The following is a 113368-nucleotide window of genomic DNA, read 5'->3' on the forward strand; positions in this document are numbered from 1 at the left end:
CCTCGGGTGGGCGACGCCGCCCAGTGCCGCCCACTCCGAGAAGCAACGCTCGCTGCCCAACCTGCTCCAGGAGCACTGCCCGGCTCTCTTTGCACCCTCCCCGCTGTTTCCCAGACGCGGTTATTTATTTCTAAACGGGATTCCTCTTATTTATCACGAAAGCACCATGGCCAGCACATCCTAGCTTTTCGGGTCAGCCTGAGAGAACAAAACGAAGGAGGATCTGCCCAGAAAGGACTAGGTTAGCCCCGAAGAAAAGGCCTCCGTGGTGATGGTTTCCAGATGAATCGCCGGGAAAGCCCTGGGACACAGAAGTCAAATCAAAGAGTCCAGGTCTCCCATGAGGCTGGGAACTTAAACAATGTGTAACCTGAGCCCCTGAGCTGCCCAGGCGGGTGATGGTGTGACCAGAAAGGCATGCGGTCTGCACAGAGCCCTGCGACCCTGGAAGACGCGTCCTCGTTCTGAGTCACCGTGCTCCCTAAGCAATCCCTTCGTTGTTGGGAGACAAGTGGTGACAGGCACCAGAAGTTTAGAAAACCTGGCTTTCAGTTCACATCCTTGCTACTCAAGGTGTGGTGGGGACTCTCAGGCCCTGCCCCAGCCATACTGAATCAATCTACATTTTTAAGGAGATTCCCACCTCCTCTCCATGCCCAGATGCCCACCCCCAGGTGATGCCTGTGCATATTGAAGTGTGGGAGGTGTGGATTTATGCCAAACTTTCCCACCAGCCTGGAAAGCATAAACCATCGACTCCCCTGTGCCACGGATAAACGGGGCTCCTGGACCTGCAAACCTGGTCCCTCCCAGATAATGCTAACCTGTGACGCAGCCCTTTCCCTCCACCGCAGCGGCCAGTTGCCTCCACTTTGACATCGTTTCCTTCCATCTGCAACAAACAGGCACTCCTTCAATCACCAGAGTGAGCCATCCGGCAAGACCTGTTTGTTGTAAGGTCAAGATAGGCCTGCCTTGGGATTCATCAAAGTAGGTAGAGTGAGGTTTCTAAAACCATTGTATTATTTGAACACGGAATAAAATGGCCATGTGGGCAAGTGCTGTTGACTCATCCGCTTTCATTATCTGATGCTGTAAAACATTCTTAACTCCTGCCCTCATTCCTGCGGGGCCACAGCCAGAGGTGTAGGAAGGACATTTCCGTCCCATCCCGCCCCCCGCTCCTGGGCATCGGCCTCTTCTCCTGCAGGGGCCCCTGCCTTCCCATGCGGGGGTGCTCCTCTTTCTATGAAGCCTTGTCAGCCACCGGTGGAGCACCAGCGCCTGCTGACCGCGCTGTCTGAAGCTCCAAAGGCTTTCAGGAAGTGCTGATGGAGAGGAAGGCAGCAGCACCAGCTGGGCGATGCCTTAGTGCACGGCGGTCGCAGCCAGTAAACAGCCTCTACTTTCCAGGGACTTAGCTTCGGGTTGAGGGAGAAATCATAAAAAGACTTTTATACGGATTTGAGAATTTAAATAAATAGTGACTTAGCTCCTAAAACAATGCTGGCGGTGTTAGAGAGCAGGGAAATGAGTCAGGCTCCCTCCCCGGGTTCCCTGATCTCTGCCTGCAACATGATTAAATAGAAAAGTTAAATAAAATTCCTATCTCCCCCAGGGTCCCCCGTGGCCATCTCCTTTTTCCTTCCCAGGATAGCAGCCAGCCTACCACACTGCCATGCACCCAGTCACCCCGTCCCACAGCAGATGTGTTCTGCTTCTGTGTCCCCCTGAACACACCTCTCCCCAAGGTCCCCACTGTCCTCCCACTTCCCAGATACACTGAGTTATACGGCGTTCACAGGCCTTATCTTACTTGATCTCAGCATTCGGCACTGCCGACCACTCCCTCCTTCCTGAAACCCTCCCTTCCCATGACTTCCTTGCCAGCAGCAGTTCAATTCCGTTCTGCTTGCAAATATTTATTGCCTCCCTATTCTGTGCCAGTCACCATTGTAGGCACTGGGACAATGAAAAGGATTAACAATTGACCCCACACTTCAAGGAGCTTCCTTCTGATCCCAAGTAGGAGGCCCACATGGAAACAGAGCCTTACAATGCAAAGAGCAAGTTCCATATCAGCTGTGTACCCAAGAGCATACATTAGGGGCTGCCAACCCAGCCCTAGAAGGAAGGGGCCAGGTTTTTGTTTGTGGTTTTTGTTTTTTCTCATTGGTTTTTGTTGTTAATCCTCACCCAAGGATATTTTTTCCATTGATATTTAGACAAGGTGGTGGTGGTGCGGGGGGGGGGGGGGGGGGGGGGGGGGGGGAGGGCGGAGGGAGAGAACAGTGAGAGAGAGAAACATTGATGAGAGAGAGACACATCGATTGGTTGCTTCCTGCACATGCCCTGATCAGGTCCAGGGATCGAACCTGCAACAGAGGTACGTGCCCTTGACCGGGACCCTTTAGTCTGAGGGCCGATGCTCTATCCACTGCGGCAAACCGGCCAGGGTGGAAGGAGCCAGGTTTGCTGGATACCTTCTGTCTTAGATTTCTTCCCACTTTCAAGGCCTTCCCCTGGCCTCACCTCCCTGTTCTCCTTTAAATGCTGGTATTCCCTGAGGTTCTCTCCTTAGCTCTCCTCTCTTCCCACTTTATGCTCTCCTGAAGCAATCTCATATACACCCAGGACTTCAACTTTCAGAGTTCGTTTCTATTTTGAAAACTCTGAAACCTTTAACTCTAGCCAAACTGATTTCCTAAGTTCTTGATCCATGTGTTCAAATTCTACACCAGCTAGCATTACTTCTGCTATGTAACACAAGAGATCTAAAATTACAGTGGCTTAAACAAGGCAGAAGTGTATTTCTTATCAAAGACCCAGGCTCATTTCAGCTGCCACCCTCGAGTCTGCCTTCTGGCTCATTATGGCTGCTGCAGCTCCATCCGTTATGTCCACATTCCGGGCAGCAGGGGGCATAAAGGGGCCTGAGACTTTGCTGACTTTGAAACACCAAACCAGTCCTGGTCTGCCTAGCCCTGGACTTCTTCTCTGAGAAAGAAAACTAAACTTTTATCTTAACAAGGTAATAAGAATCACCAGCTGTTCCAGTTATCTATTGCTGAGCAACAAACCCGCCCCCCCAAAGTATAAAGGCATAAAGAACCCCACCATTGGATTATGCCCACAGGCTCCGTGGGTCAGGAATTTGGAAAGGGCACAGCAAGGACAACTCTTATCTGCTCCATGTGTGGGGCTTCAGCTCAAATGACTTAAACTGCTCAGGGGAAGGGGGCTGGGATCTAGAACAGACAAGGCTGAAGGATCCACTGACGAGATGGCTTCTTCATTCACACATCTGGTGCCTGGGCTGGAAAGGCTGGGAGGGAGGATGAAGAGCAGGCTGAGCTCATGGACTGCCTGTCACAGCACCTTCCTGTGGTCTCCCCAGTGTGGTGGTCTTGGCATAGCAGGTCTTCTTAAAGGGCCGCTCAGGGCTCCAAGCGTGAGTTGCACAGCGGCAGGTGCAGGGAGTAGCATGACCTAGCCTCAGACGTCGCATAGCACCACTTCCTCGGTTGGCAGAAGCGTTCACAAGCCAGCCCAAGTTTAAGGGCAGGGCACAAAGATCCCATCTCTTGAGAGGAGGCATGTAGACAAAATGTGTGGCCAAGTTTTAAATCTCACACTGCAATAAACGAGTCCTTAAAGTTGACCTTGCTCCTCTTCCACTAAGTGAATGTCACATTTTAGGTTTTATCACCACAGACTCCATTTCCAGTGTTAGTTAGGAATTACTTTAATCTTGCATGGGGACCTGACATAAAGTGGCTTAAATGCGTTTATGTAAAAGAAACCTACAGGGAGGCAGCCCAGGGCTGGCATGGCACTTCATTAATTCTTCAGGGATCCTGTTCCTTCCAGCTCCCTGATTTACCATCCCTTGTATAGTTATATCCCAGGCTACAAGAAGGAAGAAGGGAGAAGAAAGATTGAACTTTTAAAAAAATATGTGTGGTGTGTGTTTTTTTAATTGATTTCAGAGAGGAGGGGAGAGAGAGGAACATCAATGATGAGAATCATTGATAAGTGCCTCCTGCATGTCCCCTTCTGGGGATCTAGCCCCCAATGCAGGCATGTGCCCTGACCAGGAATCTAACTGTGATCTCCTGGTTCATAGGTCAATGCTCAACCACTGAGCAAGACCGGCCGGGCTGAACTTTTTTCTCTTTAAAGGAGACTTCCTGCAACTCCCACATAGACTTCAGGTAACAAAGCAACCAGAACTTGGTCTCATGATCACACAATAGGAGGGAGACTAGAAAATTTTTTACCTGTTTTGCAACATGCCCAGCTAAAAATCAGTTCTATTACTGACGAAGGACGATTTATAGACAATTGGCAATCTTGCTGCAAGTACCTACTAGACATCTCCACCTGCATTTCCTAAAGGCTACATCTCCAAGGAGCAGCAGTAACCTGGGTAAGTGGCCACAGAAAAAGAAGAGATGTGTCTGAGAGTGAAGGGGGCTCTTCCCAGGCCAAAATACTTTCTCTAATCTCCTCATCACAAGTCTCCCAGGCCTTTAACCATTCTGGAACTTAAAGTGATCAGAGTACGACGCTAGACATAATCTAGAGCAAACCTTGTGACCAGCAAATTACCAAGGTGAAGGGGGGGCGACGACTTCCACAGGATTACAATTATAATATTCATATAGCAAAGAAAGTTGTGTCTTATTACCAAGTTACTTATTTTAAGAATTATTCAATACAGCCTGGCCAGCATGGCTCAGTGGTTGAGCATCGACCTATGAACCAGGATGTCACTGTTCCATTCCCAGTCAGAGCATATGCCCGGGTTTCGGGCTCCGTGAAGGATGTGTAGAAGGCAGCCAATCGATGATTTCTCCCATCATCAATGTTTTATCTCTCTCTCCCTCTCCCTTCCTCTCTGAAATCAATAAAAAAATATTTTTAAAAAAGAATTATTCAATACAACACATTTCCAGGCACCAATAGCACTCCCTACAGAAGGGTCTGTAATAGGATTTAACCTGAAAAACAATTGAATTCAAATTTAAAAAGTGACAGAGATTGGGATTGTTTAGTCTGAAGAAAGAAAACCGGAAGACTATCACAACTTGCAAATGGTACAAGATAACGACCCTGGGGGGAATCAGCCACTCTCCCACTCCACGAGGGCAGAACAAGAACGAGGAAGCTGACACCGTGGCTGTAAGAAGACAGAGAAGGAAGACAAGACACGATGGTGTATCCTGTGGGCCAGACTCCTTCAAGTCTTTCTTTTTTCCTTGTTCCTGCCCTTTTTTTAGGATTAAGGGCAATAAAAAATTTTCCTGATTGTAAAACAAGAATATGATTATTGTGTAAAATTCGAAAAATGCAGAAGCACATAAAGAAGGAAACTAAAATCACGTATTCCAAAACTCAGAGGTCATTACTATTTGGGGGGTTATCCTCATCTTCTCATTGGATACTTTAAATTTTTTTACAAAAGTACAAAAATCCTATACATTCACTTTTTTAAAAAATTGTGATAAAAAATACCTAACAAAATTTACCATCTTAACCATTTTTAAGAGTATAGCACAGTAGTGTTAACTACTAGTATATTCACATTGTTGTGCAACAGATCTCCAGAATTTTTAATTTTGCAAAACTGAAACTCTATACCCATTAAACACAAGTTCCCATTTCACACTCCTCCCAGCCCCTGGTAACTACCATTTTGCTCTCTGTTTCTATGAATTTGATTACTTTAGGTATCTCATGTAAGTGGAATCACACACTATATGTCTTTTTGTGACTGGCTTATTATACTTAGCATAATGTTCTCAAGGTCTAGATTGTAGCATGTGACAGGATTTCCTTACTTTTTGAGGCTGAATAATATTTCATTGTATGATGCCACATTTTGTTTATCCATTCATACATCAAGGGACACGTGGCTGCTTTCACCTCTTGACTATTGTGAATAGTGCTGCTAAGAACATGGGTGTACAATATCTCCTAGAGACCCTCCTTTCAAGTCTTTTGGATATACACCCAAAGGTGGGATTGCTAGATCATATGGTGGTTCTATTTTTAATTTTTTGAGGAACCACCATATTTTTATTTCCATAGCAATTGCCTGTATTCACTTTTAAACTCATTTGGGTAAGTACCAAGAAACACAATTTCTGCATCATATGGTTAGAGTATTTTTATATGGGTTTGTTTTTATGTATGTTTTAAAATACATGGAAGCTTTTACTTTTTTGTTGTTGTTAATCCTCACCCAAGGATATTTTTTTCCATTAAATTTTAATTTTCTATTAATTTTTAGTGAGAGTGGAAGGGAGGGGGAGAGACAGACAGAGACACATCGATTGGTTGCCTCCCACTCACGCCACAATGGGGGCCAGGGATCTAGCCTGCAACTGTGGTACATTCCCTTGACCAGAATCAAACCTGCTACCCTTCAGTCCGAGGGCTGGCGCTCTAACCACTGAGCAACCGGTTAGAGCTGAAGCTTTTACTTTTTTGTTGACAAATCTATCAACCTTTTCTTTCATAATTTCTGTCTTTGGTTTTGTTTAGAATTTTCCCTTCTAAAATTTTATAAATCTTCACCTGTACCTTCCTCTAGTAGTTCTATGGTTTTCATTTTATTTTTCCATTTCAATCTTCATTTTATTTTGACATGAGACCAATATCTAATTTCATTTTTTCTTAGCTTTCTTTTTCCTTCCATGCTTACCTATAACTTCCTCTAAAATATCTAATTCACACAACAGTTCCAAAAGAGTTCCCATTTTACAAACAAGGAAACTGAGGCAGAATGATAACTCATTGCATTTAAGGTCACATAGCCATACGTCATTTATATAATCAGGATTCAAGCCCAGGCCTTTTGGTGCCAAGTCCTGTTCTCTCTCCACCACGGCCATGGTGCTCAGAGTATGGTCCACGGACAAGCAACTTTGGCAAACACCTGGGAGCTTGTTAGAAATGGGACGTCTTGGGTCCCACCCCATACCCACTGAATCAGAATCTGCACTTCCATCAAGTTTGAGGAGTACCGTTGTGCATCATATTTTCCCAAATTGAGGGCACATCAGAATCACCTGGGGCACTTGTTGAGCTCCATCCCTACTCAGTATTTTAACTCAGCCGGTCTGCGGTGAGGACCACCCACACATCTGTATCTTAACTAGCACCCCAGGTTGTTCTTATGCAGGTGGGTCCATGGATCGTGCTTGAGAAATACTCTAAAACAACTGAGGAATATTCAAAAACTGTAACCTAGGACCCCCAAAAGTGATGGCTAATTATTTCTTCCAGTTTCAATTTAGGTAAATGTTGTTGTTTTTTAACTTGAAAAGGAGACGGCTGGGAGGTAACATGCCAATATGTGGGAGTTGGTAATTAATGAGGACGATGACTAAATCTTCAGTTTTACAGAAAATCAAATGAAGAAAACTAAGGGCCTTCAATTGATCCAGAATTCAGTGGAGGCAGCTGGTGAAAGTAAGAGAAGCATGTCCAAGCAGACCGAAGGCTACTTCCCCTACTTAACATTTTGTCAATGATGTCCGTGAGTCCAGGTCTCCAGCAATAAAAATAAAGGTCATCCTAACCTTTCAGCGGGTAGAAAGAACCTGCCTGTCAACTTTCTGAACTTTGGTCTCCAGTGTCGGCGTCTACAGGGCGGGGAGGAGTGAACATTGCAGGAGACCAAGTAGCCTCCGGAGGCTCGCGGGGTTGTTTGTTTGTTTGTTTTGTGTGCGTTTTGTTTGTGTGTGTTTTCTGGGGGACTCGGCCAGCCCAGATTTGCCCGGAAGCCGGCGCCACCTGGCCAGACGTGGAGACCCGGCGACTCCGAAGGCCCCTCGGAGGTCGGGTCTGCGTCACTCGGCTGGAGGGGCATCCTCTACCCGCCCCCGTCCTCCACACGGACTCCGTCATCAGTAATTCATTCAGGACCTCCTCTCCATTGGCTGACGCCTCCACCCGGCCCTGACAGCGGCCCAATGAGGAAGGACTTGGGGGAGCCCTTCTGAATAGTGAACGAGCGCTCGTGACGTGGCGACCGGCGATTGGCTGCCGGGGCGCCAGGCGGGGCCAGCTCGAGCAGCGGAGAGCGCAGCCGGGGCAGTTCAGTGCGAGCCCAGAGGGTCAGACCCCGAGTGGCGTGGCAGCGCGGCGCCGGGCTGAGCGGGCGGGCGGGCGCGGGGCGCGGACGGTGGGCTCGCGGACGGGCGGCAGGATGTTCAGCTGGATGGGGCGGCAGGCGGGCGGGCGCGAGCGCTCGGGCGGCGCGGACGCCGTGCAGACGGTGACGGGCGGCCTGCGTTCGCTGTACCTGCGCAAGGTGCTGCCGCTGGAGGAGGCGTACCGCTTCCACGAGTTCCACTCGCCCGCGCTGGAGGACGCCGACTTCGACAACAAGCCCATGATCCTTCTGGTGGGCCAGTACAGCACGGGCAAGACCACCTTCATCAGGTACCCGCCCCGCCCCTCCGCAGCCCTGCCCGCACCCCGGCCCCGCACCACCTGGCTGGAGGCGGTCTTCCCCTGGCGCACGCGGGCAGCCGCCAGCCTCCCGCCGCCCCCTCGGGCTTCCTGCAGCGCCCGCTTCCCCTTTCGCGGACCCCCTCGCCGCTGCTTCCCCCTCCAGCATCGACGCGACCTCGGGTTCCGCGTCAGAGCGTGGTGACCGCGGGCCCGCCCCAGAGCGCGGCCGCCGGAGTAGGGCCCGCTGCCCTCGCGCGGGCAGGAGGGTCCGGGAACCTGTTCTCACCGGCTTCAAACCTCCTTCCTTGTTCTTGGGAAGGAAAGGCGCTGCTCTGGCTGGCTTCATCCTGCCATCTGGCTATAATCAGCATCTTGATGAGCCAGTGAGGCCTAGTGCTGGAAATGAGGGCACTGGTGTGGGGCATCAGAAGGGCTTTTGAGTCATAGTTGGGAGAGTTCAGTCTCTAACACAGTACCCAACGCATAACTATTTATTGAATGAATGAATGAATGGCAACAGCAGAGCGTATTGCCTATGACCCCTTCCCTTGAGGTCGCATGCCACCCCCCGCCACAGTGTTGGGGGTAGGGGTAGAGAGGCCACCTTCATTCAGTTCTTGCACAGCCTTGCCTTTATCCTACCGCAGGAAGTAAGCTGCGTGTAGCAAACCGCACCCAGTGGAACTAAGAGGGAGTGTCATATTACTATACTTAGTTTCCATTTCTTAGGTGGGTCATTTCTTCCTGGTCACCCTTGACAACTAAAAATATTTGTCATGCCCTCTGTGACTCCAAAAGCAAACAATTACTGTACATGCCCTAAGGTTCAAATAGTATAGCTTCCTCGGTAGTGACTTCTGATGGGAAATAATTGACATTGAAACAGATTTTTGAAGAGGCTATTTTACTTCTAAAGCAGCTGGCATGTTAAGACTTTCCATTCTTTGGTTAGGAAACTTGTTTTCCTGGGTTAAATCCTGTATCAATTGAAACAAAGTGCCTGATAATTTAAGGTTTTGGTCCAGGGTTTTGGAAATTATAACAGTTTCTTCTTCATTGATGTTCAACAGGTGTTCGGAAAACTGTATCTATATTTGGATGCATGCCATTGCTATTAAGTAGTGGCCTCTTTTTCTCCATTCCAGAATCCTAAATAGTTCCTACAAATAGAGTAGCTGTCACTACAGGAAATATGTTCAGTCCAGGCCTACAGATATTCTCTGAATGAATTCAGCCAAGCAAATATACTGTATTGAAATATAGTTCTAGACCAGTGATTTTCAAGTGGTGTGGCACAAGAGTTTTTAAAACATGCAATACCTGACTAGTCAGGGGCACTGACCTCTATTCCCTTAGATTGTCAAATAAAAAAATGACAACAGCTGACACAATAGCCATCTGGTGTGAATGAATGAAAATTATACCTATTTTTATTTTTTGTCAGATTGGAAAAAATACAATATATTGTTTGGTGTGCACAGAATTTTAGTAATTGGTTTTGTGCCTTTAGATGAAAAAGGTTGAAAATTGCTGTTCTAGACAGTAACTTGAATGTGAAGCAAGACTGAAGAAAATAATTTTAAAATTGCTTTTTTGGTGCTTATAATATGTTGAAAGTAATATTAAATATGTCACCCCAGACGCTCAAAATGAACCATAGAAATATCACAGTAACTGGTACCTTGAAAGATGACAAGACAATACATTTAAGGTCTTAGTAATACTAACAAATTTTTAGGTATATGGGATAATGAAGTATTACTCAAGGGTGGGAGATAAGGGATGAGGAGGTGGCATTGTTACAATTATAGTAATCTCAGACGTTAGTGGTGGCATGTTCACAGCACCCCGGGCAGCTCCCCGTCTGCCACGAGGGCTTTATTATACCCTTTGTGATTAGGGAGCCCTTGATGCTGTACCCACCTGGATGTGATGTGGCTCTATGCTCCCATAGACAGCATAAGAAGCAAGCCTGAAGTAGGGGAGCACAATTCAGAGGAATGTGAATTGATCTTTTTTTTTTTTTTTTTTTTTTTAGTTTACTAATTCATTTTAGTGTTCCTCACTCTTTTCTCTGCTTCACCATTTTGCAGGAGCTTTGTGGTATTGCTAAACATAGTTTTAAGAAGACTTTTGAGATCTGACACTTGGAGATTCTATCCAAGTGGAGCACTTCTCAGTAGGCACTGAGCCATGTGCAACCTCAGGGTGAGGGAGGAGTTACCTTATCAGAAAGTCACTTGCTCTTGAGACCTCTCCTGGCCTAAGTGACTTTGGCATTGGGTAGCAGGCATAGAGTGGACCTGTGAAGTTAGAAGGAAATCAGGGTGGTCGGAAGCTTGCTGAGGCACCAGAGACCTGAGTTTGGTTTCAGAGTGAAGCTAAGAGGAAGAGATTTAGTTCCTGAGAGGAAAGACCCAAACAAAACGGATCTCTACCCTCTAGAGATCTGCACTGTAACTGGGAGCAGAGGGGTTGGCCTAGGGTGCTGACCATCCTGGATTCTGCCTACATCCATGGCTACCTTTTCTCTGAGGCTGGGCAGTGCCTGTGTTGTTTGCTTCTAGCCATTGGGCACTAGAAGCTCATACTTGGCTGTGGGGTGCTCCTATCTACATAGTTATATATTCTATCCACCTGGCTTTCTGCACATCCCAAGAGGTCACTGATAATGGAGCCTGCACTGACATGGAGAGATACTTAACTTGTTGCAAAGCCACTTAGCAAGGCCTTTGGTGTGCATTCCACACCTTTTTTAAAATATATTTTTTTTATTGATTTTAGAGAGGAAGGGAGAGGGATAGAGAGATAGAAACATCAATGATGAGAGAGAATCATTGATTGGCTGCCTCCTGCACGCCCCCTACTTGGGATCTAGCCTACAACGCCGGGCATGTGCCCTTGACCTGAATTGAACCCAGGACCCTTCAGTCTGTAGGCCGATGCTCTGTCCACTGACCAAACTGGCTAGGGCCATTCCACAGCCTTGCAATGGAACCTTACTCTTCCCTCCTTTTTCCCCATAACTGGGAAGAACTAGGAGCCCCGCTAAAACATGGTGAGCCATGGCCTTCATCAGGAATAAGGAAATTAGGTGTGTGGCTTGTTATAATGAAAAGGTCTCCTGGGTGGGGTGGATAAAGAGCCCGAGTGTCAAGGAAAATACCCTCACTTCTGCATAGAGATCACCACGAGGGGCCCACGTGCAGAGAAGAGGACGAATCAAAGGGAAGACTTGGTGGACCGTCTTCACATGGATCACAAAACTGTGCTGAAAGGAGACTTCAGATGTGATGAAGATACTTGCCCAAGTCTCTTTGGGGTGGACGCTGAGCAGTTGAAAAACCTATTGTCTCACTGACAGTTTTTATCTCCCATAAGACAGAAGGTGCAATGAGAGGAACTGTTGGTGCTCTACCTCTGACCAGCAAAGAAGAATTGGCCAGAGGAGAAAAAGAGATGGGCACAAAGAAAATGGCCATGTCATCTTAGGCTCCATAACAGCCAAGGAAGGGTGGATGCTGGGCTCAGCCAGGCTTGTGTCCAAACCCAAGGAAAACAGATTTCAGAGATTTCCCCCAGAAAATCCCTGGGCCAGGTGTTGTGAAGGAAGACATTTCCACTGAGAGGATATGAGGCTCACCAAAAATCAATTCAGACCACACAGTTGCAACTTTTGATTTTTAAAAGCCTGGCTTGCTTTCTTCCTCCTACACCCTGTCCCCTTTTGGCAGAAAAAAAAAATTCTAATGAGGAGAAAAGAGGGAAGTCATTCAAGAATGTGTATAGGCTTTAAAAGGTCAGAGACCAAGACAGTTAGGTAAGAAAAAGAAATAGAAGGTATGTAGATTGGAGAGAAGTAAAATTATCTCTATTCATAGAAGACATGATCTTAAAAAGTCCTGAAGATTTAGGAAAAGCCTTAAAAAATCTCTTCAAACTCACAAATGAGTTCAGCAAAGTGTCAGAACACAAGATCAATATACAAAATTAATTGTATTTCTATACACTAGCAATGAATAATCTGAAAATGAAATTAATAAACAATCCCATTTATAATAGCATATGAAAGAATAAAATACTTAGGAATAAATTTAACAAAAGTAGTGTAAAACCTACACATTTAAAACTATACAACTTAACTTGAAATATCAGGAGGATCACTCTGTAAAATATATGATTGTCTAACCAGAAAAAAATAAAATAACTATACAACTTTGTTGAAAGGAATTCAAGAAAACCTTAAAAAATGGAAAGACATTCTATGTTTGTGGTTTGGAAGACTTAACATTTTTAGAATAGCAATAATACTCAAAGTGACCTATAGATTCAGTGCAATTCCAACCAAAATTCCAACTGCTTTCTTTACAGAAATTGACAGGCCTATCCTAAAATTCATTTGGAAATGTGAGGCATCCAGAATAGCCAAAACAATCTTTAAAAAGAACAAAGCTGGAGTTCTCATACATCCTGATTTTAAAACTTACTATGAAGCTGTAGTAAGCAAGGGTGTGGTACTGGCTTAAGTTTAGACATATATATCAATTGAGTAGAATTGAGAGTCCAGAAATAAACTCATACATCTATGGTACATTTTTTTTATAAGGGTTTCAAGACAATCCAACGAGGGAAGAAATATTTTTCAACAAATGATGGTGGGACAATTGTGTATCTATACTGCAAAAGGAATAGAGAGTGACTGCTAATGGATATAGGTTTATTATGGGGGTGATGAAAACGTTCTGAAATGAGATAGTGGTATTAGTTGCATAACTTTGTGAATATGCTAAAATCCACAGAATTATATCCTTTAAAAGGGTGAATTTTATGATATGTGAAATATCCTATATAATAAAAGGATAATATGCAAATTGTCCCCTCGACCAGGAGTTCAACCAGGGTTTGGGGCCAGCCGGCCAACTGCCTGCAGCCCTGATTGGCCGGACCCCACCCATGCACGAATTCATGCACTGGGCCTCTAGTATCTCAATAAAAATATAAAACAATTGCGTCTTCCAAAACTGAGCATCCTATGATTTATTTAACTTCCACAATTCTGCAATTTATGCCAGTCAAGAAATTCCTGCATCTGTGTGCAATAATTTAAAATAAAAATGGATGCCGGAAAGAAAACAAGGCAAAAACAAAAATGAAGAAGTGGAAATAGCTAAAAGAACCAATACAAGGATAAAAGGAACTAAGGAGTAGACATGAAAAAAGGATTCGCCAGCACACAATCCCTATATGGTTTTTCCCCTACATATTCTTATCAATGTATAAATATGTTCATTCTTCATAACACTCAAGTTACTAAAATCCAGGTATGATATTTTACTATAAAATGCTTGATAAAGTAATTGTATATATTTAAATATAATGTTAATAGGGAAAAGGGGGGTTCATGTGCAAGGGGGCGGACAAGGTTTATGGGTAGTATGAACAAGCTCTAAGAAGCTGGAGTGAATGGGCTGAGAGGGCAGAAATGCCTCCAACAGTTAAAAAGCCTTTGTAGGCATATTTAGAACAAGGAAAAGAATCAGGAAGCCATAGGCCCACTGCTTTCCCCGCCTAACTGAGGAGCCCCACTAAAACATGGTGAGCTTGGGACTCTTGCTGTGACATGAACAGAAAGCAGAACTACTCAGCTATTATTTTGCTTCCTCCTTTTCCTCTGAAAATGATCCAGAGATGGTAGAGGGGGCCCAGCCATAATTGAGAGGGCGTTCAAACCCTGGGAATGAGGTGCTCTCAAGGGCCTGCGCAGGCAAGGCCCAGTAAGTACCTGAGTGGATAGATGGATGGGAGGATGGTATAGGAAAAACGTGTACTTGTGCTCAAAGGTCTATGGTTGGTGTTTTTTAAGAAATTGTGAAGAATATGAAAAGTATCAGAAAATTGGAAGCAGCCAGATGTCCCAGTTTTCAAAAAAGGAGAGAAATAGATTGTGTTCAAGAACAAAGCTCTACTTCATTCCTTTGATAAGCTCTAGACTCCATCATTAAAGAGAAGAGAGGTGGAGGCACTCACAGGAGGCAGCTTGATTCACCCTTTTAAAAAGATCCCATTAGAGCCCTGGCTGAGTACTCAGTTGATTAGAACATGGTCCCCTATAACAAGGTTGCTGATTCAGTCCCCTGTCAGGGTACATACAAGAACCAACCAATGAATGCATAGATATGTGGAAACAAATCACTGTTTCTCTTTCCCTTCCTCTCTCTCTAAAATAAATAAAATTTTAAAAATTAAAAAAAAAAATCCCATTTGAAAAACACATGGGCTAATTTGGTGGTTCTCACCCTCATCCAGGCACTGGAGCCCCTGAAAATCATAGTCTCCTATGCCAGATACCATGCTACCATGCCCTCTCCAGATCTCTCTGAGATACAGGAATTTTAATTTTTACAGAAGAATAGACTATACTTACAACATATAAGATCACACCTATACAACCTACTGTTCATTTATTCAAATAATATTGATTTCAGGAATGGGCCCGGCTAATCACAGAGCTTAGAGTTTCACGGGGAATATGGGAAAGAATCCACAAGCCGTTAGGGCTCTGGATGTGCCCCTAAAAGCACAGGGTGAGATGGAGATCCTTCATTCAGGCTTGGAGGTTAGAAAATCCTCCCCTTTTAGAAAAACCTAAAAGCCAAGCACTGAGAATTGGCTGCCCAAAGGAGCCCAGGAGGCGAGGGCGAGAAGGTGTCAAAGATGAGGCCCAGGCTTCTTGGATAACAGGAGCTGTCCACCCAGATGGGGACCTAAGAAGAGGAAGAGTGGGCAGAATTATGAGCTTAGATTTAAGCCCATGTTTAAGTGGCACAGGTATAGAGTCCACGAGGGATCAGACATATGGATCTGGAGTGAGAGGAAAAGGAGCTTGTGGAGACACTTGGAAAAAGTCATGTCAGGGGAAGATGTGGCTCGGAGCCATCTTAGGGCTCTAATGGTTGCAAGTGACAGACATTCAATTATAAAAGGCTTAAGTAAAAAAAAAAAAAAATACAGATTTTTCTCATGAAACTGATAAGACCAGGTGTACTGGCTTCAGACCTGGCCTAGGACCCCAAGTGGCACAATCAGCTGAGGACTCAGCTTTGCTGCCTCCCTCATGTTGACTTCCTTCTCAGTCAGTTGCCCCTCAGGAGTGGGCAGGTGGCTGTCTCCAACTCCAGACTCATATTCTGTCAGCTCAGCACCCCAGTGGGAAAGAAGAGAATCTCTTCCCCAACAGTTTAGCAGAAATCTCACCTTTGAGTCTCAGTAGCTCAACTTTGGCCAAACGCCCATCCCTGAGCCACTCCCTAGAGCCCAGGGCAATGAAATAACCCCTGCCTGGAGCGGGGTAGTCAACCCCAAACTAGGTGGACTCGGAGTGGGGTGAGGTGCCTCCTCAGGGTGTTGTTATCAAAAAGGGGAAATGGATACTGGACAGGTGAAACAGCAGACACTCCCCACAAAAGCAGGGGAAGAGAGGAGAGGGGTGGTCAGCAAAGTCAGCTGCGTCCGGGAAAGGATGAAAATAGAAGCGGTGGATTAGCCGTCATGAATCAGGGTGACCTTCGCAAGAGCCATGTCAGTAAGTGGTGGTGATAGAACCCAGGTGGTGATGGGTCGAGGAATGAGTGGGAGGTGAGACATCAAATATAGAAAACTCTCAGCAGTTGGGGACTGAAGGGGAGGAACCGTGCCCTGGTCACAGGCATTCCAGAGGTTAGGTTCAAGATGAGCATGAGTTAAATGTTGATGGAAGGGGGCCGTAGAGGGGCAGCAGCTGGTGTTTCAGATGCCCAAGGAGAGGCATCTGCTCTCCCTGTCTCTCTCCCTCTCCTCCACTCTCTCTAAAAAAAATTAATGGAAAAAAATATCCTTGGGTGAGGATTAACAGAACAAAACAAAAATGCCTTTTCACTTTTTACTTCTTACTTCAGCCTATGTTCTGTGGAATGCAATTCTGGGAGGTTGTAAATAGATGTTCAAAGGAAAAAACGGTTCTCTAGTCAAGTAACTCTGGGACATGCTGTGTTCTGTAGCCTCCTCATGAAGCTTACAGGGCTTCAAGGTCAATTTAAAGTCTATTGTAAGATTCATAAGTTACAAGTCATAACAGAAAACACAATAGATCTTCATTGCATGCGCAATTGAATGAATGACTGGGAAAATAAACAAGGCTGTAAGAAATTGGAAAGCATGTTGCCTTTGATTCCAGTAAACTCCTCTCCCTTCTTCTTCTTTTCCCATTCTTCCACCCTCCTTCCAGAACAGCATGGAAGGTGGAGTGGAGCAGCTACACGGAACAGCTTGTGTTAGACAGCAGTGTGCTTTAAGAACAGCTCAGTAGTTTAACTTCCATTCATAGCAGGATAAATAGAGATGTGAAAAGGCTTTACCCAGCAAATTCCAGTTTCTTGGTACAACAGGATAACATTCCCTTAGTAGGTCGGCAGTTTCAAATATGATGTATTCTGAATTAGCATCCCTGGTGATAATATGTCAATGATTTAGCTAAGGGAAAAACAAAAATGAAAATAAAAGGTTTCACACTTAAAGAAGACATACAGTTTTAAAATGCAAGTGAAGCTCATTTTGACTTAGTTTTTTAATATCTCAGAGAAGATTAAAATTTTAAAGTAGGTGAAATATTTGTTCAGGGATATTTATCTCAGCATTATTTATACTAGTAAGAAATGGGAAGCTATTTAAATACCCAACAGTTAGGAAATGGTAAACTAAGTTGATACATATTCACCTTAGAACAGTATACAGCCATTAAAAATTGTTTACAAAGAATTTTTAATGGTATAAGGAAGAACTAATGGTGAGAACCTAAGTACAAACTTGTTTAAATGCTTTGATCCCAATTTTATTTTTTAAAATATATGTGCAAAAAAAATGGATAGAAATATTTCAAAATGTTAAAAGTGGTCATTATCTTGTACTACTAATGTGGTCTTGTGCAGTCTACTTAACTTATCATAGCACAGTTTTCTATAAGCTAGGAATAAGAATACCTGCTCCAACAACAGTGAGGGTCAAGTGGTAAAACATGTGAAAAGCCTTAAACTGTCCAGCATCATTTCATAATTATTTGTTATTTGGTGGTGTCCAGCAGTCGAGTTGGTGGTAGTACTAACTTACATATCTGGGACCATTTTTTAGGACAGTTGTAATAGTAAAGGTTTGATTCTCCTCCCACTTCCATTTCTTGGGATTAAACATGAGGATAAACAAAGGAAACTGTTTTAAAAACATCATTTCCAGATTCCAGACAAGTCGGAGTTGAAGGACTGACCCTTCCTTTTCACTCTCTCTCCTGGTGAACCAGTGGGTCAGGCGTTACCAACAAACACCTCATGTCAGACTCTAACACTTACTATAAATCGAAATTATTTAAACTCATAGCCACGTATTTAAAAATAAGGAAATAAAATGTTTCACAGAACTCAAAAGTTGTACTTTATATATTTCTTTCACATCTGTGTGGTTTAAACCCTTAGTAATACCCAAAGGAATAAAGTGATTGTTGGGGTTAGTTTAATGCTCTTTTAAAAAAGTCCTAGGCCATGTCAACGACTTGCACTCTCTAGTGTACACACAGAGGCCCGTGTGGGCACAAACATCTTTTAAAATCCCATTTATCATTACCCAAGCTATTTCTCTAGACTTTTTGAGAATTTTAAATTAATGCTCATAATACACCCCAAATAGAGGTGTCATAATACTTTTTAGAGTGCTTGCTTAATTATTGAATACTGCTAACAAGTCTTAGGTTTGTATGTGTGTGATGATTCATAGACTGTGTTCCTATAAACGCTCCTATGGGAGCCTGACTCGGCGTCTCAGGCTCCGACTTAGGGCAGGTAATGTTCCCACAGGGCTAGTAGGAATCCTAGGCTCTTATAAACCACTTAACCTATGTGAGCCCTAGTTTTCTCATCTGTACAATGGGGATAAAAATAGTATTTACCCAAAGGTACTTAGAATGGAATAAGTTGAAGAATGCATGGATGAATACTCAGGAGAGACAAAATTTGCAGCTGGAATTTTGGAATCATGTGCCTCTTATAGTTTGTTCATTTGCATTTTAGTCATTCTTACGCCCATCTTTGAGAGGATGGTGGTTGCTTGGGTATGTTGAGGGATTTTCCATTTTCTGAAGATGTTTTCTTCTTGTCACATGACGTTTTTTTGCTATGAGGTTTAAGAAAGAAAGCCTAGCCTAAGCAGAGGAAGAAGGAAGACACTGTCCACACGTCCCCTGGCCTGAAAGCAGCTCTGTGAGCCTAGGCTGAACGTGGCCGTCAGTGTGCCCAGGAGCCACCTGGGCGAGGCTGAACCGTGGCCCTCCGCACACGGGGACAAGGAGGTGTCGGCACTCCCCTCCTCCCACCACCCCTTCTGCCCGGCTTCTTGGAATCCAAATGTCTGTCCCTTTTTACGTTGGTGGCTTGGCTCAAGACTCAGGGAGCAGTCACCACTGGAATTGGCAGCTTCTCTGAGAACTCAGGAAGAGGAGAGCGAGGTGGAGCCAGGGACAGAAACCCAGCCTAACGCACAGGATGCCTGTGAGGGGGCAGCCGCTCCGAGCCGAGGTGGACTCTTTTCTGTAGGCTTCCTGTGGCCTCCTGTTCTTTTGAATTCTTGTTATCGCAGATAACCCCACCAAGTCCCTGGAACTCGTGGCTTTGGGAAAGCCTCCGAGCTGCCAAAAAAGAAAAAGTTTAACACCGTTGATGAGCCTCGTGCGCGGGGCTGTGTGGGGAAGCTGTCTTTGTACATCACACCTCAGAGTTCTCCCTCTTCCTCTCCAGGTTGCTGGTTTTGAACCTCATCTCACTTCATTCTCACTTGGCTCATGTCAAATCCTCTGTGTCCTGGGTGTTCTCTCTCTGCATGTGGCATGTGCCTGCCTGCCCAATAGTGTGACATAGTGTATCTGAGTTTCACCATCACCATTGTAAACCTCTGCTGGGCAGTCAGCTTAGCATGGCATATCTTAACTCATGTATCGGACAGGTTTTTCTTAGGGGACCAGAAGCTAGGGGTCCCCCAAGGCTGTGGGGCTGAGCCTACAGCAAATGCCTCCACCCAGGAGGGAGGAGCCCCAGGCTCCAGTCCTGCAGGGCCGCGGGCGAGTTTCACCAGCAACAAGTCACGTTCCTCCCTTCACCTCCAGTCTCTTCACATGTACAGATTATGGGGTTGAACCAAGTGGTTCCTAAGAGACTTTGGGGCTCCAGAGTTCTGTGTGTGTGGAATGTGCCCTGCAGGAAAAGGCAGCCTATCAGAAGAGAGGAAATAGGCCCACCAATAACACCAATACTACGTGTTCCATGAAGAGTTCACAAGAGAAGGTGAGGCAGGGAGGGACCAAAACAAGGTCCTGGAATGATCAGGGAGAACTGCCGCAAAGGAGCAGTGAAGTGGCGTAAAGAGTGGGTAGGATAGATGCTAGAGATCATGAGACAGGATTCCCCACCAGAGAGGAAATGAAGTGAGGGGAGATGGGGGCAGGAATTTCGGGGCTAGAAGAGACTGATCAAGAGGGGAACAAAAGGCCCCCTGTAGGTGGGGAGCAAGAGCCCAGACTGCAAAGGGTGGCTTGTGGGGGTTCCTGAATAGACGTTATCTGGGAAGGACTGGGCTGTTAGAGTGGTGCTTTAGAAAAAGAATCTGATCTTCCAGGGCAAATGGGGGAGAGGAAGTATGGGAAGTAGGGAGTGACCAGAGTCCAAATGAGGTGTGATGAGGAGGCAGAGAAGTGAGGGAGGGAGGCCAGAGCCTGAGGACCGCCTGGATGAGGGCTCAGAGAAGGTCAGAGCCCACAGATACTGGCTCTGCTCCTACCGTGTGCCAGACACTGTTCGCTGCTGGGAGACCGTGGTGAGCCAGACAGCCAAGGGTCCTCTCTTTCAGTGTGCTCCTAACATCTGGGACAGTGACATGCCAACAGTAGCATAATTTCAGATACTGATTTGTGCTATGAGCAGGGAAATGAGAGCGAGAGGGGGGTGGGGGCATCAGACAGACTGGAGAGGCGACTTTGTCAATGGGTATTTATTGACTATCTCAACCATGTGCCAGAGATGGCTCCAACACGTGGGAAGCATTAGTGAACAGGAGAGACAAAAAGCCTGCTTTCCTGCGGCTTATACTCTGTCAGGGGGAGATAGGGAATAAACCATAAAATAATAAATAAGTACATTGTATATTATGATAGAGGGAATAAGAGCTATGGGAAAGAGAACACAATTTTTTTTTCTAATTTTTTGCTGTTATAGATAATGCTGCAATGGACATCTTCATGCAGAAATCTTTTTCATGTGTCTAAGGATTTTTCCTAAGGACTTACCCCCATTTTGAAGGTTTTTAACACAAAGTATCAAATTGCTTTTCAGTGAAGTTATACCAACTTATTCTTCCTCCACCATATATAAGGGTGTTTATTTTACTATAGCCTCACCAGCATTGAGTATTATGAGTTTTTTTAAAGTGCCAATATGCTATTTATTTAATTGGTATTACATTGATAATGAAATTGAAAGTTGACTTTTGGCTTTTTATTTGTGGGGGAAAGTATCACTAAACAAAATAATGTAAACAAACTATAAAATATGTAATTTTTTGTAGTTTGGGTTCTTCCTCTGTACCTGGGATTGGATGATTTACCAAGGTCGAAGACCCTTTGTAGGCCGTCTTGGCAAGCCAACCATTGCAGTAACAATTGATTCTATGGAAAGTGCCTGTCAAATTTCAAGACAACACTTGGACCTAACCCTTTTGTGAGTTGGGAACTGTGTGTGCTGCAGGAAGCCTGGTGACATTGGCTGCTGTTCTTCCAAGCCCCGGCCCCTCTCCCCAATTTTCTCCCCTTCCTCCATCTGTCCCCTGGATCTCCTGGCTTAGCCTCCTCCAGGCCACAAGGCATGGAAATCAAACTGGACATGAATGGGTGTGATCTGGACTTGAATTCTAGCTTTGCTGCTGCTGACTTCAGACTGAGATCCCTAAAACCTAAATTCCACATTCCTATGTGAAATCCACACACTCCTTCTACACTCTACACATGCTGGAGTTTTGCAAAATGTGAGACACTCTCACTTTTAACAGTATTTGTGTGGAATTTTATAAGAATTTATAAACATGAATATTTCTGCTCCTGTGAGTATTTACTATTATTTATTAGTCTTCTAGGTGCCTGAAAAGGTTTTGAAAATTTTTTAAATTAAATGTGAACATGTTTTGAAAATAGCACCTCTTCTCCCCAGCTTTTCTCCAGGGAGAAGAGAGACAGCTGGCCCTGTCAGGGCCGCCCCAAGACCATGCAGGACAGTGTGGAGGGCTCTTTTCCTTCACTTGTAAGGAAATGTGGTGCCTCATGCCCAGTGGGACACTGTGCTGTGGCCCTGAACTTCTTGTGCTCCTCATCCCTGAGCAAACCACCAGCTCGAACCCAGGTTTAAACATATCTGGAGACAGCGCAAGACCTGGGGTCCAATTGCCTGCATTTCGTTTCCACTGAAACATTTACTGTGTGACCTTGGTCGGGTTGCTTAGCCTCTCTGATGTCTCAGTGTTCCCACCAGACAATGAGAGTGTTGGTGGCCTCCTCGGAGTGCTGTAGGGATTGAATGAAACAATGTGTGCATAGAGGGCTTTGTACTACACCAGGTTAGTAGTGAATACTTGGTAAATGCTAGGAGCTATGATCCAATTTTTTTCATATTTACTCTAAATTCAGTGGATATATTTAAATGATGTATCTATTCTTATGCTCCACAGCTTCACAAAAATGAAGAAATTTTGGATGACATTAAAACTAGCAATGAGATCAATTAAATGTTTAGAAATAGCCTGCTGCAATTGCTAAACAATTTTCATTTTATTTATGTAGAAAACATAGATCTAAAGGGTGGTTTAATTTCTTATTCTTAGAAAGATGGCAAAATTGTTGGACACTTGATAGTTCAGTTCTTTTCTTCTATCCCTAGAAATAAAATCACAGGTACTATGCTTACATTTGGTCAGTCAGGGCATTGAAGAAATAAAGGAAATAGTTTAGGACCAAGTAGATTGTTAGCTGCAGGAATGGGGAGCTGGAGGAAGTTTGCAGGTTTCTGCCCTTGAGCCTTTCCCCAGGGTGAAGGCTCATCTCCCCAGCAGGGTTGGGACAGGGCTCTGCCCCACTCCCCTTGAGCAGGGACCCATCCACCACTCCCCACCCCCAGTGCCTGTTCACAGCCACTGTCAAGTGTTCTCTGAAGGTGTTGCATTTCAACCTGTTGCTTGGTAATGAGTGAAATGTATTCCAAAGTACAGTTGATCCTTGAACAACATGGGTTTGAACTGTGTGGGTCCACATATATGCTGATTTGTTTTAGCAAATACTGTAAATGTATTTTCTCTTTTTTATGATTTTCTTAATAACGTTTTATTTTCTCTAGCTGACGCTATTGTAAGAACACAGTTGTTGTTTTTTTACTCTTTTAATGAATTTATTGGAGTGACATTGGTTAATAACTTAATGTAGGTTTCAGATGTACAATTCTGTAATACATCATCTGTATATTGTATTGGGGGTTCACCACCCCAAGTCAAGTCTCCTTCCGTCACCATTTACTCCCCCATACCCTCTTGTACCTCTCCTCACCCCCTTCCCATTACAATTTATAATACATATAATGTACAAAATGGGTGTTAATTGTTTATGTTATCGTTAAGGCTTCAGGCCATAATAGTCTATTAGTAGTTAAGTTTTGGGGGAGTCAAAAGTTATACATGAATTTTCAGTTGCATCGTTCAGGGGTCAGCTGTCCTCCCTTCCTCACGTTCTTCTTGGTTGCAGAGGAAAGAAGGAGCAGTCTTTCCCCACCCCACCCCCATGTTTTCATGAACACACAGTGTCTTCCTGCATCTTGGAAAGGGAATCTGGTGGGGAGGGAGGGAAGGACTCTAAGTGGCTTCACCTGAATGAAGTGCTGGTGGGGTGGGGAGGGCTATGTTAGGGCTTATCCAGTTCCCACAGAAAGCAGACTTGCCCCAGCCCAACATGTCATTGAGCCAGTCCTAATGCCCTGTATTTCATCAACTGGTCTCCTCTGCCCACTGAATGAGAATCCTCAATGACATTCGCTAGGGCCACTGTATACAGTTGTGCAGGTTAAACTACATGAGGGCCACTAGGCAAAGAGGCATGTGGGGAGGGAGGGCATGTAAAATCCAGCCAGAGTCCTTGCTAAGCTGTGAATTCTGGTCTGGGGCCGTGTCTGCCTAGAGGAAAGGGCACCTTTTCCCAATTTGCACAAAGGGCCACCGACGGCCCTGGTGATATCTAATCTCAGTTCCCCTCTTTCACCCCATCCTCCATAGCAGCCTCTGTTGAATTATTTGGAAATGTTCTTCAATGGCTACAGCCTTCAGGAGCCCAAGGGAGCTGTAAAATGCACAAAGGAGGATGTGCCAGCCTCATAGACTGTCAGTGACAGGAAGGAGATGGTTCATTATTTCATTCACTGCATGGAGTGCCCCCTGTGGGCAGGCACAGTGATGGGCGCTGGGCTAAGCATCTGGCCACAGACATGGGCCTGTCTGCCAGGGACAACAAGCAAAGAAGCACAGTTCCCATGGCGAGCACCATGCTGGCCCCGGCACAGGGTGCCGGCCCACAGAGGAGGTGTCCCCACCATGCTGGAGGGACAGGGACGCTTCCCTAAAGGAGGTGGGCCTGAGCAGGGTCTTCCAGGACACAGAGAGCTGGCTGGGTGCGCTGCTCTGGGGTGGTGTCTGTTGCACCAAGAATTGCTGTGCTGAGCAGAGGTGTGTTCGCAGGCCCCATCGGTCAGCAAGATGTCCGACCTCGTTCACTGGCTTCTCACACTGGGGAGGTGGGGGGAGAGAGGTCCGTCTACTTTAAGCTTTGAAAAATCATTATTAGCAAAAGAATAAATCATGCTCCTTTTCGGGGGGTGGAGGGTATATAACTGGTAGACCCAGGAAGCTTTCTGACGGTTTGCTTTGTGACAACATGCTGTTTCTTCCCCCCCCCCCCCCCCCCAGATACTTACTGGAGCAAGATTTCCCTGGCATGAGGATTGGTCCGGAGCCCACCACCGACTCCTTCATCGCTGTGATGTACGGGGAGAACGAGGGCAGCACCCCAGGGAACGCTTTAGTTGTGGACCCCAAGAAGCCATTTCGAAAGCTCGGTCGCTTTGGAAATGCTTTCCTGAATCGGTAAGGACCAGCAGCCTGCCACCTTCGGGCGGGTTACTTAAAACGTTTCTTTGAATTCTTGCCAATTACGTGTAAAGGTTCAAAAACAGAACTGAACATGTCTGTTCTAGAAGAGAGACGTTATAGGGAATATGCTTTGGGTATTCAAATGTTTGAAACTTGCCCTGGCCCAGTAGCTCAGTGGGTTAGGGTGTCGTCCTGATGTGCCAAGATTGCGGGTTCAGTCCATGGTCAGGGCACATACAAGAACCAACCAATGAATGCATAAATAAGTGGAACAACAAAGCGATGTTACTCCCTTTCTCGCTCCCTCTCTCCCTTCTCCCTTCTCTCTAAAATCAATTTAAAAATATATTTGAAAGATTTTCAAAGAAAATGATCATTTCACCTATTCTGGGTGACTTCAGAGAGCAAAACTAAGGCCCAGGAGTGGACATTATAAGGCCACACAGTATAAGGAACAAATTTCTAATCGCTTGAGCCGCATAGAATTGATCAAGTTGCCTTGAGAGGTGTGAGCTCCCCGTCGCTGGCTGGATGGCCACCGCTCAGGCCGAGTGTGCCGGGGCCTCCTGCGCAGAGCTGAGCCCAGGGGACCCCAAGGTACACCTGACCCCAGATTTAGTCTGTTGATTATTGCAGGACAGGCCACCTCCTCTCCCTGGCTGCCCCTTATGCTTCTCACTCCCATGCCGTGAGCTGCTTCCTTCTTTATTAGAGCAGAGCAGGGGAAATAGAGCCAAAACAGCACAAAAAGTTAATTTTTATACATGGGCATTATTTTATAGGTGTGAAGTTGTAGGATAGCCGAAGTACTGTCTTCACTGGAGATGCAGTTGCACTACCCCGTCACCTTTCACCAGTTCCCCAGGAAACGGTGAGAGGGCAGAGAATAGCCAGCAGGCTCTCCCGGAGGCAGCTCTGCCCTCTCAGATGTGATCTGCCCCTACCTTCCCCGCCCCCTCAGTCCTCATGGCCACTCCTAGCGGGGGGGGGGGGGGGGTTTGTGTTTTTTTTTTTTAACATTTCTCTTTCTTTTTCCCTATCATTCCCCTCTCCCCTCACCCCTTCTCTTATGAGTTTACTGCTTTAGACTGGTTGGTTTGAGGGAGTGGGCTATGGGAGGTTCAAGGACAAGTTGGGAGTCATCCATACCCCTTTAGGGAGAGGTGGAACTAGAGCTGACAGACAAGAGACTTGAACTGCACTTCTTCTTTTTAGCTGGTTTTCAAAAATAGGAATGTATCTTCCCAGTGGACTTCTGTCCTCCCAGAGGCTGAGACATCTCGTTGCACAACTCCAGGGGGCGCCATTCATGAGGACTATGGAATGAATGATGTGCCTGGGAGCTGTGCAGTGGCTCTGCCCACAGTGGTCCAGGCAACCTGCACAGATGCCTTCTGTGGAAACCCGAACTCTCTAGGGACCCATCCTCTCCGTTAAGGGCTTTTCTATGCTGCTATGGAGATCAGCGAAAGCATCCAAGTGGCAGGGGAGAGCGCTGCAGCAGGATAAATAGAAAGGTGCCGATGGCATAGCTGGAGCACAGAGAGATGTCATCTCGCTGCTAGCAGTGAACTCAGCTTATTCCTGAACTCCAGAGCGTCTTCTGATGGGAGAAATAGGGGTTGAGCCCAGGTGGGGAAAAAGAGAGGGTCTCTCGGGAAGGGGTGGGAAGGAGCAAACCACACTTGAGGGGAAGTGGGACAAGAAGCTCCCCCATCTGGGCCTCCCGGGAAGCTGTGGTCATGGGGAAGGCAGTAGCCAGGCTTCCTGTCCCAAGACTGGCCCTGAAAGGAAGTGCAGGGCACAGCACCCTCCCTTCTCTGTGGAAGGCCTCCTGGGGTCCTGCGGTTTCATTACCACTGCACTCAGTCCTACTCTCTTTTGGCCTGACAACGGCTTAAAAAAGAAAGGAGCTGTGACTTTTTTCAAGTTCCCACTTTGTGAAGTCCATTTTCACAAGAGAAAAACCAGGAAGAGTGGTTTGGGGCTTGTTTAATTTTGGCAGGTGATTTACTTTCCCAACAGATTTCTTTTTTTTTAAAATCCCAAACATTTATCAGATAAGTATGAAAACAAAGCATTTAGGCCCTAACCGGTTTGGCTCAGTGGATAGAGTGTCGGCCTGCGGACTGAAGGGTCCCAGGTTCGATTCCGGTCAAGGGCCTGTACCTTGGTTGCGGGCACATCCCCAGTAGGGGGTGTGCAGGAGGCAGCTGATGGATGTTTCTCTCTCATCGATGTTTCTAACTCTCTATCCCTCTCCCTTCCTCGCTGTAAAAAATCGATAAAATATATTTTTTAAAAAAACAACAACAAAGCATTTAGGAAAGATTTTGAATAGCAAGGTTCATTATCTCAGAATTGAAAACTTGCTGGAAATAATCCATGCATTATATAAGCAAGTGTTAATTGAATTCAGACTACATAGAAAAATAATGGCAAATAATTATATGGTATTTACTGTGTCAGATACTGTTCTGACTTTATATTAGCTCTAAATGTCCTCACAAAAACCCTGTGACTAGGTGCTACTATCATCCCTAACGTAGCGAGGAAAACTGATGCGTAGAGAGATTGATTTAGTCTACAGGATCACTCAGCTAAGTGGCAGTGCTGGGATTGGAACCAAGGCCATCTGGCCCAGAGTCCTGCTAGTGACATGATACTGAGCTGCCCGATGATATAATGTTTACACTAAGAATCATTGCCTACTGCCCACCCCCACCTGACTTTTGAAGCTGTTCTTAACATAACCCACCGCAATGATGAAAATGCTGCTGTTTCACCCCAGCACTTATGTAAGAGAGTCAGTTAGTGTAGGGCGTTCAAATGTGTGTACGTAATTTTAGCATCCCTGTGGGAATATCAGCAGGTTCGGTCTAAAGGCAGGCAAACTTCTTTTTACTTAGTATACTTTCTGGGAATGAGGTCAGAGTACAATACCACATAGAAGAGACTCATCTGCCTGCTGTGGAGAACTCCCTTCCCCCACTGAGCAACCACCAGTCACCCATGGGACAAGTTCCATTGTCCTGGCCCCTCCTTATAGGGCATTGGCTTGTGCATCTGCCCCCAGCAGCATCTTTAAAAGGGATTAGTACTTCCCCTGGTCATACCAGATAACGCCTATGGCGTGACACCAGCCTCAAAGCATTAAGCAAACCAGTGGAGCCTAAGTCTCAATCTCCAAGGCCGGTTCCTAAGAAAGTAACAGGGAGTCTACAGTGCATTTTTGAGAAATGAAGACAAATTCCCAAAAGGGCAGCTTCAAATGATAGAAATTCCATAATTGAGCGATAAAAGCAGGAGTTGAGTCTAGAACAAAAAGAATTACATGGAAACGACTTTAGCGTGACATTCTGCAACTGCACTTCCGAGAGGAATTCCACAGGCGGGCCTATCTCGGAGTTGCTCCAAGGTTATTGAGGTTACAGAGTCTGTTATCAGGAGGCAGTTCCACCTCACAGAGGAGGAGACGGACATACCAACAGCACCCTGAGGCTATGAGCCTGGGAGACAGACACCAGTGTATTTTGGTCAGTTCAACAAGTGTCAGGAATTGGCTTCTGACATTTCCCCCTGCTGTCTGCTTTTGAATTGGATGTTATGTTTTCCCCTCAATCTACTTTTCTAAAAATATTAGTCTGTTTTTCAAATTCAGACAGCTACAGACATTGTTTTAAATTTAGCATATAGTATAATTTTAAATTGTAGTCTTCCGGAGAACACATTCTTAATCTCATTTACTTCTTCATTGCCTCAATTTCTTTAAAAAATAACTTTAATCATTAACCTTAGGAATTAAATTTTGAAACTTCCTTTTAAATTGAAGGAATCTGAATAGTACTTTTGGAGCACCTGTTATTTTAGCTCGGCCTTATGATGGTGATGATAAAAAAATATTGTCTTACATTTGTGTAATAATTTAGCAATAGTAGAATACAGATGGGTATTTTTGGACTTATACTCTTATTTGTTACCTCTATGTTTGTAATTAAAGAGGCTTTACTAAATAGACTCTTTTTAGATTATGAGTAATACATAGTCATTTAAGTATCATTGTGAATTGAAAAAAACTGCATACAAGTGTACAATGTCAGTCCAGACACATGCTGATTCTACCATCTAATTTAGCTGCAGAGATGAAGGGAAATAGACTCTTGCCGAAAATCACTGCTGATTCACCAGCAAAAAGAAAAAAAAATTTTTTAATTTGAGGCATTAGTTGGTTTTTGTGTATGTGCTATGATACATGTTAGGGTACAAAACAAGTCTTTATAAGTTCAAGAAGATGGAAACCATATCAAGCATCTTCTCGGATCACGATGGCACAAAACTAGAAATCAACTACAATAAAAAAAACTCAAAAACATTCAAACACATGGAGGCTAAATAGTATGTGATTAAACAATGAATGGGTTACCAATTAGATCAAGGAAGAAATCAAAAGCTTCCTGAAAATAAATGAAATTGAACACATAAGAACACAAAATCTATGGGACACAGAGAAAGAAGTCCTGAGGGATGTTCATAGCATTACAGGTCTACCTCAAGAAAAAGAAAAAGCTCAAATCCTATATAATAAAAGCCTAGTATGCTAAGTGTCCGGTCGTCTAGTCATCTGTTCAAACAATCAAAGTGTAATATGCTAATGATATGCTAAGGCCGCTCAACTGCTCGCTATGACGTGCACTGACCTCCAGGGGACAGATGCTCTGACCAGTAGGTTAGCTTGCTGCTGGGGTTCGGCCAATCGGGACTGAGCAAAACGGGCTGGACATGCCCTGGAGCTCTCCCACAACCCCTCCCCCCAGCTGACCCCGTCCTGATGGGCCCCCATCTGTGCAGGCAAGCTGGACCCCACCCATGCACGAGTTTGTGCACCGGGCCTCTAGTAAGTGATAAACCCTACAACTAAAGGAAATAGAGAACAACAAGAAAAGCCCAGAAGAAGTAGAAGGAAGGAATAATAAAGATCAGAGCAGAAGCTCTAGCTGATTTGGCTCAGTGGATAGAGCGTCAGCCTGCAGATTGAAGGGTCCTAGGTTCAATTCCAGTTGGTTTCAGGCTTGATCCCCAGTAGGGGGCATGCAAGAGGCAGCCAATCAATGATTCTCTTTTATCATTGATGTTTCTATCTCTCTCCCTCTCCCTTCCTCTCTTAAATCAATAAAAAAATAAAAATAAAAATATAAAGGAGCTGAAATAAATGACACAGACACTAAAAAGCAATATAAAAGATCAATGAAACCAAGAACTGGTTCTTTGAAAAGATAAACAAGATTGATGAACCTTTAGTCAGACTCATCAAGAAACAAAGAGAAAGGACCCAAATAAGTAAAATCAGAAATGAAAAAGGCACCACAGAAATACAAAGGCTTGTAAGAGAATACTTTGAACACCTACTAGTATATGCCAACCAACTGGACAACCTGGGACAAATGGACAAATTCCTGAAAACATACAATCTTTCAAAATTCGATCAGGGGAGATCAGAAAACCTGAATAGGCTGATAACAACTAATGAAATTGAAGCAGTAATAAAAAAAAACAAAAAAAAAACCTAGCAAACAAAAGTTCTGGACCTGATTTACAGACAAGTATTACCAAACATTCAAAGAAGAGCTAACACCTGTCCTCAAACTCTTCCAAAAATTCAAGAGGAGGGAAGACTTCCAAGCTCTTTTTACGAGTCCAGCATTACTCTAATCCCAAAACCAGATAAGAACACTACAAAGAAAGAGAATTACAGGCCAATATCCCTGATCAACACAGATGCTAAAATCCTCAACAAAATATTAGCAAATAGGATCCAGCAATACATTAAGAAGATCATATACCTTGACCAAGTGGGATTTATTCTGGGGAGACAAGGCTGGTTAATATTCGCAAATCAATAAATGTGATACATCACATAAAACGAAGGGTAAAAATCATATCAATAGACGCAGAAAAAGCATTCAACAAAATACAGCAGTCACTTTCTTTTAATATATTTTATTGATTTTTTTTTTTATAGAGAGGAAGGGAGAGGGATAGAGAGTTAGAAACATTGATGAGAGGGAAACATAGATTCAGCTGCCTCCTGCATACTCCCTACTGGGGATGTGCCCACAACCAAGGTGCATGCCCTTGACCGGAATCGAACCTGGAACCCTTTAGTCCACAGGCCAACGCTCTATCCACTGAGCCAAACCAGTCAGGGCAGCATTCACTTTTGATAACAACTCTCAGCAAAGTGGAAATAGAGGAAACATACCTCAACATAATAAAGGCCATATATGATAAACCTACAGCCAACAACATATCCAATGGGCAAAAACTAAAAGCATTTCCTTTAAGAACAGGAACAAGACAGGGTTGTCTGCTTTCACTGTTCTTATTCAACCTAGTACTAGAAGTCTAGCCACAGTGATCAGACAAGAAGAAGAAATACAAGGCATCCAAATTGGAAAGGAGGAAGTAAAACTCTCATTACTCACAGATAACATAATATTATACACAGAAAACCCTAAAGACTCCACCAAAAAACTACTAGATTTAATAAATGAAATTGGCAAAGTAGCAGAATACAAAATTAACATCCAGAAAGCAATGGCATTTTTATACACCAATAATGAACTCTCAAAAAGAGAAAATAAAACCAATCCCATTTACCATTGTAACAAAAATAATAAGATACCTGGGAATAAACTTAACCAAAGAGGTAAAAGACCTGTACTTGGAAAACTATAAGACATTGAAAAAAGAAATAGAGGAGATACAAACAAGTGGAAGCATATACTGTGTTCATGGATTGGGAGAATAACATCATTAAAATGTCTATATTAACCAAAGCAATCTATAGATTCAATGCAATCTCTGTTAAAATACCATCGGCATATTTCACAGATCTAGAACATATATTCCAAAAATTTATATGGAACCTAAAAAGACCCCGAATAGCCACAGCAATCTTGAGAAAGAAGAACAAAATTGTAGGGCTCAGAATACCAGATATCAAATTATACTACAAAGCCATTGTAATCAAAATAGCCTGGTATTGGCACAAGAACAGACATATAGATCAATGAAACAGAACAGAGACCCCAGAAATTGACCCATGCCATTATTGTCAATTAATATTTGACAAAGGAGGCAACAGCATACAGTGGAATAAAAACAGTCTCTTCAATAAATGGTGTTTGGAAAATTGGATAGGTAAATGAAAAAAGAAAAGAAAGAACTAGACCACCAACTTACACCATACACAAGAATAAACTCAAAATGGATAAAAGACTTAAATGTAAGTCATGAAACCATAAAAAATCCTAGAAGAAAACATAGGCAGTAAAATCTCAGACATCTCACATAGCAGAATTTTCTCTGATAACATCTCCTAGGGCAAGAGAAACAAAGGGAAAAAAATAAACAAATGGGGCTACATCAAACTAAAAAGCTTCTGCACAGCAAAAAAAAAAAAAAAAATCCTCAAAATGAAAAGGGAACCCACTGAATGGGAGGACATATTTGCCAATGACATCTCTGATAAGGGGTTAATTTCCAAAATATATGAAGAACTCATGCAATTCAACAAAAGGAAGACAAACAATCAAATCAAAAAATGGGCTAAGGACCTGAATAGACACTTCCCCAAAGAGGACATACAGATGGCCAATAGGCATATGAAAAAATGCTCAACATCACTAATCATCAGAGAGATGCAAGTTAAAACTATAATGCGTTATTCCTCACATCTGCCAGAATGGCTACCATCAATAAATCAACGAACAAGTGCAGGTGAGGATGTGGGGAAAAGGGAACCCTAGTACACGGCTGTTGGGAATGCAAAGTGGTGCATCCACTATGGAAAAGAGTATGGAGTTTCCTCAGAAAATAAAAAATGGAACTGCTGTTTGATCCAGTGATCCCACTTCTAGGAATATATCCTAAGAATCCTGAAATACCAATCAGAAAGAATATATGCACCCCTATATTCACAGCAACATTATTTATAATAGCTAAGATCTGGAAACAGCCCAGTGCCCACCAGTAGATGAGTGGATAGAAAAGCTGTGCTACACTTATATAATGGGGTACTATGTAGCTGTGAAAAGAAGGATCTCGTACCCTTTGAGACAGCATGGAGGGACCTGAATATTATTATGCTAAACAAAATAAGCCAGTCAGAGAAAGACAAGTATCACATGATCTCACTCATATGTGGAATCTAAGGAGCAAAATAAACTGACCCACAAAATAGGTCCAGAGACGTCGAAGCATGGAACAGACTGATAGATCTCAGAGGGGAGAGGGGAGGGGGGAGGAAGGGAAATGGGGTGAAAATAGGGGATATCTGTAATAATGTCAACAATAAAAATGAATTTAAAAAAATTAAACTAAAAAAATAATAAATAATAAAAACAGACTTAATATATAGAGTCAGTCCAGACACATGCTGGTTCCGCCAGCTAATTTAGTGACAGAGATTATGGGAAATAGGCTCTTGCCAAGAATCACTCTTGATTCACCATCAAAAGAAATTGTGTTTTAATCAGAGGCATTAGTTGGTCTTTGTGTGTGCCCTGTGCTTCCCCACAATAAACTCCCTGAAGCTCTTGCCATTACTCTTTAACCTCAGGATCGTGGTGGCTCCCAGGTCATGGACCCATTGTGCTTTATTGGCTGCCTGTACAGTCCTGGTCCTGACATTGCAGAAAACCAGCTTTACTGCCTGGGCTCAAGCAGACTTTCCCGGCACTGGCTGTGACTGGCGCCTTGCACCCAGCCTCACCCAATCCCCCATAACAGTGAGGCTTCATTTAGAAAAGGACATATTTAGGTTGAACCACTTGAAATGACCAATATTCAACCATCTTTTACTTGTAAAAGTGGTAATTCCGTAAGATCTAGGGGTAGGTAACCTTTGGCTTTTTATAGTGTGGATTTAAAATAAATTTCTAGCCGAAACCGGTTTGGCTCAGTGGATAGAGTGTCGGCCTGCGGACTCAAAGGTCCCAGGTTCGATTCCAGTCAGGGGCACGTACCTTGGTTGCGGGCACATCCCCAGTAGGGGGTGTGCAGGAGGCAGCTGGTCGATGTTTCTCTCTCATCGATGTTTCTAACTCTCTATCCCTCTCTCTTCCTCTCTGTAAAAAATCAATAAAATATATAAAATAAATTTCTACTGGCAGTAGAAGGTTAGATCAGACATGTGTGCTATAGGACCGTATAAAATTATTACGGGTTAGTTGTCAAAGTCTTTTTGTATATTGATTGCTATTTACTATGTACTAGTAAATGGGAATTTGTGTAATCTCTCTGGTCCTACTCTTATCAGTAAAGTGAGCTGGTAAAGGAGGTGCTTTTAAATAGCTCCATATCCTCTCCATGGAAGCTTCGGTTTATTTGAACCTAATGACAGCCTGGGAGTTCTCAGAATTGCTCAGAGACCTACAGGAGGTCACAGGGTGTGTGAGATAGAAGATGACCAGAGCCTGGATCATCTGCCTGCTGTGTACTGCTCCACCCTGCACCAGTGGGTGCAGATCAAGTCACATGCAGGAGCCTCTTCAATGGGGAGCTCAGGACTAGGGCATGTCACTTCTTTGCTTTAGGATGTTGCCTTCTGTGTGATAAAGGTACACAGCTGTGGTTCAAATGCATGAAATGGTAGGAGCAGACTAGTAGCTAACCTGGACTTTGGAGTTGGAACTGCCAGGTTAGCATCCCAGCTCATCACTTACCAGCCATGTGACTTGACAGGTTATGATCTGTGCCCCCTCTGTGCCCCAGTCTCCTCGGTAAAATGATACAAAGCCCCTTCCCCTGAGCTTGTGGTGGGGATTGAGTGAGTTAACTATAGATGTCACTGCACTGTTTGGAAACCAAAAGCAGCATTAAGTGACTGCCTGGTTCTTTTAAAATGTTGATCAGCGAGCCTTGGCTTGTGTGGGTCAGTGGATAGAGCATGGGCCCCACACACTGAAGGGTCTCAGGTTCAATTCCAAGTCAAGAGCATGTACCTGAGTTGCAAGTTCAATCCTATGAAATGTGAAAGGATACACTTCAAGGCAAGGAATGGATGTACTTCTTGTTAGTCACTCCAGCAAGGATCAGGACATCTGTGCTTGGAAACATGTCAGCAGACACACATGAGCAGGGAGGCCTGAGCCATGGCTGACCACGCCCTACCCAACAAATAACCTTGCTTTTCATCTTCTCTTAGAGCATAAAAGTAAGACAGGTTTGTTGTGCAGCATTGCATTAGGGGTTTTTTCTGATTACAGTTATTTAAGAAAACGTGTGTGTGGTTCTAACCCTATGAGTCGCCCCGCACAAGGGGTCTAAAAGCTGACTTGTGTTCTGTGCTCCATTCTCCCCACCCCCTCTAATCCACCCCATGTACTCTTTCTTCTGTGGAGTGGAGACCAGATTTGGACACAATCCCAACTACCCCTCTCTGGGTGCCCCTGGAGAGCTCCTTTTTCTTTCCCTCCCCCCTCTTCCTTCTCTCTCTTCCTCCTTGAATTGGAATGTCTCCATCTTTTCCTCTTCTCCAGGTCCCTGTCTTCCCTCCTCTCCCTCTCCCACTCCCTGCTTCCCTTCCCCTTCCTTTCTCCCTCCCTCTCCCCTCTTCCCCTCCTCCTCTTTTCTGCAGTTGCCCCTACTGGCCCGAATCCCTCTCCCTTGTTTATTATGTGGCAGCTTCACTATATCTGACTGCATCTTATTTCGTGGCTCATACATTTTGCCTCTGCGGATGTGTCAGGAGCCAAGGGAGTTGTTGAAATGTTGTCACTTTGCACATGAGGGAGTGGACAGTTTATAAATTTTTTAGTCCCTCTGCTAACTTTACAGTAGAATCCAGGGATTTTTGTGTTTTGGAAGTATTGATATTAAGTGGTTTTGGGGGAAAGGTCAGCCTCTCCCAGGAATGCTTTTCCACATATGGGCACTTTTTCCAGATTGCCAGATGCCTCCAGCCACCTCATAGAAAGGACGGGACTATGATAAGAGTCTGAATCACAGATGTGCTCAGAACTCCGTTCCTACCCCAATGCTAGAGCACTGAATGTGGCATTTCTTATTCTGTGAACCTACAAAGAATGCTCAGGGATCCCTGTGCACTTCATTCTCACAGATCTCTCCAAGTGGTGGCAGTGGGGTTTACGTAAAGGTGGAGGGGGCAGGAGGGGCAGGAAAAATCAGAAATGAGGGGCTTCTCTTAAATTAACTTGACCCTTTATTTTTCACATTATAAGGTTTTTAACATTATGGGTTGAGTTCTACTCAACTGACATCAGAACATTAGGCTGCACTCCAGCCAGCCATGCATTCGTGGCATGACCTCCAGATGCCACAACTGCTTTGGGCTTCAGCGTTTCTAGCTGCAGAATGCTCGTAATATCTTTCCTACATCATCCCAGGCTGACTTGAAAATCTAGGAAAGAATGTATGACAAACTTGTCCTGAGCACCTTCAAAGAAAGTTATTTTGAAAGGTCATAAGTTACAGCAAAAGCTCAGGGCTGCCCACCCCTGCTCGCCTGGCCACGCCCCAGCCTGCCCTCTGTGCTGTCCACCAGTGCTTGCGAAGGCTGGGCAGGCCTCCCTGTCCTGCATTCCCCGCATATTTACTCTCTGAGTAATCCCACCAGTTCCACTGAATGGAAGAATTGAGCTTTCACCAAGGGTTTCAAGCTTTCTTCCCACACAGATACAGAAGTTAGCACTGACAATATAGACAAAGGAGAGCCTTCCTGTCCCTGTACCGTTTCCAGCTGAAAACATACCCAGTGCCTAAAAGAGATCCCCCTTGGGCCCAGCTGAAGTGGCTCAGTGGTTGAGAGTCGACCTATGAACCAGGAAGTCATGGCTCAATTCCCAGTCAGGGCACATGCCTGGGTGGTAGGCTTGATACCCAGTGGGGGCATGCAGGAGACAGCCGATCAATGATTCTTTCATCATTGATGTTTCTATCTCTTTTTCCCTCTCCCTTCCTCGCTGAAATTAACATATATATATATATATATATATATATATATATATATATATATATATTTATACACACACACACTGAGTGGCCAGATTATTATGATCTCTGAACGCATAATAATCTGGCCACTCAGTGTATATCCTATATAATAAAAGGCTAATATGCAAATTGTCCCCTCAACCAGGAGTTTGACCAGCAGGCAGGCTGGCCAACCACCCATGTCCCCTCCCCCTGGCCACGCTGGCCGGACCCCACCCATGCACGAATTCATGCACCGGGCCTCTAATATATATATATATGTATATATACCCTGAGTGGCCAGATTATTATGCGTTCAGAGATCATAATAATCTGGCCACTCAGTGTGTGTGTGTGTGTGTGTGTGTGTGTGTGTGTGTGTGTATATATATTTTTTAAGAGATCCCCCTCAGGCTCTGTTGCCTGGGTGGAGGGAACACAGCCTTTTCCTCTAGTACTCTAGAGTTAGACAGTGTTAGAGCTAAAAAGACTCACCCTCCCTGGTCCAAGTGTCTCCAATTACCCATGAGGAAACTGAGTTCCAGAGGGGGGAAGTCCTTGTCCAGGGCCCCACAGCAATTTATTGGCAGCGACTGAGCTGAACCTGAACGCAGGTCTGCTGACCCCGGCCACAGTTTTCCTGCCACTCTACTCTACTTCCATGAGGCCTACGCCAGGACAGCAGACTAGAACCATAGGAGGGAAAGCAGAAGGAGAAGGAAGGGAAGTGATGGACAAGGAAGGAGGCTTGGAGAAGCTTGGCCAGGTCCCTCCCCGACCCTGCCCCTCCATGTGCTTATAGGGTACCCCTAGGACTCAAACACCTGGAGAATTTGGGGGGTTGCCCACAGGTGCTGCCCCACCCTGAGCCTGAAGCCATAGCAAGTGTCAGGCTGGGTGCTGAGTCCCTAGGCATCACACAGTGAAAACAGGCCCCAGTACTTCTAAGGTCACTTTAGGGATCGGGCAGGGCCTGGCAGGAGCTCGGCATGTTCCAGCCCGGTGGGGCCTGGGATTCCCCTGGGGGAGAAGACCCGGATGCTTGACCAAGGAGCAGCCTGGAGGAGGTGCAGGTGAGACTGGCAGGCTTTGGGTGAAGGCCCAGCTCTGAGTGACTCTGAGCAAGTTACTTAACCTCTCTGAGGTTAAGAGTAATTTTTTCCTCCTGAGGTTAATATGAGGAGCAAATGAGATGATATTGTAAAATATCTAAGTGTTCAATAAACGTTGGTGAAAATCACAGTGAACAGTAAGGAGTCTGGTAGCAGGTAGCCCCAATGGAGGTCCCATCAGTCCCCTGCAAGCCCCACTTCACAGCAGATGATGTCAGCAGCCCAGAAAGGCCAAGGAGCTCCGTCGTTGGCTCACTCTGCAGTGCCGTTCTGATCCCTCCCACCTTTGGTCTCTTTCTTCCAGATTCATGTGCTCCCAGCTGCCCAATCAGGTCCTGAAGAGCATCAGCATCATCGACAGCCCGGGCATCCTGTCCGGGGAGAAGCAGCGCATCAGCCGAGGTCAGTGCCCTTGCCCGCCCTGCCCCACCCAGTGCTGGCCGAGGCGCTCTGCTATTGGCAGAGGATTTCCGTCCCTGGTGTATTCTCCCCATGCTCCAGGACCCCCAGCGTCCCTGGGCAGCCCAGGGTCCCAAGCTGAAGGGGCCCCAAGAAATAACCAAGGAGTCTGGCTAACCAATCATAAGCAGGCAAGCTAATGAAAGCGGGGTGGGGTGGGGGGTTCCCAGCTGCTCTTTCTCCCTCCCCCATTGGCACATATTCCACCCAGTTGCTCCCTCAGCATCCTTGCCTTGAGTAAGCGTTTTCTGCTATGTACTTGGTGCCAGACACTGTCCTGTCACTGGGAGTGCGGAAAGCAGGTGCAGTTTCTGCCCTCAAAGAGCTTATGTTGAGTAAGACAGACATTAATTAAGTTTTTACGAAGTAAATGGAAAATGCGAGCTGGGATAAGCACTCTGAGATGGGGGCTGTATATCAGGTATAAGGGGACCTGGCCTGGCTGCGGGGTGCTGGGAAAGGCTCCCCAGAGGACGTGCATTTGAGCCAGAATCTGGAGGATGCCCAGGAATTACCTGAGGGCAGCTGGCGTGGGAAGGAGAGACTGACTGACTGGTATTCAGAGGAGACGGATGAAGAATAGAAAATGACTGTGAAGAACAGTGGGGTCTGGGCAGCTTCAGCCTTCAGGAAACAAGGCTGAGCAGTAGCTGTTTCCAGACCCGTGCATTGTGGTTAAACAGATGGGCCTGCTCTCTCTCCCACCCTCTTGGAGAAAGCGGGTATCCGGGGCAGACCAGAGGACACAATTTACTTAGAGAAAGGAAATTCCTGACTGGGAGGACACCATGATGGACTCCTGTGGCCACAGAGATAGGTCACGTTCCCTTCATCCTGGCCTGGCAACAAAACCTACTTCCTCCAGACTTTGCTGGGAAGGAGAAGATGGAGCTGATGAATTGCTGCTATCACTTTTCACTTCGCCACCCCTAGAACAGCAAGTCAGTGGAACTCTGTTGAGAGTTGCTGGCATGCTGAAGTTGAGCAGTGACCTGTCTGGGGTCAAGGTCATGGGTCACGGCCACACAGTGAACTCCCTCAGTGCTCCTGAACAGAATGTAGTTATGGAGGCCACAAAGAGCTAAAAAGCAAGAGCCCCAATACAGGTAAATAACGGGCTTCCTTGGTCTGCACCCCCTTCTTTCAGGGGTGCTGACTGCAGCCTCCCTGGGCTCACCGAGCACTCGCTCGGGCTGCCTGGCTGTGCCTTCACCGCACCGGTCAGGGACTCGTGGGCCATTGGGCTGCCCTGAGGCCTCCGAGAACATTACACTTACAACAAAAGTCAGGTTAATACTATTCTCTCGTAACTATCTTTGTTGGTTTTATTTTCTGTTATAAAAGTAATCTTTATTGTACAGGATTTGAACAATGAGTAGGATGTACAAAAATCTCCCTCTGTCACAAATAACAATGACTAATGATTTTCTCTGGCTCCTTGGAGACTTCTTTCTATGCATATACAACATATCACTTTGAACAGAAATGTGATTACTATGCATGTTTTCTACAGTATGATTTTTGCCATAACAGTCTGTCGCCAGTGTATTCAAATTATTTTATTCCACTTAATAGCTGCTTAGTCTCCATCAAATGGAGGTAACATGGTTTATTTAACCAACTTGTGGATATTGTGGTGGATAATAATTTCACTCTTACAAATAGTGCTATAGGTAGGCATCTTTTATGTATCTTTTTTTTTTTTAATTTTATTGTTGAAAGTATTATATATGTCCCCTTTCTTCCCCCACTGGCCCCTTCTAGCCTCCTCTTTTGTGTATTTTACACCTCAGCGCCAATAGACTCTTCTTAAAGAGCCAGTTTAGGACCATTAACTGGCCCCATGAAAGTTGCTCTGCAGATAAAATGTTTTGTTTTAAAAGGAAAATAAAGCAAACACATGTTCCAGAGCTTTTCCCAGCCGCCCACATTTTACTACTTCTACATGTCTGACCAAAGTTACTGGAGAAATAAAGGGTTGCTGGTAATAAATCCCTCTTCACCTCTAAGTTTTAAGACCCAGATTGTAGTTTTGACCTTATCCACCCCTTTTCATTGGTAGGTAGGCCTTTGGTCAATTCTGATCACCCATATTCTTCAGGATTTCTCCTTAGCTTAGTAATTGTGTCTTTCAAACTGTAGCTCCTTACAGGAGTGTAGCATGACAGGACGCCTTCAGAGTGCTTTGAAGATCAGTCCTTTTTACCACTTTATAACAATCTGACTCACATCCTGGTCTGGCTTACTGTGGCATGTGCTTACACACATCCTATGCACAGAAATAGCACATACGCTTCCAACCTGTCGGCTGGTCCCTGCCGCCCTGACAGGCAGAGCAGCTGGCGAGGACGGACCGAGAGCTGCAGACAGTGTCAGCACTACGCGTGGGGCTGGCGCTCCCCAGCTACAGTATCTTACCATGTTTGGGCACCGTTGGTGGTTGCAGTCACTCAGCTGACAGTTCCAACACATTAATCCCAAAGAATACATGCTGTTTTAAAGCTGCTTCTGCTTAAACTACTGCAAACAGTGCTACATTCCCACACACGCTCGTGTATCTACTTGCATCTCTCCAGCTTCCTAGATCACAGCACCACCTTCGCCAGTCATTTATGTCAACATGGGGAGAGGTAGGAGGTGCAGAACATTTGAAACATCTGCATCGACTTAATCAGTGGCGCTGTGCCTCCCCTGCGGCGTTTAGTCTGTGAAAGAGGAGAGGTGGCCGCTGCTGTGCCTTCTCTTTGTCCGTGCAGTCGATGTGTTAACCCTCAACAAGGGGTCTCATCACGGAGGCCCCTCTTACACACTGAAGGCCTCTCCTTGAGGTGTGTATCCATGATAGTGGTGTGAGAATGGCCACCGTGTACTGAGCTGTGTGTCTACACTGTGCTAATCATTTAGGATTTCTGTCTACATTGCACACAGTCATGCACACACAGAAGCTGAGCCCTGGCCCAGGAAACCCTCCTCGCCCTCACTTCCCCTGGAAAGCAGAGCCTCCCAACGATCTTTCCCCAGCTGCTGGGCAGATGGGTGGTGGAGCTCAATATCTGGGGAGTGGACAGAGTAAAAACTGTTGAGAAGGTGCCACTTTCGGAGAACAGGCTCCGAGGATGAGTGCTTCAGGCAGTGCTGACGGCCAAAGCTGCCGTGTGGGCCCAGCCCACCCTCTGGCCTGCAGGGGTGTGCAGCCCTGGCAGAGAGCGTGCTGGACAGACAGTGCAGCTGCAGGAGGAGGTGGCGAGTGTGTGGTAACTGCTGCACGACCCCCAGGAGGACCTATGGACTGCGCCACACCCAGAGGTCTCCCCATCAGCACGGGACAGCACAGACGGCAGGTGGAGCGGTGGTGCGTTGTGCTGCTTTGCTGGGGGTCAGATGGGGAACGAGGGGCCTGACGGGAGCTGGCATCACATCATCACCTGCAGCCCTCGGGTACCTCCCGGGCATTGCCCAGGTGCCCAGAGCTCTGCAGAGAAGATGGCCTAGTGAGGGTGTGTCTCCAGGAAGGAGTCCTGCTGCCTTAGTCGTGAGCGCAAGAATGGAGACTCTCAACCTAGGGTTCAGTCGCACATCTCACCTCACCTGTGGCCCATTCTTCCTTGTTCAGTCTTCTCTCTCGTGACATCGTAAGCCTAGTCCCCCCTTTTTTTGTGTGCTGAGTAGAGGGGGCAAGTGGGACTACAAGGAGGACATGGTGTTTTGCAGACATTGCTCTTCTCTAGGCCAGAGCTATAGGTGACAAGAAGAGACACTTGATATTTCTACACAATAGTTCAAATTTCACGGTGTTAGGTTTGAAGTGAAATGACTCTTATGTGAGAAGTGGCCTTCACGGATTAGAATGTGTTTAAGCACTGCCTTCTCATCAGCATAATCTTACACTGACCCTGAGCTTCAGGTCACTGCCCTCCTCGCCTCCCTGCTCTGCTCCAGGAAAATCAGAATGCAGAGTCAGCACTGGGGGGAGTAACTCTCCTGTTCGGGAGCTCTGTAGGTAAAACCCACGACGGTGATTGACTTCGGAGCAACTTTTAGTATTCTCCATATGAAAACCTGTCCCCTTCAAATGTTCCTTTGTTTCATTATAGTTGGCATAAAATCTTTAGGAACAAAAGATTGAGCTTAGTTTCTAAACTGTAGCTTTCTTGGCCGACAAAGAATTCCCATCAAGTAGGGACAAAAATGTTCTGATATATTGATAGTAATAATTTTATTCTAATCAAGTAATAGCTACCTAAAAATTCTACAGCCTTTTCTTGATTCTTTTCTTGTAGCCAATTAAAAAATACCTTGATTCTTAAGATTTTTTTTAGATTATTTTTTCAAAATGGGTGGGTGGAATCTGATTGGCTCACTCCTGAGAAACATTCTTTGCCCCCGATGACAACATCCAGATTTTTAACTTTTTTTTCCCTGACTCTTTTTCTGTGTGATGACACATCCTTATTTTCATTTCCATTCTCTTATTATTCTGGCTCCTGGACTGTTTGCATCCTAAAATACTATTTATTTCATACTGAACCTAAACATCATCTAGGATTTATTTCTGGACCCGGCATGAACCCAAGTGTGTTCCCAACCACTGGGTACAGACCTCCCGGTCTGGCTCCAATCACAGTGTCCCTGTGTGACAAGGAGAACACTGCGAGAACCACCGTGGCGCCTGGTGGGCCTGTCCACGTATTTAGCACAAAAGCGTTTGGAAGGCACTGTGGTTTCCTGAGAGTCCGAGGTTCTGTATAGTCTCCAACAGACTGGACTTTGGTCATAAAAACAGTAGTTTTTCCCTTTTAAGAACTCTAGAAGAAAAAACCTCTTGATCCGAGTTTTCTAGCAGATATGCCTGCTCTCCCCGTACCAACAGCTCGTCAAATGAAAGGGAGAAGTGTTTTCCTCTGGTGTTTAAGCTCTTCTCACTATAAGCCCTTTTCATTATAAGTCAACGAGTAGAACTAAGAAGACAGTGAAAATTAAAAGGGCAGAAAATGTCCGGCTAGTGAAAACAATAAATAATAGTAATGCATGAAACAGAAAGGATCTCACTGCACTGCAAGTAACAACAGGAAATAATTAGTGTCAAAAATCATTGATTAATGTTTTATCATTTACATACAGACATCCTTCACTGGTAATATTAAATGAGGTCCTCAAAAATAAAAAAGGCCTCTGAATATTGACAGGCACACATGAACAGGATGCCAACTCAGGTGAGGTGTCCAAACATAGTATTGCAAAAGAATTGACAGACTTGGAAAACAGGGCATGGAAATCCAACCTGTAATCAATAAAGGTGCAGAAAAACAGAGAAGGCCAAGACAGACCGTAATCAGGGAAGTGCAAACACACTTAAATGACATGTTTTTTGAACTTGAAAGACAAAAGACCGGATTTTGAAGGCTGCCCAAGGAAGGCGGGAGAACATTTAGAGACGTCCAGAAAAGAACAACTTCCTCACAGGCTTTGGAAACAAGAGGGCTAGAGAGGAAAACACCAATATGTCTTGTCCCCTAAAAGAAAAGGCTTGGCGCAAGACATTGGCCAGGCTCAACAGCAGCCAAGACCCTTCTGAGAAGCACTAGATTAAAGAGACTTCAGAGACCAACAGCTCCCCAGGTGGGGCAGGGGTGGCAGGTGGGGCCTGTCCTTGAGGTGGGCCTCACAGCCAAACCGTAGGTGTAAGAGCCGAACTTCATGAAGAGTTCCTGAGAGGGGCCCATCTGTGTGTGGCTCAGCAGGTGAGTGTTGACCCAGGAACCAGGGGGTCATCAGTTTGATTCCCGGTCAGGGCATATGTCTGGGTTGTAAGCTCAATCATTAGTTGGGGGTGTGTAGGAGGCAGCCAATTGTTGATTCTCTCTCCTCATTGATGTTTCTATCTCTCTCTCCCCTCTTCTCTGAAATCAATAAAAATATATTTAATAATTTAAAAAGTTCCTGAGAGCTTACCCTGAAACAAGGAAGTTCAGGCCTTACTTGGGTAGTATTCTAAATAAGAGAAGGAATTATATATATATATTTGCCTAAGCAACTGTTACAACCGAATGACCGGAATGACCAGACGACCAGTTACTATCACACGCACTGACCACTAGGGAGCAGACGCTCAACGCAGGAGCTGCCTCCTGGTGGTCAGTGCACTCCCACAGTGGGAGTGCCACTCAGCCAGAAGCTGGGCTCATGGCTGGCAGGCGCAGGTGCAGCAGCAGTGGAAGTCTCTCCCGCCTCCACGGCAGCGCTACCGAGCAGTGGCGGCATGAGCGGCAGCAGAGCTGCTCCTGGCCCCGGCTGGGAGTCCTCCCTGGCCACCTGCCGCGTCAGCACTGCTAAATCCCTCGGGCCGAAACCTGGCAGTCCGACATCCCCCAAGGGGTCCCAGATTGAAAGAGGGCACAGGCCAAGCTGAGAGACCCCACCCGTGCACGAATCCGTGCACGAATCCGTGCATCGGGTCTCTAGTAATTAAATAAAGGGGAGGTTGTTGTGAGACAATACTATCTTCTCCCTCATTCTGGTCACCATACAATTACAGATCCAGCTCAGGGCAGTCCCAGCTTTTCCACAGCACCACAGATCTTCTCTCTAACCTACACTAATCAGTCTGTAAACCCAGAATCCTACAAATTGATTTCCTTGATCAAATCAAGGGACTGAAGTCCCTGAAGACTGTCCTTTGTGGAGCAGGAAGTGCATAGACAATAGAATTGAACTTCCTTGGTTCCAGCCACTTACCAACCCTGTGGCCTTGAAAAAGTTGTTAACCTCTCTATAAAATGAGAGTAATAGTACCTAGTGCATAATGTTGTTGTAACTTAGTTAATACATGGGACACAGAAAATAATGCCCAGCCTAGCACATAGTAAGTGCTCAATAAATATTAGCTTCATCATTTCATTGTGTTGTTGTTGTTGAAAGCCAAAGAGTTTTCAAAGGCTGAATTTAGTTAACCTTTATATGGTTTACTAGAGGCCCGGAACACGAAATTCGTGCACGGGTGGGGTCCCTAGGCCTGGCTGGTGGTCAAGGCTGATCGGGGCCAGGCTGATCAGGGCCAGGCCAGAGAGGAGGCAACAGTCACTGGGCTGGGCATGGAAGAAACAGACACTGACACCGCCATCGTTGGCACTCTGCTACCACGCGGTTCCCCGCCTCCCCCCTCCTCCTTCCCTCACCACTGCGCTGCCACCACAGTGGGCCGATTGGAGCCTGCTGGCTGGGGGCAGGGACAGGGCACAGGAGGTTGGCCGCCGGCCCCAAGAAGGGAGCTGGTCCTTGGCCCACCCTGGGAAAAGGGCCGCATCCACCACCTCCCACCCCCGGTTCCCTGTCCCAGACCGGGGACCAGGAGGAGGGACCGCGGGAGGTTGGCCAGCTGGGGGAGGTTGGCTGTGGGAGTGCACTGACCACCAGGGGGCAGCTTCTGCATTGAGCATCTGCCCCCTGGTGGTCAGTGTGCATCATAGCAACCTGTCATTCTGGTCACTTAGGCTTTTATATATATACTAAGGCTTTTATATATATACTAGCTTTCCCGTTGCAGGAAAAATCCTGCAATAGGATTTCCTGCTGCACTCTACCCCGCCTCCGTTCCTCCCTTGTTCGCCCGCCTCACCTTCTCCTCCAGCCCACCCGTGTTTCCCTTCACCCCCGGCCCCGCCTCCGCCCCGCCCTTCTCCTCCCCCCGGCCCCGCCTCCGCCCCGCCCTTCTCCTCCCCCTGGCCCCGCCTCCGCCCCGCCCTTCCCCCAAGCTTTACTCCCTTCTGCAGCTGTTGGCTTCTTTCGACGCTGTCTTGATATGCAAATTAGCCGCCATCTTTGTTGGGGGTAATTTGCATACTCATCCTGATTGGTTGGTGGGCGTGGCTTGGTTGGTGGGCGTGGCTTGTGTGTAGCGAAGGTGCGGTCAATTTGCATATTTTTCTATTATTAGATTAGATATAGATATTGGTCTCTTGTCTCATAAAGTCTTCTGTCTCAGAGAGTAGGGGAAATTTTTGTCAAGTTATTTGAAATGTGAAATTTGTTATTCAGGGATTAAAAATGCTATTTTTGGGTAAGTGTTTCTACCTTTTCTCTACATTATCTTGGTCATTTTATTGATGATTTGTTTTCAGTTTTGAAATTGTATGTCTTGCAGGAAGTAGAAAAGAGATAACACTCTAATTGATTATTCAGCTTAAAATATTTGATGGAAAAGAATTTTAAAATAACTGCGCATGCATGTGTGATCTTTTTGGCATTTCTTTATTTTAAAAGTGATTATGTAAAAAGCAACAGGCAATTTTAGGGGCATGCTAGAGGCTATTCATTCAACACACATACATATTGATTATGTGCCAAGTGCCAAGCACTGTCCTGGATTCCAAAGTGAGTGAGGCATAGAACCTGGCCAGGTGCTCACAGCTGTTGGTATGGGTGGACCTACAAACAAGCTCTAATAGAAATGCAGTGAACAATGGGCCTCACCAGCCTCCAGCTGGGGGGTGGAGGTAGGCAGACTCAGCAAAACTACTACGAGAAAGCATTCTTTTCCCCAAAATTTTATTTGCATTTTCTTTCTCTCTCTCTCTCTCTCTCTCTCTCTCTCTCTCTCTCTCTCTCTCTCTCTCTTTCTAGATAATTAAGTGAATTTTTTTGTACATTTACAGAGCTGTGCAGCCATTGCCACAACCAATTTTGGGACATTTTCATCACCCCAAAAAGAAACTTTGTACTCATTAGAAATCACTACCCATTCTCCCCCTTCCTCCCCAGACCCTGGCAACCATTATTCTACTTTCTCTCTCTATGGATTTGCCTATTTTGGACATTTCACATAAATAGAATCATACAATATGGCCTTTGTGTCTGGCTTCTTTCAGTTGGCACAGTGCTTTCAAAGTTCATCCATGTACTAGCATGTATCAGTACTTCATTCCTTTTTATGGTTGAACTAGTGGCCTGGTGCACAAAATTTGTGCATGGAGGGGGGTTCCCTCAGCCCAGCCTGCACCCTCTCCAACCGGGGATCCCTTGGGTGATGTCCGACTGCTGGTTTAGGCCCACTCCCTGTGGCAGTCGGACATCCCTCTCACAATCTGGGACCGCTGGCTCCTAACCGCTCACCTGCCTGCCTGCCTGATCACCTCTAACCCCTCTGCCTGCCTGTCTGATCACCCCTAACGGCCCTCCCCTGCCGGGATGATCTCGCCCCCAACTGCCCTCCCTGCCGGCCTGATCTTGCCCCCAACTGCCCTCCCCTGCTGGCCTGATCTTGCCCCCAACTTCCCTCCCCTGCTGGCCTGATCTCTCCCCCAACTGCTCTCCCCTGCCAGGCTGATCTCGCCCCCAACTGCCCTCCCCTGCTGGCCTGGTTGCCCCCAACTGCCCTCCCCTGCTGGCCTGATCTCGTCCCTAACTGCCCTCCCCTTGCCAGCCTGGTTGCCCCCAACTGCCCTCCCCTGCCAGCCTGATCTTGCCCCCAACTACCCTTCCCTGCAGGCCTGATCTCGCCCCCAACTGCCCTCCTCTGCTGGCCAATTTGGTTCTGATTGGTCGGTTTCTATGCCAGTCAGCGTCAAAAGCTCCGCCTCATAGGCAGCCATTGGCTCCTCACAGTTGACCCAGATTTGGTTCTGATTGGTCAGTTTCTATGCCAGTCAGCGTCAAAAGCTCCACCTCTTAGGCAGTCATTGGCTCCTCACAGTTGACCCAGATTTGGTTCTGATTGGTCAGTATCTATGCCAGTCAGTGTCAAAAGCTCCGCCTCCTAGGCAGCCATTGGCTCTTCACAGTTGACCCAGATTTGGTTCTGATTGGTCAGTTTCTATGCCAGTCAGCGTCAAAAGCTCCATCTCCTAGGCAGCCATTGGTTCCTCACACTTCACTCTGATTGGTTGGTTTCTATGCCAGTCAGCGTCTCTGGACCTATCAACAGGGCCTGATCAGAAAGGCAGGGCTGATCAGCAGCCCCGGTGGAGGCCTGGAGAGAAATGGAGGCACAGCTGCTAGCCAGTCTGGGAGAGAGAGAGAGAGAGAAGTGCTGATCAAAAGCTGCCACAGAGGCAACGGATCAATCCCTGCTTCTCTCTTCAGGCCTCTCTCTGGCCCTGATTCTCAGCCTCCCAGCAGTTAGCGCTGACTGCAGGATTGGGCCTCGGTCATTACTGGTCATTACAACCCAGGGTTTTTATATATTACGATAGCATTCCATTGTATGGCTCTACCACATTTTAGTTTTTCATTAGTTCACTTTGGGGACAATTATGAATAATACTGCAATAATCATTCATGTACAAGTTTTTGTGAAGACATATGTTTTTAATTCTCTTGGGTATATATCTAGGAGCAGAATTGCTGGATCATATGTTAACTCAATATGTAATATTTTGAGGAACTGCTAGACTGTTTTCTAAAGTGACTCCATTGTTTTGCATTTCCACCAAAAATGTATGAGGATTTCAGTTTCTCCCCATCGTCATCAACACTGTTGTTTTGATTAGAGCCATTTTAGTAGGTATGAAGTGGTATTTTTGTTGTGGTTTTGGTTTGCTTTTCTCTGATGACTAACAATATTAAGCATCTTTTCACGGACTTCGTTGGCCACGTGTATATCTTCTTTGCACATATTTTGTCTTATTTTCTGGGTTGTCTTTCGCTTTAATATGGTATCATCTGAAGCACAAAAGGTTTCAGTTTTAATGAAGTCTAGGTAAATGAGTGATTTCATCAGCCTGTGAGGTCAGTACCTTATAGAATGGGTCAGGATAAAGTGAGATGACAGAATGGAACTCTCACCACAGCACCTGTTTGGTCCATGGTCAAGGGAAGGATAACTGGCTGCCCTTACTATTGTTATTCTCTTCCAATTGGCAGAAAGAGTGTGTGCAAGACCCAGGAAGATGTGTGAGCTCAGGGCCCTTAGGAGGAATGCGAGTTGTGCACGAGGCCGGAACTTGGGTATGTGGCTGGTGAGCACACTTGTCAGGAGACTAGGTTTTATCCTAAAGGCTATATGGAATACCGAGGGGTATGAGGCAGCAGATGACATGGTAGAGACTTCTGTAGAATAGGACATGTGTCCACAGGCTTGGATGGATTATGAAGCCATTTTTCTATTTAGGGCTTGAGTTCAATGACTTGTCTCTGAGCTTTGTTTGAATTTGGCAGCCACAGAAAAGTGCCCATCCGCTTGGGCTGGGCCACCGGCTGACGACTTGTTGTCAGATCCTGTTTTCTGCCCAGTGCTAAGGCCAGTCTGGAGTTGAGTTGTGAGGTCCTGGACATCACTCGCTTCCTTGGCCTCCAGCAGGAAATCCTGGTTTCTTTTTGTTTGGGGGAAGTTTGCTGACAAACACATTCATGGCTCCTTTCCCACCAGTGCCCGGGAAATTCCACACCACGAGTGTTGCTATTCTGTCCCTAACGTGAGCCTGCCATTACGGTGACTCAGAATGGCATTTGCCAAACACTGGCTGCTATTTTTCAATATTATTAATATTTTAAATGCATACTTGATCATGAGGAATGACCTCTTCTACCAAAACTTTTCTTTGTTTGTTTGTTTTGTCAATCCTCACCCAAGGATATTTTTTCTATTGATTTTTTAGAGGGAGTGGAAGCGGGGGGCGGGGGTGGGGGAGACAGAGAGAGGAAGAGAAACATTGATGTGAGAGAGACATCTATTTTTGCCTCCCTCACACACGTGGGCTGGGCCAGGAATTGAACCTGTGACCCTTCAGTGTACAAGTCGATGCTCTAACCACTGAGCACACCTGATAGGGCTCTACCCAAACTTTAAACTTTTAAATGAGAAACAAAATTGGGGGGAGCGGATGGGGGAAGGGCACTTCTCTTACTTTCCATATAGAGCAGCTCATCATCATAAAACATTTCACAGGCGCTGGGATACAGGGATTAATCAAAGAAAAGGTTTGTTCCTTGCTCCTTTGAGTAATAATAATAATAATAATAGCTAATACTTTGTGCATTGTTGAATGCTTTCCATATATTATTTACTCATTTGCTCCTCTATGCGGTAGGAAATATTATCCCATTTTATAGGAGAGAAGACTGAGGCACAAAGAGGTTAAGTAATTCACCCACCGTCTGGTAGCCAGTATGGTAGCTAGTCTCAAAAGCTGCCTTCTGCGCCCACCATCCCCACCCCCAGGAACCACACCTCCCAGTATCTGTGCCCTGGTGTCGTCTCCTCTCCTGATCAGTGAGATCAGCAAAAGTGGTGTTTTCTGACTTCCCAAGTCAAAATCACAGGAAGCCCTGAAGGTTCCACCTGGACCTCCTGGCATGTTTGTTCTGGGGAAGCCACCTGCCATCTAAAAAGTCCAGCCCCCCCTGAGGCCACCATACTGTGAGGAAAGCCCAAGCTAGGCAGCCTTCACCTGTTCCAACCAACCCAGCTGAGACGCGAGTGAAGAAGTCATGGTGGGTGACCAGCTCCAGCCTCAACTGCCATCTAACTGCAATCTCATGACAGACCCCAGTCAAGAACCACCCAACTGAGCCCAGTCAACCCTCAGACCAGAGGAAACAACACGTTGTTTAAGCCACTAAGTTTTAAGGTGACTTGATAACCAAAGCAATGAGTAAGTGGCTGAGTGGGAGTCAAACCGGACATCCTGGTTCCAGATCACGTGCTGTTAACCACAAGGACACAAACCAGGGATACACCACCCCAGACACCCCCCAAAAGACACACACACACACACACAGCACACACACACACACACACACACAGCAGCACTGGGGAAGGGTACCACGTGGGCCAGGTTTCCATGTAATTGGTGCTTTCCTCCTACAAACACCACATCTCCTGGGGGTTGTCTTTAGCGCCTTTTGATGGTTCTCTTTGGGAAAGACAGTGCACACTGCCCTGCATTCTCATTCAGAGGACAGTGGGAGGGGAAGAGGTTTGCTTACATTGAAATCTGCCGTGCACCGTACTCTGCTGGGCGCCTCCTGCCCGTTTTTGGAGTGCATACTGTGTCAGGCACCAGGAGCTTTAGTTTTGACAGCAACGGAGTGGGCCCTGTCTCTGCCTTCCTGGAGCATACACTGGGGCCAGTGGAGGAGCCCAATGCAAGCAGAAGCAAAGACTTGGAGGAAACACTGGCTGAGTCCCACGTCAGGGCTTTTCTACTTTAGATGGGTCGTGAGAAGAGGTCTCTGAGGAGTGGCATTTAGGCTCGGATCTAAAGAGGGGACCAGCCTGGCAGGGAATTGGGGGAAGGGCATTACAGGTAAAGGCCAGTTCAGGAAAGGCTGGAGAAGTGGTGGGCAGTGAGGTCGGGCAGGCCTGCTGGTGTTGGCCTTAGGGAAGTGTGTCAATGTTATGCTGAGAGGAACAGGAAGCCATTGAAGGATTATCTCTTATAACCTCTTGATTACCCAGAATTATCACTATGAGCATCCGGATGTTCTTGTATTAGGGCAATACCAGAATCAGCCCTGGGTCTGTCTCAGTTTCTGTGGGTTCATTTGGTGGGTTGATTTTCTCTTCCCTTGACACCAGGCTGTCACTGTCATTTCTTCTGCCCATTCTCAAGTCACCCTCTCCCCTCAGCCCCCCACTGCCCTAGAGTCAGTGAGGCTGCGCATGATGCACTGAAGCCTGGAGCAGTGATCCTTGGGCTCTGGGGATCATAGACTACTTTCTGGCCTCAGGACAAACAGTTAACACAGATTATTCCTGGGAGTTCTGGGATGGGCCCAGAAAGTTGGCTGTCAGGGGTCCTGATGCAGGAGGTCCCCGCTTTGAGGAATCTGGGGTAGCACTGAGCCTACCTGCTCCTATGTACTCTGCCACCTCAAGCCAAGTGAAAGAAAACATGATCACAAACTTGGAAAACCCATCAAAATGGGCTTGAGCTGTGTCCCACATCTCCACTTCAGTGTGAATGCTGCCCTCAGATGACAGGACAGAAGATATAAGTGAAAGAGGGGGTGTCTCTGGATGGGGTGAGGGGCAGCCCAGCACTGGGCTGGGCTGTGTGACTAACCAACATCCTCCCGAGTAAAGGGAGTAGGGTTACTACCCTGCAGGTGACCAGGTAACTACTATTGCATTAGCCTCCTGGGCATATGCCAGTCTGGCCTGATGCTGCAGAAGTGCCTGATCCCACACACCCTCTCCATGCAGGGCATTGCCAATTATTTTTTTCTTTATCTTGATTTGTGTTTGCCTGTGCCTTCCCTCGATGTAGGAGCACCCCGAAACCCTTCTAGACCTTTGGAAAGTAAGATGTTTAGCAACCCCTAAAGAAAAATAAAGAATGAATTTCTTAAAGATTTGTCATTTACGTTTTCAAATATTTAATAACTTCACTGCTGTAATGGGGACATTGTTACACAGCCTCCATCCCTCTTGTTACATGGCAAAGCCCTCTTTCCCTAATCCATGGGGCAGTGAACTTCTCTGGGCCGGAGAGGGGCAGTATCGTGCCAAGAAACACTGGCCTGAGACATTTTTCCATTTCCCTGGCTCTCCCACCCACCAGCTGGAAGACCTGGGCAAATTACTCCACCTCTGTGAGCCTCGGTTTTCTCCTCTGTAAAATGGGGAGAAAGTACTTTCCCTCACAGGGTTGGATCTTATGAGAAGCTGAGGAATCTGTGTCAATACCTAAGTGCTCCGTAGACCTGAGCCGGGAAGCACACCGAGTGAGAGGACCCGCAGTGTGGATGGAAGTCGGGTTTCCTGCACTGGTGTCCCGCAGGTAGGCATCTTCCCCAGGTGGATGTGGAAACACACTGAAAATAGGGGTGCTTTCAGGGCATCTGGGTTTTCCATGGAAGCAGAGGGGGCAGGCCCAGTGCTACCCCAGATTCCTCTTTTTACTGTGGTCCCTGGAGAAGGCTGACCTGAGCTCAAATCCTGGCACCTCCACTTCACTGTGGGACCCTTGCAGGGTTGTTTGAAGAGAAAGTGAAACAATGTGTGCAAACCATTGAGCATAGAGTCCTGTTGAATAACTGGTGGTGAGGGAGGTCTTTGCTCAGGTCATGGAACGGGGATGGTCCCAGCATAGACTGACCAGGATCGAAGGGTTGGCTCAGCCAAGTATCTGAGTTTCCCCAGGGAGAGCAGATGGTGGTCAAGTCCTGAGACGCAGACAGAAAAGGACTTGGCTCTTCCAGGGACCCAGAAAAGGAGGGAGGGAGATAAAGGAAAATTTTGGCCTGGACAGCAGAGCTGTGGAAAGAATGCCAAGAGATGCAGGCGGCTGAAGAGAATAGCCCAAGGGGGTGTCCTCCTGTGGCCCAGGGCCCCAGCTCTCATCATGTTTCCAATCCTTCTTGCCAACACCCTCTTTCTCGTATCTGGAGATGTTTCTCAGGTGTGCCGTGACCTAGTTTCCTCAAGAAGCCTCTAAATCGCCTGGATTCTTTTAGTCTCTTTCTCAAAACCACCTCCTGCCTGAATCCACATCACGATGCAAAGCATAAGTCAGACCACTGATTCAGCACTTCTCCTTTCCCAAGTGCTCTTCAGGACCACTGCCTCACGCTTGGGACGAAAAAGTCAACTTACAGAATGTTAGTGAAGAGCGTCTGTCCCACCCACACCCCACTCCTCTCCCAGGGCAAACCCATTGGCAGTCTCTCAGGCTTCCTCCCGGAGTGGGATCCTCTGCACACTGCTCGGCACCAAGATTTCCCCACTTAGCAGGAACTCTTGGGGCACGTCCATGTCAGGACTTTAGAGCTACTTCCTTCTTATTCCATCTGATAAGATGTGCCAACATTAATAGCTGGTATCCTTGGATGGATGACACTCTGGCTGTTTCTAATCTTTTGCTGTGACAAACAGCACAGTAATGTGCAGATGTAATTACAAGATTCACTCCTAGTAGAGGGATTGCTGAATCAGAAGGAACTGTGGTCTTTTTACTGTGTAGCTGATGCCAAATGCCCGCTCCAGAAGATGTGACTATTTACATCCCACCAATAAGGCAGAAGTGCCTGATCCCGCACACCCTCCCCACGCAGGGCATTGCCAATTATTTTTTTTTTCTTTATCTTGCTTTGTGATTGCTTTATCTGATAGGTGAATGCCATCTCATTATAATTCTAATTTTCTTTTCTCGTTATTAGTGTGGTGGAGCATCTTTTCATATTGACAAATCTTTTCAAAGTGTTTCCTTTCTGGAGGTACTATTGGTAACTGCATGGACTTTTACTTAGTAAAAGAAGTGACTCATTTCTTTTTTTTTTTTTTTTTTTTTTTTAAATTACTTTATTGATTAAGGTGTCACATATTTGTCCTCATCCCCCCATTCCCATCCCACCCCTCTCCCCACGCATGCCCCAATCCCCTGTTGAACTTAACCGTTGGATAGGCTTATATGCATGCATACAGGTCCTTTGGTTGAACTCTCCCCCTCCCCCCACCCTCCCCCTACCCTCCCCTATCCTCCCTCTGAGGCCCGATAGTCCGATCGATGCCTCCTTGCTTCTGGTTCTGTTCCCGTTCCTCAGTCTATGTTGTTCATCATTTCCCCTAGACGAGCGAGATCATATGTCACTAGATATATACTTATAAGAACTGAATGTGAGACGAGCAATAATAGTTATGCTGACAGGCAAATGAATCAGTCTGTAGTGAGCTTCCCCCTGGACCAACAGTTCTTTTGAGACCCAATTTCAATGTCCACCAGTTCCTTATGTGTACATGTCAGCACTGACCCCTCAGCTCTGGATGGTGGACAAATGGTGGTAACGGAGGTCCGACTCCCTCTGGTTTGGTCTCGGCCGGACCCAGGGGCATGGCTTCACCCGGGCCTAGGTGCACGAGGCCTCACCCGGATCCAGGGACACATGGTCTCACCCGGACCTAGGGACGCTTGGCCTCTCCCAGACCCAGGGGCACGTGGCCTCACCCGGGCCTAGGTGCACGAGGCCTCATCCGGATCCAGGGACACATGGTCTCACCCGGACCCAGGAACACTTGGCCTCTCCCAGACCCAGGGGCACTTGGCCTCACCCGGGCCTAGGTGCACGAGGCCTCATCCGGATCCAGGGACGCATGGTCTCACCCGGACCCAGGGACGCTTGGCCTCTCCCAGACCCAGGGCCTCTTGGGCTCACCCGGGCCTTAGGTGCACGAGGCCTCACCCGGATCCAGGGACACATGGTCTCACCCGGACCCAGGGATGCTTGGCCTCTCCAGGAACCCAGTGTGGACTCACATGGTCCCCACTGACTTGATCTGTCTTTCCTTCTGTGACATAAACCCAGAAATAACTCTCTCTGAGTAATAGTTTGGCTTTAGGAGCGAGTTAGCTGATAAATCCGTTGCTGGAGCTGGACTTCATGACTGGCTATTTTCCAAATGCTCACAGAACACTCATGCAACTCTGGGAAAGTTTAAAAGGAGGAACAGGGCAGGGCAGGGCGTCCAAGGTCAGAAGGTGCTTACAAGCCCTTACAGGCTGTTGATCCCAAAGTTGTCATCCTCTTGGTTTAACAGTTCTCTCTAGAAAATTGTGGCTCGAAGAAACATTATCTTTTTGCCCTTCTGAACTACAAAATGACAAGATTGAAGCCTTGTTTGTAAATATTTGGCCTCATCACGCTTGGGTGGAGTCTGTATACTATTGGCATTTTGCCCCAAGAAAACCCAATGCAAGTACAGACTGACTGTCTGATTTATAGACGTATTGTCTCAGACTTTCTTGCCCGAGGTACACAAAGCCCACTTGAAAATGAGGAATGGGCCGTTTCCCTGTGCATTACACTTGATTCCTGGATCCGACTAGTTATAATAATAGAAGGTTGAATGTAATGACCTCTTAAGCATCCTTGAAAGTCTCAAATTCTATGACTTTTCGTCAGGTCATTTCTTTCAGCATAGAGTTGTTTAGAATTGAGTGACAAGTAAGTTAAAATTCAGGGCAACTAACTATCCCTATGGAAACATGAAGGACCTTCAAACCAGCCCAAAATGTCACAGGACATGAGTCCAGTGCAATGACTATGATAAAATGACAAAATGAAACTTGCTCCTTTGTCATTTAGATTTAGTCATTGAGTATTCCTGTAGCCACTTAAACGGTTTTGCATTCTTATGCTGGTACTGTAGCTAGTTGATATCTATACAGACACTAAACAGATTCTCTTGAGAACTTGACTCTTTATTTTAGAAAAGCTTAATATTTAGAACCACCATATATAATTTCTTCTTTCTTTTTTCACCATATATAACTTTGAGATCTGGAGAGCACCCTCACTGGTCATCGGACCCACCAGACAGATGTAGAAGCTAAGGGCCGGCAAAGGGAAATGGCTGCGCCAGGCTCTAGGACCTGCAGCTTTTTCTTGGTAGATTTTCACCAACTTCTGTCTCAAGCAAAGAGCCTAAAACGCCTTGTAAGTTACTGTGTGTTTCTAGGGCTCAGTCCTCTTAACCTAATTTTTAATCTGAGATGGAAAATAAGATATGAACGCTAATTTTCCCTTTTACTGGGTCACGTGACCAGAGGCAGCAGTGTTCATCGGGCTAAATGTTCAAGGGGAGCCTTTCTCTGACCCGGCCGAGATGTGGTGTGAGTCTGTGGTGCGAGGGGCCTCCAGGGTCACGTGGCCCCATCTGCCCCGTCCTTATCTTCACAACATCCTCCAGAGGAAGGAAAGACAGGCTGTGGGGTTGGCTTATTTATTTTAGGAGGAAACAGGCACAGAAAAATTATTTCGCAGGGTCTTGGACTACATTCCAAAGGAGAAGGAGTGGGGAGAGGAGATAGAGGATACACAACACCAAGCCCATCCCGGGACAGGCTCAGTCCTAGATTTTATTTCAATTGTGATATGTTCAACGGCCAAACCCCTGCAGGCCAGGCACAGGGAGGCCGGGAACTCTGTTCCTGTAGGTTTATTCATAACCAGTGACCTTCTCCCAGAGGTGGCCATCGCTCGCTGAACACCCTGAGGGAGCAGACACTGAACCTCCACAAAATGCACTCGGGACGCCTGTGCAGACGCGGAGGCCACAGTGTTTGTCGTCTCCAGGCAGCCTGTTGATCTCCTAGATGGGCCTTAGTATCAGCCCCTTCCCACCTACACCCTCTGTGTCTGGTCACCTGGGAGGAAGAGGGGCCAGCTGGAGAGGAGAGAGGAGGCAGGGAGGCTGAGGAGCTGAGTGTCTGTGACTCATTTTCACACAGCTGATGGGGCTGCCTCTTCCCCCAGAGGTTGTGTAGTTGCAAAGACGCTACTTGACCCTCACTGTTTTCTGAGGTGACCATAGACTGGAAAGCACTAGAAATCCAACCCCAACCACTGTAAACACCATCATAGAAGAAAAGGAACTCCTTCTCAATATTGTTAGCCCAGTCGCCTATGGACCAATCATTTTTACAATATGCTTATTTTTTCTTATTACAAAAATAGTATATAGTCATTGTAGAACACTTAGAAAACTTTTTTTAAAAGATGAAAAAAGAAGAAAATAAACGTGATCCCTAATCGCACCATTCTGGCATACCTATGGTGCAGTGCAGTGGGTAACGGCACAGGCTCTGGGCTCCGTCCCTGGGTTTGAATACGGCCTCCCCTGGGAAGTAGCTGTGCCCTTGGGTTAGCTCTTTGGCTTCTCTGGGTCTCTGTATCTGGGGATAATAACAGTACTCGCCTCGTGGGGTTCTTGTGAGGATTGCAGGAGAGCCTGTTGATATCACGCTCTCAGAGCAGTGTAGGAATGTCGATAGGGCCCAGTAAATATTTGCTGCAAGTATTTATTTTTAGCTATTATTCTACACCAACCCCATTAACATTTTCAGAAACAGCCTTTTCCAGTTGCAAAGTAAACTCAGCCTGGAAACAATACAAGGACTCTTTGCACGTGTTTAACTGAAGCAGCTGTTATTCTTAACTGAAGTGACTATTTTTGAAAACATATATTTAATACCTGAGGGATCCCAGATATTTGATGTTTATTTTTAGCCAATTTGTACTTGCTATACTTAGTAACAGCCTTTTAAAGAAACTCACAGTACTATTTAAGTAGCTAAATCCTCAAACTTGCTAAAAAAAAAAAAAAAAATCAGTTACACTTCTTATTCATGTCAATTCATTTCATTAAACCAAGTTTATTCTATTTTATTTTTATTTTATTCATTTAACGTGGGAATCTACCCTCTTAAATGTTTTTGTTGACCCTATTACAGAGGTCCTCCATGTCTTCCACTTTGCCCCCTCCACCCAATCTTCACCCCCAACCCAGTCCTTTACCACATTATTGTCTGTGTCCATGGACTCTGCATATATGTTCTTTGGTTAATTTATTCCAGTCCCTCCTACCCCCTACCCTCTTAGATGTTTTAGTGTATAATAGAGTATTATTAACTACTAGAGGCCCGATGCATGAAGATTCATGCAAGAATGGGCCTTTCTTCCCCTGGCTGCTGGCACCGCCTTCGCTCCTGCTGGAGCCGTCTTTCTGTCTTCACTCTGGCCCGGAGCCGCCTTTCCACCTTCCCACGCTGCCCAGAGGCCCGGAGTGGCTGGGGCGGTGTGGAACGCCCCGCCCCCAGCTGCTTGGCGCCTGCATATGCAAGTTAACCCACCATTTTTGTTGGGTTAATTTGCATACTCACTCCTGATTGCCTGGTGGGTGTCGTGATGGTACGGTCAATTTGCATCTTTCTCTTTTATTAGTGTAGATAGGCACTGTGTTGTACAACAGATCTCTAGAACTTACTCCTCTTTCTTACCTGAAACTTTCTGCCTGTTGAATAGTAACTACCTGTTTTCCCTGCCACTGGCCCCTGGCAACCACCACTCCACTCTGTGATTCTGATATTGACTATTTTAGATCCCTTATATAAGTGGAAGCATGCAGTATTTGTCCTTCTATGACTGGCTTATTTCACTTAACATAATGTCTTCCAGCTTCATCCATGTTGTGCATACTGCAGTTTCCTTTTTTAAGGCTGAATAATATTCCACTGTATGTATCAACCATTTTCTCTATCCATTCATCTGTCAATGAACAGTTAGTTGTTTCCACATCTTGGCTATTGTGAGTAGTGCAGCAGTAAACATGAGAGTGCTAATATCTCTTCAAGATCCTGATTTAAATTCTTTTGGATTGCTGGATCAAATGGTAGTTCTATTTTTAAGTTTTCAAGGAATAAACCAAATTTATTGAAAACCTATTATGTTTTATAGTAAATACTTGGTGTACAGTAGTGAACAAAATGAGAGGTGGAGTGTCTGCCTCGTAGAATTGCTGTCTTGTAATCACCAAATAAATATATCACTATCTACACCAGGCATCCTCAAACTACAGCCCGCAGGCCACACGTGGGTGTTTTTGCCGTTTTGTTTTTTTACTTCAAAATAAGATATGTGCAGTGTGCATAGGAATTTGTTCATAGTTTTTTTTAAACTATAGTCCAGCCTTCCAACGGTCCGAGGGACAGTGAACTGGCCCCCTGTTTAAAAAGTTTGAGGACCCCTGATCTACACTAATAAAAGAGAAACATGCAAATTAACCATCACTCCACTACACCAAGCCACACCCACCAGCCAATCAGGAGTGAGTATGCAAATTAACCCAACCAAGATGGCGGCCAGCCACAGAGCTGGAGCAAGCAGGAGGCTTGGGTTGCCCCCAGCGATGGAGGAAGCCAAGCTTCCCGCCCGCCCTGGCTGGCCCTGGCCGGCCCTGGCCTCCGCTCAAGGCTACAAAGTTTCAATTATAGAAGATAAATAAATTCCAGATATCAGGGCCTCCACTTGGGTCGCTGGAGGGCGTGGCCGGCCTGCAAACCACCACAGGCCCCTTGCCCAGGCCGCCCCACACCCCAAGGGAACCCCCACCCTGATCCAGGACACCCTTCAGGGAAAACCAGCCAGCCCCCACCCATGCACCAGGCCTCTGTCCTATCTAATAAAATAGTAATATGCAAATTGACCATCACTCCAACACACAAGATGGCTGCCCCCATGTGGACAAAAGATGGCCAGCAGGGGAGGGAAGTTGGGAGGGACCAGGCCTGCAAGGGAGGGCAGTTGGGGGTGATCAAGCCTGCAGGGGAGGGCAGTTAGGAGTGACCAGGTCGGCAGAGGAGGAAAGTTGGGGGGGACCGGGCCTGCAGGGAAGGGCAGTTGGGGGGGGACCCAGGCCTGCAGGGGAGAGCAGTTGCGGGGGACCAGGCCTGCAGGGGAGGGCAGTTAGGGGTGACCAAGCCTTCAGGGGAGGGCAGTTAGGGGTGACCAGGCCTGCAGGTGAGGGAAGATAGGGGCAATCAGGCTGGCAGGGGAGCAGTTAGGCATCAATCAGGCTGGCGGGGGAGTGGTTAGGGGTGATCAGGCTGGCAGGCAGAAGCAGTTAGGGGCAATCAGGAAGGCAGGCAGGTGAGCAGTTGGGAGCCAGCAGTCCTGGACTGTGAGAGGGATTCCACATTGGAGACGGTGCAGGCTGGGATGAGGGACACAACCCCCCCGTACACAAATTTCATGCACCAGGCCTCTAGTCTCTATATATAAAAGGCTAAGCAACCGTCTGACCAGCTGACCGGTAGCTATGATGTGCAATGACCACCAGGTGGCAGACACTCTGACCAGTAGCTATGATGTGCACTGACCACCAGGGGGCAGATGTTCAACACAGGAGCTGCCGAGCTGCGGTGACTTGGCAGCAGTGGTTCTCGGGTGACACACCCCAGAACCAGAGAGGAGGGAGCCCAATTCCAGGGTGTATCACCCGAGATCTGCCCTCTCACAATCCGGGACCCCTTGGGGGATGTAGGAGAGCTGGTTTCGGCCCACTCCCCACAGGCCAGGCCCAGGGACCCCACCTACTGGAGGGGCCCTACTCACTCCGCAGACACCCTTTGAGCCATGGTGCTGGCCGGCCGGGAGGGACCATGGGAGGTTGGCTCCAGGGCGTGTCTGGCCCATCTCACCCAGTCCTGCCCTGCTGGCCACCTTCTAATTAATTTCCTTTCAATGTGCATGAATCTGTGCACTGGGGTACTAGTAGAGTATAACTGCTATGGAAGAAAAATTATAATGCTATAAGAATATGTATAAACAAGTGCTGGTTAGGATGTGGAGAAAAGGGAATACTAGTTCACTGCTGGTAGGAATGCAGACTGGTGCAGCCACTATGGAAACAATGTGGAGTTTCCTCAAAAAAGTAAAAATGGAACTGCCATTTGACCAGTGATCCCACTTCTGGGAATATATCCTAAGAATCCTGAAACACCAACCAGAAAGAGTATATGCATCCCTATGTTTATGGCAGCATTATTTACAATAGGCAAGATCTGGAAACAACTCAAGTGCCCATCAGCAGATGAGTGGATAAAAAAGCTGTGGTACATTTATACAGTGGAATACTATGCAGCTGTAAAAAAAAAAAGGATCTCACCCTAGCTGGTTTGGCTCATTGGATAGAGCATCAGCCTGCAGACTGAAGGGTCCCAGTTTCAATTCTGGTCAAGGGCACATGCCTGGGCTGTGGGCTTGATCCCCAGTAGGGGGTGTGCAGGAGGCAGCCAATCAGTGATTCTCTCTCATCATTGATATTTCTATCTTTCTTTCCCTCTCCCTTCTTTGAAATTATTAAAAACATATTTTAAACAAAAGGACCTCTTACCCTTTGAGACGGCTTGGAGGGACCTGGAGAGTATTATGTTAAGCAAAATAAGCCAGTCAGAGAAAGACAAGTATCACATATGCATGGAATCTAGTGAACAAAATAAACTGATGAATGAAATAGAATCGGAAACATAGAACAGACTGACGAATCTCAGAGGGAAGGAGGGCAGGGGCGGGGGACAGGGTGTGGGAAGAGATTAACCAAAGAGCTTATATGTGTATGTGCATTTCCCATGGACATAAACAATAGGGTAGTGAAGGCCTGAGGTGGGGCATGAACTGGGTGGAGGGGAACAGTGGGGGAGAAAATGGGGGGCCATCTGTAATGCTCTCAACAATAAATATTCTTTTAAAGAACACGTATATTGGTCCTAGCCAGTGTTCTCAGTGGTTAGAGCGTCTGTCCATGAACCAAAGGGTCATGGGTTCGATTCCCAGCCTCGGTCCGGCACATGCAGGAGGCAACCAATTAAAGTCTCTCTCTCACATCAATGTTTCTCTCTCTCTCTCTCTCTCTCTCTCTCTCTCTCTCTCTCTCTCTCTCTCTCTCTCTCCTCTCTCCTCCCCCTCCCTCCCTTCCTTCCACTCTCTCTCAAAATCAATGGGAAAAATATCCTCATTAACAACAACAATAAAAGAATATGTATATTGGAGATGGAGCAGAGGGGAGGGCATTCCAGGCAGAGGAAAAGTCTGTGCAAAGGTGCAGAAGCAGGAAAGTACAGGATGCTTTTGGGGAACAGCAAAGAGCCCAGTGTAGTCGGGTTTAGTAAGAGGCTATGAGGAAAGGCTAGAGCGGTGAGGTTGGGGCTAGTGATGGAGAACTTGTTCTGTAAACAGGTTCTAGAAGTAATTTATCTAGAAGTAATCAGGACCCTCAAAGTTTTGGGGATTCTGAGCCCTAAGAAGGGGTGGGAATATTTGACGGCTGGATTGGAGAGGAAGAAGCAGGAATGAGAAAGGCATTAAGGGGCACCTCCAGCACTCTCTCAGCGCCTGCAGGTCAGGGACAGGCTGTGCTGGACAATCAACTAGGTGCTAGAGGGACACAAAGATAGACACGACACGTAGGGGTCTCGGGAGAGAGGCTGGTGTTACCCAAACAAATCTACACAGTCAGTGTTGGGGGAGGGGTGTGAATGCCCACCCTGGAATGTTAGCTGCCAGCTCCAGAGGGGCAGCCAGGGCCTATCAAAGCAGAGCAGTCTGAGGAGAGCCTTGGGCCGAGCCCAGCTTGGCCAGTGGCCTGGCCACCCCAAGAATGGAGCTGGGGGCATGGGAGGGAGAACCTGGCCTCAGTCCTGCTGTCCTTCATTATCTTGCATCCTTTTATTGACACAACTCTTGTTTAAAACTCATGTAATTAGAGACTTGGCTCTGGGAACAAATTGAGGCTTTTTTTTTCTGTTCTATTAAAACTATCCCGCCAAATTTGCCTCCTTAAGGCCCCCCCCCCCCTATATTACCTGGGCCGGGGGGCTACTGGTCTAACCTCAGATGCCATTTCCTGGCGGGTCCCTGTGGCCGGGATGGAGACCAGTTTCCACGGGGGCTGTGACGGAAGCCCCTGATTGGGTGGAAGGGGCCCTTTCCTTCCTGCCCCCTCCCTTAGTTCCCAGAACATGGAGCCAGGAATGCCAAGCGGGATCTTCCACAGGACAAACACTTTCCCAGCTCCCAGGGCTATAGAGCTTTTGGGTCTTTCTGCAAAGATAGAAATTATATTTTTAAACATTGGACTGATTACATCTCTGTTTTGTTCCAGGCTAATAAAAGTTCCACTGGAAGGTCTTATAGAACTGAAATGTCTATAATTGAATGAATACATTTTAAAAATATATTGAGCACCATGGAGACAGTTCTATTATTATGTTGATTCCTGCACACACACATACCCCACACACACTGGTACTTATATACATACATACATACCACCTGCATGCATGCTCACCTGTACACACACACACACATGTACACACACACACACACACACACTCAGAGCTTTCTTGTCCCTAATCCATCACCAAGAGAGGCTCTTTTCACACCACGGCCAGAAGGCAGATCATGTGAAATTACACGACTCTCAAAATTCTAATGGATTAGCCAAATTTTAACATTAATTTCTTTGATTAAGACTGATTTCAGCTAAAGTGTAGGGCTCCTGCTTTAGCTAAATTCAACTGCATATCAGCCCGATTAGCTACATGGCCCCTTGATGAACAGATTTCATCTTGCAGGTCCTGCAGCAGTTCGAGAGATGCATATCTTTAAACCAGTTTAGCAGCTTTCGGTTCTTTCTTTCTTCCCTCCCCTTTCTTTCTTTCCTTCCTTCTTTTCCTCTTTATTTCTTCTTTATTTTTTACTTTTTACGTCAATTTTATTGAAGTACAGCATATAATAATGCACTTATTTTAATTGTATTCAAGTTTTGACAAACGTGCATACTCATGTTACCAACATCATCATCAAGAAATAGAAACTTTCTGTCACCCCGAGAAGTTCCTTCTTTGTTCAGGCCACTTGGCAGTCCGTCCCAGCCCCACCCTCAGCCACAGGCAACTGCTGATCTGTTCCCGGTCACTGTAGCTTAGCTCTGCCTGTTCCGGGATTTAGATTAAATGGACTCACACAGTGTGTACTCTTTAGTGTCTGGCTTCTCTCACTCAGCATGATGTTTCTGAGATCCACCCGAGTTGCATGTGTCAGCTTATCTATCGCTTTAATTCCACTGTGTAGATGTACCACAGTTTATCTGTTTACCTGTTCGGGACATTTGGATTGTTTGCATTTGAGGGCTATTATGGGTAAAGCTAGCAGTCTCCTTTTTATAGCTGTATGTTCCTCAGCAACAGTTTCAGCCACATCCTAGGCACTTGGTAATTATTAATTAATCCATTCTTTACTTTTGTATCTAACATGTTTTGTTAAATTCCAAGATGTATTTCCAACTTCTGGAGAGATGTGTGCCAAAAAATTGTTTCAAGCCAAATCAGGCAATGTGTAATGCACTTCCACAGAAAACATTCAGTCCTCAGAAGCGTTTGCTGAGACCCGCTCTTGGTGAGCACTGTTAGATGCTGAGAGAGCAGGTAGGAAGGGGCCCCGCCCCCAGCCGTTCCAGGCCCAGCCAGGGAGACGCCGAGAACTAACACAATACCGTTCTCTGGGTGCTGCGAGACCCCACAAAAGCCCAGGAGAGCTAGGGTGGCTTCTCAGAGGGCACAGCCTGGTCTCCGAGGCCGAGTCGGAGCCGTGGTGTGCTCACTCAGAAGTGGGCACCGGGTGGACAGCGCATGTCTGCACCAAAGACCGTCAACTCAAAATGCAGACACTGTGTAGCCAAACAGAGCAGCAGCGGGGGCCACGTTCAGTCTGAGGACCCCTGGCTTTCAACCCACTTTTACGTGGCGGTCCTGTCACAGACCTGCTTCATGTTGAATGGGACCTGGCCACCTTCTGTAACAGAATCTTTGGGAAAACCCACTACTCTCCCCTGACTGAGGACAGCGTACGCCCTGCGTTATCCCAGCCAGCGTGCTCATACACTGGACTTTCTTACGCCAGGAAGTATCTGCGATAGAACCATGGATTTCTTTTAGGTGTAACCTGGGGTCTTTAAAACCAACTGGTAGAACTCATCCGTTTCACAAGCAGGAAAAGAAAGGCCACGAGCTCTGTTTACAAAGCATGAGCGGCTCTCTGCGCAGGCTGTGTCCTCTACTCGCTATTTTCTGAGCACCGGTCCCCTCGCTTGGCTCATGCTTCGTGGCACTGTCACCTTTACGCTAATTAATTTTGTTTCTCCCCATGGTGGCCGACTATACTTTGCCAAGCTAGACACCCTTCAACAAACATTTATTGCACCTCCCACCATGGACCAGGCACTGGACACAAAGATTTTAAAAATAACCAGTAGATAACATTTGGGAGAGCTTTCTAGGTGCCACGATGATTCTAAATGCTTCCACATATGTTAGCTCCACAGCCCCATGAGGTATGTGGATACTATTATTAGCTCCATTTTCCCGATGAGGAAAAGAGGCACAGAGCGGTTAAGTAACTTGCCCACGTCTCAGAACTAGTGAGTAATGGAGCCAGGATTAGGTCCCAGGCAGCCTGAGTCCGAAGCCCACACTGAGAACCACTGTCTTGTGCAACCATGAGGAAGACATGTCCCTGCAGTTAAAGAATTTATGGTCTAATAAGAGAGCCCCATCCATCCATCCAATGATAACACTCTGTAAGGGGGTGTGATAGGAGCGTAGCAAAGGGCTCCGGGAGGTCAGAAGAGGGAGCAGTTGAGTCCACCTGCAGCCGAGGAGGGAGCAGAAACAATAGTACGAGCTCATACCGATTGAAAGGTTACTACCTCTCAACACTATATTGACACATTAAAGGCATTTTCTCATGAAATCACTCACTAACCTGATTTTACAGATGAGAAAATGGGGGCTTAAAGAAGTTAAGTAGCATATAGCTTAATCAAGGCTCACCCACGTGTTTTGAAGAATGAGGAAGATTTAGGCTAGATTTCTAGATCCTAAACCAGAGGGGAAGGGCTTGCCAGGGCCAAGGCCCAGCATGAGCAGTAATAGTGGAGCTCGCATGAATTTTAAAATCCATCTTCAAATAAACAGATTCAAAGTCTGTGTTTCCTCAACTCCATGATGCACCATCTAACCATCTATTGGTAACTTTTAATAATAAAAAGAAACTACTTTAAATGTGTTTTGTTTTGCCGACCAACAATAACATAGACATATCTGCAATCCATGCCTTAGTATTCAGTCCAAGGCAGTGGTTCTCAAACTGTACCAGGCATCCAGCTCAGCTGGGGAGCTTACAAAATGCAGGTCACCGAACCCAAACACAGGGATTTGGAGTCTGTGTTTCTGGGAGTTGCTGGGAGTCCACGTTTCAGCAGGCCTCTTGATTCTGGTGCAAGGCCACATTTGAGAATCAGTGGTCTCTAGGTCACTGTTTTCCTTCTGCCTTTATTCAGGCAGACTAAACATCATACATTAAATCATTTCTTAAAAATCAGCCAGAACTTTTTGGTAGATAGGGATTCGGTGCCCATCTTATATTGTGAAGATAAAAGAATTGAGCAGAACTGTTCAGCCTTAAAAAGGAAGGAAATTCTGACACATGCTACAACATGGATGCACCTTGAGGACATTATGTTAAAGTGAAGGAAGCCAGTCACAGAAAGACAATGCTGCACAGAGTTCCAGTTTGGGAAGATGAAAAGAGCTCTAGGGGTAGATGGTAGTGGTGGTTGCACAACCACATGAATGTACTTAACGCCAATAAATAATAATAAAAACTGGGGTGGGGGATTGAGTAAACCAGCCTTTCTCAGCTTTGATAATTCTGGTTTCTTCTGAAACACTGATTTCTTTACCTTAGATTGTGACGCCTGATGTCTGACAAATGATCCTTTTGCACCTGCTCAGTGACAAACACCTATCTACCTACCTGTATACTCTAACCTTGTTAAGCTCTCATTGTTATCTTAAAACAAGAGAATGTGTACGTGCAGCCATTCCTCCAGAGATGAGTAATGGTTCACTTACAATAAACATACATCTGACAGTTCGGTGCCCTGTAACTTTTTATTGCACCAAAGCATTGGAATAAAGTGTTCTTTAAAAAAACATTGAAAGTAACAATCAGGAACCCAAATTTAAGTTAAAGCTTAAACACATGTGTTGCCATCAGGGCCAACCCCTCCAGCCAGGTGGCCCTCGGAGGAAGCGATGCTGTCTGCTTGGCTGACCTTGCGTGTGCACCTGTGGTGACAGTTATGGGCGTGGCAAGTCTCCTTCGGTACTGATTGTAAGAAGCAGGCAGAAGTCAGAAATTGTCGGATTGGGGCTGGCGGGGGGTGGGGTGATTATTTACCAGTCACGGCCCTTGGTAGCACACCAAAGAAGCTGATTCTGGCTAACTTAAGCAGGAAATGAATTTTCTAAAAGATCAGGATGTTCACAGAATGAATGAGAAGGTTGGAGAACATGGCTCAAAAGCTAGCTTAGGAAGCCACCACCACTATGATTGAAGTCTCATTCTCCCTTCTCCCTGTGTCTGCATCATTCCCTCAAGATTCAGTGATTGGCCGTGGTGGGAGGTGACGATTATCTGATTCTAGACCACCTGTGCCCTGACCTGCTCTAATGAGGCAGGGGCCTGTGTGCCACACCTGCAGCTGCTGTGGCCCACGAGCCTCCCAACCACGGCAGAAAGGGCGTTCAGAAAAATGCACGTTGAGCACCCAACACAGATATTCTCTGACCTGTCTCTGAACCTCCAGTTACCTGATTTTGGTCACAAAGGAGACCAAGTGAGAAAGGTTTGGGGTCAGAGAGAGGCCAGTCATCACTACTGGAAAAGCAGGTTCACAGGCAGGTTCTCCTGGTGGGCGGGTCCAAGCTGCCTTCCCAGCTCCCAGGCACAGCGCCCCCCTTCATCCGCCGGCCCACCACCAGGACCTGCGGCGCTCTGGCCCACAAGCCAGTCCCCAGTGACAGAACCACTTACTCTTATCTCGGGAGACAGTTTGTTCCGGCCTCACAGGGAAAGAACTCAGAGTGAGAGCTTGACTCCGAATCTTTACATGCTGCTGTGTGACCCGTTCGATAGGGTTTTTTATTTTCCTCTGTTCTACCCTGGCTGCTGGCAGCAATGACAGTACACGTGGGCCCACAGTCTGAGGACTGCGTTTGTCCTCGCCGTCCCCTGGGAACCAGGAGTGAGGCAGGACAGAGAAGCGAACCTCCTGCCCCGGGAGCACACAGACGGGCTGATGGTAAACGCCGCCTTCGGGCAGCCGTTTCCTCCGGGAGGAGGTTGAGGCCTGCGGACGGGTGCACAGGCGGCCCCAGCATTGCTGAGCTCTTTGGTTCTACATTAGAAATGTGTCTGAATCAGTTTGCTCGTTCAACTACTCCCCTTACACCTGCTCTGCAAATTTCATGGGAAGTTTAGTGCATGGACTCCTTTATTTCTGCCAAATAGATCATTGTCCTCTAGACACTTTCTCATCCGTCTTAGATCCCTCACCCCCAATGTCCCAAAATGGGTGTTAACATTTTTGTATTTCTGCTGCAGTATGCATCCATAGGCAATTGAGTATTTCTTGGTTCTGTTTTTGCGTTTTACCTGAAGGTTATCAGACTGTTGTACATATCCTTTTGAAACTGATTTTTTTGTTTTTAACTCACCAATTTTTTTGGAGATTGGCCTGTGTTGACAAGTAAAAATCTAGTTCATCCTCAGTGCTGTATGGTATTTTGTTATATAAATAAACTAGACTTATTTATGATTCTCTAGACTTGTTTGCATTCGGAAGTTTTCAAAATCTAAAACAAGAGACACAAGCTCTCCAGTAGGAGTCAAGAAAGATGCCATCCAGGCCCTGATTGGCTGCACTGAGACTCTGATTCTGAAGCTAATCAGATTGAGATTAAAAATAAACCTCCTCTTATTAGCTTTTTTGGGGGGACTCTGCTCCCTGGGGAAATCCTGAAAGCCTGACCACAGGCTGCGAGGAGTGTTGCTGTAGCTGCATGATGTGAAGTGTGTTGGTTCGTGGCCAAAGCAAACTAAACAGAGCTTGTGGTGGGCCTCGCCGCTTTAAAAAAGCAATTGGCAGAAGACCATTTCATAGAATGGCTGTGAGACATAATTTTTTTTTAATATTTACAACATCCTTAAGATATAAATAGTCCAAATGATAAATATTGGTCACAGTTTCAGCCACCCCAACCTTTGACCTCCTTAACACTCTTAAAAACTTGGGTCAAGAAAAGGCAATTCCTCTCTTGTTGTGCTTACTGAATACCCAGTGGGTCTCCAGGAGGCCAACAGGTTTTCTTTCTTCTCCATCTCTGGTACTGTCAGAAAGTGGGAAGCTGAGAGAAGGAGGAGTTTTTGACCCAGGGCCTGCGGTTTTATAGAGCCATTGATCATCTTTTCCATTGATCCAAAGACCGCGCTAGGGGAAATGGGAGACTTGTGAGGACTCGCTGAAATTTCATCTGTGGGAGTAAGCAGTGCCCAGTGTGACTGTGAGCCCCTTTCTAATCCCTGTTTCTTCCCACGGAAGGGCTCCTGGGAGCACCGGGGTTAACGAGATGCACCCCATCCAGGGGGCCCCATTTGAAGTGATTTTCAGGTGGAGGCCTCCACTGCCTCTGCCTCCAGCTTGGAGACGGGTCCTCTCCCTGGCCACTGCGGGAGGACAGTGATCCCCAGACTCTCGTTACATGTGTCCCCCACACGCAGCAGTGGCTGTACTGACGTGCCCCTCCCTCCACCCAGGGTACGACTTCTGCCAGGTCCTGCAGTGGTTCGCCGAGCGGGTCGACAGGATCATCTTGCTCTTTGACGCCCACAAACTGGACATCTCGGACGAGTTCTCGGAGGCCATCAAGGCCTTCCGGGGCCAGGACGACAAGATCCGCGTGGTGCTGAACAAGGCCGACCAGGTGGACACGCAGCAGCTGATGCGCGTGTACGGCGCCCTCATGTGGTCCCTGGGCAAAGTCATCAACACGCCCGAGGTGCTGCGCGTCTACATCGGCTCCTTCTGGGCGCAGCCCCTGCAGAACACTGACAACCGCCGGCTCTTCGAGGCCGAGGCCCAGGACCTCTTCAGAGACATCCAGAGCCTCCCCCAGAAGGCAGCGGTGCGCAAGCTCAACGACCTCATCAAGCGAGCGAGGCTGGCCAAGGTGAGCAGCACAGTCCGGCACCAGCCTCAGGCAGGGACACTTCCCGCGCTCAGAGAAAAGGGGGTGCCCCGTCCCAGGAGACTTAGGGAATGAACTTGTCAGAGGTTAGAAGAGAGCCTTGAGATTGGTGTCCCCGTTTGAATTCTGGCTCCTAGCTCTCTAACCTTGGCAAATGGCCTTACCCCTCCAAACCTGTTTTCTAATCTGTAAAATGGGGCTAAGAAGAGCAGTCACAGGTATTAGTGACATTGGCATGCGGTATTTCTCTTCTCCAGTGGATACAGCTGGACTCGACCTTCAGGGTACTCGATACCCAACATTATTTTCTAATCAAGGCTGGTAAATCACGTCATAGCCTTTGCAGATTTCAAGATTTTTTTCGAACTACTTTAAAATGCACATGGACATGTTTAATTTACCTGTCATTGTTGAGAGCCTAGTGACTCAGGATGCAGCTGTCTTTGGTCATATAAAGAAATAAAAAGCTGAGCCCAGCCGGTGTGGCTCAGTTGGGCATCATCCTGTGCACCAGGAGGTTGCCACTTCAATTCCTGGTCAAGGTTCAATCCCCAGTAGGCAGCCGATCGATGTTTCTCTCTCATCAGTGTTTATATATCTCAATCTCCCTCTCTGAAATCAATAAAAAACATTTTTTTAAAAAAAAAGAAAGAAAGAGCCGGGAGCTCACTGGGAGTGCCAAGCACGTGGCACTTTTTGCCACCCTTGAGCATTTGCCACCCTCTGCATGGGCCAGTGTGGCCTGGGTCTAGAGAGGCACAAAACACTGCCTTGGACGGACACCGGGAATAATGAGGCCCGTGTAAACGGGGGCAGGGAGCAGTCAACTTGCTGAGTTTACTTCTAGGAAAAATCTTGTCTTCTTTTTTTCTTCCTGAGAATAGTGCTGGCTTGTTCCTTTTTGTAAAGGAACATGTTTAAAGTACAGCTGATCCAGCCGAGCTCCTCGGTGCCAGTGTGCCCCGGGGCAGCACCAAGCTGTGCAGGGGGCCGGAAACAGTCCCGGCGGGTAAAGGAGAGCTCGGCCCGGCGGCCTGCGGTGCCATCCACTTTACACCGTCTGCAGTGGCATGGCCGTTGGTGAACTTGTTGTTGCTTAAACGGACACGGAGTCACCTGAGTTTTTCTTTTTGCCGTATTTATATTTCTTAAAAATACCTTAGATTTTGGTGTGTTCATCTTTATTTCTCTTGATCCAGTCTTCCTTTTGCAAGTCAACCCTTGCAGAGGGCCTGCCGTGTTTCAGAAGCATTACGGTCTGCATTGAATGTGTTATTTTGTCTGATCCGGTCAGTAATTGCACAGTCAGGCACTGTCTTCATTTCTCCTGCTAAAGGGAGCTAAAGCTCAGAGCAGTGAAGCCACTTGCCCAAGGCCTCATAGCCTGTAAGTTGCAAAATACAGATTTCAACCCCAGCGAGTCTGACTCCTTGGCCTGGAAAGCGTTCACCTGAAATCCAGCATGGACGGCACCCATTGCTCCGCAATGAGTGTCCTTGCTTTCTGCGCTGATCTGCCACTGTTTATTCTATAAAATTCTCTACAGAAACCTACAAAAGTTCAAAGGTTTATCGAGCCGACATTTTGAAAACCTGCAAAGGGTATTCATATGTCACCTAAGAGGTGTCAGATCTGAGTTGGGGTATGGAGTGTGTCTATTTATAGAACACCATAATGAGGCAGAATTCATGACGCATCCAAAAATAAACGGGGTGTTACTGTCCGGCCAGTCCTGTGGAGATCAAACTCGAGGTGTCACGAAGATGGTATTTGAATAATATGAAACACGGCACTCTGACCAAAGAACTCTTTTTTTTTTATTTTTTTATTGATTTTTTACAGAGAGGAAGGGAGAGGGATAGAGAGCTAGAAACATCGATGAGAGAGAAACATCGACCAGCTGCCTCCTGCACACCCCCTACCGGGGATGTGCCCGCAACCAATGTACATGCCCTTGACCGGAATCGAACCTGGGACCTTTCAGTCCGCAGACCGATGCTCTATCCACTGAGCCAAACCGGTTTCGGCTGACCGAAGAACTCTTGAAACTTAATGATTTCCTGGCTTTTTCTACTTAGGTATTTTTTTCACAGCTCTGTTTCACATAACAGAAAACCCCTGGAGTGGGTTTTTGGTTAGCCTCAAAGATCACACACCTCATGGTATCAGTACACATCGTTCTATGGAGAGTGTCCATAATCTAAGACGCAGTCGAGGTTCGTCTCATGATTCTTTAAAGTAAGCTACTTGGGGAAAGACCCAAAAAGCATTTAGAAAACATAATTGAGTTGTATTCAGCTATGAATCAAATAGCCAAATTAAAAAATAAGGCTCTTACAAACCTGAGGTGATGGTGTTTTATGGGATAAATGCACAAAAGTAAAAACCGAAGCCAGTTCACTAGCAGACCTCACCCTTTGTAACACATTGCCCAAGAATAGGAAAGGTTCCTGCCCACTTGGAGATCTTTGCGCAACAAAAAAATGAGTCAACATTTGAGGAAGGAACAACTAAAAATGAGAAGGAAAAGGAGAGGCCAGTGATTTTCGGGGTTCACTATAGTTCTGCAGAATTTAGTTTCATCTTCAAAGCGTGTTCTCTTCTTGGTCACGTGTAATGTGCAGAGCCCAGCTTTCTGGTTCATCTGTCAGTTCCTTCTGTGGAGAAGTAAGACATTTTGAACTTCACCAGAGGGACCCAGGTTAAGGTGTGAGAGTCACTCCATAGTAGGTGATGATGGTCCGCCATTGGGGCTTTTAAAAATAGCTCAGTCGGCAGCCCCAAGCTGCTGTGGGGGTATGTGTCAGTGCTTGAGCCCATATAGGGAAGCATGTCTCTTTGAAGGTTGACCTCAAATGGCTGGGTGGTCCCCTCAAGTCCCCTTTAAGCTGTTCAGAATCCTATGACCGTCAGTGCCAGCTTTGACTTCCAACAGAACAGCCAAGCCCCGCTCAAGTGGGAACGTGTCAGCTGCTTTTCTCTGCCTCTTGCAGTCTCTCACTTGATGACCCCATGGGTTCATCTTTTGGGTATTTGTGAACAGAATTCCTTATATCATCATAAGCCCCCTTTAAAAATGTGCTGATCCCCTGATATTAAGTGCTCTTTGCAAGGTTCCAGCTGGGCCTACAAAGGCGCAGGTCTCCACCAGGTCGTGTCAAGCTTGCAGATGAGGTTGCACAGTATAGAATCACGTTTTTCCAGACTAACTTCCCTCAAACTGCTTCCGGTACCCAGATTCCATGAGCATTTCCATTCCTACTGACCATGAGCACTGGAAGCTTCCAGTCTCGCTGCTGGGGGTTGCCCTTCAAGCCCAGGTGGATGTATCCAGTCTGAGTCTGAGTTCATGCTTCTCAGTCTTGGATAGATATGAACACTGTCACTGGGCACAATTAACGAGGTTGCGGCAGAGTCTGTATGTGAACTGTCAGTTCATGTTCATTTAAAAGGAGCACATCTTTCTGCTCATGGAGTTATTAGCCCAGAGAAAACGTGACATTTGGGCTTTTCCAGATTTATACAATGAAATAAATGGGTGAATTGGACAGATACGAATGTTCAAAAGCCCCCAGGGTTCAATGTCCTTCACTTGTGAATAAGGCACTTGGGACCCGAATTCACCCTCTTACTATTTAAATATGGAGAGTTTATTAATTTTTCAATAAGAACTAAATGGCCACAAGCCTTCTCTGGCATTGCTACCTCCAGCTGTTGGTCTTTGACCATTAATCAATAGCAAGTAACATTTTACTCCTCTTTCTAATGGACAGAGTGCCTTCAAGTCTTAATAACAACCCTCCCTTGTGAGGTAAGGGTTGTAATTTCCAAACTGCAAACGAGCAAACTGAGGCGGGGATTAGCCCTCTCTCCTGGAGCTGCTCCGGGAGTGGCAGTGGTGGCAGGCCCGACCCGCCTTCCAGTGCTTGGTCTGCCCTGCCTCCCTCTCTGCTCCCTGTCCCCTTCTCACTCCCATTATCTTCTCAATGAGTTTTCGCTCATTATGAAGAACAAAAGGTGTCAGGCTGTTTCCACCTCCTTCCACTGGGACCACCCCCTGGTCTGGCCCTCCCTCTGCCATGTCTTTGGAGACACATAAGGGCTTTTGTTGATGCTGACTGGGGATTCCAGCCCTCCCAGCTGTGCTCTCTGTTTGCCACGAGACCTTAGAAATGCACAGGGGCCATCCTGCCAGAAGATTGCAGTCTTTACCCACATTGTGTCCATAGTGTTGTGTTTCATATCTGTTTCTTGTGTGTCGAAGGGAAGAGTAAATGACCTTCCAAATGAGTTAGGAATAATCAGAAGCCAAACCTCAAAGTTTCCCACACTTGTTCTATAGGACGCAGTTCATTTTGAATTCCAGATCTTCAACAGCTTCAGTAACTTTTTAAATTCATACTCATAGAAAGCAATTCTATAAGAATGAGGCAGTTGAATGGTGGTGTCAACTCGCCATCCCCTAACTAGCTGGGTGACCTTGAGTAAAGTCGTATGAATTTCCTGGAACCAGGTGTTCACTTCGATATAGGGGGTCCCTTCCGATTTAATACTCCATGATTCTGAGGATTATAACTTACCTCGTAACTTGATAAGCTCCTTAGAGGTGGGGCCCATTCATAGCATCTGACCCTGGTTATTGTCTCGGGATGCCCAGGAAGGGCAGGAGCGGGGTGGTCATGCAGAGACAGCACAACAGGAAATTTCCACAAAACAGGCCAGTGGAACTTCCTGGACGTGGAGGTTGAGGCTGAGAGTATCCTGCAGCATGAGTCGGCCACCTGAGGGTCATGACTCAGGTAGCTCCAGGCAGGTGGGAGGAGGAGGACTGGCACAAAAACTGCCCCAGTTATCTCAGAGCCCTGAGGCCTGGTGTCCGAAGGTGGCCCATTATTCAGCAGCCTCAGTCATCAGCCACTGAACAGCATGAGGGCTGAGCTCAGGGAGCAGGTGCCAGGCATTAGGGGGTAGGTGCACATCACCCACAGTTCAGCCCAGGTAGAGCAGGCCCCTGGGTACCAGGAAGTGCTCAGGAACAGAGTGCCAACCCTAGAGGGCCAGGGGCTGGTTGGGGAGTCAGCCTTCCCTGAGCAGGGGCCTGGAAGCTCTGAGGTACCTCAATAGTAGATGGTGAGGGGGTCTTAGGGAGCCCTCCAAGTCCTTCAGGGCTACACAGGGCCCTCCCCCGCTCCATCCAAACCGAGTCAGGCATCACTACCCAAGAAAAGGAAATTACTGGTCTTACCACTTATTCATCATATCCTCAGGAATGCAATTAAAGCCCATTTTTCTAAATTAAAGATTCCCAAACTTTGGATTTCTCTATCTCAAAGAATCGTGTAAATATTAAAAGTTGTGTTAATTTGAAAAATAACTAAATAAACAAGTTTACTAGTGACAGAAAGTTTAGAATCATCTCCCCCAACCTATACTTGTAGCAGTAGCCAGACAGCACAATGGGTGCTTATGTACAAATGGCCTTCATAGGGATGGAGAAGTTGGCATTGTCTGGTTTGAGCATGCCAGCGTTTGCACTGTGCAGTTATTTTAGTGTCCGGGTCTTAGCTGAGTGGTTTTGGCTGTGCCCAGTGTGTGTCCATGCACAGAGGCCCGCAGCTGAACCATGGGACGTATCTACTTACTCCCTTTATTTAATTTCCATTCTTCCACAAGATTACAGAAGAAGTCTGTTTTCTTTAATAGGATTTTCCATAGCTGCATAGTCATTTTTTGTTTTGTAATCACCACTCTGTTTTTCATCCTTTCTTATTTTAGTTATTTTCTTGACTTCTAAATTACTCTGTAGAATTCTAGATACACAAAAAGAACTTTTGTAAAGAACATTTCTTAATGTCCTGAAGATGGAACTCAGTGGGAAAGTGCAAACATTAAGGAAGGTGGTGGCACAGGCCAAGCAGGATTCACCTCCCAGGTACTAGGCATGTCTGCAGCCCCCGTGTGGTCATGTTTCTGGGCTCTCCCTCGTGTATTGGGGGTCCCTCTCTCGGAGCGAGCTTCTGCTGTCCATCCTGGGCCCAGGCAGCTGGTCCTGTGCAGAAATGACCTGTGGAGATCTTGGGGTCTACACTGTTCACAGGAAGATTATGGGAATCCTCATCTCACAGCTCACTGGGCACACGTTTCTGTGAAGATCCGCCATTTGCTCAGCTCCAGTTTCGTTTCCTGGTGCTCTCCGGCACTGGCCCCGGTGAAACTCTCTCTTTTTTTTCTTTTCTTTATTATTGAGGGTATTACAGATGCCTCCCCCCATTACTCCCCTCCACCCAGATAGGCCCCACCCCAGACCTTCACCACCCTATTGTCTGTGTCCGTGGGTTATGCATATATGCATATAAGTTCTTTGATTAATCTCTTTTTGCCCTCCCCCCCCCATCCCTTCCCTCTGAAATTCTCCAGTCTGTTCCATGTTTCTATGCCTCTGGTTCTATTTTATTGATCAGGTGATTTTGTTCATTAGATTCTTTGTTCATTTATTTTGATTTTTAGATTCAATTAGTGATAGATATGTATTTATTGCCATTTTGTTGTTCATATTTTTTTTTTTTTCTTTTTTTAAAGAAGACACTTTAACATTTCATGTAATACTGGTTTGGTGGTGATGAATTCCTTTAGCTTTTTCTTGTCTGTGAAGCTCTTTATCTGACCTTCAATTCTAAATGATAGATTTGCTGGATAGAGTAATCTTGGTTGTAGGTCCTTGCTTTTCATCACTTTGAATATTTCTTGCCACTCCCTTCTGGCCTGCAAAGTTTCTGTTGAGAAATCAGCTGACAGTTGAATGGGCAACTTGTAGGTAATTAACTGCTTTTCTCTTGATGCTTTTAAGATTCTCTCTTTGTTTTTAATCTTTGGCATTTTAATTATGTTGTATCTTGGTGTGGGCCTTTTGGGTTCCTCTTGTTTGGGACTCTGCACTTCCTGGACTTGTATGTCTATTTCTTTCACCAGGTAAGGGAAGTTTTCTGTCATTACTTTTTCAAATAGGTTTTCAATTTCTTGCTCCCTCTTCTCCTTCTGGTACCCCTATAATGTGAATGTTGGTACGCTCGAAATTGTCCCAGAGGCTCCTTACACTATCTTCATATTCTTGGATTCTTTTTTCTTTTTGCTGTGCTGATTGGGTGTTTTTTGCTTCCTCATATTCCAAATCACTGATTTGATTCTTCGCATCCTCTACTCTATTGTTGCTTCCCTGTAAATTATTCTTCATTTCAGTTAATGTATCCTTCATTTCTGACTGGTCCTTTTTCATGCCGTTGATGTTCTCTATAAGTTCCTTGAAGTTGTCACTAAGTACCTTGAAGATCTCATTAAGTTCCTTGAGCATCCTTATAGCCATTGTTTTTAACTCTGTATCTGGTAGTTTGCTTGCTTCCATTTTATTTAATTTTTTTTCTGGAGATTTCTTCTGTTCTTTCATTTGCAACATGTTCCTCTGTCTCCCCATTTTGGCTGCTTCCCTATGTTTGTTTCTGTGTATTGGGTAGAGCTGCTATGTCTCCTGGGATTGGTAGAGTGGCCTTGTGTAGTAGATGTCCTGTAGGTCCCTGTGGCTCAGTCTCCCCAGTAACTGGAGCTGGGCATTCTAAGTGCAGCCCTCTGTGGGCTGTGTGCCCTGTCCTGTTGTAGTTGAGCCTTGCTTGCTGTTGGCATCACTGGGAGAGATTGACCCCCAGGCCAATCGGCTGTGCAGACCAGCTGCAACTATAGCAGAAGAGCTGCTGTGCAGGAGACACCCCCATGGAGCAGGACTTGCTTCAGTGGGGCTTTGGTGCTCTCAGAGTCTTCCCCTTGAATGTGTCACTCGTGGATGTGGTAGGGTTTTAATCTGGCATTGTCTGAAGCTGACCACAGGATGCACTGGCTCTGGGGCCTCACGGAAAGTGCAAAGTCAGCCATTGCCTGTACCTTGCCTGGGGCCACAAGCTATAGAGGGACCTGCAGATGGTTGCTACTTGTATTGGGCTTAGAAGTGTCCAGGAGAGGCCAAGTTGTGAACCAAGGCAGGCTTCTGCTAGTTACAGGCCTGGGGCCTTTTATTGAGAGGTATGGGGCACACTGAGGCCAGCTGCTGCTTATTTCAGAGATTTTAGAATAGTCTGAAGCCTGAGCTAGGACAGGTTATTTATATGGAAAGACTACTGCCAACAACTTGGGTGGGGCTGCAAATTGGGTGGAGTGGGGTCTCAAGGAGTCACCAGGGCCAGGCAAACAGTGTGAGCCAGATATGGAAACTCAGATATGGCACCTGCCAGTCAGCTCTCTGGCTTGAGGGAAGTCCAAACACTTTTGTCTGGGAAAAGCTGCCTCCGAGTTCTTGCTCTGATGCCACACAATTTAGTTCCTTCCCATATGTCCCTGGATCCTTTCAAGCTGCACTGGAGCTCAGAGTGAATTAGTCCAAATAAGTCTGTGCACGGGCCCTTTAAGAGGAACTGCCTGGGACTCCCACAGACTCCATGTCACTCAGCCACAATCCCCAGGATTTTTACAGCCTCAAGTTATGGGGACTTCTCTTCCCAGCACTGGAACCCTGGGCTGAGGGGTTTGGTGTGGAGCTGGGACCCCTTGCTCCTCATGTAGACCTCCACAGCCAAGATATTTCTGCAGATTAAAAACAGGCCACTCATGGTATTGGATCAGCCCATTCTGCATCTCCACCCTTTCTACCAGTCTCAATGTGGCTTCTTCTTTAATTCTTTAGTTGTAGGACTTACATTCAACCAGATTTCAGGCAGTCCTGAATGATGGATGTTCTTTTGTTTAGTTGTAATTTTGACATAGTTGTGGGAAGATGTGAATGCTGCATTTACCTACGCCGCCATCTTGACCAGAAGTCTTAGTATCTGAAACTCTCTTTGGGTCTTCTGGTTAATCACCAGAACTAAGATCTTTCCCACCCAGGCCCCACCCATTTCGCTCACTCCCCATGGAACAGCCACTCAGAGGCACAACTGAACTATGGCTATAGAACTTCCCCATGTCAGTTGCCCTTCCTCAGGGATGCTTTTTAGGACAGGATTCCAAGAGAAATCTGTGCAAGCCCACCTCACCCCCACCCATACCCAGCCAGGCATCATCAGCCCTGGAAATCAGGGAGCTCGTGGCATTATTCCTGTCTCCCTGCTCTCCCAGAGCCATCATTAGCACAGTACTAGGACAGCAGTCTTTCTAAATCCTCCATCAGCTCCTAGCTCCCCAGGCAGAGTCTAAACGCAGCCCACCTTCCCCACCTCTAAGCCTGTGTTGCATCTTCATACTTGGCACTGCCCCAAGTATGGCCCAGCATGTTGCCTCCACACCTCCATCCATGCTCTTCCCTTCCCCAGACTGCCACATCCCTCCCCTCGCCCACACATCCTACCTGTTTTTCAAGGCCCAACTCAGATGTCACCTCTTCCCTGAATCTGTCCTCCCACAGTCCTTATCTGCTACATTCCACATCCCAAGATCTTTTTTTTCACCTCTTTCCTCTCCTGACCCTTAATAGTGGGGTTTTCTCTGCCCACTTTCCCTGAGTGGTCTCATCCACTCCCGTGGCTCTGCTACCACCTCAAGTCCAGCTCTGAAACCCATCGTCCAGGTCAGCTCTCCCTTCCACTCACCCTGAGACAGCTCCCCTACATACCGCATATACCTCGCATTCTACACATCCAGAACCAGGCTGCAATCTCCCCGTCTCTGCCCTCCTCTGGTCCCGAGGACCATGGCTCTGCGTGGGTGCCTGCTGTGTGTTGTGATGCACATAAGACGCCATCTTGTTTGTCCTGGTGCACTTCTGAATGGCACATGCTCACTGACATTTACCCCTTCAGGTACACGCCTACATCATCAGCCACCTGAAAAAGGAGATGCCCAGTGTTTTTGGAAAGGAAAACAAGAAAAGAGAGCTGATCGACAGGTTGCCAGAAATCTACATTCAGCTGCAGCGAGAATACCAGATTTCTGCGGGGGACTTCCCGGAGGTCAAGGCAATGCAGGTACTGAGCGCCCGTTACAGCGTCATGGGCGGGGGACAGAGGCACTGCCGTCTCGTCCGGCTGGCCACAGGGTACACATGGTTCATGGTTTAGGATGGAGGAGAGTGCAATGAATCCATCTTCCTTGCGGTGACCCATGGTAACAGGCTGCTGTGAATTGAGGCAGAAGCTGCCTGCCTCCTGAAACATTTAAACAAAAGGGACACAGTCCAAGAAGTTAAGTTCACATGAAAAAATTATCTGAGCCACCCTCTCAGGCTCTGTTCAATGTTGTTTTGACATTGAGATGACACCTGTTTTTTGGAATCCCAGAACTGTAAGGGAATCAGAGCTGGGAGTGACCTTGGAGGTCACCCAGGCTGCCCCTCCAGCAGCCCTGCCCGGCACTGCCCTGCGCTGTGGGATTACGTGTTCAGGCAGCGTCGTTGCTGCAGGCTCAGGAGGCATCAGAGGCATGGGGCTCTGTGGACATGCTGGACATCTCTGGACACAGCGAGGCATGCTCACTGAGGATTTTGTTAAATGTCCATGTTGGGCAGCCTTTGACCCGATTTCAAGGTCTCCCTGAGTTGTGTGTGGGCAGCCCCAGATGAGCCCGAGTGGGTGCTGCATTCAGCCACCTTGGCCCAACCATTGTGCCATACCGCCCACAGTGGTGTTAGGTGAACATATCAGTGCTGACCACATCCTTCCAAGCCAGGCAGACAGGTCCCTGCACTGGACAAGAAGATGGTCCTCACTGAGCCAGGCTGCCCATCTTCCAGTCCAGTGCCGGGACCTGTCCACACGGAAGGCCACGGTCCTTTGGAAGGAGAGCAATACAAGTTGAGATGGCTGCAGCCGCTAGCCAGCAACGTGAGCCGGCGAGGCAGGCCAGGCAAAAAGAAACCACGTCACCCTCTCTGACTACCTTTTATTTTTTCACATTTGATAGAGGTGTAGGTTCCTAGAAGTGTGTCTCTACAAGGAAGAAATCAAATCTACAAGTGAGATGGGGACTTGTGGGGCCCACAGTGGGGGAGATTGGAGATTCGAACGCCACCCCAGCGGGAAGGCCCTGTCCTGCCCCGTGGTCGCTGCCCTGGGGGAACACGGGGCTGGATGGCCCACTGGAAGCTGGAACTCTATAAAGTCCGCTGGCTTTCCAATTTTGGCTCAAACTTTCAAAGAATACTGCATAGGCCAGATAGAGGATACCTTCCTGCTGGCTGCGCCCCAAGGCACAGAGAAAGAACACCGAGTGGGAGTGCAGTATACAGTGCACATGGGAAGAGGGGTAGGCTACACGCACTGTTGCGATGGCAGGGCTCAGGGGAGAATACAGTATCTGCAATACAAGATCTGGTCAAATAGGACTTAGCTGACTTCAGAATCAATACAGAAATATCTGTGTTCTTCCATAAATGAAATAATTATTCCTGTACTCAGAAGACGAATTGCTTTTTTTTCTGGTCACAAGATGGCTAATTTTAGGGGCCTCTTGGAGCAACTTCCTGAGCAGGTTCCACTTGGTTTATGCGCTGCACCCCATGACCAGCTGAAGGACAACTGATTCTTGGCACCCTTCAGAAATTTTTGAAGGGAAATTGCCTTCTTGACTGCACTGAAAACTGTGCACACTATAGCCCAATGGGGCTTCTGTGGCTCATTAGCCTAGTGAGGCTACCACATGCCCCACTCACAAGAAGATGCTGCTCCCAAGACCTGAGGTACCACTGAGCCACCGGGGACTGCTGCAAGCCCCCTACCCAGGCCTCCCACCCATCCCCCAGTGACCTCCCTTAACATAGGGAGCAAACTGTGGCCAGAGTTGATGACTACTTTAGCCTGGGCCTGCCGGGTCAGAGCTGGGGCAGAAGGGCAGTCCCTGGGGAAGAAAACAAGGAAGCCATATGCCCCTTCACCTCAGGTCTCCGGAGCAGGCACAGCCCAGTTAGGTGGACAATTTAGGAAGGGCCCAAACTTCCTCTGAGAACCCTGTGGGTCAGGCCACACACAGGTAGGTGCCTTAGCACCTTCAATGGACACCTGAGTGCCCTAGGACTGGGATCAAGGAGGAGTCCCACCTGACAGGTGCCCCATTCACCTGTGTTCACTTATTCATTCACCCAAGGAATATTAAGCCTGCTATGACCAGGCACTTTTCCAGGCCCCAGAATAAATCAACAAACAAAAATGAACAAATGGCAAATATCTTCGCCCCGATGGGGTATACGTTATGGATGATGGTATTTGCCACTATGACCATGGTTGGCAGTGAAACTTTTGGCAGCAAAGCTTATTGTTGGGACATGTGCTCCTGTTACAAGTGATGTTGTGTTCATTGGCTGCAACTCCATGAGGCCAGTGACCAATGTCCTGTTCACCACCATATCCCCAGCACCTGGCATGTAGCAGGTGCTCAATGAGTATGTGTTGAGTGAGTTCATCATTAAGTTAGTGTATGCTTATGTCCAAGCCTATAGAAAATTTTATAAGCGTTTATTTCAGAAAAAAAAAAACTGAAGACCAGCCAGAAGAAAAATCTCAAAGGATTGAGCAAATGCTTCAAAAATGGTAGTTTTGCAGTTCTTTTTATACATTTAGAAATAAAGGAGAAAACGTAAGAAAGGTTACATACAATCCATTGCTGGTAGGTTAGGGAGGCAGGAGAAGGCAAAGCAGGGAAATCTCTAGGATTGGATAAAAAGTAAAATAGATACATACTTCTTTTACATTGGTAGATACAGGATGCTTACCATTTCACATTTACAGTAAATAGAGATGGTCTGAGGCAACAAGATAACAATAAGGCGTTTCCTGGTGCAGGTGGTTATGCCTCCTCCAAGGGGTCTGGAAAAGACAGTTATTGACATTCTAAGGGCATGTTATCCCAGATGCACAAAACAATGGACAGGGCTCACTTAAGGCACAAACTAACCTTTCTTTTTTTTTTTAATATATTTTATTGATTTTTCACAGAGAGGAAGGGAGAGGGATAGAGAGCTAGAAACATCGATGAGAGAGAGACATCGACCAGCTGCCTCTGCACATCCCCCACCGGGGGATGTGCCCACAACCAATGTACATGCCCTTGACCGGAATCGAACCTGGGACCTTCCAGTCCGCAGACCGACGCTCTATCCACTGAGCCAAACCGGTTTCAGCACAAACTAACCTTTCATTAAGGAATCTATAGGCCCAGAATGTGACTATGCACCATGACATGCCCAGTTGGGAATCTGAGTAGACATCCTGTGTGGTTCCCCTGGGTCACTGTGCTTGTCAGGTTTGCTGTAGCCTCTCTTTTCCGTTCACATGTAAATCATAGGCTCTAGGGTGGTGACTTTCTCAGACCCTGGCCCAGCCCTGACTGATTCTCACAGGCCTTATAGACCAGCAGTTCCCAGAGGAACCCCCTGGAAGCTGCAAGAGGCCTCCTCCTCGGGAAGCTAGCCGGGCCCTGATCACACCACCCCAGTCCCTTCAGGGACTCCCCAGGAAACAAGGCGGGCCTGGAGCCTGTGAAGTGTGTGCTTCAGGCTAGTTTTCTGTCACCCAGGAAGCGTGGGGCGGGGGGCAGGGTTCACAATGTGGGTCAGGGCCTCTGTCATCCCTGAGTCTCTTGAGTGTCACATCCTCTACAACTCAGGCATTCGACCTCACCTTAACCTCATCCAGGACAGGGCTTAAGCTTGACAATTAGTTTATTAAGATCTTTGCACATCTCAGGGTCACTGAGAGAGCTCACCGATGCCAGCTCTGAGTCTCTGTTTTCCCTGTGCTCTCGTAAACCAAGCTGGTCCGGTTGACTCTTAGCCATAAGGAGTCAAGTGCATTTTGAAGGCTTTTGCCTGCTGCTGGGAGATACCTGTGACCTGCTGGCGAGCTGCCTGTGTCCACCCTTCCCTTCTGGGAGGGAATCTGATTCACCACACCGATGTGTCCGTACTGGCAAACAGGGAGAACACTGGTGAGACCGCCTTCACTGCTGCCTCAGGGGTCCTCCGAGCAGAATTTGGCCCCCACAGCCAAGGAGTTGGCAGCATTTCAACAGCAGAGGGCAGCAGAGCCATCACATCTGCTCAGATCTCTGGATTCGAAAACCGCTTCTGGTGAATGTTGGCAGTGAGTGGGCCGGGGACAGCGGGACAGCGTATGGAGACTGGGCTGGGCACTGACCATTGTGTCTGGGAGGGGCCATCCTGGGCTTGGTGGCTTTGACAGGTGCGATTGTTGATGAGTTGATCTTTAAATTCCCCGGGGTGCATTCATCCCATTAAAAAGACTTCTGTTCTGGAGCCACCCTAGGGCAGAGAGGGCAGTGGTTTAATCTGTGCCCCACACTCCCTGGTCAGGCCTGGGGGCGGGCACTGTGGGGTTTGTTCCTGTGTGCCCGCTGCTGCTTCCTGCGCACCCCCACAAGTATGTGGCCGTTTCCCCTTGCCAGCTTTCCAGAGGTTTGCAGTCTGGAGGCACGCCCCCTGCAGGAAGGTGGAAAGTTTGGGCGGACACCACCCTCCTTTGTCTGCTTGGCCAGACACAGGGCTCTGTGTGTGCTCAGGGCTCAGGCTCATTCGTGAGGCAATGGGGTAGGTGTCTGTGCACCGGGGGATCCGGGCTTGTTTGCGGCTGCAGCCTTGGATTTTTGTGTGGGCTGCCTGCTTCCCTCCTCCTGAGCGTTCTTGTCTCAGTGCCTTTGGCTGACTGAGATGTTGGCAGCATCGTTTGGTGCTGATGTTGGGGTGCCATGCGCGTGCCCACAGTCTGTCAGGGAGGATAATGTCAGCCCAGCCCAACGAGACCTACCGCTGCAGAAGTGGCTGCTAAGAGTGTTGGAGGTGCCTCTCTAGAGACAATGTCAGACTCTTTAGCTTTCCGCTCTGTCCCCTCCACCAGCTAAAGCTACGGGCTCCGCTTCAAAATGAACCACTTAGAACGTCCGCCCTGCCGGTGTTCCCTAGAGCAGCGGTCGCCAACCTTTCGGACCTTGCGGACCACCGGTTGGCAACCGCTGCCCTGGAGACCGCAGTTTTGCTTCTCCATTGGAAACGGCCTAAACATCCAACTACGTGGGACAAGGTGAATGACAGTGGCTCAGCTGTAAACTCAGTATTCTGTGGCTATTAAGATTAAGGTTATACGTCGGGCTGATTCCGGGGTTCAGCCAGCCTGGCTAAGTGTGGGAGCACTGCCCGGGACAAAGCAGTCCTGCCAAGGTGGGAGGTGGATTCTTTTGTTGGTGGGTGTGTTGGTTGGTCTTGGAGTTTTGCTTTTGTTTTTTTGTTTTAGCTTCTGACATGTAAGGAAATGTCTGTCAAAACACTAGCTGAACACAGACTAAGAAACGGATTTCAGTGGACGCAGTCTTTGCAAAAAATAGTTTGGGAAAATTACACAGAAAAAGAAGTTTGCATAAAAATTAATATCATGGAACAATATAATACTTTAAAATACAGGTTATTATTTCTTTAAAATACAGGTTATTAAACAGTGTGGTCTTATTTCAGTTAAAGAATGTGTGTGTGTGTGTGTGTGTGTGTGTTCATAAAAATGGTGGAAATGCATGTCCCAAAATATTAGCATGTTATTGCTGGGTGATGGGATCATAAGTGATTTACATTTTTTAATTTTTGTTTACCACCCCCGCCCCCCATAATACTTACAATAAATGTGTGATATTTGTGATAGCACAAAGTCTTGTTTTTTCTAATGGCCTATCGCAGTGGTCGGCAAACTATGGCTTGCGAGCCGCGGTTTGCCGCTCTGCTGACTAATGAGTTTGCCGACCACTGACCTAGACTCTCGATTCCAATAATTACAGGCTGTTGTTGTTCCTTATGATTAAGCCCCTATCCCAGTGGTCAGCAAACTCATTAGTCAACAGAGCGGCAAACCGCGGCTCTCGAGCCGCATGTGGCTCGCGAACTGCAGTTTGCCGACCACTGGACTATCGTATTACTTGTGCCACGAATAGTCAGGTGTGAAGGTATGTGACACCTCCTTTCCTCGAGTCTCCCTGCCTCATCTCCCAAACATGGCGCACTGGCCCTCTAGCCTTGTCCCAACAGAACTGCTTCACAGGGAGGCCATATAAAACTGCCATCCCTGGAATTGACTTGACAGAACTGCTGTTGAAGACATTTTTCACTCGATCTTTGAGGCCCCGCATGAAAGCCCCTGGGTAACCTCACCGTTCAGGACGAGAGAAGCTTGTAATGAACAGTGGCTTCTCCCCTTGGACAATGAGGGGATGTGACCCCCCACCCCGACTCAGCGGGGGGCAGCTGAGGGGCCGTCGCTTTTCTCTCCTTAATTGTCTGATGTGTTCATTCCCAACCTCTCCCTTTTAATTACTTGGCTTTTCCCTTTTTCATGACTTCTATTTTGTGATAACATTTTCACTATAAGCTAGGTCAACCCTCTTTGCAATTAGACAGAAACAAAGATACTTCAATGTCCTTCCTGTATTACAGCACAGGCCCCCTGAAGGTATAGACTGTGGCTTTTCCTGTTTATATCCCCAGGCCCTAAAACAGGGCCTGGCACATAACAAATGGCCAATAAATGTTGGATGGATGGATGGATGGATGGATGGATGGATGGAAGGATGGATGGACAGATGGATGCATGGATGCATGGATGTATGGATGTATGGATGTATGGATGTATGGATGTATGGATGCATGGGTGCATGGATGTATGGATGCATGGGTGCATGGATGCCTGGATGCATGGATGTATGGATACATGGGTGTATGGATACATGGATGTATGGATACATGGGTGTATGGATGCCTGGATACATGGATGTATGGATGTATGGATACATGGATGTATGGATACATGGATGTATGGATACATGGATGCATGGATGCATGGATGCATGGGTGCATGGATGTATGGATGCATGGATGTATGGATACATGGGTGTATGGATGCATGGATGTATGGATACATGGGTGTATGGATGCCTGGATACATGGATGCATGGATGTATGGATACATGGATGTATGGATACATGGATGTATGGATGCATGGATGCATGGATGTATGGATACATGGGTGTATGGATACATGGGTGTATGGATGCCTGGATGCATGGATGTATGGATACATGGGTGTATGGATGCCTGGATACATGGATGTATGGATACATGGATGTATGGATACATGGATGTATGGATACATGGGTGTATGGATGCATGGGTGCATGGATGCCTGGATGCATGGATGTATGGATACATGGATGTATGGATACATGGATGTATGGATGCCTGGATGCATGGATGAGTAACCAAAGAGACCCAGGAGGAGGAGTACTTCTGCCCAGCCGTCGGGCACCATGGTTGGCTCCTGTCCTGCCAGGCAATCACCCTGGTGTCCCTGGAGCCTGTGCTCCTGCCACTCGGACTGCTGACGGCCAGTCCTCCTGGGAGAGCTGACACCCGCCTGACCTGACCAGCATATTGGCTGGATTTATACTCGCCCTTCCCATCCCTACCCTGTTCCCTCTTAGCAGTTTCAACTTGCACTTATTTGTACCCTAAACTACATTTTTAAAAGCTGATCCAAAAATAGCGTCCTTAGTTGTTTTACTAAATGAGCCCCTCTCCACAGCGTCCTGTCACAGCACAGGGAGCACTAGGCCGGGCAGGGGCACAGGCTCTTGTCCCGACGCCGCCAGGACGCCCGTGTGCTCTCTGTGGCTCACGGCTATTGGTACTGTCCTTGCTTGCTCCCAGCATTGTTGTGAAGATCAGCCGAGGTCTGTGGTAAGAGAGGAAATGCTGAGTCTGAGGGCTCAAAAGCCAGGGTGCGGGAAGGCTGTCGGCCCTGAGGGATCGCTGTCAGCCATACCGCCGGCAGCCAGCAGGGTTAGCTGCTGTAGCAAAGCGTTGCATCCCGTGCATCTTACTTCTTGTTCTAAAAGCCACTCCTGTGTCTGGTGAGTTTGGATGTGGGGACCCCACCAAAGAGAGAGCCCTGGAACAGGCCCCGGTACAGAGTGTGTGCTTTAAGGGAGAATCCCCTCCCTCAGCTCCCCCTCCCTCTTTGCTTCCGGAGGAGAGGGCATGTCACCAAGCCTGTGGTTTCTCCTTTTGCAGGAACAGCTGGAGAACTACGATTTCACCAAATTCCACTCGCTGAAGCCCAAGCTGATCGAGGCCGTGGACAACATGCTGACCAGCAAGATCTCGTCCCTGATGAGCCTCATCAGCCAGGAGGAGCTGAACGCGCCCATGCAGCTCGTGCAGGGCGGCGCCTTCGACGGCACCTCCGAGGGCCCCTTCAACCAGGGCTACGGGGAGGGCGCCAAGGAGGGCGCCGACGAGGAGGAGTGGGTGGTGGCCAAAGACAAGCCCGTCTACGACGAGCTCTTCTACGCCCTGTCGCCCATCAATGGCAAGATCTCCGGCGTCAACGCCAAGAAGGAGATGGTGACCTCCAAGCTGCCCAACAGCGTCCTGGGCAAGATCTGGAAGCTGGCCGACTGTGACTGCGACGGCATGCTGGACGAGGAGGAGTTCGCGCTGGCCAAGCACCTCATCAAGATCAAGCTGGACGGCTACGAGCTGCCCAGCAGCCTGCCTCCCCACCTGGTGCCCCCCTCTCACAGGAAGTCCTTTCAGAAGGCTGACTGAGGGGTGGGCCACCCACAGGGCAGGCAGTGCGGGGTGGGGCTCCGGGGACGGGGGCCTGAGGTCCTTGCTGCCACTGACTCGCTGAGTGACCCCGGGAAAGGCACTGCTCTCTCTGTGCCTCAGTTTCCCCATCTGTAAAATGGGGAGGGCAGACACTGGACACTCGACGCCGGTCCTTTCACCTCTAAAATTCCCTGCATTTTTATTAAAATACCGGGGGGAGGTGGGTAAGGAGATTGTAACGGTGGAAAGGAAACAGAAATTGACCAAAGAGTACTCAGAATCCGGGAGAGACGTAAGTGTGGGGGTGGGCTTGCTGGAGCCCCGGGAGCTTGGGGTGCGAGCTGGGGCTTCCCTGGACCACTCATCATCATAAACCTGTTTGCCCTGAGGGAGCAAAGATCTTATTTATTTGTTTCCTGCTATATTTAGAGTCAGGGGAGGGGGGGAGGGCAGAGAGGGTTTCTGTTCTCTCTAAACCGTCTACCAAAGAGAAGGCGGCCGCTGCCCGCCGTGTGACAGGAGGGTGTAGGGCCTGTCTGTGCTGTGCCTTCCACAGGCCCGAGCACAACAGGCAGCGACGGCGTCTGTCCCAGCGCCACGCTCACTGTCCTCCCAGCACCCACCCCCAGGCCTTCCCTGCCAAGTTGTATTTGGTTAGGAACTTGGAATTAGAAATTAATTAATAATTCGTTTTATTGGCCCCAGCAAGATTTCTAGAATTCATTTCAAATCATGTTGGAGCCTAAAGATTAGCTTTTCTTACTGGTCTGTCCAATAGTTTGTAGCAAAGTCTGTTTATCGTAACCGGCAGTGAGGAAAAGAGGTGTCACTTAGCCTTGTCACCCGCCCCCAGGGCTCCTGGGTCACCGGCAGGATTTAAATTCACAAATCGTGTCTCAGTGAGCACGGTGTCCTGGGCCTGCGCACACGGAATGAGAAGCCAGCCTGCCCGCTGTCAGGGAGAAGAGATCGGTCTACTAGCCTTAGACACTATTTTTATGTTTTTTTTAAAAAGGCCTTTTTATTATGTCTAGTTTTTTTTTTTCTTCTTATAAGATAAAAGCCTTTATACAGAAACAGGATGGAACCTTTCATATAAAGCCTTTTCTTCAAAAAGCCGTGTGGCTCGTATCATGAATGCCCACCACGAGGCAGGACTTGGGCAGGCCCGTACATAGCGGCTCCCTGAGGGTCTCTCCCAGGTCCCCCACGTCAGCCCCTCTGGACCGTGCACTCAGGCCCTGTGTCAGGTGGAGCTGTTAACGCCCGCTGCCACCCTCCCTGTGATGTGGGCGCTGGCTTGGGCACAGGTGCCTTTCACCATGACTTAGGCAGTAAAAGAGAGAGACGCGAAGTAATGATGGCGTGGCCACGTGGCATGGGGCCCTCCCAGCAGCAGAAATGCGTGAAATCAGAACAGCCCCACCTGAGCCTTCCAAGAGCCACGTTGTTTTTCTGATGTTACCTGTGACGTCAGGGCCAGACCTGCAGCTTAAGAGAAATGTTTCACTTTAGAGAAGCATGCATCCAGATGCCAGCCCTCACACTCCCTAGCTTGCTGTCTAAATAATTTTGTTTTCAGAGAAATAAATGCATAGCGTGGTTTTTATTCTTACTGAGCACTTTTAAATTAATTAGACACAGAACAGGGACGGCTATGATCCCTGCTGTATTATGAGCAGAGCTCTGTCAATGCCTGGGGACTGCACGTGTGTAGCACAGTGGCGTCCACCGAAGGGCAGGACTGAGAAGAGAGAGTTCAATCGTCCATAGGTTCAGCCGATCCTCCTTTCAGAATTATCTTGCTTCTTTAACTACTGAATTGTCATATATAAAGATAAATATATACACATCTATGTCACATAAATATGTATTTTTGACACTTGTGAATGTGTACATATGTAGATGTGGCCAAGGGTTGTGTATGTAGAGACATGTAAGAAAACTGTTTTAGGGAGCCAATGGACAGGTTTCTGGTTTCTGTGTGGACGGAAACGGGTGGTATTGTGACCCCTACCCCATGCCCTCAGGGGGAGAGCATCGGACAGCTGAATCCTTTCCCTGCTGAGGAAAAAGAAAGGGGGCGGGGCAATCATGTGACCATTTTTCTTAATATCTTCTCTTCCCACATGAAGTCATTGGAATCGACTGGAGAGAAAAGCACTGGAAAACATTAGGGATGGCACCCAAGTGAGAGACCGTATCTTCCCACGACTGGCACAAAGTTCCTTTAATCTGTGCCTGAAACATCCATTATCCCCACCCCCACCCCCACACAGCAGGGCCGGGGGACAGGAGGGCCTGTTCACCTTGACCGACCTTCTTACCTTCCCACGCCACCCCAATTTTCCAGGTGCCCCCTCCCCAGAGTGTGTACAGACGGTTGGGAGGGTGGAAGTAGGTAAACTCCAGCTCTAAGAACTATCTCCGTGCTCTCCGTGGTTCCACAAAAGAAAATCTGGTTCGTACGCAGCACGTGATACCACATACACAAACCTCTGCCGTCTGGCGTTTGGGGGGAAATGAAAACTTCAACCTACTCCCTAAGTTGACTAACCAGTTGTAAGCCTGCTACTTGGCCCTCCTCACCATCTGTAAAGGACCCGCACTGGGACCTGCCCAGCTCCCCAGCTCTGTCGCAGTGCAGGTGGCCACCTGCCTCAGCCTCCTCTCCAGCCCAGCACCCATCCTTTCTCCCCGAGCACTTGGATGGCCCACGCGGGGTCCCTCCTCCATGGGGCGGGCCGTTCATTTAGTTGGCTTTTGCTTCCCCAGGGCTAGGCTGGGTTCTGTTTGGAACACTAGTCATTATGCAGCAATCGTGTCTTTGACTTGGGGCTTTGGTTGCTCCCACAAGATGGAGGGCCTTGAAGAGCTGAATTCTTATTCTGTTATTCTATTATCCAAGGACTGAGTGTCCAGGTGGGTCAGAGGGCGGGAGAAGCAAATGCCTCCTGCTCTCTCCCCAGCCCCTGCCCTCCTTACCAGCTCGCAGGAGAGGCCCTGGTCCCCTGCCCCCCTGACCACAGTCCTTCCCAGTGTCTGCAGTCTCCTCAGGAGCTCCTCTCCACCCCCATCCCCCCACCCCCCTACCCCGGGCGGGGAGTCCACCACCCAGCGTCTTGCGGGACCCAACACCAGACAAATTGCCTTGAGGATGAGGAGAGCATTTAACAGAGTAACATTCTTGGGACAGATAAGCGCGGAGTTTATTCAGGGAAACATGGGCCTGATTTAAGCGTGTGTCAGGTTACGTGTCCGTTAGCCAATGCAGTTACTACACAACGCTTCTGTTTGTTTTGTAACCTTGTTCAGAAGTCAAACAAAAGGACAGCCTACTGATCAATAAACTTCTGAAACACCACCGCCTTCCCTCCGCTGGCTCTGGTTGTGCAGGGGCTGCGCGCCGCCTCAGCAGGTCTGCGGTCAAGTGGGGATCCCTGTCATCTGATCTGAAACCAGGCGGGGTGAGGGGGCGGGTACCCCTTCTGCACGCCATCCCTGTGACCCCTGACTTCCTCTAGGGGCGGCTCCCCCAGTGGGGCTTCTTCAGAGGGAAAGCAGCTCAGCCACGGGGCGGGGCCAGGCCTGGGAGCCGGCCCGAGGGAGCCAACGCTCCAGCTGAGACTGGAAGCCAAGACCAGAGGGGACCCGGGAGGCGGGCCCTTGTGAGGCCGGATGGGCATCACTGAGCTCCCTCGAAGGAGCAGTCCTGCCACGAGGTCCTCTCCCCGCACACAGGGAGGTGCCGTGGGACCGGGGTGGAGCCTGGCTGGCTGGTCCTGCCTCTTGCCACACCTCACAGGTGTGCACACCCAGGGCAGACTTCTGGGTTTCCCCACTGGCACCCACCTACCTTTTGGTGACCCAGACTTAGAACTTCCTTTGCAGAGCACTTCCCACTTCCCCCTGCCCTCCCCCCGCCTCCCCCGCCTCCCGTAGTCCCCCACCCCCCCTCGCTCAGGCTGAGCCATAAGGTTTGGGTGAGATAAGTCCCCACCCCCTCTTTCCAGGGTGGGTCCTGAGCCAAAGTATTTCATCCCCCTGGTCACAGAAATCGGTTCAGGACTGGATGTGTTTCAGTGAAGCCTATGAGAGCCAGACCCCTCAGACTTCTGTTTCAATTCTTAGGAGAAATGCTCTCTTCTCTGAATCATGCCATGTGAAAAAGCAAGCCTATTAATGCAACAATATAAATGGCCTTGAAATGGTGCATGGAGTGAGGGTAGGCAGAGAGAGTCCAGGCCTGTGGTGGCATCATTTGAGCTGCTGGATCAAACCTCACCTAAAGTCCTCCTCCCTCACGGTTCAGGTCTGCGGGCCAATACATTCCCTTTATATTGTTTAAACCCATTGGACTTGAGATTCCACTTACTTGCAAGGTAGGTAATCCAACACCCATAGGGACTCTCATTTCAGCGGGGCTCGGTCAGTCGCTGCCAAAGAGGGGCCGGGCCTCAGGTGCGGGCCTTTCCTGCAGTTGCGCTCAGCGGGCAGAAAAGTCGTCCCCCAGCCCACGCGACAGCCTCAGCTGCAGCAACCTCTGCTGGGATCAGTGTACAAAGCGTCGCGCAGCTCCCCGGGGTCACATCACACGGGTGCCCTGGGCCAGGGTCTTCCTAGGAGGGGAAACAAGCTGTGGGGGGCAGGGGACTTCCTAGAAGGAGCAGGGTTTTAACTGGGGCAGATAGGATAGGAGGATGGGGAGTAGAAGGGAATTCTAAGCCGAAGCCCAGATGTGGGCAGGAAGCTGTTTCTGTCCAGGCAATGGGGAGCCTTCCTGGGTGTGAGCAGAGCTGTGCTCCGGGAGGTAAGTCGGGGGGCTGTGAGCAGGCGCCGTGCAGGCGGGGTGGCAGGCCGGGGACTGTGATGAGCACCTGCAGGGGCAGGGAGAGCAGACGGGACGGGAGGGTGGGCCGTGGAGCACTGGGGGGCACGCAGCCGCAGCCGCTGGTGACTGAGTGGATCTGGGCTCGAGCGAGGACCTCACAGGGAGAGGACCACGGGGAGGGAGTTCCTCTCAGATGTAGGGGAGTTGCCCTGCCCCAAGAGTAAGGTGACCAGATCGTCCCGCTTTCGGCGGGACAGTCCCGATTTTTAACCATTTGTCCCGCATCCCACGGTGTTTTAAAAGTCCCTATTTTTGGAAAGACTGTTCTGTGAGCCGCCTGAACTAGAGCTCACGCTCCCTCGAGCACGCGGTCCTCAGAGCCCCGCCCAGCCAATTCCTGGGCCCATAGGCGCTGGGGCGCCGTCTTGGAGCCCAAACTAGGGAACAGTGGCTTTGAAGGAGCCACTGTGGTCTCCATGGCCTTTCCAGGTCCAGGTTACCCTTCCCAGGGGGAGTCCCTTTCAGAACGCAGCCCCGGGGTGAGGGAGCACTTTCTGTCTCCCTTGGGTGCCTTTCTGTCTGGGCTGGAAAGCCGAGCCCAGCGTCGGACAATTCCCTAGGAGGGCAGGGAGGGGGCTCCGGCCCAGCGTGTTCCCTCCCACCCCTGCGCTGTGAGTGCTCCCAGAGAGACCCTGTGGGTGCTCCCAGAGAGGCCCTGTGGGTGCTCCCAGAGAGGCCCTGTGGGTGCTCCCAGAGAGGCCCTGTGGGTGCTCCCAGAGAGGCCCTGTGGGTGCTCCCAGAGAGGCCCTGTGGGTGCTCCCAGAGAGGCCCTGTGGGTGCTCCCAGAGAGGCCCTGTGGGTGCTCCCAGAGAGACCTGTGGGTGCTCCCAGAGAGGCCCTGTGCGTGCTCCCAGAGAGGCCCTGTGGGTGCTCCCAGAGAGGCCCTGTGGGTGCTCCCAGAGAGGCCCTGTGGGTCAGAAAGGCAGTCCCTGACTGGGAAGTGGGTGCAAACGCTGCTGACAGAGGTTCTGCCCTAGTTCCTTTCCCCCGACTGCAGCTCCTCCATGGGGCACCCAACCCCAGCGACTGAAGGACAGCCCGTGGGCCTCTGTGTCTTGGGAGCCAGGGCCCCCACCTGACATTGGGGACATGATGAAGGGGATCTGGACCAATGGCCTGGACTCCAGGCCCTGGAGCATTCATGAGCCGCCCCCTCCAGCCTGGGCCACGCCCCGCGGCAGGTGGGAGGATAATGCCGGCTGTGAGTTCCCACTGTCCTGCTGGCCCAGCCTCCGCTCCTGCCCCACAGTTCCCTCCGTCTTCCATCCCCATCCGTCCAGCCGGTCTCCTCCCAGGCCCAGCCATCGCCAAGGTGAGCGGGTTCCTGTTTCCCTTCCACCACCCGCTTATCCCAAGGAGCAGCAGCCAATCGCCGCGGCCCAGGGGAGACCTCTGGCATCAGAGCTCTAAGAATAATCTGGAAAGAGCATTGGGCAAAAGGGGGCCCTGGGCCATTCAAGTGCAGGGCCCCAGCCAGAAGCACCCCAACCTCCCCTGGCTAGACTCCACGCTGCAGCCCCCACCCAGTGGGCGGCCTGACAGGGAGGGTCTCCTCAGCCCTGGCAGAGGCACCCCATCCCACGGAGGAGCCATCATATCCACACGCCGCCCCCAGCCCCCCAACATCTCCAGCAGGGAAGTGTCTGCCCACTGGCCCCTCAACCCAAAGGGCTCCAGGCCTGATGGCTCATCAGCCCCCCACTCCCCAGCAGCTCCCTGGGGCTCCAGGACACCTGAGGCAGGAGGGCTGCCCAGGGCCCTGAGCTGGCTCTCCCAGCCCAGGTCCACCAGGGACTCCGCGTACGACATGGGCCACATTCGCCAGCTGCAGGCTCAGCACAAGCAGATGCAGGAGACATTCACCAACTGGATCAACATCTCCCAGCACGGCCGGCCGGGTGAGAGCCTGGTGCCCGCAGCCCACCTCTGCCACCCACCGCCCTCCCGCCTCTCCCGCCAGTGGACCCTGGGGGCTGGCGAGGAGGTCATCTGGCTGAGACTTCTCTGGACCCCACAGCACAACTGAGGCCAATGCTCCCTCCTCGAGGCAGCTGCTCTGGGCTGCACCTCCCAGGTCCTGGGAGGCAGACAGGTGAGGCTGGGCTGACCCTGTGCCCTCCCCCATTCCCTCCCAGGTGGGCCTCAAGATCCAGGACCTGCACACAGAGCTGGCCGACGGCACCCACCTACCGCAGCTGCTGGAGCTCATCCCGGGTGAGGCCCTGCCACCCCCCAGCTGGGGCCGAATGAATGCGCGTGCACTTCCTGGAGAACAGCAGCCGGGCACCGGGGAGAGCGCTTCGGGGTGGGTGCTGGGTGGGCCGCAGGGACGGGCTGGACTCCTAGACCGTCTCTCCTGGGCTGGCCACAGGGCACAGCGGATGCTCTGGAGCCTGAATCCCGAAGGAGCAGCTGGATACAGAGGGCCAGGAAGCGGAGTCCTTCCTGGCACAGTATTCCCGCTGAGAGCATCAGGGAACAGAGCCAAGATCCCCGCCCAAGCAGAGTGACGGGGTCAGCCTGTGTGTGTGGGCAGGAGGAATAGTCCTCAGGCTTTGGTTTTAAATTAAGTGGCCAGGGTGGGCCTCGCAGGGAAAGTGGCATTTGAGCAAAGGAAGGGGAGGTAGCCATGGGGCAACCTGGGGGAATAATATTCTCAGGCAGCGAGGACAGCCAGGGCAGAGGCCCCGAGGCCTGCTTACACTCTCAGGGACGTGCCAGAACCCTCTGGGCCTTGCCATGTGACCCAGGAGAGGGGGACGGGCCAGAGGGTGAAAGGACCCAGGTCATACGTGGCTTTGATGTTTATTTGTTCCTTTCTCCCGGATTCACTCCTCCTCTCCGTCCACGTGGAAAGATCTAGGGCAGCCGGTTCCCAGCTTTAATGAGAAGCACTTGAGGTGTTTGTCCAAATGCAAATCCCTGGGTCCTGGCCCAAGAACGTGTGACTGGGGGAGTTTGGGAATCTGCATTTCTATTTTTTTTAAAATATATTTTATTGACTTTTTACAGAGAGGAAAGGAGAGGGACAGAGAGCTAGAAACATCGATGAGAGAGAAACATCGACCAGCTGCCTCTTGCACACCCCCTACCGGGGATGTGCCTGCAACCAATGTACATGCCCTTGACCGGAATCGAACCTGGGACCTTTCAGTCCGCAGACCGACACTCTATCCACTGAGCCAAACCGGTTTTGGCTCTATTTTTTTTTTTTTAATATATTTCTTTATTGATTTCAGAAAGGAAGGGAAAGGGAGAGAGAGAGATAGAAACATCAATGATGAGAGAGAATCATTGATCGGCTGCCTCCTGTGCACTCCCCACCGGGGATTGAGCCCGCAACCCAGGCATGTGCCCTTGGCCAGAATCGAACGTGGGACCCTTCAGTCTGTAAGCCAACGCTCTATCCACTGAGCCAAACCAGCCAGGGCGGGAATCTGCATTTCTAACAGGAGCTGGGACACTGATGGGTCCCCCCTGGAGACCCTGAGGCGCCCCAGAAGGTGGAGGCAGACAGCGGTTGTCTATTGGCTCATACATTAACTGTTATGAACCCGCATCTCCAACCCCTGTAGCTGAACCAATGCTGCTGACCCAGGTTTACCTGCAGCCCTCACACGGGGACCATTTCCGCTCCAGTGGCCCAGCCCAGCTCACCGGGCTGGGGCTTCACCCCGGTGGGCTGGAGGCCAACGCCTCAACCAGTCGGAAAGCCTTTGCTTGCCTGGCCTTGTACCTGCCTGCTTCTCCCGTGGGCACCCTGTGGGGCAGGACAGATCCCAGGACCCTCCAGGGGGTGGCCAGCTCCCTGGACCAGTGATGACCCTGAGTGTTCTCAGGTGCACCGGCTTCACGCTGAGCCCAGCCAGCTGTGCCCACAGGTGCCAGTCCCCCTCATCGGGCCAGAGAGCATCGGGGACGGAGACCAGACGCTCTTCCTGGGACTCATCTGGGTCATCACCCTGCGTTTCCTGATTTCCCACATCTCCCTGGGCGGGGTATGTCTCAGCCCTGGGTGCCCAGTTACACAGCCGCCCCCCCCCCCCCCGCCCCGCCAACGGCTTTCCTCTGGCACCTCAGGCCCAGGCCCAGAGCAATTGCACCCAACTGTTATCCCCACGGCAGATCCGGGGCATCCACACCGTTAATAGTCACTCTTCAACCCCGGGGATGTCCGGGTTGTAGTATGTGGAGTGAGAGCTAGACTCGTGGGCTTCAGACCCGGTCTGGGACACGTCGTCCACGAGTGAGTGGCAACAGAAAGGAAATTACCAACAAGAGGAACGTGCAGGGGGGGGAGGAGATTGAAACCAGGTGTAGATGGTCCTTTCCAGCCCGAAAGAGTGCCCACCTGCCCCCAGGAGCTGCTGGAGACACCGAGGTGGGAGGCTCCCTGTCAGTGTTCCTGGGTCAGTGAGCCCCTCCCCATCCGCGGGGGGACCCCCGACAGCTCCCCAATCTCTTACTGCACCTCACTGTGTCATCCTTAGAAGGTAAACACCGGTGTCCTAGCTCACCTGGCCGTGAGGTGTGGAGCGCTGTGGGGGGGCCCGAGGCCTGGCTGGCAGAAAGCCCGCAGCGCCCGGGAGCCGCCTGCTTCCACGTGGCGTAGGTGGTTAGCACCATGCCCGGCCCATTGGAAGGGCTGAGGAACGGGAGCTACTGCTCTTGTCCCCAGTTGCAGCTCAAAGCCAGCTGCTCGGAGGTGACAGCTTTCAGACCACCGGAGGGCACAGTCCGCCCTCGTGGGGAAGGGGAAGCAGCACCTCAGCCCCACCCAGCCTGCCTCCCCCGCAGCCACCGGCCCTGCTGCCCCCCCACCTGTCCCCGCTTGCTGGCCCGCCGCCCTGCGCCTGCAGGAGGAGCTGGGAGCCGGTGCTGTCTGCCAAGGAGGCCCTGCTGGTCTGGTGCCAGGGGAGGGCAGCCTGCTACGCTCAGGTCAACATCACCGGCTTCTCCCGCAGCTGGAGTGACGGGCTCGGCTTCAGCCCTCACCCACGCCCACGGTGCATGAGGAAGGACCCGGCGCCCCCCCCCCCAGCCCCGGCCTGGCCTGAGGCAGGCCTCAGCCTTCTTCCTGGAGGCCCCCACCCACTGAGCCAGCTGCTCCCGGGCTCAGGTCCTCACCCTGCCCATTCTCCCACGTCCCTCTGGCGACTGCCCCCTGGGCACAGAGGAGAGGGCCCTGATCTGTAATCACCTCTCCCCCCTTTCCTAGGAAATCCCATGGACCTGCCAGGGTTGCCTTTGACCCCTTTCTGTCTCCACTGTGTGTCCCTGGTTCTATTCTCCGTCCTCTTCCCTGCAAGCACCTGCCCTTTTGGAGCTCCCCCTCCCCAGGAGCAGGGCCCCTGAGCCAATTACACCACCACCTCCCCCCCCCCACCCACACACACACACCCCGGTCAGAGCTAGTCCTTCAGCCAGGCTCTCAGGCGATCATCAGGGGGAAACGAATGCAGTCAGGTGTGAACGACCAATAGGAGCTGGTTTGCCTCTCTAACAAGTCCACGTGAACCCACGCAGAAGATGGCTGTGGTGAGGAGCCTTGTCCTGCTCTCTGTCCAGGCCACACCTGCTTGACTACTGCTCCCTGCGTCCTCACCGCCCACTGCACAACCTTGACCTTGCTCACCGTGTGGCTGAGCAGGGGCTGGGCGTTGCTCGGCTGCTGGACCCTGAGGACGTGGCGGCCCTGCAGCCCGATGAGCGCTCCATCATGACCTACGTCTCCCTCTGCTACCACCGCTCCTCCCGCCGGCACCAGGGGCAGACCGCCCCAAGGGGACTCGCTAAGGTTGGTGACAAAGGGAAGGTGGCATCGAGGAGAGGTGAGGGCGAGCCAGGGCTCCAGAGGCAGGCCCCCTGGGTCCGAAGCCTGCCTCTGCCACTTCCTAGTCCTGTGGTCTTAGCCACGTCACCCGACTCGACTGTGCTCCATCTGCAAATGGCGTGAAATGCCTGGGTGATAGAAGGCGGCTGAGTCCTCAAGGGAGCGTGACAAAGTGCCCACGGGGTGCCTGGCACACAGGGAAAGCCCAGGGAGCGCTGTCCCTCCTCCTCCCCTCCCATCCCTTCCCCCCCCCCCCTTCCCCTCCTCCTCCCCTCCTCCTTCCCCTCTGCTCTGAGGCTGCTCAACTCCTAATGGGCGGTAAAGGCTCCAAGAGCCAGACTCTGCAAGGACGAGCACAGAAGCAGCTGCAGGAGGCGCTGGGCTGAGGCCACACCTGTGGGGGCTCCCTCACTCTCTGGGCACGATGGCAGGGGCTGAGGCCGGGACGGCTGTTCTCAGGGTTGGCGTCTCAGTCGGGTGTGGGGGAGATGGTTCAGGCCAAGGGCGCCAAGCTGCTTTAGGGGTGTGGGGGGCGGGGGGGGCGGAGGCGGGGGGGCTCAGGGAAAGGAGCAAAGGCCCAGAAAAAGGATAGCACCCCCAGAGGTGATGCCCAATGGGGTAAAATAAGACGGAAGAAGGCAGGACAGGGGCCCCCCAGGTCTGAGAGTGCAACGCGGGCTGAGCCACCTGCTTCTCAGGATGTGGGGACGACCCCATTGCAGTGCGCCCGCAGCTGAGGGAAGGAGCTACCGCCCACCTGGGCAGCCCTGACAGCACCTGATGTCCAAAATGGGGGTGCCTCCCCCCAGAGCCTGCCTCCCAGTGTCGTTCTGACCCTCCCCCTGCCTTCACAGATCCTGCTCCGGCTCCAGCAGACAGAGGCGCTGCGGGCCCAGTACGGGCAGCTGGCGGCCGACCTGCTGTGCTGGATTGCAGAGGAGCAGGTGCAGCTGGAGACCCGGCTTTCCCGGGCTCCCTGCCTGCCATGCGCCAGCTACTCCCGGCCTTTGCCTCCTTCCGCACCCAGGGGAAGCCGCCACGGCTGCAGCAGCGAGGGGCCGCCGAGGCCCTGCTCTTCGGCTGCAGACAGCACTCCGAGCCCAGAACCGCAGGCCCTTCCTGCCTCGCGAGGCCCTGCGCCCTGTGGAGCTGGCCCAGCGCCGGGCGGGCCTGCAGCAGAGACTCCTGCAGCTAGGGCGCCTAGAAACCCCGGCCCGGCGCCTCCAGCACCAGGCAGCCCTCCCTCCGGGAAAGCTTCCTGACCGACACAGACCGGGTGCTGGACCGGGAGGCAGCCCCGCCCGCCAGCCCGGCCACAGCGGCGGTGGCTGCTCAGAGGCTGGGCATGCAGGAGGCCGGCATCCTGCCCCAGGAAGGGCGCTTCCAGGCATTGGCTGAGGCCGCAGACCCCCTCCAGCAGGAGCAGTACCACAGCTGGGCAGATGTGGCCTGCAGGTGAGCCCCAGGCACATCAGCCGTCCTCAGAACAGGCGAAGGCCTTCCTACTACGCCTCTACCGTTACACACATCCATTCCCAGCCACAGAGGAGTGAGTTATGGATTCGGGGTTCCCTTTAAGAAGATTTAGCTCCCTCTGATGCCTGAAATCCATCACTTATAATTCACCCCTGTTGGGAAAGCAGCTTCATGCTAATTTGTTCACTAAACAAGCACTTACTGAGTGTCTGCTCCTTCAAGTTGTAAAGTGAGGGGGTCGGACCACTGAACCAGTTTAGCAGTGAAGAGGGCACACAGACTGTCCCTCCCTCCCCTCAGGGAGCTAACAGCACTAAGGCAAACAGGCAAACAAGAAAACGGTGTGGTATGTGAGATGGTGATAAAAATAATGACAAAGCAGGAGAGGAAACGTGAGGCGCCAAGGGCCGGGGGAGTGAGATGGGGTGGCCAGAGGAGGTTCACTTTTGAGCAAAGCCCAGAGAGAAGTGAGGGGCAGCCATACGAGGGGACAGACCCCTGGGCAGAGGAAATGGTGCCATGTTCCAAGGTGGGCGCATGCCTGGTATGTTTGCAAAACTTCATGGAGGCCCGTGTTGGCCAAAGTGAACACGTGGGAGTTGAGGTCAGGGAGACACCGGGGTGAGGGATGGGGGGAGGGGGGAGCGGGGTGGGCAGAGATCGTGCTGGGCTGTAGGGCACAGTGAGGACTCGGTTTTTCCTCTGAGAAAGAGGGGAGGTCATGGGAGGGCTTGAGCAGAGGTGGGACACAGTCTTTTGTTTGCAGTGATCACTCTGGATGCTGGGCAGGCAGAAAGGGCCAAGGCAGAGCAGAGAGCAGTTAGGAACCCATTGCAATAATCCAGTCCGAGGCGCAGCGGAGGCAGTGAGCTGTGGTGGAATTCCGGATCTATTTTCAACCCAAGAGGACTTGAAGACAGACCAGATGTGCGGTGTGAGCAAGTGAGTTTCCAAGTTTTAGCCCGGCATCTGGAAGGATGGAGTTGCTATCACCTGAGATGGAGACTGGAAAGAAGGCTTGGGGGTGGGGAGGAGTGAAGGCCTGGCCCTCCCGGCCTCCTGGTTTCTCTGCCTGTCTCTAAGACCAGGCAGGATGCTCGCAGCCCTCAGCCATGGAGCTCAGGCTCTCGCAGGGCAGCCCAGCCCCCAAGCAGCTGTGCACCTCAAGGCAGCTTCCCTGCCCCAGCCCGGTGGAGGCCACCCTATTCTCATGTCCTGCAGGCAGTTGGAGATCCGTCGGCGCTGGGACGGCTCCTGCAGCATCCTGAGCCTGCTGCAGGCGGTGGAGATGGCCTCCAACCAGCTCAAGGAGCTGCCGGCGGGCCCTGGACCAGCTGACCCCGGGGAACACAGCGGGTGTGCCAGCTCTGGTACTCGTGGGGACCCAGCCCGCTGGGACTGCAATGGCCACTCATCCCTCGCCAGGAGCTGGCCAGCTCCACAGCCTGTGGCACCAGCTGGCAGAGGCAGTGGAGCTGCTGCAGAGGCATGACCTGCCGGAGGCCCAGGTCTCTGCCCATGGAGCCCGTGTGGGCCATCTGGCCCACCAGACCACAGAGCTGAACTCCCCGGGCACTAGTGTGCAGGTGCTACAGGTCCAAGCCCAGGAGCTGACTCAGCTCCACCAAAGCCTGGTGTCTCTTGTCAGAGCCCGGTAAGAGCTCGCCCCAACTCCTCCACCTTCTCCAGAGCTTCCCTGTACCCCATTACCTCCTCCCCAGGTGAACACATGCTGCCCTGGCAACTTCCTCTGTACTGACCCTCACCCCCAAGGCCTCTGTCTCCCCTTTGAGGCCTCCAGAGAAAACAAGACTCCTGTCTCCCTAAGGGCCAGTGTCTGAGCCTAGTGGGGAACCCCCACCCCCCCAGGCCTTAGAAGCCCTCTGCTTCAGGGTGTCCTGGTTTCCAAGTGTCTTCCACCAGCTGCTTTCTGCTGGGAGTTTCCCACTAATGGGGCCTGGAGCCATACCTGGGCTCTGTTCCGGGCTCGCTGTAGCTAAGGGAATCTGCAGGCAGCAACCCCTGGTGCTATTCCGTGGCAGAATCTCCGGGTGGAGGTGAAAGCCCCAGGGACAGGTGCTGCAGGTGTTGGGTTCCGGAAGGAGCCTAGCAGCCTCAGGGCGCCCCCAAGCTCAGCACATTGTGGAGCAGTGCCGGGAGCTGGAAGGCCGCTGGGCAGAGCTGGAGCAGGCGTGTGAGGCACCAGCCCAGTGACTGCAGCCGGCTGTCGCTCTCCAGCAGGTACGATGCAGAGAGCACAGGGGCAGGGGCAGAGGTCAGGCAGGCTCTGAGTGAGCCCTGCTGGACCTGGGACTCTGGGAGGTGGGCCAGTGGTGAGGACTCCGGGGCAGCCGCTGGCTGGTCCTGTATGGCCACAGACGCCTCTTTGGCTGCTGGGGAGCCTGGCATGGCGTCCCCACGGGATGACGGCGGGTCCTGCCTCAGACGATCAAGGCCAGTTACACTGTTCTTGGCAGTTTTTCTGGATGCGTCAGAGCCGGAGGACAGGGTGGGGTAGGTGGGTGATAGGTAGGTGGGCGATGGATGCGAGGAGAGCGGCTGGGTGAGTAGCCAGGACTGTGGCGGAGATGCGGCGGCCGCCGTCAGGCTCGTGTGGAAGCAGCGGGCACCGCGTCCTGAGCATCCTCCGCACGTTCTGGGCTGGGGAGGTGACGGGCCCTGGGGAAGGGTCTGACACACGCCCAAAGCTCACTTCCTGCTTCTTGGAGGCATAGAACCTGCTCCTCCTTCCTGAAGACACAGCCAGCCCCTTCCCTACCACCCACCCACACCCTGCAGGGCCCCTGCTCATCCCCGGTGCGGCCCTTCCTCGGAGGCACCCCCTTTGAGGACCCGTGCCCTCTGTCGTCTGTGCACTAGTCTGCACCCATCGCCTTGGGGCTTCCCTGCCTTCTCTTCTTGCTCCCTCTCCTCCCCCCGTTCTCCTCTCTTGGGGTCCCTGGTTCTAGCTCTCTCCTCGTCTTCCACGGGGCTCTTCATTCACTCTGGAACAGCGTCCTCCGAGTTCACCCAATGCCCTTCCTGAAACCTCCCTCTCCCCACAGCACCCCGATTACAGGGAGGGAGGCCTGGAACCCCCTCCTCCCTCCTGGGGTCAGGCTCCTGGGACCACACATGCCCCAGCGCCTGGACTGAAGCAATCCTGGTTCCTGTTGTCATCGAACAGTCCTCTTGTCTGGTCTTTCTTTCTCCGTAGCCCTAATAGTCAGTGTGTCAGTCCTGTGGCCGAGGACCTTCCACGAGCCATTCCTGAGGGGCGTGCCTGTAACCGTGCCCCGTGGAGCTTCAGTGGCCCAGGCACCCTTACACTGCGATGTTGGGAGCCAGTACAGGCCTCCTGTGCCTGCCCTGCCTTGGCCCAGATCACCCAGTATTCACCCTTCCCTGCTAAATAGTGAGCCCTCTGTGGGCACAGACCATGTCTTCTCTTCTGTGGAGCAGTAAGAGCTCCATCAGTGATGGGTAGGAGGGTGATGGATGAGTGGACCTAGGGAGGGGGCTGGGTGTGCAATCAATGGGGGAATGAATGGGGGTGGATAAGTGGATAACTAAGTCACCCAATCAGCCTAGCATGGGTCCTTGTATGCTGGCAGGCCCTGCAACAGGAACTAGCTCTTTATTTAAAAAATATATTTTATTGATCTTTTTACAGAGAGGAAGGGAGAAGGAGAGAGAGTTAGAAACATCGATGAGAGGGAAACATCGACCAGCTGCCTCCTGCACACCTCCTACTGGGGATGTGGCCGCAACCAAGGTACATGCCCTTGACCGGAATCGGGGACCCTTCAGTCCACAGGCCAACGCTCTATCCACTGAGCCAAACCGGTCAGGGCAGAACTAGCTCTTTATTGGAGCTCCATGGAGAAGCTTGGCCAGAGGGCCCAAACCCTCAGAGACGTGGAGGCCCCTGAGCAGCTGGGTGTGGTGCAGAAGAGGCTCTGGGAGCGGCTGCAGGCGCTGCAGGAGTCGGCTGCCACACGGTGAGGGGCACTGTACCCGCTCCGGATACAGGAGGTTTAGCCCCGGTTGGCTGTTCCGAGCCACAACCCTGAGCTGGAAGGAACCATGACCCCAGCCCCACAGAGATGTGTCAAATGAGTCCGTGCTGTGTGTTGCCTACCTCTTCCCATAAACAACTCAGTGCGCCTGCCGGGCAGGAACGTGTGCCCCTAGCTCCCATCTCCACGTCTCTTCCCTCCATCCGCACGCTCGCCGGCTTACACTGGCCTATGTTTACTTCTCCCTGAAGCCAGAGCCACAGTCTTGAGCAGAGACCATAAATACCTCCTTCAGGGCACCCCTCAGGCGGGGCTAGCTGTCCTCAGGGGGCTGGGGGCTAACTTCTGGGCCACTGGCTATTCCCACAGAGACCAGGAGCTGCAGGGGACCCTAAAGCTACATGCGTTCATGAGGGAAGCGAGGCGCTGCAGAGCTGGCTGGCCAGCCACACACTGGTGGCCAGAGGAGGAGAGAGCCTCAGAGAAGACCACAGCATGTCCTGGTGAGAAGAGGGTTGGGGCAGGAGGAGTCCTGGGGCAGAATGCTGGGCATGAGGGGGCCGGGCGGCCTGGCTGGGCATGAGGGGGCCGGGAGGCCTGGCTGGGCATGAGGGGGCCGGGAGGCCTGGCTGGGCATGAGGGGGCCGGGTGGCCTGGCTGGGCATGAGGGGGCCGGGTGGCCTGGCTGGGCATGAGGGGGCCGGGAGGCCTGGCTGGGCATGAGGGGGCCGGGAGGCCTGGCTGGGCTGTGTGAAGAAGGGGGCTGTGTGGGGAAGGGGGCCGTGTGGGGAAGGGGGCCGTGAGGGGAAGGGGGCCGTGAGGGGAAGGGGGCCGTGAGGGGAAGGGGGCCGTGTGGGGAAGGGGGGTGTGTGGGGAAGGGGGGGGTGTGGGGAAGGGGGCCTTGTGGGGAAGTGGGGTGTGTGGGGAAGAGGGGTGTGTGGGGAAGGGGGCCGTGAGGGGAAGGGGGCCGTGAGGGGAAGGGGGCCGTGAGGGGAAGGGGGCCGTGTGGGGAAGGGGGCCGTGAGGGGAAGGGGGCCGTGAGGGGAAGGGGGGTGTGTGGGGAAGGGGGGTGTGTGGGGAAGGGGCCGTGTGGGGAAGGGGGCCGTGTGGGGAAGGGGGCCGTGAGGGGAAGGGGGCCGTGAGGGGAAGGGGGCCGTGTGGGGAAGGGGGGCGTGTGGGGAAGGGGGCCGTGAGGGGAAGGGGGCCGTGTGGGGAAGGGGGCCGTGAGGGGAAGGGGGCCGTGAGGGGAAGGGGGCCGTGAGGGGAAGGGGGCCGTGTGGGGAAGGGGGCCGTGAGGGGAAGGGGGGTGTGTGGGGAAGGGGGGTGTGTGGGGAAGGGGCCGTGTGGGGAAGGGGGCCGTGTGGGGAAGGGGGCCGTGAGGGGAAGGGGGCCGTGAGGGGAAGGGGGCCGTGTGGGGAAGGGGGGCGTGTGGGGAAGGGGGCCGTGAGGGGAAGGGGGCCGTGTGGGGAAGGGGGCCGTGAGGGGAAGGGGGCCGTGAGGGGAAGGGGGCCGTGAGGGGAAGGGGGGTGTGTGGGGAAGGGGCCGTGTGGGGAAGGGGGCCGTGTGGGGAAGGGGGCCGTGTGGGGAAGGGGGCCGTGTGGGGAAGGGGGCCGTGAGGGGAAGGGGGCCGTGAGGGGAAGGGGGGTGTGTGGGGAAGGGGGGTGTGTGGGGAAGGGGGCTGTGTGGGGAAGGGGGCCGTGTGGGGAAGGGGGCCGTGTGGGGAAGGGGGCCGTGTGGGGAAGGGGGTGTGTGGGGAAGGGGGCCGTGTGGGGAAGGGGGTGTGTGGAGAAGGGGCCATGGAAGCGAGGAGCCCTGGCTGAGGACAGACCTGTGAGTACAGTGGCAGGCGCTGTGGCCATCCCACCCATGTTGCTTAGACATCACTGAGAGGCCCTCCTTCCAGGCTGCTTGCTGCCTCACCAGCTGGAAGCCACCCTGAGCCTCTTTCCCATGGGCTGGTCCAGGTTTCCCTGCAAACCAGGCCCCTGGGGAGGCCAGGATGAGAAGGTGCTGGGCTCAGGGCGTCGTGGGTTTGGTCAGAGTTGGTGGGGGAGAGGGCAGTCTGGGAACTTTGGATGGTCCTAAATGAGGGGCACAGGTGAGTGACCCGAGGCAATGTTGATGTGGGGGGTGGCCTGTGGGGGTGAGGGCACATGGTTGGAGCTGACTGAGCACAGTTGAACGTGTGGCTCAAGAAGGGGGCCTTGGCCCTAGCTGGCTTGGCTCAGTGGATAGAGCGTTGGCCTGCAGAATAAAGGGTCCCAGGTTCGATTCCGGTCAAGGGCACATGCCTGGGTTGCGGGCACGATCTCCAGTAGGGGGCATGCAGGGGGCAGCCGATCAATGATTCATTCTCATCATTGATGTTTCTACCTCTCTCTCTCCCTCTCCCTTCCTCTCTGAAATCAATAAAAAGATATATTTTTAAAAAAGGGGGGGGCCTTGGATGGTGTGGGCCACATTGCAGGGACAGGGAGCCCACTTGGCCCCATATCATGGGGTCACTGGGTTCTGGCTCGCGGGGAGGATCAGCCAGTGCTGGGTCAGCCCCAGACCTGAGGGCAGGGCTTCCCTGTGGACCAGCCCCTGCTCCGGCCTCACCAGCTGGGAGAACAGCAGGCGGTGCCCCGCCCGCAGGAGGCAGCCCTGTGTGAGCAGGCAGACACCTCGGGGCCCCAGGGTGCGGGACCTGCTCCACGGAGTGAAGAAACTGGCTGAGACCCGGAGACGGGCCCTGCACGCCTCCCTGCTGATGGCGGGCTCCGCCAGGGCCGCAGCCCAGGTCAGAGGGCCATCCCCAGCCAGTGCCTTCCATTTGGGCCACATTTCAGTTTAGAGACGACACTCCCCGTCCTGGGCTCATTCAGCCTTCACCACGCCCTGCAATGAGGATGCTGAGTTTCGGAGCACTCAGTGGCCTTCCCAGAGGCCATGCTAGAGCCCAGAATGTTTTATCCAAAGACACCTTTGTGCAAACCCCGCTGCATCTTCAGCTCTCACAGGGCGGGGCAGAGAGGCGGGGCAGAGCCTCATCTCCAACAGAAGGCCCTACCTTCCTGTGCGGGGGTGGGGGCAGCGGGGCCCCGGCCATGTCTGCCTGGGCTAGCCCCATTGGTTCTCATTTACCAGGCTCTCCCCTATGGACACAGCTGGGGGGAGGGCGGGGGGGGGGGGCGGCGGCGGGATGTCTCTGTGGCAGAGGCGGTATCAGCATCATGGGGCTCATGTTCCCACCCCCACCAGGCTGAGGACGATCCAGGAGCGGGCTCAGCGATTGGGAGAGCTGCCCCCTCCTGGGGACCTGAAAGACCAGCTGAGGCACCTTCGGAAACACCAGGCCTTGCAGGCTGAGGTCCAGGCCCATGAGGAGGTCACAATGTCAGCCGCCAAGGTAACAGCCAGGCCCTCGGCCCCAGCCCTGCCCCAAAGTTGAATCCCAGGATGGCCAACGGGAAAGGCCTTAGGCAGGGGGCCTGTGACGGGGAAAGAGGGGAGGGTGACAGGCAGCACCTCCCGGTGGCCCTCCTTCCCAGGAGGGCGAGGCTCTCCTGGCACAGAGCCACCCATGGGCGGAAGAGGTCTCCCAGAGGCTGCGGGAGCGCTGGGGGACGCTGATGAGTGCAGTGGCCCCCCGGGGCCAGAACCTGGAGGACATACAGAACTTCCTGGAGTTCCTGCAGAGAGCGGACCATTGTGAGGCCTGGATGCAGGGCCTGGTGAGGCCCCGCTGGGCAGGGGTGAGTGGGGGGTGAGGCTGTGGGCTGAGAACCGGGGAGCCCCAGGCCTGCAGCCCCCTGGCTCCCTGACAGGTGGGAGCCCCGGCAGCTAGGTGCCAGGGGGCTGCCCGCCTGGACCTCCGCCTCCACAGGAGGTGATGGTGGCATCGGTGACCTGGGGCAGAGCCGTGAGCCCTGCCTGCAGCTCCTCAAACAGCTCCGGGAGCTCAAGGAGTCTGGGCAGGGGTCAGGGTCCTGCAGGGGGCGGTCGGCCAACACATCCCCCCGTCGGGAAACAGCTCAGAGTACTGGGCTCTGGAGTCAGGTGTGGGCTCAAGTGACGGCTCCGCACTCACTACCTGTATGTGCTGAGACGGGCTCCCTCTTCTTGCTGAGCCTTAGTTTCTCCATCTTTAAAATGGGCGTAACACCTACCACCTCACAGGCAAGAGAGCATGTACGTGTGGAGGTGGTTACACGACTCTGTACGAGTAACAAAACTACATAGCACCATACACCCCCCCCACACACACACACACACAGATGCGCGCATGTAGAAACGGATGAATTCTGGATGAAATCTGTAGTCCAGTTATTCATACTGTGCTGTAGATACGTAAGTTGTTACCAGTCAGGGGGAGCTGGGGGAAGGGTAATGGGGCTTTTCTGTACTACTTTTGCAATTTCCTGGACATCTATCATTACTTCAAAATGGAAAACAGAAGGATGTGTGTGTGCCTGGGTGTCATGGATAATCCATAACCACCCTTTAGCATCTCAGCACCTCCTCACCTCCCCCTACACCCCCCAAACGTCCATTTCGCTCATGAGGGTGCTTCTCTTATCCAACAAGCTGCGTTTTAACTTTAAAAGCTTCTGCCCATTAGTGCGCACCCAGCCGCCCCCTCCCATCTGGTCCTGACTCGGAGCTCATTTCTTCCTCCTCGGAGGTGCCGGTGAGGCCGCAGGCTCCTGGTGCGTCCGCTCGCTGAGCCTGGGGCGGGATGGGACAGGCACGGGGCCCGCGGAGGAAGCAGCTGCCTCCACTCCCCGACGAGCTGCTTCTCATGCTCTCTCGGGCCCAAGCAGACACTCTGAGTGCCAACTGCAGTGCAGAAAGGGGCTCAGAGTGGGCGGTGCCCATGCACTCACCCTGCACCCCCGCAGGCGCGGTGGATGACACCCCCATCGGGAGCATCCACGGCTTGTCGCTGCATCTCACGAACCGGGACCCCTGAGCAAGGCAAGGCCGCCTGCCCGCGGCAACACCAGCTCCACCACAGGCCAGTCCCAGGGCGGGAAGCAGTGGGCGGGAGAGGGGGCTGGAGGCCAACTCAGCCTCAGCCTCACATCCTCTCTGCCAGGTGGCACAGTTTCCATGGCAACCTGCTCCAGTACCAGTGGCAGCTTGAAGATGCCCTGGAGATACACACGTGGTCCTGGGAGCTGGGTGCCCACTGAGCGGATCGGGGAGAAGGGAAGTGGTAAAGGAGCAAATGCAGCCCAGGGTGAGTGCTGCCCTGGGTCCTGCCCTCGCCCACCTCTCCTCTTCAGCGAGGGCACTTGGAGGGTCCACCAGTGGCTCTCAGAAGCCCCCATTGCAGTCTTTGAGGATAGCCCACCTGGATCCTGCCCCCCAGAAGCACCGTGAGTCCAGAGGCCAGATCCCCCCACCCGGTGTGTTCTCCGCTGTCCCTGAGCGAGCTCAGAACCGGGGGCCTTCGCCCCAGGATGGGTCAGCCACCGCCCAGAACGGCCAGCCGCTGGCAGAGGCAGCCCGAGGGGCCCATGTGGAACAGACCATCCTCCCTTCTCCTGTGGCTCCCACCTCGCCAGGCCTGGCCGTCCACGCTCAGTTCCCCCCAAAGCAATGAGGGTCCAATGAGACCGTGTATGTGGAAGCACCTCACAGATGGCAGTCCCCACCCCAAGTCAGAACCCTCAGAACCCTCCTCCTCAGCAAAAGGAAGGGGCAGCGCCCGGCTCCAGCCCCAGAGGGCTCTGGGAAGGGGATCATGCCGGTGCTTACTGTCTACACAAAACCCTGCAGCCAGTGGCTCCTGCCGTGAGGGAGGAGCTGGAGAAAGGCAAGCTGCATCTCCCCATTCCTCCCCAGGCCGCCCTGGTCAGGCCCTGGACAGCGGACAGACAGACGTGGAGAGCGTGCAGAGGCTGCTGTGGAGACGTGGGAAGCTGGCACAGGAAATGGGCCTCACCCAGGCCCGGGGGGAGGTGTGCGCTGGGCGTGGAGGCAGGCGGAGGACCAGGGTCCACTCAGCTGTCACTCCTACGGGGGCCCCTGGAGCCGGCACCCCCCTGCATAAAGCCTGCTCCCCCACAGCCCCTGGAGAGGGAGGTGGGCCGCTCTGCCAGAGAAGTCTCAGGCAGCCTCAGCAGCAGGAGATGGCGGACCGGTGGCGGCAGCTCCAGAGCGGGGCCCAGAAGTGGTGCGAACCCCAGTGCCCTTTCTGACCATCCCTCGGTCACATCCTTCTCTTGGCCCCAGTTCTCATCCTTCAGATAGCTGTCCGTGCAGTCACCCCATTAATCCCCAGCCCCTGGGGGCCGTCTTTGGCTGAGGGGATTCTGGGACAAGGCATTGGTGGACACAGGGGCAAAGAGGGGCTCGGAGGACAAACTGGTGAACCCTGTGGGCAGGAGGGAGTCGCTGGATGCCTCGCATCAAGCTCAGAAACTGCAGGCAGCGCTGCGGGAATTGCTGGTCTGGGCCCGGGGCCGTGGGCAGAGATGGATGCTCGAAGTACCCCCTCCCTCCCCCCTCTTCCTCCCCCCTATAACCCCCCCCCTCCCCTCCTCCCCCCCCCCCCCCCCCCCCCCCCCCCGCCCGCAGCCCCGCAGAGGCCCTGCGCCTGCCAGGAGCTCCAAAAGCTGAAGGTGAGCAGTCAGTCCCTGGGCCTTTCCTGGAATCTCACCTCCTCTCTGCCCTCTCCCTTCCTGTGACCCCAACTTTCTCTCGGGTCCTCTTCCCATCGCCTGCCTCTGCCTTCCTCCTCTTCCATCCCATCCACAGCTGCCTCCCACCCCTCCTCCTTCCCTCCGGGCCTCCTCCAGCCCTAGCGGCCTCACCTCTGGGATCTGAGTCCAGTCCTGTTACAGGCTGAGCTGGACTCCCGAACAGACAGCATTCGCCTGGCCCGGAGCACGGGGCAGCGCCTGTTTGCAGCTGGGCACCTGTGCCCCGCCCCCCCCCCACCCCCAGCATCCACCAGGCCCTGGCTGGCTTAGGCCAGGAGCTGCACGGCCTGCAGCAGGCTCTGGAGCTACAGGTAAGCAGCCTCCACCCGGCCCCACCCACTGGGGGCTGCACTAACCCCACTCCCCTGGTCAAAGCCAAAGCCAGAGAGGCTGCTATGCCAGAGCCCCTTCCCACCACTCACCACCCAGCTTGCCCACAAGAACTGTCTGCTGTGGACTCATCCGGTGAACCAGGCCCCAGGCCCCCGGTTTCTCCATGGGGCCGCCAACAGGTTCATGCCCCTGCAGTCACCGGACCCTCTGCTCACTTCCTCTCGCCGTTTCCTTTCCCAGCAGCCCTTCCTGAGGTCGGTGGAGCAGATGGAATGTTGGCTCTGCAGCCAGGAAACGTGCCCAGCCAGTGGGGGTCTGGGGTAGGTGCCAGCAGGAGTGAGGGCGGGTTTACAAGGGCAGCGTTAGGGGTCAAACCAGCAGGGCTGCCTGAGCTCCCCAGGCCAAGGGGTCTCCCCACCTCAACCCCATCCGTCACTGGGCAGTGACTCGCCCATCTGTGTGAGCAGTACGGGCGCCCCCGGGGCACCCCACAGGGGATGCCGTGAGAGCTCAGGGGGCGTGCGTGGGGCCCAGGCCCTTTCTTGCCTTCTTCCCACCACCCGTCTCACCTCTGCCCTCCTCACTTCCTTGCACCCAGAGGTTTGCTTTTCCGACCACTGTCCCAACCCCTGTGGCAGGCGAGCCTGACTCATGGGAAACCTCAGAGAACAATCGGGGGCCAGCCCATCCAGTGCTGAGGAGCCTTATTGGGGGTGCAAAGAAGGGGCGGCGTTCCTGCCACATAAAAGCCCCACCTGCCCTGGAAATTCTGACTCTTAAACCGTATCCCTCAGTACCTTCCCTGGCTGAGAATCACAGTACCTTCCCTGGCTCTAGGTGGGAAAGCGTAGCTTGGGATGGG

At 50.1% G+C, this 113368-nt stretch overlaps 1 protein-coding gene across 1 annotated transcript; it reads left to right on the forward strand.

Moving 5' to 3' along the window:
- The first annotated feature begins 8101 nt into the window (after positions 1-8101).
- On the forward strand, positions 8102-91345 carry EHD4 (EH domain containing 4). Its single transcript, XM_008143034.3, has 6 exons — positions 8102-8454; positions 24526-24702; positions 38119-38216; positions 70203-70615; positions 80470-80634; positions 88723-91345. Exons 1-6 carry the CDS (start codon positions 8219-8221, stop codon positions 89257-89259), a joined length of 1626 nt encoding a protein of 541 aa, XP_008141256.2. The 5' UTR covers positions 8102-8218; the 3' UTR covers positions 89260-91345.
- The last annotated feature ends 22023 nt before the right edge of the window (positions 91346-113368 follow it).

Source organism: Eptesicus fuscus, chromosome 5 (genome assembly GCF_027574615.1).
Source record: "Eptesicus fuscus isolate TK198812 chromosome 5, DD_ASM_mEF_20220401, whole genome shotgun sequence".
NCBI classification, from domain to species: domain Eukaryota; kingdom Metazoa; phylum Chordata; class Mammalia; order Chiroptera; family Vespertilionidae; genus Eptesicus; species Eptesicus fuscus.

Excerpts from the sequence above, each read along its gene's own strand:
- EHD4 (XM_008143034.3), top strand. The coding sequence starts at position 8,219 with ATGTTCAGCTGGATGGGGCGGCAGGCGGGCGGGCGCGAGCGCTCGGGC. Across the intron at positions 38,217-70,202 it reads GAAGCAGCGCATCAGCCGAG|GGTACGACTTCTGCCAGGTC; the intron begins GTCAGTGCCCTT and ends CCCTCCACCCAG. Across the intron at positions 70,616-80,469 it reads AGCGAGCGAGGCTGGCCAAG|GTACACGCCTACATCATCAG; the intron begins GTGAGCAGCACA and ends TTACCCCTTCAG.